At 41.7% G+C, this 144,179-nt stretch overlaps 2 protein-coding genes across 4 annotated transcripts; one reads left to right on the top strand and one right to left on the bottom strand.

The window, feature by feature from the left end:
* Nucleotides 1–9,660: 9,660 nt before the first annotated feature.
* On the top strand, nucleotides 9,661–11,941 carry LOC102569092 (tubulin polymerization-promoting protein family member 2). The gene is made up of 4 exons (XM_006267183.4): nucleotides 9,661–9,868; nucleotides 10,841–11,016; nucleotides 11,154–11,307; nucleotides 11,669–11,941. Exons 1-4 carry the CDS (start codon nucleotides 9,737–9,739, stop codon nucleotides 11,849–11,851), a joined length of 645 nt encoding a protein of 214 aa, XP_006267245.2. The 5' UTR covers nucleotides 9,661–9,736; the 3' UTR covers nucleotides 11,852–11,941.
* A 13,776-nt stretch (nucleotides 11,942–25,717) lies between these two features.
* On the bottom strand, nucleotides 25,718–101,920 carry SYK (spleen associated tyrosine kinase). 3 transcript variants are annotated; one of them, XM_014608740.3, is made up of 15 exons: nucleotides 101,756–101,919; nucleotides 97,389–97,436; nucleotides 69,919–70,368; nucleotides 68,389–68,549; nucleotides 52,841–52,979; nucleotides 51,265–51,346; nucleotides 48,477–48,523; nucleotides 44,576–44,644; nucleotides 37,237–37,330; nucleotides 35,943–36,120; nucleotides 34,289–34,498; nucleotides 33,706–33,895; nucleotides 31,582–31,722; nucleotides 31,042–31,154; nucleotides 25,718–28,858 (listed from the first exon to the last, which is right to left on the bottom strand). In XM_014608740.3, exons 3-15 carry the CDS (start codon nucleotides 70,330–70,332, stop codon nucleotides 28,786–28,788), a joined length of 1,911 nt encoding a protein of 636 aa, XP_014464226.1. In that variant the 5' UTR covers nucleotides 70,333–70,368; nucleotides 97,389–97,436; nucleotides 101,756–101,919; the 3' UTR covers nucleotides 25,718–28,785. The 3 variants fall into 3 exon arrangements, with proteins under 3 accessions (XP_014464226.1, XP_019333717.1, XP_014464225.1); XM_019478172.2 differs by lacking the exon at nucleotides 44,576–44,644 and having other exon boundaries at nucleotides 101,756–101,920; XM_014608739.3 differs by lacking the exon at nucleotides 97,389–97,436.
* Between the last annotated feature and the right edge of the window lie 42,259 nt (nucleotides 101,921–144,179).

The raw sequence follows: 144,179 nt of genomic DNA, 5'->3' as shown, positions 1-144,179 counted from the left end.
GCACTGAACTGCATTGGGTGCCCAGCTCCCAACCCTAGCTCTAACTATAGGGCCAGGGCAGCTTGCCATAGGAGCTGTCCATGTGTTCCCAGTGCCTCCTGCAGGCCCATGTCTATCAGCCTCACCAGCTCTTCAAGGGGGCTGACTGACCAACTGACTGGCTGCCCAGACTACAAGGGTTAGCAAGTTCATGGTTTCATGGTCCTGACTCAATTCTGGGGCACTCTCATCCTGTATCCTCCCCACCCCCCATATTTCATCTTGGCCTCTGGCACATGGACATGCACCACGTGGGAGTTTATTCAAGCTGCCAACACCTTACTAGTCCCGGATACCATGGATGGGACATATGTTAACATTCACAGGCCCCTGCAGGATTCCCCATGTGTTCATCAGCAGACATGGCATCCATGCCATGAACGTGATGGTGGTCAGTATGTATCACTTAGCATTGGAGGGGTGGTCAGACTGGCTTGGAGCAGGCATGACTTGTGTGGGGAGCAGGGGATGGGGGTGAGGGTGTGGGAGAGGGCTGCTTTTTCAGCTATCTTTCTGTTTCTCTCGTTTAGGTAACTGTAGCTATCTCCTCCAGCTGTGGTTCCTCACCCTTGTGGTGCATCGTGACAAGAGGCACCATAGCACAAGCAGAGATGAGAGCACCAAATCTGAGGTAAAACAGCTTTATCAAAATTTGTTGGTGCTGCCCCCACACATCTGGTAGCACAGTACAGTATACCCCTGAAAAGGTGGCAGGCTGCATCCTGAACAGTATTTCCATACAATGTGGCATTCCTCTGGACATGGCTGAGGGTATTGAGGATCTGGACACATAGGAGAAGGAGGAGGAGGAGGGAGAGAAGGTAGCACCTGGCCACGCTGCCTGGCCTGCCAAAGGCACAAGCCTGGAGGACCTGGCTGGGACAGACAAGGAAGCACCACTGAAGCAATTCTATCAGGGATGGAACAGAAGAGCCAGGTGACAGCATGGAGAAACAGCAAGAGATCAGAGTCCTGGCTAGGCATGTTGCCAGCTATCATGCTGCATCTGGACAGATTTCTGATGCTCCAGGTAAGCTGAGTGGTAGCATAGGCTGGTGCCTCATTTGCATCTGGTCTCTGTCATGGAGCAGCATGGAAAGGGCAGGTCCTCATGGCCTTGTCCATAGGAAGTTGGCTAGCATATGCCTGGTACTCTTTATTAAATAATATTCCCACATGGTGTTGCCCTCTCTGGGATGGGCATAGGGTGGGGTTCCACACCAGTTTCAGATTCTGCATGGGGAGCAGATGTCATCCTCCGCTGTTCTTTTTTCCCCAGGGGGTGGGAGAATGGGGAATGGGCACTAGACAGTAGGACTCTTGGCACCCTTGGCTTTTTTTTTAGAGAGACAGTTTCTGCCCACCCTTTGCCACTATAGATGCCCCTACCATAGCTACTTCTGTAGTAGAAGGGGGCCCTGGAAGCCACCTGAGCATGGACTCATGCTGGAAGAAGATGGTGAATCAAGAGCATGAGGCTCTTTTCTAGGTGCAGGCAGGACTACCTGGTGGCGAGGCCATCCTTCCCCAGAGGGCTGAATGGACTTCCTGACCTATGGCCAGGGCAGCACATCTTTACAAAGATCCTTCTTCCAAGACTCTGGTGGCTTGGTTGTAATGTGGGCTGCAGACCCTCTGGAGTCAAAGGGGTACCTTGGGAGATGTCTCAATCAGGGGCTCTGTAGAGTCTCCTGAGCCTACTGCTTCTTTCAGTCCACCCTTGGAACAGGTTACATCTGCCCATCTGCTCCCCACATCCAAGAGCTGATGATTTGAGAGGCCCGAGGGGACATCTGCAGTTTCTGCCTCTGGCCATGGGGATGGGGGGGGGGGGGAGGGGGGCAGGGAGAGAGGGTGCTTAACAGAGTGCAGGGGCCAGAGACCCAGGTAGAGTTGGCTTTAGCAGAGCGCACATGTTGGCCACAGGGATTCCTACAGTGAGGCCTGCAGGGACTTCCACTCGAGGCTACAGGTTGCCTGATAGTGGCCTTGCTATGGCAGGGAGTGAGGCTGACATCTCTCCTAGGTGCTTGGCCATAAAAATCTTTAATCTCCTGAGGCTGCTGGATGAGGAGGGAGGGTGAAGTTGGGGCCCACATGGAAAGGTGTTGTGGCAGCCCCTCTCCCTCTGCCCCTCCTGGCTAGTCTACTCCATTGCAACTTGCCTGGCCTGTCTGCATCCCTAGGCAGGCTCCTCTGACCAGGAAGCATGGAGCTAATCAGTGACTGGAGTGGGGAGTAGGTGCCAGAGTGTGCTGTCGCAGTGTGGCTAAAGTGGGGGTAGGGAGCAATGTATCCATCCCTGGGCTGGGCGCCCGAAGTGACCTAGAATCAGCTGAGCTTCTAGGTATGTAAATAGCCCTTTTTGGACTTTCGGACTTAGTCTCAGGCTATGCACACAAAGCCATGGGGCTGTTCAGTCTCTGGTTTCCTAAGACTGACCAGCTTCACAGCATATGTAATCTAGAACAGTGCATGAAACCTGGCAGAGGAGCCTTGTGGCAGTAAAAAAAGGCTGACTGGAGAGACATGTCTCTGGCATTGTGTGCCTACCTTCCCCCCACCCCAATCCTGCCATGTCACCTGAGGGAGAAGCGTCCCCTTGACCCTCCCTGGGACCCACCTGTGGCATGATTGGGCTGCCAGGCTCTGGGTGGTAGTGTACAGCCTGTCCTCCATGCCCCAATGCTGCATCTTCCTGGTCCAGCACACCCCCTTGAGTCAGTGTACCTGGGTGCCCTGGGAGATGCCCCACAGTGTAGCAGATGGCAGGGGGAGTTGTATGCTTAAGGTATGAGGGAGTGGGGTGGGGTTCTCCATAGGATTTGAGCATGGCCAGGGGCAGGGATGTGTGCCTCAGTGCAGGCAGAGGTTGATGGCAGCTATGACCGATCTCCAAGTGTCCTCTGGTAGGGTAAGGAATTTCTTCAGCAGCAGACTACATATGAACTGGGTGAGGGGGGCTGCCCCAGGGGGAGGTCTTCCTAGAAAAAAGAAACTTTCAGCTCTTCAAATAAAATCAAGACAAAACGTATTCCACTATTTGGAGTGCCAGTAAATTCATGAGGGCTGCCCTTGACTTATTTTTTTTTACGTCCAATGTAGTTGGACAAGAGGAATGACAAGTGCAGATTTTGGTCACTGGACTCTTTTCTGAAGTATTTTCTTTTATGTTTTTTGGAACCTGATTCATAACCAATGAATATTGAGTATGCTTTTTATCTGCACTATGTCTGTAGGTGGAAGCTTGAATGATTAATATTTGCACTCACCTTTGTACTAAAGTCACCAGCCAAATGCTTTGTCACACTTTATAATCAATTAACTATTTCCACCCAAAAAACATTTGCCTATGTCAACTACAGACAAAGCCTGATTTGACATGAAGTCAGTGTCTAGTACTAAAGATCGGAAAATGTCATCCTACATAGAGTAATGTGCATAGAGTAATACCCAGTTGGTAAAGCATGTTTTTCTCTGGACAGCCCTGCAGGGCTATCTGTGGATTCTGTGGGCACGTCTACATGTGGAAATTGTCCAGGAGCAGTTTACTCAAGGAGTAAACGACTTAAGAGTAAACTCTCCTGGGCACATGTCTACACATGCGGGGACATGGGAGAAGATTTGCTGCTCCTAGCAGCAGACTGCTCCTGCTCCCTGTGGCCCTGCAATTGGCCCCTGCAGCAACCTGGAGGAGCTCTAGGCTCCCCTTAGATGGTAGTGTGGGGGCCAGGAGACAGCTGTCTTGTGGAAGGGATGGGACATTGCTCCTTGTCTCTGGTTGCTGCCTGCTGCTGGGGTGGGTTTTGCCGCTGAAGCCCAGGCAGGGACAATATCCTTATCTCCCAGCACTAGCTCCTGCAGTCGTGGGGTTGGCTCAGGGAGATCCTTTTCTCCCAGTGCCAGCTCTGCGCACAGGGCCACAGATACTTGGCATCAGATGGCACAGGGCCACAGGAAGGATTTCCCAGTGCTGGTCCCATGACTGCAGACCTGGTGCTGGGAGATAAAGATCTCCCAGCCTGGGACTCAGGTAAGGATAAGGATCTCCCAGCGGTGGCCCCCTAATCACAGAGCTGGCATTGAGATACAAGGATCTCCCAGCCTGGATCCTGAGTTTGTGGGGCTTGGACTGGGAGATAAGGATCTCCCAGCCCCGTGATCACCGAGTAGAGGCTGGGAGGTCCCTGCTGCCAGGGCAGGGAGACATTGTCTCTGCCCAGACTCTGACGGTGGAGCCCAGTCTGGCAGCAGGCAGCTCCCAGGGGCAGGAAGCAATGTCCCAGCCCCTGCAAGGAGACAGCTGTCCTCTGGCCCCTGGGTTAGCACCCAGGAGGAGCTTAGAGTTGCTGGAAGGGCTGGTTGCAGGGCCACAGGAAGTGGGAGCAGTCTGCTGCTAGGAGGCATGCATCACAGCTGCAAGACCACAGAGCTGGCACTGGGAGATAAAGAGCTTGTAAATAAAGGGCTTGGATCATGGAGTGGGGGCTGGGAGCTCCCCGATGTTGGGGCAGCAGGATATTGTCCCTGCCTAGGATTTGGTGGCAGAGCCTGCCTCAGCAGCAAGCAGCTCCTGGGGGCAGAGAACCACCCCTTGCTACCCAGCTGATTGGGAGCACATTTGCTCCTAGTCGGGTGTCTACACATGCGATACTGCACAGTTACTAATCATGAGTAAATTTGCTACTTGCATTTACAGGTAGAAAATGTACGTGTGATTAGAACCAATTACTGCACGGTAGTGTCTGTATGCGTAGATGCGGATGCTTACTGCACAGTAATTAGCTCTACTGCGCAGTAAAGCATCTCGTGTAGATATGCCCAGTTTGACTAAAAGTCAAAGCAATAATCAACCACCTCCCTATGTTTTTGGCATTAGATACTTGGCATCAGATACAATAAGCCAGTGATTTTTAATAGGCTGGCAGAGGAGCTAGGCTCAGGGAAGTGGTCAAGGAAAAAGACGATGATGGTGATGGTGATGATTATGATTATTTATAGAATCATATATTAAGGTGAGTGTTTTCAATATACAGGTTGGGATGGACAGGATGGAAAATTTCTGATTTATTTCTGAAAGCTGGTTGGGGCGCTGGCTTTATCACAGAGTGACTGCAATAGAAAGTCATTTACCATGCACAAATTTTCATATACCAGGATAGGATCTTGTGCTATCATTATTTTGGGATTTACACTGTAGAATGGGACAGAAGAATGCTTTGCTACAAAGAAGGAGTACTTGTGGACACTATACATTTCAGATCTTTTGTTGGGTATTGAGCCCAAATGGGATACAGCTAAAATTTCCATTAAAACATAAAAAATAAAATAGCTGTAGAAAAGTTAAGAACAGTTTAGTGCTCCATCTCTTTTGTCTTATCCTATTTTCTGAGAAGTAGTTTGGCATATTTTTAAAACCAGGGTTGTTTTTTTATTTTGAATATTCCATAAATTTCTTTTATAAAACTGATTTAATCTGACCTCTCTATTCCTTCCATATATTTACAGCAAACAGATTATATTTGTTTAGTGAGGCAAACATGGTAATTGACTTTCAAATTAGAACTGCATATTACTTTATCATATTTTGTTTTTATTGTAACTAGAACAATTTATTTTCCATCTATTTGGAGTTCAGGAAAGTGAAAATTTAAATCTCAAACTACAGTCCTATATATCTCAACTTTAGTTGGGCTCATGGCATAAAACTCAGAGCCACATCTGGTTCTGGATTTCAAACTTCCCCATGTTTCAGGGTTGTTTGGATCCATCTTGAATAAGAAAAGCTCATTTTTATTGGTTTCAAATGTTTAATACTGTTCTTGGAATTGTCAGTGTGTTAATGTATCATTCAAGTAATTTCTCTGCTCCTGGCGCTAAAAAAGGGAGCTTATACTATACATAGCTGCATGTGAACAGAAAGGCTTATATGATTATGGCAATAATTCATGAAATCTAGGCGCCAAAGTATAATTTTGAATTTATTTATTCACGATAGCAGAACTTAATATTCCTTTTGCCTCCTAAAGAGTTTCATAGTCTCTCTCCTTTTCCTGCAGTTCTGTTGCTCTGAATCACCAGTGTGAATTGCTTTAGCATTGAAAGTGCCCTAACATTTTCTTCTTAGTCCCTGCAAAGTGCTATTTTCTCATTTAAATAAATAACCTTGATTCCAGAAAGATGATGCCAAAGCCTTCCTCAGACTTTCCTGAAGAATCTTGTGTTTGAACAGAAGCCTGTCTTCTGTTCTTTATTTATGAGCTAAGTGTTTTACTGGTGCAGAATAATCACCTTGCAGCTGAAGATTTAGGCAACCTGCTGTATCTTTAACACTTTGCCAAGTTTTTAACAATGTTGATCCATTTTAGGAAAAGGGGGATGCGGAGCTTGTGGGTCTGTTCAAAACTGTTATTTAAAGAAGCCACAAAGGAGGGCCTTTTTGTGACCATCCCCAGTGGCAGGAAATAAAGCATTAATTTGTACTCACTCTAGTGTATTCAGTGTCTGTCTACATGAGATACCCACTGCAAACCTCCTCAAATGGAGTGGAACTTGTAACAGGCTGCCAGCTGCTTCAATCCTTAACTAGTGACATGGGACCAAAATCTGTTCTTTCTTGTACAGACTTTTTTGAAAGTCCTGGACACACAATTGAAGGCAGAAAGAATCTGACGTGTAGTCATACAAGAACTGAAGAATACTGTTGACACAATGGGTCAAATTAATCTCTCTCTTTTTTTAGTTCATTGAAACAATGTGCCTGGAACATTTTAAACCAACTTTCCCATGTGATCTATCAATTTCATGTCATCTTCTAAGAAATGGTATGCTTTACAGCTAATTCCTCCATTTTAAATAAACGGAGAGAAAATAAACATGGAGTCCAAGTCAAGTTCACATTTCAGAGTAGAAGTATTCTTAAACAGATTTATTGTCTTCTTGTTCACCCAAATTATTCCGATTAGCCTTTGTAGGAACAGGACTTGTGCACAGGAGGAGCCAACAGTGTACACATGCATGAAATTTCAGAAGTTAAAAAAACCTGGCCAGCTGCCTCTTGGGTTTCTCAGTAGAGCTGGTTGGAAAACTGAAACAATAATTTTCCACCAAACAGTTTAAATTCTTGAACTTTGAATTGGACTGCAAAGTTAGAAATGTGAAAGATTTCATGGGATTGCTAGAAACATGCTATTGTGAAAGGATCAAACCCCAGAATTTTTCAGCATGGCCTTAATCGCCTGAAAAGCTTTGACTTTGTTCCTGCAAGCAAAAGTGAAACAAGGGCCTTCCATGCAAGCTGCATGAAGCTGAGGCCCTCCAGCTTTTCCCCCTCTACCTCTTGTCTGAGTTCTGCAGTTTTGGCAGCTTGTCTAATACCTACTTAAGGAGAAGAAGTGCTGAGCCTAGAAGGACGAGGAAAGTCACCCCCTGATTTATTTTTACCAACTCTTTGGGCTGTGAAGAGCAGAGATAACTCCACTGTGTGTTATGCAATTGATTTATAGTGGTTTAGAAGACAAAAATGAGGGTGAAATCCTAGTCCCATCAAAATCCTTAGGAGCTTTGCCACTGATTTCAGTGCAGCCAAGGTCTTTTGGCCTGAAGGGCTGCTCTTGAAGTAGGAATCAATTTTCTTAATAGCTTCTTTCAAAGAATATAATACTGTTTGAAAAATAATGGAGTGTAAATCCAATGTATAATTTCCTACAGAGAAAACACCTTTTTTAACACTAAGAAAAAGCTCCACCTCCCTCAGTCAACCTGCACAGCTAAACGTAGAGATGAGTCAAACCCTTTTTTAACTCCCACTTCCTCATTTCTTTGCTACAAGATGCAGTTTTCATGAAAAGTCTGTACACTTCAATTAGTCTTTTTTTTTTTAAGTTTTAATAGGCAGCACCTCCCAGTTCTGGTGTAGTGGTATGTGTAGGAGCAGCCAAGGAAAAGGAAGGCATCTTGATTGCAATGATTTTTGTTTATTTTTTTAAAGAGCAGAAATGGCCTTACTGTCAGTTGTCTAGTCTAGCTTTAGATTGACTTCCAACAAGAAAGCTCAGAGGCAGAGCCCATATGCTGTTAGTGGAATACAGGCTTGTCTACATTGCAGAGTTGCAATGTTGCATTGCAAAATATAGGATGTTTCTATATAACACAGTTAACTTGGGCCCAAACATAACTGAAATATGTCTGTAGTGGCAGCATGTTCCAGCCACAATGGCCCAGCCATGCTCAACCCATCCATTTCCACTTGCATACTGCAACTTGGGCATATGATGGTGATAACACTCTGAGGTTATTTATCCCCAGCACTTGCTTTCATGCATGCCAGAGACTGAGCATGTATCTGCAGAACTATGACCTGGCGTGGCCTGTCAGGGGGTGCACCAGTGCTCTCAGGGGGTGCACGTGCACCCCCGTGCACCCCTTATGCTTTGCCACTGGTGGTGTGCTTGGGAAAGTTCTGGGGTATGTTTCTGCTGCAACGTAGGCATGCCCTTACTTACCTTACAGAAAAACCTCTGACTTGGGTGTGGGTGTGTTTTAAGCCCAGGGTGGTTTCTGCAGATGTAGGTATGGGCTAGAACCTGGGGATCCACTTAATATCAGGATGGAACTTGGTCGGCAGTGAGGGCACGCTCAAGTATTTATCATTCTCCAGCATCTTCTCATTGGTAGCTCTCCATTGTCTTATAGTTGCGTGTCAACAGACAAAATACTTCTCCCAGAAATGACAGAATTGATAGGCAAAGACTCCTGGAGCAGTTCAGTTCAAAGAATAAAATGATAGGATCTCAGAGATGCATGGATTAATTCATAAACAGCAAGGATACAGTAATGGGAGTAAAACCTTTGTGGGAATGCTCACATAGCCTAATAGGGGATTTTAACCTGCATTAACTGTGTTCAGTCACAGCAGTTAATCCAATTTGGTTATGAAACAAGACTAGCAAAATATAGGGTTGCAGGTGAAAAGATGATATATGGGGAACAGAGAATAAAAAACAATAATTCAATTTAAATATGAGACCATTAACACCTGTTTTAATAACAGGCATCTAGTGTTAAGGTTATTGGATGTCCTAACCTAAACTTTAACTCTGAATATCCTGGGGCTATAACACCTGATTTGAGAATTGAGATTAAACCAAATATAATTTAAATTAAATTTAAATAAACTTGACATATGTTCAGCTTGATTTCATTCAGATTGAATGCATATTACAATATGCATTTAATCTGAATGAAATGGACTTTGATCCCGAAAGCTTGCAGAAAAGGACAATTTTCTTGCCATTTTCCAGTTGCTCTAATAAAAGGTATCATTTTGGAACCAAGAGTTCTAGTTTTTTGTATTACAATAAAAGAATTTTAGATTGAATTTAGGTTAGGTTACATTTGATTTAGATAGATTCGAGTTACATTTGGATTGAGTTTATATTAAGATTATATTTTCAGTTTGGACTGAGTTAGATTACATGTATACTAGATTAAGATTAGATTGAGATTGGATTCCAGTTAGATTAGCATTAGATTAGTTTTGAGGTTGGGTTGCCAACACTTTCAAGGGAAATGTTTATCTCTAAAATGTTTTTAGGTTTCAAGCTATGTCTTCAACTGCGACTTCTGCTCTTGGCCTTCTCTGTGATGTCATCAGAGCCTGGATGAGTTGAGTCAGCAGTGACATTACAATTAGCTTATGAGATCACAATGGATGACTCAGCCTATATCCCAAAGACCTTGGTACTGCTGGTCCAGAGTAGCCGACCTCCTCCCAGAAGATAGAGAGCTCAGCCTCACGGAACAAGGCCAAGAACATCTGCTTATTCAGGTTAGCCCATGGTTTGGAGGCACCATTATTAAAAGGGAAACTTTTTTTTAGAGGGCAAAAACAAATTCTGATTTTAGGTAAATCCAGGACTGCCCCCTAAATTCAGCAGGGTTTTTTTCTGATTTCAGTGGAGTTTCTCACTGAGGTGAGCAACTGTTTTTTCCCTTAGAGAGTTCTAGGACCATCGGGGATTTATATACATGCACATACTGTCCAGAAGAAACCTGAAGGACAGAACCAATGGTTGAAAGGATGTAGGTTTAGCTAAGGCCTACGAGGAATTTCAGCAGAACCTAAGGGAGTCGGACATCCAAATCCATTTGAAAATTTGAAGGATGCTTTGAAACACCCACTCGCAGTCCATATATCATTTCTCCTACCTTCATTTCAAGCCTAATTGCAGGTGTAACGGCCCATTAAAATGAATGGAAAATTAATACAGGGTCAGGGGAAGGGACAGGAACTTTATGTAGGAGCATATGTAGGAGAGCAGGTCATGGCTTTGGGACTAAATTGCCCATCTTTAAATGGAAATCATTGACAACTAAACTGAGGGAAGTGTGAGGTACAGAAACTGTGCTGACAGTGCCCCAGCTCTGGTGTTCCCATCTTGATTCACAAGGCAGGAGGAACAGCCTTGAGGATAGCCTGTGGCTTGTGCTATGCAGCAGCTCTGACTACATTTGTGATTTTCAAAGCAGCTCAAGGGAATTGGGTGCCCACTTTTTTTATACATGTTAATACTACTGGAAGCCTAAGGGTTTCCCTCCTGGTTCCCAGATGTCTTCAGATACCCCTCCCCCCCTACACAATTCCTAGCTGTCCTCAGCCATCGTCTAAATGCCAGATGTTCCTATCCTAACATCACTCTCACTCCAACTCTATGGCCTCACATAGTTTGTAGTAGCTCTCCTGGGAGGCACGGGGGGTCTGGGGCACCATGGCTTTACCTCTGTCTTCTCCTCTCTCCAGCCAAGGATGTCTGAATTAGAGAAAGCCTTCCGTAAATTTGCAACGTACGGGGACACGGCTGCTACTGGCAATGACATGACATGCAAGAATTTCTCCAAGCTGTGCAAAGATTGTGGTGTGATGGATGGGAAAGCTGTGACCAGCACAGACGTTGACATTGTATTTAACAAAGTCAAGTTAGTAGGGGGCAGACTGGAGATGCAGCTGTCAGTGGGGGTGGAAAGCTGGGAGATTGAGGAATGTGGATGTTTTATAATTTTTGCTGGCCCCTCCAGTTTTGCTGGGAATTGCATGAGTCTCTGTCTCGCTGCAGGACCAAGGGAGCTCGCACCATCAACTTTGTTGAATTCCAGCAGTCCATGAAGGAGTTATGTGGGAAGCGCTTCAAGAGCAAGTCCCCTGAGGAGGCACTGCAGGCTGTGTATGCACTGATAGAGGGCAAGGACCCAGCCAATGTGGGCGTCACAGTGAGTATCCCAACTCAATCTCTCATGCCACGTGTCACTCCCAAGCACAGCATCCTGCCCACTGTTCTTCCCAGCGCTTACCATGACGTAATGTGCCCAGAGTCCTCTTCCCCTCACTTCATTTGCTTAAGATCCCACCTGCAGTGGGCAGGAATATCCCAACACAGAGACTAGAAAATAACTGGGAGTGGAATTATCTTGGTGTAAATGTCATAGAGATAGCACCTCCACCTTGAAGCAGGAATGTGCCCTGGGTCATCCTTTCACCCACACAGCCCGCCCTCCCCTTTGGGAGAAGATTGATCGCATTGTGATCCTATCCCCTATCTTTGCTGACTTTTGCTATCCTGCTCTCTTACAGAAAGCCACCACAGTTGGTGGGGTGGAAAGGCTGACGGATACCAGCAAATACACAGGTTCTCACAAGGAACGATTCGATGAAAGTGGCAAGGGGAAGGGGCTGGCTGGCCGTGAGGAACTGACTGATAGCAGTGGCTATGTTGGGGCCTACAAAGGATCTGGCTCCTATGACAAGACACATTAAGTCCTAGATCCGTTCTTAGGATAACCCTACACTCCAGTTATCCACTGTAACCTGAGAGGGGAGGCAAGTAAATACCTCAGGCTCACTGCGTCTTGGCTTGTGTGCATCTCTGATTCCCAGATCTGGGATTGCAGGGGGCAGGACAGGTGGGAAATATCCAGATCTGAGACTGGAGGATTTCATCTAAGGATGAAGAGGTGGTTTTGGCTATGGTCTGCTTGGGAAGGGTTCTCAAAGAATTAACAGTAAAGGGCTTATGCAACATGGCTGGGCTTTCTCAGGTGCTCTTCACAGCTGTGAGATGGAGTCGGGTCTCTTAGACATCTTGTTAGACAGGGAGGAAGGAACAGGGAGTCAGGACTCCTGTGTTTGCCCTTTCAGACCTGTGTGACCTGGGGTAGATAGCTTCATCTCTCTGTGCCCGTTGCATTCTGTGTAAAATAGGATTTGGACACTGGGGGTTGAAACCAGAAGGATATTGACCCTATCTCAATACCTCCCAGGTACTCTTGCAGGTTGTCTCTGCAGTGGGACTGGCATGTCCTGATACCAGAAGGGCTGAGCATGCCTTGCTCACCGAAGTCCCCCAACCAGCTTCTACATTACCTTGAGGCTACTCCAGGCTTATACCCAGTACCTGCTTTCATGCCTTTTGTCCTGGGAGGGTCTGAGAGGTTTGCAGGCTCTCTGATGCTTGGACTAGCTGCTGACATGGTATAGATAAGCTGCTAGAGCATCTCCCCTTCAATTTACCTGGGTAACTGAGTTGCAAATCTGACCCTTATTCTGTCCCATGAATTTTGAGCCTAAATGAGCCATCCCCAGCAGCATTGTACTTTAGAACCAGGTTAGAGAAACAAGATACCTCTAGGCTATGAAGAGCAGTGGTCACAGGAACATACAGCTCTTTTTCATGAGGCCTGTCATCACCAGGGTACAAAATGCAGCAGTCTAGCACCAGAGCTAAATGGAGGGAAATGTCAGTCTGGCAGCTGAATGGAGGGAAGAGTCTCATTATGGAGGGCAGTCACCTAAGTGTCCATGTGCCTTCATACAAAGTGTGAAAAATTGGGTGCTGGCAAGGTTCGGAAGGTGATGCCTCCAGGTTCATAAGGTCCTCAAGTGCTGGGGTGACGTTGCCCTAGTGTGTGGGGAGGAATCTCCTGTTGAACAGTGCCCCAAGCACCCACTTGGAGACACAAATCACGACGAGGGTTGGAACAAGTCTCTCTGTTGTCATTCCTTTCTCTTAGCCCAAGAGTTTTAACAAAGCTTCAAACACTTCATTTAAGGAATGGGGCACAACACGTATCAAGTTGCCAGGTTTGATGGGGCTTGCTGTTTCCAGCTCTTTTGGAACATTTCCCCATAGCGGTCCTCATGCACACTATTACCTGGCCCAAAGGTTGGCTCTTGCTCCAGGATTCCTGTTAAACTGGGCACAGTCAGAGGGAAAGAGACCTTGAATGTGAGATTGATCCAGTAAAACTGCAGGGCATGGAGGACCCGAATGATTTTTCAGGGAATAATCACCCCCACTGGTGGCATTGCTTTTCCCCTAATTGTTTGCTTAACCTGGCTGCACCCAGTTCCTACAACCACTTCTCTCCAATGACCCCCAGGGTTGAGGCAGAAGTGTAGAAGGGCCTCCCTAATGGCATGAATGTGGAGGGAGAAGGGGCCTTCTGGCTAGTCTACATAGGAGGCTACATGTTATATTTGTGAATGCATAGTAGGATGTATTTTTCCCACTGACTCAGTGTTCCCAGGAGTGCATCCTCAAGAGCTGTATCCTTGAGAGCAGTGTCCCTGCGAGCACTGGGGAATTGGTATCGACAGTGTCCCAGAGACCATGGCCTCTGCCTTGTAGCCAAACAATGAAAAGGGGAAAAATGAAATAGTTTTAAATATAGTTTTAAACTAAGTTCAGTCTAAACCAAATATAGTTTTAAACTAAGTTCAGTCTAATTTGCTCTAGCCATCACCAAAGCATTCTAAGCACGATCCCATGGTTATTACCTTATCTAACCACATTGCTATATGTGAACAAGTTTGGATTTCTTTTTCTGTTGGGCATTCACTCTGAGATTCCTGGGTTTATAGTGCACGCTCTGGGGAGAATGACAACATCCTTGTTCTACATTTTGTCCTAAATGATCAGTGACCCCAGATCTCACTGTGCTAGGCACTGTGCAAAGCCTGAACAACAACTGTTCCTGCTCCAGAGAGCATTTAAACATACTCACAACTTTAACTCCGTCTTTATATAGCTCTTGATTGACTATAAAATAATGTAATATATATTTTTGATAAAAGTAATCCTCTAATTTACTTATCAGTTACGTGTAATCATAGAATTACAGAGAAGCAGGGCTGAAGGGAGGAACATGTCAGAGGGCTTAGATTTTTTTAGCATGGGTATGGATATACAACCCACTTACCACAGAATGAAAAGGCAGTGGGGGTGGGAGGAGATGCAGGGAGGGACTTTTTGGCATGTAAGCTGTTTGACAGTAATTGCTTATGCATGTGGTCTTACCTCAAGATAAATGGAAACCCTTAGTGAAAGGGCGCAGTAACCATGGGTTAGCTGTCACATGCCACAAAATGTGTGACCATGGACCGGTACCATGGAGCAGAACACAACATTTTTCCTATTTTCATATGTCAGGTTTTCATACATTCTCATCTCATGTCACTAAACTACAGTACATAGTTCAGCTTAATTAATGTTTGTAAACTGTTTTGACATCCTTGGAGTGCAAAATATTGTTGGAGAAAGTCCCGCAGCATAATATGTAGTACAAAGCAAAAACAAAACCAGTATTGCAAAACAGGGCAAAGTAAAGTAGGAACATATGGAAAAATAAAGTTTAATTCTTGCGTTTCATCACTGAACTCTTAGGCTAATCGACACAAACACAGAGGCTGTCCTCTCAGTGCTGCTTGTTTCAGAACGTCGTGTCCTGTACCATACTTGAAGCAAAGTACATGTAAATTAAAGGATAATAGGCCATTGTCCAAAAAAGCTATTGCACCAGATGAAACAATCATAGCACATTCTCTCATAACTCTGTTTTCCATGGCAAGCCAGTGTTTTGTTTATACAATCAGCAGGCCACTGCAGTGAGTGTAATATTTCATAGCTACTTATTACTGCTTGTGGACTCTCTTATTTGTTTCCTGAAACAGCTCTACTTACTGCATGCAGTGTGCAGAAATAATTCGGACTCAGAAGTTAAGAGACTGGATTAAGGTAACCCAGGTCTGTAAACATACCTACATGAGACTCCTATTTCCCCACCCCACAGGACATGGTTTTTGGACAGGCTGTGATCCTTTTTCCCCCATTCTTGTGCTTCCTGGTTTCTGGTAGAATGGGTGTATCTGTCTAAGAGGAAAGAGGTCTCAACCCATACATGAGCTGAGTACTTTGGCTCAAATGCAACTCAACCTTTAGACAGGTATGAAGTGGTTAAGCTAGCTGCATAAGTAAGTAGCAGTGCAGTTCACATACACAGATTTTAAATATTACTCCTTGGGAAAGCAGGAAAATCATGACAAGATCAAGAACAGCAATTCTCTTACCTTTTAACTCAGTGGACTAGTGGTTGAGACAGTTGTCCAGGTAGTAGGAGATCTGGATTCTAGCCCCTCTGACCAGAGGGTATTTGAATTGCAATAAAATGTTTAAACTGCTAGTCCTGTGTAGGTATTGCCAAGAGCATCCTCTAGCACAGTGTTTCTCAACCCCTTAAGTAGCAAGTATCCCTTAAGTTCTGAAAATTTTAATAAGTACCCCAACACTCAATTTTCCAGGGGATTTTATATTTACAGACTATGTGCCATATGTTGGAAGAAGGGTTGTGTATATAAGGCTGTGATATGACAGCTGTCTGATCTGGTGTGGATAGGGTTGCCATCTTTTACACCAGGGTTGCACAACTCAACTCTAGCCCAGGTACTCAAGTATGTACCTGGGCTAGAGGTGATGTTGGCCAAAGCTAGGAGGGCTGAACCCAGGGCCGTGCAAAGCATGGCACGCCAAATTATTACTGGGGAAAGTAAAGTGCTGTGCAATGTGCGGTGCACCAAATTTTTTGCCATATTTTTGAGAGAGAGAGAGAAAGAGTATTGGGGTACCTGCGTACCCCCTCTCCTCCCCCCCACCTGTGTCTCATATACCCCCAGGGGTACACATACCACAGGTTGAGAAAATATGTTCTAGCATGCTTGTTGACCCATTGGGTTGTGAAGAGGGGAAAATATGTGGGTCAGCAGGGCTGTGGCTTGGTAGGCTTAAAACCCACTTTAAAGGTGCAGTGGTCATAGGTTCTGAGTCTTATTCCAGCTAGCAATGGTGCTTTTACACTGAATAATTGGCAGGGGTAGATGCTGCCCCACTGATTCAGGAGTTGCTCCAAAACCTCAGGCCCCCTCTTTTCCAGGTTTGTGCCTGTCTCATTGAGCCATACTACCTCTTGCTTTGCTTTCTGTCTGGCATCGTTCCCACATCTTTCCCGCTTAGCTATACAGGGGACTAGAATCAACAAGAGGGGTGGAGTGGGGTTACTTTTTGCTAATGCCTAACCCATGGTATAGTATTTAGGGTGAATTACTATGAAGAAAGAAACATTTACAGGTTCTAACCACTTCTGGATCTCCCACTCCCTGAGCAAGTACCCTACTTACTAGGTTATAAAGTGGGAAGGTCCTTCTTATTCAACTAACATATCTGGGACTTACATGGAGGTTTTGTGTCTATCCCTGCTGGAAAACAGGATCACTGCCAAGTAGAAATGGCTGGCTCAGATCATTTTGAGCATGCTCAGAAGGATCTGGGGAGTTAGCAGGGAATATGATATCAAAATCTGTAAAAGTGGCTTAAAATGCCACCCATGAACGTTAGATATGATATGAATTTTAGGTGTGTAATTGCCACTTACCCATCAGAGGGGGAGTTGTGCTTGGGCTTTTGTGTGGAAGGCCTCTAGATACTCTAGCAGGCAGTGGTATGTGTGGGAACCCCATGAAACCGTCTCTGGCATTTTTCCCATCATGGTGGACTGTGCCAACCAGCAGCATTATCTAGGACAGTGGTGGGGGGAACCTTTTGGGTATGGATGCCACAAATTAAACCCAGCACTTTCTCTGAGTGCTATTCCAATCCTCTTGCCCTGCCTGATCTGCTGCTCTACTTTCTGGTCCCTGCCCTATCTTCTGCCCTGATTTCTGCTCCCTGCTCTATCTGCCACTGGTCTACCTGCTACCTCCCTAATCTGCTGTGTGCCACTTGTGCAATATGTGCCACAGGCTCACCACTCCTGATCCAGAAGATCCTTTCAGGAACTATAGTTGGGGAAACTATCATTATTGCTCACTGTTTGTTGCCCCCCCCCCTGCCAGGGGGCAGTCATGAAAGTGTACTGGGTTCTCTCATATTCCCTTACTCCTATCTAAGACTTCACTGGCCACATTTTGGAAAGGTGCATGAGTCCCCTTCAGCTCCTGGAGCTCAGCAGACCACAGCAAGGCCTCTTTAGAGCTAAATTAAATAAAAACATGGTCCTCATTGAACCACCCAGTCCAATTCATTGCTAAAGAAAAAAACCATGTGGTCCCTGAAGAAGTTCTTACCGAGGTCACTGAATGCCTGTTAGGAATGCAGCACTCTCAGTTTCTCTTCCCAAGGAGAAGGCTGGGTTCTCAGGTTTAGTCCCTCTCCAGCTCCAGATTGGATGATGAGGAATACTAAGAACTAGTCTAGACCATCTGCATGGTCTATGACAAAGGTGTTTCAGATGCTATTCCCTATTCTTAATAGATTATTAAAAAAAATCTGCAGGGTTCCATGCTGCTATACAATTCAGGAGATATAAGAGCTTTAAGAAAGAAGAAAAACTTCAGGAAGAAAAAAAGCTAGATTTCTTCATCACTGCATCTCTCCAGGAGACCTTCTCAGACTTAACAGAACTGTGATAGAAATCTCCTCTCTCTCATTCTCTCCCCCATCCCCACCCCTCCAGCATGTAGTAGCTTCTTCCCAGTTTTACCCCTGCAGCCTGATCCAGTCTACCTAAATGTTAGAGTTAGCTATTGAGCAATACCTTCTAAACAAGGCAGAAACCTCTTCATTGTAATAGATTTGGGTAGCATTGCACAGACCTTCCACCTCCTAGATTTATACTAAACATTTTTTGGGGAAAAAATCTCCTTTATGGCAAGAGAAGAACAAAATAAAACCTATGATAATAGCTGGTCCAGAACTTCTGGATTTCTTTCAAGCATGGTCTTCCAAAAATCTCTACTCTTTAGAGATATGAACATTATGGGCATGTCCACATGTGCAAACATGTGCGCTTGCAGCAGCTCAAATAGATCAGATAGGGTCAGCAGGGCCCCCCCTATGGTCCCCTCCCCTCCAGTCCCACCCTACTCCCTACTTACCTGCACTGGAGCCCAGGTCCAGGTCCCTGCAGCTGGCGTGCTGCCAGCCCTGTATGGGCAAGCAGCATGCTTCAGCACCAGGGCAAGGGCCAGCCATAGAGATACTCTGGCTGCTACCAGAGCGTCTCTGTGGAGGACCCAGTCTCCAGCTGCCTCAGGGCACGGTCCAAGTCCATGCCCTGCCCCGCTTTTTTCTGCCATGATTTTTTTTGACCCCTTGATATCCAGGGGTCTAATTTTGCCCCTACAATGTAAATTTGCAGTGTGGGGAACACTTCTCATTCCTGCACGTGCCTCTCGCAGTCTCTCAAAGGGCGTTGAGACGCTGCAAGATGCATGTGCGCACATGTCTGGACGTGCCCTATGAGGACAATCTAATTTTTCCTACTCTTGACCCTGGTTTATGTATCACAAAAGAAACTTCCCTTTTCTGCTAGGTTTATGGTGTGTACAGCCCTCAAGGCTACTTGTGGATAGGAAAGGCACAAAACTGTTTCTTTTGTTTCAAATAGAGGGATGTTACTAATTTTGACACCTAAGAAAAAAACTTCATTTTTCCATGGCTCTGAGCAGAGCTAATACCCACAACTGATGGGGTTGGAATAACCACTAGAATTCAAAAACCAAACCAAAACAAAAAAAGACATTTTATCTTTAGTTTCTGGAGTACTTTATAACTTGTTCATTGTATACTCTAGAATACTCACTAGAACAATGAACCTACTGAACCAATCACATGAATAGAGAAGGATTAAATACCATATTTATTCATGTACCACACAACTCATGCCCCCAAAATGTAGCTTTTCAAAACTGGGGTGCATGCCTTAAGTTGGGAAGCTGATTTTTCTAGCCAATACAGCAGTGGTAGCATTTTTATTCCTAATTGCTGCTAATTGCTCTTCACTCAACAGATATTAAGCAGCCACTCTCCTTTTTTTTTTATGGTTTTGATGTTCCACTGATCATGCTATCCTCTTTGACAGTCTTGCTGATGAAATTGTGATTTTGCTACTCTTTTTCTCTCTTCTCTTATTTCACAGTCCTGCAGACTGTTTTTAGCAATGTTCATAATCTTAGATCTGCCTATTATGTCCAGTCTTCAGCAATAGCGACCATTTCATCTTTTGGCTAAGCAGCCATGAGCTGCTGACAGTTCAACTGTGGAAGGATTAAAACTGTTGCTTTACCTTGAGCAGGAAAGGGAGGGTGAATAAACTTTAGATTATGGCCTGTTCCTATTGTATGCAGCTGTTAACTCTGGAAAAATCTTTATTTGTTCATTCTGCCTTCCCAAAAATAAGGTGTTTCTCTTGTTTAGAGATATGTGGCATGTGAAAAAATATGCATAACATAACATAACACAAATCAGGTTTTTTTTTGAAAGGATGAGTCTGGAAGAAACTAAAGAGAAAGACTCAACAAATATGTTCTGTAAAAATTCAGCTTTTTTCTTTTTAAAAGCTGGAACAGAAGCAGCTGGGGGACCTTTGGGAACAAACTGAGCTTTTGTACTTGTGTTCGTGTGTACTGAGAGTTCTGGTTTGCATTAAAATGGGTACAATGTGACACTGGAGGGTGAACTTCTGAGCCATGAGTCAAATCAGCACTTCAGCCTGTAATCCAAATTGTGTAGCACTGCAACATTAGTAAGAATTGCTGCTTTTTTAGTTGCTGCTTTTGTGCATAAAGCACTAATATATCAAGAATTCCTAGTTTGCTAGCCACCTTCCACCTTCTAAGTCCTTCCACTTTATAAGACAATGAGCAGAGTGGGAAACTGGTTTCTTAAAAATAGTACCCACTTACTGCAGGATCCTCGACTAGAAGTAACACTAGTAGATTGGACTTTGAAAACATTGAGGCTACCAATGGTATGATCAAAAATTATATTTACAAAGAAAAAAAGGGTTGTTACTAGTGTTGGGAAAGATGGATACCTTCACCACTGCATGAACTTACCAAATCTTTTATTGTAGCTGCATATCAAGGTGTGCGGGAGCTGTACACAACATTGTGTAGTTGATCTCATAAAAGATATCACTCAAAGAAATCCTTGCTTCTCACAATTCCTGGACCATCATGTCTGCATCATCACTCTGACACTACTAGAAGCTGTGCCTAATTTTCAGTAAAAATGATACTTAATCAAAAATTTTGGGTGGAGTAACAAAGTAGAACTAGGACCTGAAGACTCAGTTAGGTATGCAGGAAGCATAGGAAATGCTATCAAAATGTACCAGGTAACCAAAAGAAGTGAGGTCTTAGAGGAAGTAGTGGCTAGAAGGTCAATTTGTAAGCTACGTCAGCTTTTCTGATTCACTCTGTGCAAAAACTCATTAGCAACTCTGTTGCACCAAAGTGCCTTTAAGTTCTGAATTAAAGTCAAGGAAGAACATTTTACTTCGTGAAAAGTTTTTGACTTAAATTCTGTTGTTCCTTTTGAGGCCATAAATCAGGAAAAACATTACAGAAGGCCAAAACCATCCACTGACCTATAACTAATCTAAAGTCAATGTTGAGCTCTTATTTTTGCAGCTGAAGAATCTATCTCCCCCATATCAGTTCCCTTGCAGCCTGTTCCACTGGGATGTTAGTTTATTTCTTTACACAGTACAAAAGTGATTAAAAGAATGTTAAAGGGTTAAAGGGCACCACAGCAGCACTCTCCACAGCAAACTATGGTGGTGCAGGCCTTTGGGGCACAGCTGTTCAGCAGCCACAGCAACAGGCTCCCTACACCACTTGCAATCTGACACAACTGAGCATGTGCAGCTATTGCTAAGGCTCCACCTAGAAGTCACCATGATTTAATGGGCAGGTAGTCCTGGGAAGGTGATACAGCTTCTCTTCCTTTCTCTAATGTGAACCTGCTGCATGACTTGGCCAAGTCACTTCTCTCCCTGTTTCTCTTTCCCTTTTCCACCTTTTCTATCCCTTGTCTATATGTGATATAAGCTCTTTGAGCAAAGGCCTGTTCATTATCTAAGTGTTTGTATGGCGCTGCACACAACGGGTACTTTAGGTGCTACTGTCATTTAATACTATTACCAACTAGAAACATACTAGAGTGGAAGACCAGCGTGCACAACCAACTGACTGACATGCAATGCTTAATATTGATAATACCTACACTAGCTATGAATGGGGCAGGGGGAGATCCAGACTGGTGAACAAGGCATCTACATAGGACTTAAGCAGAATTGAGGAACTTGGGGCAAGTCTACTCCATATGTAACATGTAACATGCTAGGGAGTGGTGTGCTCAGACATGGCCTGCTGTTCATATGTGGCCATGTTGCTGCTGGCTAACTGATTTACCTGCAGCATGGTATGAATGTGACTACACTGCCTCCAGGTCAGCAGATAACATACCTGAAGCAGTGTGGCATGTCTGAGAATGCCACTGCCTGGACCTGTACATGTGGACTGTAAGCATGCATCCAAGATCTTCTGCAGCCTAAGCAATCCAGAATCATTCTGCCAGAGTAGACACAAATCTCTTGAGGTGTCTACATTTATGTGTTGCCCACCTTACGGTCTGCAAAGCTTGTTAGGAGCTTAGCTTTAGGCTTCTACGCATATGCAGGAGCTCTCCAGGCTGAGCGCCTAGATGTCTAACTTATAGGTCAGCTCACTTGTGATCCAGAATGGAGGTGGGGAAGCAGCTGCTTGCTGAGGGTGGCATGAAACCTTGCTTTGTTTTCACCGAGTGTTGTGATCAGTCTGAAGCACAGTCATCTTCAATCAGTAATGCAGCTGGTAGGAGCACTGCTGTCTACCTTTTGCCTAGTGGTTTGGGAGTCCTTCTTCATCTCTTTGCAGTAGCCCATGTCTGGATGTCTAGATATTGTGAGCAGGGTTGATGTGGAATATAAGTCAGCACCCAAATTTTGCTTAAACCTTGCCTGGGCATCTTCAAGATTGCTTTGGATCTGGCCCCTAGATATCTGGTTCCAGGAGCCAGTTGGAAGAAACAATTTGGAGTCACCTTCCTCTTGCTTGTTCTCCTTGTCGTACCAGGCATCTTGCATTCCTGGCTGTCCAATGGGACAGTCTTAATGGGATGTGTGGGAGGCCACCACCCAGCCTAGACTACAATCTGGCAGTTAGGGAGATGTACGGGATGTAGGTTTGGGTCCTCCTCAGAGGCTGAAAGGTCTAAATCTAGGTCTCTGATTTCCTGAGCAACTGCTGTTACCACTAGGCTATGGGGCAAATGGGGGTATTGCTGCTGAAGATTGAAGAAATAATGTACTCTGTAATGAGGTCAGTTCTGCTGTTGAGTAAGTGTTTGGCCTTGGGTGGGTGCCTCCTTTCTGAGTGGTCTGGATCTCAAGATAACAGATGCAGCCCTGTGTCAGATGTCTGAGCATGAACAGGGACATGGACATACCCTTGGATGTATTTTCTAGTAGCTGGATGTAGGGACACCTCCCTGCTCAGCACTCAGGCACTCTGGATCATCTTTGAGAGGCACCAAGTTTGTCCTATAGCTATACTGGTGTTCTAGAATCCCAATCCTGTCAATCTCAATCACAGCTTTGGGCAAGACATCTAAAATTTAGGTGCTTAAACCCTAGATGGAAGAGTGTATCAGATTGTGTGAAATCTGGGATCTACCGAATTTTGCAATGTTGCGATTTTTATGGAAACCAAATTCAGTTAGTCTCTGTGAAAAAATGCAGGGACTGCAAAAAGACACAAAATCAGCAGCAGGGGGAGGGGAGGAAGTGCTGCAAAAACAGAAAAGGGAGGAGAGCCCTGGCATCCTGAGGCAGGGGGAGACAAAAGGAGGGGCAGGATTTTCGTAGCTCACAGCAGGCCCCCCAAGCCTCTGGCCAAGGGGCCCCAGAAGTCCCACCCCTCCCCAGAGATTGACAGATGTCAGTCTCTGGGGAGGGACTTCTGGGCTCCCTTAGTCAATCAGAGGCAAGGGGGGGCACTGCAAAAATGGTGCCTGGCACTGTGCTTGAATGGTGAAATTGGGAGGCAGCCTCCTTGACTTCTGTAGGTCCCTAATTATGATGCCTAAAAGGCAGAGATGCTCAAGGGGGCCAATCTGGATTTTGCCCTAAATTACCTTGTAGAAGGTAATTTATGTATCTAGCACACAAACCCCATCATGGCAAGTGTTATTGCCTTACCAATATAAATCAACTTTTGTAAAATCACATTCTTTTGGGCCCAAATTTCCCATTAGAAGAAAAACAAGTCAAGGCATATCAGCCAAACATTTGACCTACTTCGCATTTGTTCTAATCTGAATAAAAGAAGACTAAGGCAAACCTAAACTGAACTCCTTTTCTTAAATTTAGCATTATCTCTTCCTCCCCCACACTCCCTCCCTTGCTGTCTCCAAGAAACCAATCAAAACATAAACAATACTCATTGTTTGCTGGCTGCATAGTTTCATGCTTGTCTCTACAGAGACCAGATAAGGAACACAAGTTACCCAATAACCAAGTTTGGAAGAACTGTCCTGAGTCCTGATAATGTTGATCAAACTAGCACACAAACAAAACAAACAAAAAAAAAAAATGAAGGGAGAGAGAGTTTCATCTGCACTTAGTAAAAACACAGGGGAACAAGTCATTTCTTAACAAGTGAAGTAAAAAGTGGCAGGGAACACAAGGAGGGCACAACGGGAAAAGATTTATTTGACCTTTTTTCATTCAGAAAGCTACTAGAAGCTCTAGCAGTCTTACTGTTGCAGAGGAGGAATACTGCTGAAGCCAGCAGTATTTTGATCTAATAGTCAAAAGGTAAAAGAAAACCATTTCGGTGCACTTACAGATCTACAAAAATAACTCCACTGGCAAAACTGCAGGGCGTTGGGCCTGAATTACTTGCTGCATGTTTGACCATTTGTTGCAAAGCAAAGGGGCAGCCTCCACACCAGTGCCAGCTTTCCTGTTCCCCATCACCAGGCAACTGACCACTAAGCTGGTCAGTGACACTGGGAGCCTCATGCGCCCTTACCTGGAGTCCAGGTCTTAGGAGAGTCTAATGTCAGCATGTGTGTACAGGTGTACCAGCATTTTTCTGTGCATTCACACTTTTGTGCTGCATGCTGGGATCAGAAACAATTGTATCCCCTTGCTTGTATGACAACATGGAAATGGTCACCCTCCTTTATTTACAGGAGGCTAAAAAGTACATGGACTTTTATACTCTGCTGGATATAAAAAAGTTTAACTGAACAGGAGTTATGATTTTAATGGCACAGCAAAGCATGACACCCTCACTCTGGCTCGGCAGCTTCGATGGATATTGAAAAAGTGCAGATCTCTCAGCCAGGATGCCTAGGCTCAATTGTTGTCATAGGTGGAAATTGAATATTATAAATGAAACAGGAATATTTTATAATTATTCATAATCAAGAATGCATCATTATGTATTTAAATTTATTTTGCTAAAGACATTCATAACTCGGCAGGTTTTTGCTAAATAATTACTGGTAATTACTGGAGTAAAAAGGTAAAAGTAGTTACAGAAAATAAAATAAGGTAAAGCACTTAGAGCAAAAGGCAGCATTAATGAAATTAAGTGTATTCAAACATTGCCATCTGCTGGCAACATGTGTTTCTTACAGCTGGCTCAGCACCCTTCTCGGAGACACTATTATTCTTGTCTGTTTAAAAATAAAACCGACATTTCCAAATATGTTAGTTCATGCCGGTTGCCAGCTCTAACTGTAATAATTTTAGATGATGCATAAAAGCTTAGTTTTGGATCTCTGATTAAAAAAACCCTCTTCACTTGCTGTATCTCACATTTCAGTGCATTACTGTTGCTTTTTGAAGTAGGCAAGGAACTGAGTGAGTGGAATCAGAATATAAATAACTGCTCTATAAATTAAGAAAGCTGGTGAATGATCTCTAATGCTTTACAGAAAACCATTTGAATGATTATATCCTGCAAGTCACTTGGTGACTGTCTTACAGTTAAACATGCGTTTAAAGGCTTTGCTGACTCAAGGCCTGTATTATTCAATTCAAGTCACTTGCAGCTTTTTCTTTTCCTGGGTGTTAGATTTTGTGCACACATAATCTGTACCACAAATTTAATGACAGGTGAAGACAATTGTCTTATTACTTAAATGTACATAATACAAATGTATTTAGGGTAAGCGAATAAATAGTAAAATGGAGCTCTAAAGTCTTCATACCTGACTGCTTGAGGGTTCATTAATTATAGGGAAACCTTCAGATGATGAAGATATAGCTGTATTGTCCCCTGCGCAACTACCCAAGCTGCCCCAGGCCAGAAGATGTGGTCACTGGGAAGGAGAAAGGCTCTTGGTGACTAAGTCACCTCTTCCTCTGATTGATACATACTCCTGGGTCTTGTAGATAACATTCAATATAACTGCACCACACTACTACATTTTTTAAAGAATTCTCATCACAGTGAACGTTTTACGAAACACAGCCTTTAATGTCAATAGAATAATATAGTCATTCAGGTCACACCATGTGTATTCACACACTCTAAGCATTAGAAGATAGCAAAGTTTTTAATTGTCAACTAAAAGCCATTTTTCTTTTAAAAATATGAAAAGGGGGAGAAATATTGCCATGCTTTTGCCACATACTTTCTAAACTTCGGGGCATATTTTCCAAAGTGTTCAAGCAGTGTCACTTGCTGGAGGAACTTATACAAAAAAACAGTAATATTTGATTAAAGCTAATTTCTATGGCTAAGTGGGTTATTATGCATGTAAAATCTCCATTGTGTGTGTAAAACAGTAATGTTCAAAACCACATCAAACATAGAAACAAAATCTACTTCTGGACAACCTGGACTTCTAGAAAAAAGTATAGGTAGGATATTTAAAACAAGCAATACTGATACAACTTCTATACTAATCACAGTGGGCCTCAATTCTCAGAAGTGACCAGTGACTATCTAAAGTGAGTATCTTTAAACATGAGCAGAAAGAGGTAGTTAGCTGTATTAGTCTGAAGTCAGCTGGGTACAGATGCACAAGGCAGATGAAATCAGAGCTGCACAAACTTTTGTGAGCCTGAGCTCATTTAATCAGATGCTGTGAAAAGACATGCACATAGCAGTCTATCAGAGAGAGAGAGAGTTCTGAATGCGAAGGACAGGGAAGGGCGGGAGGGAAGGGGAGTGCTGGGAGGGGCAAACAAGTAATAAACCCATAGGGACAAAGCAGGTCACAAAAGCTAATCCGGGTCATGAGATAAATCCCTATTTAGACCATATTCAACACAGTTCAATCTATTGTATCAAGTTGCTGTGTGCTCAAAAACTAATACTTTGCATATCACTGGTCACTTCTGAAAATGTAGGCCATTTATTTCTAATTTAATAAAAGAAACAAATCAACTTTACATGTTCAGTACCTAATATATTTTACAATGGAAACCTAACTTCTTTAGCAATCTCCTATATTTCATCAAGTAACAAGCTTAAAAGATTATTTAAAAATTTGGCACTGTAACCATCAGTGCTTTTTTTTCAATTTCTTTCTCAAGGAGAAAAATATTAGTTTAATTTTAAAAATCCTCAGTTAATTTCATGGTAAAACAATATTCAAAATAAATATATCTATTTCTACATATTATTCTTCATTGTCTTTCAAAACCCGTATCTTCAAAGGTATAAAATATGTATCAATTCTACATAATATATGGAAATATCAATAACATGATTTTTGCGGGAGCTGAGAATGGAACCTGTGGAGCTTGGAATACTTACAATTTGACAAAATATCATGAAAGTACAATAGGGAGGAGAGATGAGCTACATTATTTGCTGCTATTATGATTGTCACTATATTTATATAGTGCCAGAGGTATTCATGGTGCATCATAAACAAATGGAAAGACAAAACCTGTTTTCTAAGGAGCTTGCAATCTGATAGACGCTAACTGTACTAACAGAATAAACACTGACATTGTGAGGAAGGAAAAATGATAAGGAGAAATCTCTTGAGGTAAAAGGAGGGTACTCAGATTCCTGCAACAGTGGGAAGAGAAAAACTGGGCGCATAGGAAATGTCTTGTGAGTTGCCCTGTGATGTAATGATGTTTACTGAGCCTGTTTGTTATAAAACAGTTGAGCAAGTTTTGGGAATGGAAACTGGGTGGATTGGCTGTGCAGAAAGTGTAAGTTTTAAAGGGAAATTTGAAAGAGGACGCAGTGACTGTTTGGCAAATGACATCAGAGAGCCTTAGCACCTGGAAAAGCCATCAAAGCAGGAGAGTGAAGGCAGAAAAGGAGATGCTCCCATTGATCTCTCAGTGCAGAGCTATCCTGTAAGGGAATGTAGGCACGAACATTAAGTTAAACCCAGCAGCATCACCTTAGACAAGGAAACCCACCGTCTCTGGGAGGGCGTGTGCCTTGGAGCCTCAATACCACCATATGGTATGTGAGAAGCTGGGCTTCTGTGAAAGGTTGAGTGGGTAGTGGGTAACGCATGTTAGAACTGCCACATAGTAGGAATTCACAATTCTTGGCTCCTCTTTGCTGACGTTACTGTTGAGGTGCACAGGATCCTTTGGCAAGGATCTCTGTGGTCTAAACACAGAATATTAATTCATAAATTAAGGAATCCAAATGTGTCAGTCAAAGATTCCTTCCTTTATAGTGAATAAAATGTTTAGCACATATTGGGCCAGTCTACATGTGCTTTTATGTGAACCTAAATTTAATGCGCATTTGCCTTATATGCATTAAGGCAATTTAGGCTCATGTCTATACGTGCATGTGATAATGCACATTAGTACGGGTGTGCAGACTGACTTGGGGCTAAAATTAGTCCCAAGTCAATGGACACACATTGTGTTAATGTGCATTAGTGTGTCTACATGTTTCCTAATGTGATTTAGCTATTCGGGTCTAAATTTGATACCTGCTTTATGTAGGTATCAAATTTAGGCGTGAATAGCCTAAAATTGCCCATTTTTAAGGCACGTTAAGGGGGCACATTGTAGACCCATACTCTTAATAAACCTTAAATCGGGCTAAAGCATCTTAAATCAGCATGTGTAGACATATCCATTTATACTTTTGGGGAGTTTGGAGCAATTCTTAGGGATGTGTAGTACTGAGAAAAGTAGCATCAAGATGGATGCTGGTTTTATACTCAAATATATGTATGAGGAGAAGAAAACTGAAAGACAAAACATGAAAATGTTATGACAAAAATGTAAATAATATAAAACCAATTTACTCTAGCAGAATTCTAAGGTGCTGTTATGCTGTCTCTGCCAGACACACCAGCAGTATCTACTTTTTCAATTATATTTTATGCTTCAAAATTCCACAGAAAAAGCAAACAAAGGCAATTCTACAATGAAGGGCTTTGCTTTGAACATTGACCATGTGAAGAAGGCTGCCAGCACCCAAAGTTGGTCTACTTTTACCAGCTGAAAATGTTGGCTCTTGTTTATTTTCTCAGAAGAGAACTTGCAATCAACTAAAGTAAACATAAGTCCATATAATTTATACTGTTAATGAGAAATGTCATAATAGTAGTTGCGTAGTCTGGATTCAACAGCAGAAAACCCTGGTCGATCATCAATGCTGTAAGAGGAAAAGACATGTTACTGCATAGTAACTGGTAAGCTGCAGAAGAGAATCCAATATGGACCACTGTTTCACCACTGTCCGGCAGGTTGTTCAGGGACAAGTATCTTTTATAGTTAGCATTATTAACAAAAGTGATACCAAATGGTAAAGGCCACACTAAAGTACATCCAGATGAACTAACTCATCTGGTATGCCATGCAGTAGATTGCTTATTACTTTACATGTTACGGACTGTGGATAAAACCGTTGAATGAAAGAGTAAAAAATGTGCTCCCTTTTATCTTTTAGCTGAGGTAACAAGGCAGCTGGGGCAGCTGCAACACATGGGGGCAATGGCAATTGTACAGCTATGGAGACAGGCTTCTTCTGCCTCCGTCTCCAAGGCAGCACCTGGGGCTACTGCACTAGTTACCCCACCCATGTTATGCTACTGTTACTCTCTGCCTTTAATGGGAGATTTGCTCATTTGGAGTCATTTACCAGCCACCTGCCGCACCCGGACAACAGCCCTGAAAGGGCAGGGGGGTGGAAATCGGGCCCAGCTCTGAAGCGGCAAAGGTGGGGGAGCAGGCCTGCTGACACCCTCCCCCGACTGGACAAGAAGCAGGAGCGGGGCTGGACGTGGGACTCTGCCCCCACTTGCCATGATGGCAAGGAGCGTGCCACCACAGCTCCACCACTGCTGGCCCTGACAAAAACTGGCAGGGGGTGAAAGGAAAGGGAGTGGGAGGCAGGGCATGACGACAGCACCCTGCCACCACCACCAGGTCCTGCCAACAGCTGGGAGGGAGACAGGGGAGTGGGGAGGGGAGGGGAGGGGAGGGGAGGGGAGGCAGGTGGACACAGGCCAGGTGCACCTGGGGTGCGGGGGTGGGAGGGAAGCCGTGCTGGACCCAAAGTGGGGGGAGGGCGGAATGAGCCCAGTCCCAAAGTGTGGGGCAGGGGGGAATGGGCCTGGACTCAGGGGTGGGGGGGGATGGGGGAGCAGGGCCAGACCCGAAAAATGGGGGCATGGGGGCCGGACACAGACCTCTGTTGTCCCTCCCGTCATTCTTGACAGGCAATTGGCTAGTTAAATAAATAAATCCCTAAGTGGTTAAGCCTTTGCAAATAAATATAATAGAAATTATTCTGATGTGCTCAACAATTGTTTATGGGATTTATTGGAGTAACCAGTAAAGAAGATAAGGTTGATTGTAAGCAAGAATCTATAGTCATCTGGAGGTCATGATGTTCATTGCTGTTTCTGAAAGTTCTAGGAACTAGATCTAAAAAAAAGAACATAGGCGCTAAAAAGTTGAGTGCTGAGGCCCTGGGGCAGAATCCAGAATGCAGTGTAAGGCATCTAGATTCCCTAGAAGTATTATGGAGAGAGTGAGGCACTTCAGAATGGAAACCAAAACACACAGCTGAGTGGGGACCTTTCTGATGGTAGAAGTATGTCTGAACTCCCATCCCTTTTTTAGGGCTGTAGGGAGGTATGTCTGTCCCTATGGGATCCTTATCCCAGAATCCTCTCCTGAAGTTTGGCAGTGATGCCCCTTCTTTCAAAGAACTAAGCAGGGTTCACTCTTTTTCCCTTTTAAAACATGCCACCAGTGACATCACCAAGAAAATCGCAGAATTTTCCCTTTGTGTGGTTCAAAATGAATATTTTTTCTTTCAAGTTTTGCAACATATTATTTAAAATCACTTCAAGCAAGCAATTATCTCTGATTTCAGGAAAATGAATAATGTGCATTTGTCATTTTTTTCCCCTGCTCCTCTAATTTAAAAAAAAAAAATTCTCAAATATTGGAAAAATTATAAGGGGAGAAAAAAAAGATGAAACTGAAAATTCATGTTGGCAAGTATTAAACTCAGACTTCATGGAGAATATTTTTGATGAAACCAAACCCTATTTTTGTAAGAATCATTTAAGCCAAAATTAGGGAAAATGTTATATCTGAAATCTGCTATAGCCATGTTGTAGTAAACGGCAATTGTGTACTTTTGCAGCAACTCATTCTTATTTGAAGGTATGATGGACACTCTTATATTAAAAGTCCACTATTCTCAATGAAAAAAACATTTAAAAGTAAGTTTCCCATCATCATTATTTTGTTTGCTTTCTACCTACTAGAAAAGCTGATTAGGATGCATTATTATCAGGTGGCAGAAAATCATTTTATACTCACTTATATGTCCAACATCGTTTCATTAGGTCATAAATCTCAGCTGGACACATTTCAGGGCATTCCATTCTTTCTCCTCTTTCAATCATCTGGCAAACTTCAGATCCTTTCATTCCCTGAAATAGAATGAAGTCTCTGAGTTACAGATACAGTACATCATCAGCACTGCAATTTATCATACAACAAGAGTAGATCCAGTGCTGCTTTCTAGGCCATGTTATCATCCATTTGTTCCGTCAAGCTGATGTATATATGTAGCTGAAGATTACCCTAGAATGGAAGAATCTATATGGAGAGTTATATATCAGGTACGTGTACATATTTGCGTGCATGTGTGTGTATGCATCCTTAATTTGGTCAAATTAAATGAATAAAAATACTCACCTTATTCCATCCAGGAAGAGCACACACCAACTGCTGCAGCTTCCTGAGCCTGACGAAGGGTTTTTGAACCCGAAAGCTTGCTTAATAACCATTCTCCAACCATTTGGGTTGGTCTAATAAAAGATATCAAATTCACCCAAGGAACCTTGTCTGCCTCACCTTATATGGCTTTTGTCCATAGGAAAAAGCTTCCCACATTAAAACTCCAAAGCTCCAAACATCACTCTTGCTAGAAAATTTGTAATAGTTAATGCATTCTGGAGCATACCACTTGACTGGCCATTTTCCATGACTTTGTGCCTAAAAAGCAGTCACAAAAGAAAAAGTGGGCAATGGAAACAGTTAATAATTAGCAGCATCAAAAATTCATACAAGCTATGTTACCTGAGGAAACATTAAGGAATGCTGTTAAAATGTTTATACACAATTAAATGAAAAGTACCAAAATATATGGTAGGTACCCATTAATGAGAGAGAATGTGTGGCATATTGTAAATAAAATTCACGTTACCTGCAAATTACTTTGGATTATGTTTTTAATTGCAACCCCAATACAGGTTGTTTATTTAATATGTAATTTCTTCGTAACTTTTTAAAAATAACGCTTTTCATAAAACAGAAGAGGAGATAAATTCAGTCCAGCCGAGGCTCATGCTAGCTTGCAGTCAGAGAGCGGTTCATGTCAAACTGTTCCCTTTTTGTTGTATAATATGCATGGATGGGAACAGCATGGCATGATGATGCTGAGTTGCAAACTGATGAAGTTATGTAACAGCACTGTACCAACACTGTAACAACAGCTATGTCAAGTTATTGTAATGGAACAAGACTGCACTTTATGGTATGGAAGGGGAATGTGCCTATTGCTGACTTTCATTTGGGGTCTCCACCCTCTTTACAAATGAGGCAAATTAACTTTTAAAGCACTCATTCTCATCCTTGGCAAGTCACTGGAAAACGTTTGTATAAAAAAATATTTCTAGAATTTGTGCTCCCCAAATAGTCAGGGTAATGTGCATTCATACATTTAATGCTTTCAGTCTGAAGTATTTCCCTTCAGGTAGGCTGGCCCTCACCTAAAATTACAAGTTGATGGAGCTGGACAAAAAAGCAGGAGAAAGGTGAGGACAAAAAATGGATTGAATTTTAGCAATATGCAGAACAACAGCAGATGTGGTGGGTACAAAGGTCTTCTCTGACATCCAAGCAGTGCTGTATCTTAAATGTGACAGTCATTTCATTTACTTTTACTAGATGGGGTATCATTCATATAAGACTGAACTAAACAATTCCTTATTATCAGTTAGCCAAAATGTATTCATTCAACCCCTTCCCAACATGAATCTGTATCAGTAATGTGTGTTAGGTTTTGTTTTGGTTGCAGAGGGCATGTCTACATATGCAATAAACTCTGGTGCTTATTGCACAAGAGCTTGTTGGTCCTGGGAGTGTCATTTGAATGTGTGCCCAGGACAGCAGCACATTGAGTCAGGTTGGAGCGGTCCCAGCCAGCGGGGGACCCAGATGGGGCAGCCTCCGAGCGCGGGGCTGCTTCGACCTGCCTCAGTGTGTTGCAGAGGGGCTGGCTGAGGCATGCTGACCAGGTAGGCAGCCTCCAAACTGAAGTACTCTCATGCTGCAGCCAGCTGGGTCAGTGTCTACACATGCACTGCTGTGGAGTAAAAAATTCCACCGCCCGCAGGAATTTTTTACTCTACAGCAGACTGGAATGGAGTACCCTGCTGTAGAGTTTATTAGTTGACTCCAGCCTAATAGCCCTGCACCTGTAGATGCTGAGACGTTTACTGTGGGGCTAATTAGTCTACTCCGCAGTAAACATCTCGTGTAGATGTACCTAGTGAGTACCATAGCACAGGCCAAAATATACAAAAATTAAATATATCTGAGCCACTCAATGTTGATGCTTTTGTATTAGAAAACATCTGCTTTCTCTGGAAAGCAAAAAGGTAAAAAGTTTTTAGCTTTTGACTAAAACCAAAACCTTTCTGACTGAAAACTAAGATTTTTTTTTTTCTTTTTTAATGAAAGTTCCTTTTTGAAAATAAGTAAAAATTGCCTATGGATTTTTTGCCTTGGCCTGCTCACTCTATTTCAATAAGGCTGGGTATGGGTTTGTTTTTTTTAATTACCTACTAGCAAGCAACAAAATAATTGAAGATAACATATTTCTGAATTTCTACTTCTAGAATAGCTGTTCTCCAATTCCCAATAACTGCATGGAGTCATGTTACTATTGAAATTTAATGTGCTATATAAGCTTACCTTGTAATAATTCTCATCAGCATTAAGAGCTTTGGAAAGTCCGAAGTCACTGATTTTGGCATAATGTTGGGTAACTAGCAATACATTCCTTGCAGCCAAATCCCTGTGTACAAAATTGTTCTCCTCCAAGTATTTCATCCCCATGGAGACCTGATGAACCAGTTCTGTTATATTCTTGTCTGTGACATGTCTGAAATCATATTGGAGTTTGTAATAGGTCAGTAGTTCATTTTCAGGACTTTTAATGGAGCCACAGAACACATTCATGGTATAACCTTCCTAATACCATATGGATGGTATTCATATATATGGATGGTTCATTTATATTTTATTAAACTTAATTAGGACAGGTGAAAGAAGTGCCTCAATCAATTGACTGGAATTTAGATATATTAATCAAATGTAAACGTTTTAACAGAAATATTTGATAGAAGAGTCTTACAAAGAATCATCTTCCGCATTACAGATTAATTTTAATAAAAGAGCCTGTTTTAGTCGGTACGAAATATTCTTTTTTAAAAATATGATAGACACGTGCACTTCTTTAAATAAAACCTCAAGAAATATATCAAAGCCAACCTACCTGTTTTTTTGCAAAAATTTATTCAACGGCCCAAGTTCTGCCATCTCCATTACTAACATCCAGGACTCAGCTTCACATATGCCTATCATTCGGACAATGTATGGATTGTCTAGTTGCTGCATTACATTTGCTTCTTTCAGCAACTCATCTTTTATGGCTGGATCACTATTCTCATTCTTAAGAATTTTTACAGCTACTAACTTAGCACCCCTACAAAACAAAATCCAAATCTGAATTAGTTAGCAGACAATTCTAACATGCTCACACCCACAGAGATCTGCAATGTTACATGCACCCAGCATTGACACTTCCAGGTTTATTGCACAGCCTAGAAATGGTGACTTAACAGAAAACTTGAAATATGAGCAAGAAGAATGTCTCTCTCTCACAGCGGGCTGAAGAAAAATGAATGGAAGACAGAATTGAAGAAATCACAGAAACAGAAAACAAACCTGAAAGCAAACATATTGGGTAAATCCTCATTATCACCAGGATGTCTTTCAATTGACTATGCAGCCTGTAGTGTATAAAGGAATTGTAAAAAATGCTGGCAAAGAAAGGAGTCCTTTGGAGCAGGAACTGCAGAAGATAGCCATACGGTTGCCTTCCAAGGACCCTTCCACAAGGCCTGGTATAGGGCAGTGTTGGCAGGAGGCAACAGCAGGTAGTGCTGTTGAGTCTCCAGAAATGAGAGCATATACAGTTGAATGAGAGAATAACAGATGAGCTTGTCTGAGAAAAGCCATAAACTTTAATTAGGGAGGTGGATTAGCCAATATGGAAAAAGGAGTCCATTCAGCATGGGTCCTAAAACATTCATCACCACATAACGTGAACTGCAGGAAGAAAAACCAGCCTGGATATGACAGCCTTACTTAGGATCAAGAAAGACTTTTAATACTGTATATCTTACATATACTGTCCATATGTTTCAGTGAGCAATTGACAGTATTTCAATCCACACTTCTATGAAAACTTTTATGAGAAGTTCCCTATTTGTCAATACATACAGAATCTCTTTTGTATGTTAAATGGTAAGAAGGGCCTCATGGTGCCCTGACCTCTTGAACATAGAAATTAAGACTCATGAAACCATTCACTTTAGTTACTTCAGCTGAAATTCACACATTTGCAGGGAGTCTGCAATGGCCCCTTCCACCACTGAAGTTTCACAGGGAAGCTGGAGATTGGGATGGGGTCAGTAAATAAAGTGGGTCTGGAGAAAGGAAACAACTACAGGAAACCATGAGCTACAACCCCTGGAAAGTAAGGGTACTGCCACCACTGTCACTTTTCCACTATATAGGATAAAATAATGGCTGGAAAGGGACTGCTGTCAATGGTTAATGGGTATATATGAACTGTTGAAGAAAATCTTTCAGATCAGGTCAGGCAGACACTTGGCTGAGATGGCTTAGTCAGGGAAGATCCTGTCTTGAGTAGGGGGCTAATAACCTTATGAGATCCTTTCCAGCCCTACTTTCCAATGATCCTATGAACTGAGATTCTGATTTGATGTTTAGGAAAAGAGAGAACTGTGAATTTAAGCCTTCATAAAACATTTATCACACTTGCATAACTATCATTTCCCCAAAACATGCATACTGAAAAATGTTTAATGTTGGATGGCAGGCCAGTTGCAATAAAAACTTACTTTTTCATTTTATAGAACCCTTTCCTTACTGTACCAAAGTTGCCAGAACCAATTTCTCCTTCCTCCAGAGTCAGCAAGTTTCTTTCCAGGGAGACATTTTTCGGCTTTATCTCCTCTGGATCTGCATATGGACTTTCATAGACTTCTGTGTCCATAGGCAAGGCTTCTCTCTGATCACCTGTATTTCAGCCATTGAAAAAGTTACTGGATTACATGAAGTCAGTTTGTCTTCACATGTACTGTGTTCACAGTGTCAGCAATCAGGATTGTTACCCACCCCTTTGATTTTGCTGTATATAAGTATTCATACACAGCCATGCAACAGACACTTCCACAGATGCACAGCAGTCCTCAAATTGGGAGAAAGAAATGGCAATACATTTAATCCTTCAGTCAAATTATTTTCCTTTCTATCATACTATAACTTATTCCAAGTGAGCGCACTGCAAAGATATAAAGCCAAGCTTACTCTTGTGCTCTGATTTCCCCTGGCCTAATAGATATTTAATTACTACATGCAAAGTGGAGCCCCAGGATAGACTGAACCACAGAACGCAGCCCTCTACCCCATCCAGTCCCACAACTCAGCTGACTGGTTCCAATGCTGGGAAAATGCTTCCTGCTGCAACCACAGGTTTAGGGGGGCATTCTCCTGGAGTGGTGCATGGGGCAGGAAGCAGATCAACAGTTAAACTCCAGGGATGGTTTAAACTATGGGAGAATGCCCTCCCCTCCTACTCTCCCTCTTGGTACCACCAATTAGGTGATTGGGACATTCCCCATAGCCTGGCCTCTCCTCTGGCAACAGAGGTGGATTGGACCCAAGGCAAATGACCCACACTTCACCTCTTTCACAGACCTGGGGTGACCTGGGTCTGTTCAGTAGTAGAGGCATTAGTGCTGCTGCCTGAATGGTCTGGGGACTCCCTCAGAGCGTTCCAGCAGTGATAGAGGGCTCTCCACAGGGCTTGCTGATAAGTGAGCTATCAGGAAGCCAGTGCTCTCTCTCCATCTCTCCCTCTTGGAAAGGACTGTGGGATACTGGGGATATCCCAGCATCAGGAAAAAGATACAGTGGTTCAAGCCAAGGCAAGAGAAGTACCTTCATTTTCTTGTAAAAGAGCCAGTTCTCCTCCCCAAAACCCACCTCAAACATCTATATGCTAGTATTTTTGTGCTGGGAGAAAAGCACAATTATAACACCTGTCCATAGCCAAGTTTTACACTGCTAATATCTGGATGCGATGATTATTCTTGCAGAGATTTGGTCATGGCATGAGATATTTCTGCCTACCTTTTTCAGCTCCGAAGAGTCCTTTTGTCATCTGTCCTACGTAAGGGTTAAAAGATGCTGAATCATCAGATGAGTGAGCAATGGATGAGTGCAACTGCAGCACACAAATTGAAATTTTCAGTTTAGTCAATGAATGAGCTCTTTAAATGCATTTTTTTCAGATGATTATGGTATAATGAATGCAAGAAAGATGTAGGTGAGCGTGAGAGAGCAAGAAAGAGATCAAACAAAGCTTATCTCAATCTTCAGGTTATTGCTTGAGGAAATAAGCAGGCCAAATCAAACAGGCTACTAAAGCATAAAAAGTGATAGCAAATATTTTAGAGCCATTGTTCTGAGAGAACTTTTTATCTTTTAAATTAATTATCTTTTGAATGCTAAATTTACATGATTATTTTTAAATCCTATTTCAGTGTAGCACCATAAGACCTCAGGATTTTACTTTAATCTAGTTTCCCCCTAGTTAACTATTTCTGTACAAATTTAGGCCACAGAAGGTTTCTCATTAAAAAAAAAAAGATTTTTGATGCACATGTTCTAGAATAGCTCTAATTTTATTGTTCTGAGGCAACAAGGATAGGAATCAGCTAACAGACTAAAAGGTCTTTTGGCAAATAGTCTGGGCTACTGTGCACTTTGTGCTGGTATGCTGGCTAGCAGCTGATCCCAAATCCTCGGCAGATTTGGAATCCACATACAGTATTTGGCTCCTACTCCAGTTTGTGTGGTAGAAGGAAGATGAAAGCAGTGAGAGGCTAGGAGGTGTAACTAGCAAGTGTTGTGCTGTGGGGGGGGGGGCGGAAAAGCAGAGGCTTATTTGCCTTAAGGACTCAATGTTCCTGGCTGCTACTGCCGCAGTATGGTCTATCTGCTCCTGGTTGTCACTGCTGCTCTTAGAGCAGTGGCATAGTCTCCTTGCACCCAGGTGCTGTGTTACAGCAATGGCATGGGGCTGCTACAGTGTGGACTTCCTGGGGGGCTGCCAGTCTGGTCAGCACCCAGGACTGGTGCCCCACTTGCCCACTCCTAGTTTTGCTACTGGAGGCTATGGCAAGAGTGTAGTGTGCTCTGATGTTCCTTAGGTGGATGGTGGCTCTTGGGCAGACCAAAGCCAGACAGCATAGATTACAGAAGTCCCCCTGATACTGTGATTTATGCTGAGACTGGCATACAACCAGTTTCAGGATCAAGGAACCACAACAGTTTTCTTGGAACTTAACCCCTTATTTACTCCTCTCTGAAAACATGATAGCTCACACTGTAGCAATAATGTGAAGACCTCTTTGAATGGTAGATACATCCCCACCAACAGAACTCACATCCTTGTAAGTGGGATATTTAGGAATAAACACTTAGTGGGCATGTCTACATGTGACCATGACTGCTCAGCTGGTGCTGTGCAGTCCCAGTGGTGCATGGGTCATTTCCAACCCTATGTTGTCATTGCAACGAGCTAAGGCAACGTAGCTCATCTCTATGGTGACATAGTGGCGGCATCACAGTTCGTGCCTGCTGATGCTATGGTGATGTAGTGTCTCGTGTAGATGCACCCAGTGAGACAGGGTTGAGATTACCTTAAGTCATCTTTCCTTTACCATGGGGTAAGAATGTGCACATGGGCAGTTCCTGGGGAATCTCCACCCTCATTTACATCACATCCTTAATAAGGATCCATTTAGCATTTCTATTGAGAAAGGATTATGGATGACTGGCTGGCTGCTCTGTTTTCTCTCCTTTAAACTGTCATAAATATATTCATATTTTAAAAAGGGATCATTTAAAATGCTAGGGAGTGAATTTATGCACCCAAGCTCAATGGGTTAATTCTCTTTGGGAAAGACAAAGGACAGGTGGAGTGTGGTGTTGAGACAAGTGACCAGATAGAGCTGCAACTGCTGCCAGTCAGCGCCAGCTACACTGAATTTTGTGGAACCAAGTTGATTGACAGCAGCTGCAATTCTAGCTGATAAAAAGGATACAGAAAGAGGTCAAGAAAGTGATGACTGCTCAGAAAAGGAGGCACAAAGATACTGTCTCTTTTCACAGTGACATATCTTGCAGGAAAGACAGGTGTTAAGGGTTCTGAGATGCCTAAGAGATATTGGGTTTCTAAGTTCAAAGGGAAAAAACCCAGATCCAGTCTGCAAGGCAACCAACTGGCCTGAATTTTCAGCAATGTCTCTGAGGACTCCCTGAAATGGGAACATTGTGCCAAATTTGAAAAACTGGTGCCAGATCAGCACCAGCCAGTGTTGTGCTGATCTGCTGAGAAGACCCATCATGACACTGCTACTGCTGCATGAATGCATCTATATGTCTTCTCATGTAGCCACACATGGCTTCCTCAGCCAGAAGTAGTAGAGTTTCAGGAATGTGGCACTCTGCCTGGGCTAATTTGCTCCCTCTCTCAGAGCTCATTAACCCCCCTGCTATGAGGCATTAACATGGGTATACTAATTAGCACTGCTTGTAGGCAGTTCTGTTTTGTCCAGATGCAACAATACATTCACACGGCTATACTGCTTCTGACTGAGGAAGTACCTAACATGGGACACCTCTCTCAGCAGAAGGTAGCATAGTCATGCTCAGGTGGCGATGCACATAGGCAGGTTAACTCTGTCTTTTAGAATAGCTAATAAAACATTTACAAAAAGAAATGTGACCATGATTAAATTGTCTTAGAACAACTGCACTTCTTAGGTGAGGCTGTTAAGTGTCCTCAATTTGCTATTGAGAGTTATTTTGTGGGAGCTAAAAGTTCCCAGAGTCACACCAGAAACACACAGGACTCCGTACATCTGTGTCACGCATAAAAATCTCTGAACCTGATATTTTAAAATGTCCCTTGTCACTTACTTTGACAGCCTGTGCAGAGAAACCTTTCTGTAGTCATGATTATGTAAAGCCATACTGGCATAACTGTAGCTTCCAGATAAACAAGTACGATATCCTCATTTTAGGTTGTTTCATGAGTGGCTGAATAATCTCTAGAGCTTTCACTGTTACTGTGAAATAACAAGGAGGTATTGCCACTGCTAAATTCAGGCCATTTGAATTTGATGACTTCAGCAGACCTCTCTGCTTTTAGATGAGCAAAAATGTTATACACCAATTTTTTTCTCATCTTAACAGAAGCTCAGGAAAAATGGGATTCAAGCACTTTTTGGAAAGGGCTTAAGAAAAACAACAAGCTGAGAATTTCTAATAGACCAGAACTTGCTGCTTGAAATTATGGACCAGATACAGGCTTGACAATGATAGAAATCCTGGAGCCAAAACTACAGAGGTATAGTTATGAAAGAGCACTCAGGAATTCCACTATGCTACGTTATGTAGGTCACTCACTCTACCAGATTACTGTCATTCGTAACAATCAGTCATTATATTTGAGGCAACAAAAGAACAGACTGAGCTGGCACTTGGTGAACCCAACAATTTCTGAAGAACATAAATGGTAAACTCTTTGCTATGACTAAAGACAACAAAAGACAGAAGAGCTATCCAGAAGCCCCTAATTCTGGGTCTCCATTCTGTGCTGGACCTGACATATGTTAGGGCTGCCAAACTGTACTAAAGTATGCTTGGTTCTTATGAATCGCTAGAGACCAACAGCTAAACAGGAAACGGCTGGTATCCAGTGCTGCCTGGGTGATGCCACTGACAGGTTTGCATGCTGGAGAAGAAGAGAAGCAAATGCTTAAGTGGGGAGATATGGGTGATTTTCCATCTTCCTTGTACTTCAAGAACAGGGCAAAAGGACTGGAAAGGAACAGTATTGCTTTTCCAGTCACTTCGATTTTTAAATAATAAATTACAAAGTTGAGAGGAAACTTTGGGAACATGAACTGGTATATGGTGGTTTTACTGAACCTTGAGGAGACTGACTGCACTTTATTTCATTCAACTGAGTGAGGTGCTATCAATGAGCAGAGGTGGTTAGCTGTGTTAGCCTGAAGTCAGGTAGAAGGTAGGGTTGATTTGCACCGTAAATGCTTCAGACTAACACAGCTAACTACCCCTCTTTTCTGAATCTACCATGTTAAGATAGCGACTAACAGCTGTGAGCAGAGATGTGAATTGTCACCATTCCTCTAGGAAGGAATTCATGCTAAAATGCATGACTAGTTGTATGTCAATACTACTAAATTAATCTAGATTAGCATGTAGAATGCTAATAGAGTTCCAACACTTCCCCTTCTTTTTAATTTGACCTCTAAAGTCAGATTAAGCAGTTTACAGTGTTTAGTACTAACTCTTCCTTAGGCTTGTTGTCTGAATTATAATCTGCAGCTATAATTTGATAAACCATTAACATTTTTTTTTCTTTTCTGTCTACGTGGCTAAGCTGGAAATGCAGTGCTTTCACAAAGCATATTTTTGGTTTAATCACCAAGCACAAAAATGAAGCAGCATATGAGGCAACATATATATGCAAAGTATATAAAAGTGCAATACATGCACAGCTTTTCTGTAAATAGTAACAGCTTTCTTGGACTTTTACCCATTGCTTACTGAGGTACCCAGCTTTTAATTTTTTGTTTGATTTTCTTTTTTAAGCTGATGCTCTTTAGTACAGATCAGAACGTTACCCCCTGAGGCAAGAAAAGCTTTCTGGAAGTAAGTATATTAAGAAAGTGCGTATTGTTGTATGCACTGTGTGCTGGGTAATAACATAAGGAGACTAAATATCATTTCCATCCTCTACTTTATGGAAACTGGTTTCAATTCTCTAGTTCCTGCTCAATGGTAGCTAGATTTTCACCTGAATAAAACCTGAGTAAGGACTGAGTAGGGACTGGGCAAGGATTTCGGTTACAGTGGGCACATCTACACGAGATGTTTACTGTGGAGTTGCCTAATTAGCTCTACAGTAAATGTCTACACTTGCCCCCAATTGCACAGTTGTTACTGCACAGTCATTCAATTCCTGCACAGTCCTGGCAGTGCACAGGTCATTTTTGACCCTACTGTGCAGTAGCTCGGTGCTACTGCACAGTAGTGTCGGCATCACAATTCATGCCTGTCAATGCTGTCACCATAGCAACAAGCTACATTGCCATAGCTCATCACTATGGCGATGTAGTGTCTTGTGTAAATCCACCCAGTGTCCACATATGCAGTCCTATTAGGCTGCAGAAAACTAATAAACTCTGCAACAAGGTAGTACTTATAAATACAACTACCTTGACAGTAGTGTCAAGTCCTGCAATCAGAATTAGGTATCATTTTACTGGGTGTTTAAAAAAATAAATTAAAGTTACAGTACTTACCTCTAACTTCTTATTGTTTAGAAAAGAGATAACAATTTTTTTCTTTTGCATTTTTAATGCACTATATCACTCAGGCACTCAGACTGTCACTCAGGCAACTAATGCAGTACATGTGATTTCTTTACATTTTGAAAATTTGTACAAATTTTCCAATTTGTAAACAATTCAAATGTCCATTTTTTTCAATCACTATTATTCATAACTATAATCCAGTGTGTTAGGACATGGGCTTTCCTACCTAGAAACCACTGAGCTTTGTCTAAGACATGACATCCCCCACTAGATGGCACTAGTTGATTTAATTTTTCTTTTTTACCATTTAAATTGGACTTCCTTTCTCTAAAGGAATATATGAACAGCTAATTTTGAGCCACTGAATAAAGTACCAAAACATGTGGATTTGATATTAAAATAAAATATTGCATGATCTATCTTTAAACTCTGAAAATATGGTACACTTGCCAAGAAAGTGCAGCAAGAACCTTTGCTTTCTCTTTACTGTTTAGAATTGTTAGTTGCAATTGAAGGAAAATAATAATTATCCTAATTAACCATGTCTAACTGGAATTTTCAAGTTTACTTTAACTCTGGGCAAAAGTTGACTGTTTTGATCTTAATTTTTTAATATGGTATGTAATTTTGCACTGTGATGAAACTTGTGTTGCTGTTGAGATAAATATGTGCAAAGAGCTATCCAACTGGGTTTCAGAAACTGTCTCTAGTTGCCTAACAGTACTAGGTTTTCCTCACAAATATGCCCCTCCACTGTGTATACTTTGTAGCAATATTTTAATTGCAGAAATTGGCTGCAGAATAGCATGGGCTTTTAACTAGCTGATCAGAGAATAGCAGTGACTAAATTAATTTTTTTCCAACTATGTCTAACCCACAGAACCTATATTACCAACAGCAGCATATTAAAGAACCATTCACTCCACTCCACAAACAAACAAACAAACAAACAAACAAACTAAAAAGAGCTCCAAACAAAAAACATAACCTTCCAATATGCGACACTAAAGACATTTTTTTTCAGCTGGGTTTTACAATGGGTAAACATGCATTGTGTTTATTCAAACAACCATGCGTGCATGTAAACAGGGCATGCAAACTGATCTGGAAAGTGCTTGCATTGTGCACAGTACACAGCAAAGACTCCTGGTATGTTAGCGTGATAGTAAACCGAGGTGATGAAAGAAAGTACTATTATTTATATGTATTTTCAAGTCAGATAAACATGAAGCACAGTTTGCCATATGAAGTAGGAGACACGTTTTGTGCCTGCTTCTCTATGCTCAAGAGCACAGGATGAAAAATAATGACAGGCAAAAAGGGGTGGAAAAAGGACATAAGTGTTATTTTTAACATGCAAATGAATCTCCTAGTTAAATGCTTGATCCTTTGCAACTACAAATATGGTAGTGGCAGTAACTTATTGACCATGCAGCCACATTTCTTGTTAATGAATGATTGAGTCCCCCTGCCCTTCCTGCTTTATCCTCTTCTTCTGACCATTTTTCTTACAGGGCTCTGCACCCGCCCAAGGCAGCACTAACCCAGTATATAACTATGCAATTTGTACAAACAAGTACCGTGGAAACATATTTTGTGGCCATTTGCAAATTTCTCTGTAAATGGATTCACTATTAATCTGCTCAATCAAGCCAGTTTTCTGAGCTGACAATATTTTATAATAGCTCTTTCATTTTGCAGTGTATAAATGATTATTCTTAAAGTATCCCTTGTAGTTTGTATCTCTAGAATGCTTATTACAGTACTAACATTTTTGGGCCTGGGGGATACATTATTTAACAATAGAAAGAAAGACAAACCATTACCCTTGATAAGAATCAGCCATTCCATAAATCAAAGCGATAATTTGTACATCTGATTTGCGATTAGGTGAAACAAGAAATAGAAGCAAAAAGACTATTAGATCTATGCAGTTAGATTGTTAGTAGTCAGACACACACTTAGTATCAGCAAACCAAGAAGAAAAAGATATGAAGTTAGTTGAGTGTGGGTAAGTCCTTTTACTCAATCAAAAGCCTACAGACTGTATTATGCACCTTTTTGCTTCCAGCCTTTGGAAAGGTGTACGATTTGAGTCTTGAGATAATTCCACCTCCTGACCAACTCTAGAAACCATAATGTCAAAGAGGAAGAGTACATGTGTCAGGAAAATATCCGAAGGTACTTCATAAACAGGTGTACTTTTATAAGAACAATCTTGTAAAGAACTTCTGGTCTTTCTCAAACCTGTACCTCTAAGTATACTTCTTAATTATTATGCTGTATCAAAAGTGCATAGAAGTAGCATATGTAGTCTTCCGTAAATCTTCCTTAAACTGTACTACTCAATCAGCAGTCCACATTTCATTTTTAGAAATCATTTTATATCCCCACATAAGAATACAACCATTGCAAGTTCACTAGCATTACTAAATGAAATGTTGCTCTTTATTCCCCACTTATTCACCACTTGTTTTAGCAAGGGTCCATGGGTCTAGAACATTTTTTCTTTTATATTGTATAGAGTTTTCTAAATCAGAAACCATGCCAGGCATTGCAGTAGCATCAACATTTGACAACAGTTACAAATCAAACCAGACTCATTTTTTCTTGCACTCATTCATTAAGCAAATCCTTTCTGCTCTCATTGTCCAATTCTTATGCTCAGATAAACAGGAATGCAAAGCAGATGAGAACCTTAATATGTCGTAAGTGGACTAATATATCTAGCAAGATTTGAAGGCTACCTTGGTATTAGAATGAACATAACATGGTATAAAAAGAAATCACATATCCAAAACAGTATTCTGAAAGAACGAATACACTTTGGCAACATTATCTTTGTATACCTTATATATAAATTAAACATGTATGGATTATATGTATATACTATGTAAATATTGTATATGTATTATATTACATCATATTATATTACATTATATCATAGTATCCAAACTTACATAAAGCAGAGGCTAATATGTTAGACAGCCTGTTGTAATCAAATATCCTCAAATGACTCTCGGTAAGGGTCAAACATATTCCTGTATTTAATATTTTGATACAGTGTTGTCAGCCTAGATTTATGTAGCTAAATGTGGTTGTATTTTGACTCTACTTTTCAGTTACTTAGAACAGCCTCAGAACTAACTTGCGATTCATAGTTAGGAGCTTCTCAAATTATTTGGCCATTTTTTTGCATTTTGCAATTGTTAGAAAAAGCTTATACAAAGTATCTAATAATTGCATTTCACCCAAAGCATTCTTTCTCAAAAACATATTCTTCAGACAACTAAAAATACAGCTTTGTTTGAAAACATCAAATGTGACATGTTGTACACAGTCTTGTTGTAGGACTTACAGTTTTGTGGAACTTGGCAACATTTACTATTGAAACATAAATTTGGGAGATTAAAAAAAATCCCTGCACATTGTATCTTTTATTGTCTTTGAGCTTAAAAAGTGCTCTTTCCATGTGGGGTCAAATGAAAGTGAGTTTGGAGCAATTTCTAGGTGCCATATAACAAATGACTCCATCCTGTAACAGGTGAAGTTGATCTCTTTCTTTTTTTTTGTTGCACAGTTAGCACTGTTCCACATACTTTTCTTGCAGCAGCAACTCCTTACCTCCTTACCTTTACTGCACCTGAGCAGTAGTCTCTAGTATGTTGGAGCTAAGAATAACTAGCTCACACAATGATATTAGACATAAAAATACATCCTGAGATGAATATTTTATAGAAGTTGAAAAAGGGCAGGCATACCAGCCTGAATAAGCTGGCATGCATAAGAATTTAAAAATGAATTAGGACTAGCCCTAGTAATTTACCATCTAGCACATAACAATTTCTATAAAAATACTTGAATAAAAAACTTCAATAGGTGACCATTTGAGAATTTTAGGAATTCTTAAGAAATCTGTGTGCTAGACTTGTTGCTTCTTTGTAAAGACTGTGGAGCAGAAGCTGCCTATTCAATGTGCTTATGTGGTCCCTTACAGGAAGGGAAAGAAATATCTTCCATACCCCTGCATTCTCTGCACTGGTGTATACCGTCATCATGAAGAAAATTGGTTTCCATGTTTTATAGGGTCTGTGTCCCGCCAGCAGCCTGGTGACTGGGGTATGCTAGAAAGGAGACCCCAGTGATGCCAAAAGAAGGAACTGGATTTGCTTCTTATTGAATTTAACATCAAACCTAGTCACCCAGTAGTAATGTTAGAAGATACTTGCACTTTGTTTTTGTTCCTGTTAAATCACTCTCTGAAGCATCAACAAAATAACTTCCCTTTAGCTACAAATTAAGATCTTAGCTCTCTAGACTTCAATGAGCCTCATTAGTAATTGACTAGGGATTTGTTTTGTGTGCTTAGAAATGGCTATTACATCTTCAAACTGGTTATACATCTCCTTATACCAATCACAACTCTGAGTGTGGGAACATGGCACTTTTACCCTGGACACATGGCTAGCTCTCCCAAGTAGGTTCTATTACTGCACTTGGTCTCTACGTGGTGGGGAGCCAGCAAGCACTGAGCATATGGGTACCACTGACTATGCTCGTGTACATACTACATGCACATTTAATAACTTGCTCCAGAGTAACTGTATTTCTGACCTTCTTAGAACAAACTTTAGATCACTGCATAGCACTTCCTTCACAGTAAACTCTGCATCGTGTCTGCTCTATAATTCCTCCAGAGTAAACTGAGGATACTCCAGAGTAAATCTATTGTGTGCCTGTATCCTTTTAATTTGAGTGTGCTGTTTACTAAGGCTTTGCACTTACCAATCAGTCTATTGTATTTACCTGAACCAAAGATGACTTCAAATTTAAGATGACATCTGTTATAATTTTCCATGTATAGAATCTAACTATTGGAAAGTTGTCTTAAATTCATTCCTCCGCTCTGCTGCAAGGGCGGGGGCAGGCAGTGTAGTGGGGCAGGCAGCTGGGGAGTCAAGTGGTCCAACCCCTATTTCTTTCAGCAGCGGCTGCTCTGGCCCCAGTTCCAGGACCAGGGCTGAAGTTGCTGCTGCCACAGCTGCTGCTGTGTGCCTGGGCCAGGGCTGGAATCACTATGTGCTCTGTATCTTGGTTCATAGCAGGGTCGGAGTCAGAGCCAGAGCCATAGAGAGTAAGTGGTGGTGTTGGGGGAAAAAGGGGCAGCAGAAGCTGCTGAGAGCAGGCAGCTGCTGTGGCTCTGATTCTAAACCTGGGTTTGTGCTGGAGTTGGAGCCTCACACTCCCCATTTCCAACTTGTACTCAGGCCTAAGATGAGAGTTAAATGGGGGAAAATAACCTTGTCTTGGATTCATGTAAATACAGTATTTTAAACACCAGTGAAGTAGCCTCTTTGAAGTTTAGCAAACAAAGGACGATACTTTTGATTAACAGGCCAGGAAACTCCTTAATGCACATGTCTGGTAGGAGTTACACTAACAGGGTTCCATTACTTCTGAAAGTTTTCTATTGAATAACTGGCACTAAATGGAGGCCTTTCCATGTGATGTCCTCTGGCAGCATCTGAACTTTCCAGCATCCCTCTGCCCTATGCTTTAACGGCAAATTTCCAAACAAAGGGTACAGAGTACAGTATCTTCGCTCCTTACTATTGTTATAGTAGGACAGTGTAGGACATAGCCTTCAATGTTCTTTTAATATAGTTTTTTCGCATATGATACATTATAGTTTTCAAATAATGCTATGCACATCAAACAAACTCAAGGAATTAAATGCTGTGTTATTCAGTGCAGAAAGCAAATAAGTGAGCTAGAATACACAAGACCTGAGGAAACGTGCTTTCTCTGTGTAGTTTCAATATAGGAATCAAGAGAATATGAATTCACTGCAGTAGTGGCATCCATGCAATTAGAGTTCCTAAAATGCTAGATGATAAAACTATTTTCACCAGAGGTCTTCAAAATAAGTATTATTTCTGTACTGCTGCCTGAACTTACCTTAGGATGAGTTCCAGGAAGTGGAGGCCGGTTATCAAAAACAACATCTATAAGGGAATTGAATATAGTTAGTGTGTAAGCATCCAGACTGCTGCCATTCTCATCAGGGGACTAGAGGTGGGGAACACAGAGTTAAAAACAGAAATCTTAGAAGGTGGATTTCATATTAATTATATATTTTTAGATCACACAGTAACTACCACTCTGAAACTTAAATGAGGACCAACTTGTTTGCTTTTGTTCTTTGCAAGTGTTGTCAGGCTTTGGGATCAGAGGTAAATGATAAGCAGTGTCTCAGTGAGGCACCCAAAGAAGGTGGTGGAAAAAGTTAGGGCACACCCATTCAGCGGGTGACTGACATTCAATCAGAAAAAGACTCCTTGACACAGAATGACAATCCATGCTTTGTCGCTTCAAAAGGAGTAGTTGGCCGAAGGTCAAACATGGGGTTCCAGTGGGTGCCGTCCATCCCCATGGCAATCAATGGAAGAAGGGAGAGGCACTTCTCAACCTTTTCCACCTTTGCAACTTCAGCTATCTTAGTTTTCTCTTTATAGGACAAAATCAATTACCTTCTTCACTAGAGTAGACATTCCTTCCCTTAGAGATATTCTCATAAAAGGTTAGTGAGGATGTGCAGAAACCTCATTTGTATTTGTATTCTGTATCTCTCTAAGTTCCAATGCAGCTCCTCCCTATAGCAGCTCTCATCTTCTCCCACACTTATCGCTTCCTCCTGCACTGGCTTTTCTTCACTGGAAAGTTCCTTCTTACTGAAACAACATTCTAGTGCCCTGTTACCTTACCATAATGCCAAATACAGCTGCCATGCATGCAGACAAGGAATCTTGCATTTAACCTCACGTCAGCTAGCTGTGGTGAATCCCTTTCTTCCAGCAGCTTTTACAAGATGTTAAAAATTTACACTAATCACTGGGTTGTGGCTGACATGGTGCTAGTTCCCGCACAAACACTAATTTTCAGATGAAGAAAAGACGTTTTGGGACTGTTTGGGACTTGTACTACACATTTCTATTTAAACCACTGTTAGGGTTTATCTAGAATGTCTTTCTGCTCTTCAAATAGAATGCTTTCCTGGTCTACTGGCCTTGGAGAGCTTGCAGACAATTCTCTGATCGTGAAAGAAATACCATCCCAAGAAAATTAGAATACTTGATGATAGCAAGGGACTAAGGGTCAATGCTTAACACTTAAATATCTGGCCTCTAAAGTGGGATACAGAACCTGGTCTTTATACAACACAGAGAGTTTAGAGCTAAATTTAAAACAGCCAACCTGCTGAGTGGGAAGCTGCCTGAATTTAACATGCTCAGTGTTCAGGATGGGAGCTAGCAAATGGGAACTACTGAGCAGACATGAGCCTTCAAACCCATCCTCGGGTCACTTTGTTCTCTTAGGGTCCATAGCCCTGCACCCTCAGTAAAAGTAGAAACCTACCCCTTCACTTTTAAGAATCACTCTTGTCTTAAAATTCCGAGGCAGCAGGATCTTCTAATACAACTTTAGTGATCAGAGCCCTTTTGCAGGGTGTGGAAGATCTTGGTTCAATTCCTTTGTCTGCCTGAAGGATTCAAACTCACATTTCCTATGCAAAGGATGCAAATTCCCAGATGGTAGCACATTTACTCACCCCCATTGATGCATAGGGAAAAAAACTCTCAATATTCACTAGAACAAAAAGAGCAAGAAAGAGCACAGGAGTGAGAGCCTCACTGTGTGGTCTAGTGGTTATGGCACTCCTGACAGAGGCAAATTCTGGTCCTTGCTCCAAGGACTATTTTCATATGGTATTCAATCACTGCTTTATGTAAAGTATAGAAACAATGTGGGAAGCAGAGATAAGAATCCACGACCCCCCTTGTGTATTTTGTACACTTGTGCTGTCTTGTTCACCCTCCCTTGCTGTGCCCCAGTGAATCTGAAAATTCTTTTTTGCACAAAGGGCGCAGCTTCAACAGGAACCCAGTCTACCAACCTCAGACTAGTCTATTTAGCCAGTGGCTATGGGATTTCTTCTGGGAAGTGGAGGACTTGAGTTTGAATCTGTCCAGGTAGAGGAGTGAATTGTATGCATCTTCCTGACAACCAGGTATTAATTAAAAGGAGGGTAGCACTACCATCACTTCCTGAATTCAATTTTGTAGGGATCTTGATCTTGTAGGGATGCTGCAGGCATGCTCTAAGGAGGGCAACCTCTCAGGGGACTTAGCTAGAGAAATGCTTACTGTCTGAGTCCTAAACGGGCTTAGGCATGAGGTAGGCACTGGACTGCTCTGCCCTGTGCAGACTGGTGTTGTTCTAGGAATGTGCTGAAACTCAACTTTATGCACCCGGGGAAGGGGAACTTAGAAGTCAAACAGGGAGGTACACAAAGAGTTTAGGCATCTCCCATTAGATGGAACCTGGTGGGATTTTAGCACCACAGGTTTGTACTTGACTTAAGTACCTACACTTATAAATAATCCTACAATAGGCTCCTAAACCTTCTTTTGGATCTGGCTCTAATTGCCATTGGCTCAGCAATTATTGGAGCCTAGAATGTGTCCCTCTATAAGTGCCTCTCCAACCTCTCCATGCTCTTTTCTATATGTTATATAATTAGAAAAGCTAAAAATTAAAGTCTGAATTTGGATTCACTATTAACCCAAATGACTGCTATGTGGAAGTCTTTATGATCCTATTCTATTAATAGAGAGAACACAAACACGTCTTTCTACCATCATTAGAAAGACTATCTCAGTATTTCATAGCAGTACAGTTAACTTACCATTGTTTGAGCCAATTCGTGGACATGGAATTGTGAGGACTCTTTGTAAGCCATCTGGTTTATATGAATAATGTTCAACTAACTACTAGGACAAAAGAAGGGGTGGGGGAGAGAGACAGACATAGTGAGACAGAACGGAGAGGTAATGGAGGAAAGAAAATACTGGGTTACATTTGCCAAGCTGCAGGTGCCTCATTTCTTTTTCTGTGTGTTTGTGTACATACAGTACTACCTACTGTATAGCTGCATTGTATCATGTCAGCTTCCTCCTAATTTGTGCCTAGATATTTAGATTTTTTTTCTTGACACTGCTGCTTACTGAGTGTGTGATCATGAGTGTTTTATATTTTACCTCTCACCTCACTTTTCATCCCCCCCATCCTTATTCAGCTGTCTGTCTGTACCCTCCTCAAGGGAGGAAGTTTATTGTAGTGTCTAGGCTGGGACTGTAGGAGGTAATAGAATGTACATAGTTAATAATAGACAGTGTAGAGTTATTAAAATTGGCATTTGCATTTTAGAGTAGTTTTACCCACATACATTGTTGAGAAACTACTAGGTCTCAAATTTACCAGGACTTTCTAAATTGTGTCTGCATGCTCCCATTATCTACGGTACATATTCTTTATACATATAAAATACACAGTTCAATGAACACAGGGAAATCCTGCCTCCCTTTAGCATTTTGCCTCTGGGGGTGGAAAATCTGCCTTACCCACACAGCTCTTTTTGACAGCTGTGGAGAAAGCTAGTAAATCAGGGTTTCTTTGGGTCAGTTTTAACTTAAGTAGAAAAGGGATGTGGACAACTGGAGGAAAAGCCAGCAGTTATTACATATAGTCAAGAACTTATGTTATAGATTTACCGTTATAACTGTAATGTATTTGACTTAATGTATTTTTCCAGGACACAGAAAATTTCTGCAGGTGTTTCACCTGCCTTAGTATTTCCAATTTACCTACACATATACTTTACACTGGCTCTTCTTTATAACAGACTATATTATTATCAGCAATCCATTCCTTGATTGATTAATCTACACCAGGATTTAGGCAGACACTCTTGGTAACTCTAGCCAAGAGGGTTTATTTTAAATTTGCAATCCAGAGAGTATAGGAGCTAAAAAGGATTGTGTGTGCCTAGCTTTCTATCATCTTTGTGCTTACTGACCAGTTTTGTCTCCTGCGTATCTTCAGGGGCATTACACAAATGCCACAGTATTGTACTACTGGTATTTAATTCTATCATTTACAAATGCAGATGCTTTTCCATTTTAAGAAATGTGCAATTCAATGAATAACTAGAGCAATTTGAAGCCAAGCAGTAATGGCACATTTAAACGGGAAAAAAAACATTAAAACCTGTACAACCTACATTGCCCTGATAATAAAAAATCCTACCTCCCCAACTTTTTTATAGTACAAAGGATAAAAGTCATTAAAAGTTTGAAATACAGAATAAATTAATATGCAAAACATATGGCCATTTAGCTAAAGATTGTTGATGCACAGTGAAGTAAAACACAAACTAAGTGGGTTGTGATGACAGATAGCCAAATGATTCAAATCTAACAGACCTGCCAGAGAGTGTCAAACTTTTTTCCATCTGGTATAGAGAGCTTTCCTGTCTTGTTTCTGTCAATACGATAATGCAGTACTTTTCCATCACTGAGCACGCAGAGAGCATAGGATCCTTTGTTGTCCCTTTCCCTGATTCTGAAAGGAAGAGAGAAATATCAAGGGTTATTCTGTGCTCCTAGCAAGCATCCATATTTAGGTAAAATCATTTTACATAAGCTTTTCCAACAGAAATAAGGCAAAATCTGTACCAGAGCTTCTGAGGATTTCTCTAAAAAATGTTTAGTGCATTTTAAAGGGAATTTTGAATTATTTTTTTTTCAAAGGGAAAATGATAAAACAGAAATTCCACCATGTGGAGCTATTTGCTAGGGAGCAATAGAATGCTGTGCTCTGCACAACATGCACATTCATTTGTTCAGGGGCTCTGCATCAAGCATTTTGGGTCCTGCAGGCCTGCAAGGGCACTAACATGCAGGACAGAGCTCCTGTGTATATGTATGATTGTATATATATCTCTCCTGCACCATATGTGAAGTTATTCTGCTCTATGCTGCTCTTTCATAGCACCTGATGAAACAAACTTGAGTTCACAAAACCTTGTGCTCTATATACATCATATTTAGTTAGTCTAAGGTACATATCTATCCTGCCTTCTGCCTGACTTGACTAACATGGCTAACTCTCCAGCAGCCTGATGGATTTAGAGAAAACTGACCTTCACTTTTTTATCTTTGGTTCTATAATATAAAAATAGGGCAATGTCTTTAATTAATAGCAGGTAAACTTAAGTATAAATAAAAGAAAACCACTTCTTTGTTTCGTGCTTCAGCTTAGGCCATTCATTACTGTAAATCATTGTCAAGCAATGTACTGGGATTTTAAAAACATGTCTAATATACTGTACTTACTTGAAGAGAAGACAACCCTGATTAGAAGACAACACCCACAATAGTTAGATGCCATATATGGAACATTTATAAATTTATTATAATTTTTTCAGGTATAGAATCTAATTATTGGAGGTTTGCCTTGAATTTGTCACCTTCCTACTGCTACAGCAGGGAAAACTAGTAGCTCTTTTGCTCTCTGCTCCCCCATAACATTTTGCCCTGGCTGTCCCTTCCTCCCAGGAGCCCCAAGCTGGCCATGTGCTCAATTGATGGCACAACAGAAATCAGCAACGAAGTTATCACATATTTTTTGTGTGATAACTTTGTGGCTTATTCCTTGTTTTATTATACCATTAATTGCAACAACTCAAGATATGATTAACTGGCTAATCATGTCTTAAGTGTAATGTGCTTCAGTGAGCAGGAGGGAAATAATTTTTTTGGTGAGCTCTAGGTGCCCTACAGCTTCCAGAGCTTAAATGATGCTGAAATTAGTTATTACTACATATACAAGTAGTTCTCAGATTTAAAAGATTGAAGAGCTGTATCTTTACTGAATCATTTCTCAAAGAGCTTTTAGATAAATATAGCATAATGCCCTAACATGGTACCGAGATCTGTTCTTGTGTTTCATCTATACATGTCACCACTTTGTGACTCTCACACAGCCCTCTGTAATGCTTTCCTCACTTCCGGGCTGCTGACTGTTCCCTTTCTTGATTTCTGATTGCATCTCTTTCCTCTCTTCTCTGTGTATAAGATAGAAGAAGTCTCTCCTCCTCCCCCCTCCTGCAACCATCTCTTGGCCTGTAATTCTTTCAGTATTTTTTGTGCTTCTCCTTTTTATACATATATGGGCTCCCAGTGGCATCTACAGGGATGAGTTTATTCAGCAGCCTGAAATATGTGAGCCACAGTTGAATGGCTCTTTAAAATGGCCTCATGCAAAAGAAGCAAAGGGGAGATTAGGTTAGCAGACTAAGTAAGAGGTGCTCCAAAGAGGCGCATGACAATTGAGAAAATGTTATATCTATAGACCATATTAGGTAAAGGACTTAAACACCTAAGAGTTAGCATCATTTGGGTGGCTGGCCTCAGGGTGGGATCCATAACTGCATGTTAAAGTGCTTAGGTTCTATATACAGTGTGCAAAGGCAGGAAGTTGCTTCAGAATAGTGGTCTGAGTTGACCAGCATGCTGAGCAGGGAGTTGCCTCAAGTCAGCACAGTCAGTATGCAGCCACCTATGGATAACTAATAGGGAAGATTTAGGGTAGGTTCAAGTCTTATATCCTGCTACCTAGATGCTTTCCCACAGGTACTTGGGATTCAAAGTCCTGAACCTTCTCTTAAAGGTAGGCGCTAACACACTAACTTTTGAATAACAGAGCAAGGCTTGGGATGGCCTATATTCTAACGGTTAGGAAACTAATCTGGAAGTCAGGAGATGTAATTTTTAAAACCCTCTGGTTGAGGAGGGAATTCAGCCCTGGGTTGCTGTAACCACTCAGCTATTTTTTAAATAAGTCATCACCACCTCTAATTTGGTTTTCAAAGAAAAGAGTGAACCCTGCATAGTTCTTTAAAAGAAATGGTATGGGGACCTCCCTTCAGGACAAGGTTCTGAGCTATAGATCCTGAGTGATACATTGGTAGAAGGGCAGCATTAAGATTCATCTCCCTCTTCTGCATTTTCTACCAGTGAGCTTAGTAGCAGCATGCCAAGTGTGCTGACTTTAGCCTGTTCTCTGCTCTAAATCCTGTTCTGAGGTACCTGACTCTCTCCATGTACTATACAAGGAGCTTAGACCCCTAACTAAGGTTTTAGGTTTCCATCCCAGCATTGCAGATATCTAATCCCAGCATCCCAGATATCTAATCCAAATCCATTATTAAATCTAGACCATTATTATTTCACAGCACTGGCAGTGGCACATCACAGTTACACATGATACTATAACACTGGGTATGAGATGCTGTTTTGATTTGGTTCATTAAACTTGAACATGGCTTGTCTTAAATTTGTTCACATTCTGTTTCGGTTCTGAACAGTTCATTTTGCTACTTTGCATGAAAAGTGGTTTTTGTTACTTAAAACTTGAACTTAAAGAACATAAAAATGAGTAAACCAATGACTTGTAGAAAAGGGAAATAAACATTTTTTTTCTAAAACCAATGCAACTTGCCTACTACTTTTAATGAAAACTGATCCATGCTGTCTGTGGTTTTCTTTAACATACAGGTATTTTCTTAGCACAATGACTTCCTGTGTGTAGGCTGGCCAGTGGAGTGAGCAAGTTTTGCTAAAATGGAGAATGACTTGCAGTTTGTCATCCTGTGGACTTCTGTACGCAGCTTGGAACTGAGGAATAGCTTGGAATGGAAGGCACTGTCTTTAGGAAGTTCCACAACACCCAGACCTCTTCTCAGGAAATAAATTGTACTCAGCGCTCTGTTATCTTCCTGTAACATGTTAAGTAATAACGTACGCAGTATGGTGGTTTGCTCTACTGAAGCTGAAAATGTACGTTTGTCATTGTCATTACTGTTAATGAGACAGACCTGCACACATCCTCTTGGGGCCTGAAGAGATGCTTATACCGTAACTTTAAGGATCATGGGTCAGATGCACTGAAGGATATCTGAGCCTAAAGCAGCACTTCAGCAGGACATATGCAAATCTAAAGTTATGGTCTGAAAATCCGCACTCAGCTACTGCTTAGTCCTGGAAACACCTAAATTCCAGGGACACTGTACCTTTTAACTTCAAAATTCTCTGGGCCCTGACAGTTCTAGTTCTGCACATGCATAGCAGCATTTCAGTTTTGAAAGAGCTGGACAGTGTGGCACCTATGTTGTGCCTAAGTCTAACTGGGATCTGCAACTAGGCATTCCTCTGCCTCTGGCTTTGCAGAGAATGATCTAGTAGACATACTGAGAGCATGTGTAATGCACACTTTACAAAACTGGGATCCTTAAAAATACAGTGGCTTTCAACACTTTCTTTAAGAGTGTAATTGGAGAAGGAAATGCTGGTCCCCTTTCAAATAATAGCCTAGTGGTTATCAGCAGTGTAAGAACCTGGCCGAGCACCCTGGGTGGTTGCCATAAACAGGCACAGCAGTGGCTTCCAGTTGCTGCTGCCACTGCAGTCACAATCAGGCAGTTGTGGCAAAAGTCATATTTTTTAGTCCTCCAACCCCACCAATGCCTAAGATGACTGTCTTTGATGTCCTGCCCTAGTTATGCTACTTCTGGTTATAGACTTCACCTAGGAAGTAGAGACCAGTACAGTAGTACATAGGATGGTTCAATTCCCTCCAGTGGTACACAGGATGGCTCAATTCTCTCCACTGCCTAAGGAGATTCATACCCATATCTCCCTTCTCCCAGGAATGTCCTCGCTATGATGCTATGTGCATCATTCTGTGTGTGCGTGTGCAGCATGGAGAAGCATCTTCCACTCCCTCTGCTGAAGTTGTGCCAATATGCAGAATTCTAGATGCAATGAGATGGAGCACGAGTCTCAAACCTAGTTGTAAGAAAACTCACTAGGGGGAGGGGATGGAGGGAATTTGGGTTCTGGTCCTTCTTCTTATACAGTGTTTGTAGTTTGCTTTGGAGAGTCCCTGGATAAAAGTGTGTCAAAATCCCACCTTAGTGACCCTAAATCTGGGCCTGAGATTGACCTTGTATCTAGGCCCTGCAAATACATTGTCACAACTCAAATCTAGGGGTGCCTATACATGAGCAGGGAGGCTGCTTTGACATGCTGTAAATCCAGTGCTTTGGAGCAGGCTTGATTAATCATGGCAATTACCATGATCCAGCAGCCTCCCATGTCTCATGCATCAGTGTCCCCGCACTTCAAAATGGCAGCGGGGGTGCTTTATCTAAAGCTTGTTTGACGAGCTGTAGATAAAGCACCCGACCACCATTTTAAGGCTCAGGGATGCTGATACATGAGGCGCTCTGGGCACTTTACTTAGAGTGGGTTGTGAAGCCACTCTAATTAAAGCACCCCTCCACTCCTGGGCTAGGTAGGGACACAAGTTATATATAAACTGGTTTAAGTCATCAAAAACTGGTTTAAACGTGTAATGGAACAGAAGGTCAGTGCACATAAACCAGTTTCAAAATGGCTGAAACTGGTTTAAGATAAACCTGGTTGAATGTAGTATCAGACTTAACTGATTTGGGTCAAACCAGTTTATGAAACTTCTGTCCCAGACCCCTTCCTAGTTCAAGTTAAATCAGAGTCCCCCTGCATCCCAGCATGCTTTCTAGCCCTGGGCTGGGCACTGTTCTCTGCTCTAGCAAAGAAGGGTTGGAGGGGAGAGAGGTAGGGACTGTCCCCTTACCCCCACCCCCAGGCTAACCTGGATGCGTTCTGGGGCCAGGGAGAGGGGTTAAGCCCCCCTTCTCCTGAGTACAGAGCTGTCCTGCCCTGCTAAACTTACTGAAAGTTACTGTTGGCTGTTACTGTGGACCACAAAAACCAGAGGCACCTGTAAGCAGGAAGAGGAAGTGAGTGCAACCCTGCAGAGTCCTGCTGTTGTTATGCTGGACTGCAGATCCCAGAGACTTCTGGGGCACCAAGAAGAAGAAGTATCAGACAGCCATGCTCTAGTGTCCCCGGCTTCTGGCCTGAGTCACTCCAGGCATGTGGCTGCAATTTATGAATCAAAGGTAAATGTGTGTCCAGTTGTTTCTTTGTTTAATCTTTGTAGCTTAGACTAGTATGCAAAGACTGAATCGATTCAGTTTCAGGATTTTTTACTGTCTGTAACTAGCCCTGGAGTATATGTATAAATGCCCTAAACATTTAGTGAGATAGTGGAAATGATCCTGGGCACTGTTTCACAATTTCATTTTGGTTTTATAAATTATGAAAATGATCATGGTTTCTGGGGTTAAACTAAGCCTCAAAAACTCTTGCTAACCACACGCTGCTTAGGACTCATCAAAAATTCCCCCAATCATGTGCTACCTTTGACCATTGAATTTGAACAAATCTAAAAGTTACAGTGAAATGGGAGAAGAGAAAATTACCTGAAAATTACATGAGGCTCTCTGAAACCCATTCCGTTAGAAGCTTTTATGTTCAGGGTGAGGATCAATGTTAATCCATGCCACCACAACAGATCTGGGTTTACCCACATTACTTTGTATAAACCAAAACCGTTGTATAATAATTTTGAAAAAATAAAAACAAAACAAAGACAAAATACTTGATTGCACAGTGTGTTTTAAATGTGCTGTACAATATTTATGGCTCTTAAGTAGATTGCAGTGTAGGCGTTAGAATGATAATAATAAACTAAATCTCTCAAATCTTTTTTAATGAGCATGACATATTTTAATCTTGCCTTTTTTTGGCAAGATTATTTAAAGACAGCAGCAGTAAAATACTACCCATTCTTGCACTCTGCCAACCCTTACATACATTTACAAAAGTAAAATATAATAGTTAAAATCTGCACACCATGAACTTGTTCCTTCTTCCACAGGTGCTAATTAAAAATCCCACTGATTTCACTGACAGCAGGATTATGTGCAGAGCAAAAGTTGGTGGAACACATTGGTACTTAAATCTTTCCACTGTATATTATTTATACATTTTATTCACCTTATTTATATGTTTTACACACAAACTTTGTTATAAACTTAACAACTGAAAATTATTTATTGCAATCCTTCAATTGATTTTTTAATTCTTGCATTCAGTCTGCCCTAGGCTTTCTTAGATACTTAAATGACAACTGACAGCTGTCAGTAATTCTGAAGCCACAATGTTTACAAAACACCTTTTGTAGAGGCACCTATGAACTTCACTTCATAAATTTACTGGATGCAAAAAATCATGGACTAAATATAGACATTGGCTTTATGGCACATTATAACCTGCCTGCCATCAGATAACCCTAGGTAATCTCTCTATATTTTACCAGTTACATTTTTATCCCTCCTGTTTCCTCTCCCCAACACCTACCTGTCTCACACCTATTGTCTTCCAAGGCCCCTGATCCTCACTGCCACGCATCTGCATTTTCACAGATCTGCACTTTGCATAGTGGCTTCTATTAATATTCCACCCAGGGGAACACAAAACAACAGCCAACTCTCCCTATGCCTAAAGAAGTCTGTTTGTGCTCAAAAGCTTGCAAAAAACAATTTTTTCCAACTATTTAGTTGGTCTAATAAAAGAGATCACATTTACCCAAAGAACCTTGAAACCACAATGAAACGCTGTTTTCTCTGATAACATCTCTATTTTATCTCAGTTCTTTCTGCTTACAAATTATCCCTCTCTTTAAAAAAATAAAACCTAAGGAAAAATAAAACTAGATTGCAAAATGCACTGTGGATTGATAAAGTGGAAAATTCTTATAATTCTATCACTAGGACAAACAGGGAGAAATGAGTAGCAAAAAGGCTGGCTTTCAAATGCTGTGGAACTCAAAGACTGATGAATCACAGATACATGAATGTCTTAATATCTTCACTGGTGCCTCAGACTTCTCTCCCTCAGCATCAGAACCTTCATCCCAGAAGTTCTGTGGTATCAAAACTTCAAATTGCCTTCCTCCAACCCCAATCCATCCCTGATTGTTTTCCAATAAGTCCAGCTTTCCCCCTCAATGGCTTTTACGTTGTGGCTAGGCATCATTATTCCAGATATGTGCACCACATTCAATACAAGAAATATGAGGGCAGCATTAAATAAATTCAATGCAGTCTCAAACAAAGTCATGCAAGGAAGGATGTACTGACTGCATTTGTCTTTTACATAATTAATTTTTTTCTCCTTGTAACTACACTCAGAGCTGTTGTGGAATACTCTGTACGTTGCAGAATTCAGCATCAGAGTGCTAGGGAAATCTCAGCTAGCTCAGCTATTGGCTGGTAGCCAGGTCCCATCTGTCTATATTACCAGCACATTAATTTGTTCCAGTTCCTGCTCCCCTCCTTTCCTCACCTATCTCCCCCACCCCAAAGCTACACTGGATAAAGGGAATTCGCTGTTATAATAGCATCTGCAGTAGGGTCTTCTGCATAGCAACCTTGATCGGGGATCACATCCCTTCTTCACTCTTTTGACTGACACAATATTTTGTAGTGCAGACATAGCCTTAAGATGCCATAAGAGTTGTAGTGGTAATCTGCCAGTGGCATCTGCCCAACTGTGAATTGATCAGAAGTCCAAAATTCTTGGCTGTGTCACTGCAGTTTACTAAAGAGAAGTCATGGGAAATTTTTACAAGGACTGGAGATAATCTAGTACTTATGGGAAAGATACCCAACTTCAAACCTATCATACATTTTGATACATACATCTATCACTGATTGGATGGGTGATTTACTTTCTGCAATCAGCAGAGAATGGAGGAAGGAAATACTCGATAAAATACTGATGGGGGCATGTCTTTCTCATTGGCTAGTGGCACTTCTCCCTTGGAAATTTATCCAAAGGAGGGATAGAAGCAAGTCTTATGTAAGGTGGGAGAATATGAAGTAATCTACAGTATGGTCATCATTTTATGTTTTCCAATCAATTTGGACAGTATGTGTATGTATATGTGTACGTATATACACTACTCTGTATTACAGCAGTGAGAAAGAGAAATCTTTACCTAGCCTTCATCAGCAGAATGCTGGGCAGAATTTTCCAGTTCTTCAATTACTAAAGTATTGTAAACTATTTTTGTTTTCATGGTGGCTTATGTCAGCAATTACTAACCCTATTTAGGACTACATGAATAATAAAAATGGTTACCAATTGCATTACACGTGACAGGAGTTAGATCAGAGAGTATTTTGAAAGAGAAGCAAACACTTGAAAAACTGTAACTTGACCTTTAAAAGTACAGATATTTTAAAATATGAAATCAAAACTTGCATCAGTTGTTCCAGTATGCAAAATACCCTTGACCTTTAGTGTCATCGGATATGATAGATCTTAAATTACAGTAGAGGGGACATTAGTCACATTAATGACATATACTTGTTATCAGCAAACTCAAGTGTGTAGTGTAAGTATTCTTGTGACAAACTAATGTTTTGGTTCATTATGACTTATAATTCAAACTCTCTGTAGCTATGAATCTTCTGGTAAGAGGAACAATGTCTCATGTAATTATAAGCACTGATTATTAGAGAAGTTGCAGGTACAGGCATTTACTCCCGAATGTTTATATTCACAAATATGTTAGAACCTAACTTCAGGCTTCAGAAATTCTAAACCAGGCTTTTAAATCTTAAAGGATATCATTTTATAAACAAATACCTATATAACTACATATACAAATTCAAAGGTAGATGTAGAATAAGCACCTCTAACACTAATAAGGGATATACGATGACATAAGATAGAACTACTACTGTGAGTTCCTATTCAGTGCTAGAGAAATCTGATATTTTAGATACTACATTTCTGTTACTAATAGGAAATGCTTTTTTGGGAGGTTATTTTTTAACTTGGTAACTGCTCAGTATACACTATGGAATAACTACCAGTGATAATCACATTCTAAATTTATGCAAACAAAAATACAACTTCTTGGAAAAATCATAAACATCCTAATCTTTGATGAAATTTGGGACCCTTGCATAAAAAAAATAAAATACTAATAAATCTTAGAACAGTATCTCATTTAGCTACTGTATTTTCAGGCTACTTTTCAGACCATTTCATGAATGCCACTTTATCTTGGTCCTCTGGGGGGGACTGATGGTTGGGGTATTACTCTGTAGCTTTTGAGGCCCCCTCTGTTTCCGTGTTCTGAAGTGGTGAACATGTTGTTCCTACTTCTTAAGAAAGTAAACTCCTGTTAAAGTTATTTCTCATATAAATAATACAAAAAATCTGAATTTATCTTTCCACCATCTCATCAGCAAATGCCAGTGTATTTTCTAGATTTAGTAAATGCAACTTTACATGAGGGACAAAGTGCCAACACAACTAGCTAACCTGTTAAGAACTGAAAAATGATCCACAAGGAGCAAAAGGCAGTAATAAAGCAATTTTCTAGTGATATTAGATTACATGCCCAATGCAGTTTCTTTAAGAATAGACAAAGTTGTCAGTCAAGAGCATTTCAAATAATAAAGAAACTCACAGAAGAAGACTTTCATGGCCAACTGTCAAACGTATGTATGGAATACTGTACCTTTAGTAAAACTGTTGTGCTGCACAACAAAGCATCAGGAAGTAACACATTGGCAGTTCTACTCATTAGAGTCCTCTTCCCCCAGCCCATCCAGCAATGGAAATTACAGAGAGAATTCTACAAGCAGTGAACCAAGGAAGGCGATCATGCATTGCAGTGGCATGTGAAGGACCTCACAGTTACTGAGTGTCAGTGGGCAAATTAAAAAATAAAACTGCATATGAAAATAAATAAGGAGATTCCTAGGTGGCTACCTCACAAATTCCAGGGGTAGAGCTTTCTGCTTTCTGCGCCTGTGAGGCTGCTATGCCTACTGGACATTTAGAAATGTTTGGCCTTGTTAGAAAGGTATCTGTTTGGCTTTAAGAGAGAATCTTTAATCCACAATAGCCTTTTGTGCTTTGTCACAGCATTAAAACATGAACAATTCCCTTTTGTATCAATTATTAGTATGAGGTAGATAACATTTCCAAGTTTTCCTCTAATGGCAACAAAGAGACATAAGGTGTCTAAGAATAGTACTTTGACACCACTGGAATAGGGAGCAAGAGAAGAATTATTTTTTTAAGAAAAATATATATACAAATCCCACAAATGAAGGGAAGATATAGGCAGAAAACATATTTACTCATTCTACAAGTTGGGTTTATATTAACTGAAAACTTTAGCTTAAGAGAAGGAAACTTCTTCATTACTCTTAAGCATTTAGAGTTTCAAGCATGTTTTCTAGCATCCAGAATGAGATTTCATAAGCAGCTGGAAAGCCAGCAGCTTTACGGAAGAACTAATGATCAGTATCTAAGACTGCAAAAAAGAGATCAAGAAACTTTTTTTGAACATAGAAAAGACAATCAGTTTCTCAACTCCATGTACATGAGATGGGTGAGGTGAGCTGGATGAATCTTGATACAGGCACTTCTGAAACTAGATAGAAAAAAATACAAGAACACTTTTAGGAAGGCAGGAATGCATATCCAACCTCATTTGAAACTCTCATTGGAAAAGGTATTGCAAATCTAGTTATATGTAAGAGAAATCAAATGTAATCAGGTATATGATAGGTTACATATTCACTTTTCAGTTTTTACTGGGAGAGTTGCTGCTCTTTCAGTAGGAACAATAAGTGCACCCCAGTTAGGCTCCCTTTACTCTACCTAGTTTAATTTCTAACAAGGATTCTCTGAATTAGAAATGGTAAGTCTCTGTCTGTGATGATGGCAACTTTCCCTGCTTGTTGGAGAAAAAGTGGAGGGTGAATAAAAGAAGGAGATGAGGGGGGAAACAGAATGAATCAGGTTTAGGGTGGCCTCCTTGCTGGTGGTTATATCACTGAATTTGTCTTCAATTTTCCATCAAATTGTTGGGGGAAGAGAGGCAAACTTTTTTTATGAACCAACACTGCAGAAGAGAATTCTTTTGGCAGTAGCCAACATTACTTGCCTCTTACCTTGATGCTATCTGTGTCTCACTAACTGGGGGTAACATAAGGACTTATTCTTTTCAAGAGATACAATGCAAATGTACCCAAAATTTCCATCAAATATAATGAATAACATACCTGATTGCAGAGGAACACTTATTATTGCACTAAGATTGGTTATTTAAGGATTTCTCTTTCTACCAGCTTTTAACTTGCAGGGACATGAGGGACATGTCCTGTCTGTCAATGTCAACTGCTAGCTGGCAAACAGCATGTAACCCAAACTTTTCTAATTACATCTGCCAGTGAAGTCATTGGGCAAAGAGCACAAATGGGCAGGATTCCCACCACTGGTAATTCTGAACTGACCCTCGCTGAAGCAGGACTTAACAGCAGAACATACACAAAGAACTGGTGGGAGCATCTACAAGGTCTATTAGTGCAGGGGTGAGCAAAATATGGCTTGCAGGCTGGATTTGGCCCACCAGGCCATTCTATTTGGCCCGCAAGGCCCCTAAAAATTTAGAAAATGAATATTTATCTGCCCCTGGCTCCCTGTCATAGATGACAGGAGCCAAAGGCAGGAATAAGCAGCCACAGCAGCAAGGTTAGACTGACTCCACCGCACAGCCCCCTCCCTCCCACTCCCAGCTGGAAGCCTATGCCTAGCAGAGGCTTCTGGCCTGGGACCCTGGGGCTGTTCCTGTCTTCCTGTGCCAGAGGGAAATTCAGATAAGAAGGAGGGGGCAGGGAGGCATGGGAGGACTGCATGTGATTGCCCCAGTCCTCAGGGCTGGGCTGGGCTGGCTCCTGCAGTTCTGGCGCTGCAGCCAGGAACCACATGCCACGTGGTGCAGGCGGTGGGTGGGGAACAGGGAAATGGCTGAAGAAGGCAAGAGGGAGGGGTAGCAAGAGCCTGTGGAGTGAAACAACAACTGGGTGGGAGTATGGGGCATGTGCCAGTATGCCAGGGCCAGCGCCAGCACTGGCAGGGGCCCAGGGTGGGGTGGCAGGAACGCGAGGCCCAGTCTGAGAGGGGCTCTGGGGACCTGGGCCAGCTCCCCTCTCTCCCTGCTGGCGCAGCCCAGCTCGGCTCCAAAGAACCCCCGCTAGCCCGTGTCCCATGGTCCTGCTGGGCCCCCATCAGCGCTGGCCACGGCGCACCAGCTCAAACCCTATGTCCACCCACACCCCACACATCCACCCACAAAGTCCCCCACTCCACATACACCCCCCCACACCCCTATGCCTATCCGCCCCCCCACACCACACCCATCCTGACACCCCACACACCCATAACCACCCACTTGCACCCTCCTGCAATATACAAGAGTAAGACTTCATTTAATCTATTATACTATCACCTCTATGTACACTACACAAACGTATGTAAATCAGGACAAAAATATTTGTTGTAGTTCATGTTTGATTTGTAGAATTTGGTATTTTTCTGGTTCCAAGCTGGTATGCCCCCTTGCTGAAAGGAGTACTTCTGGGGGACAAGGGGAGTGACTTCTGGTGGCAAAGGTCAGGGGTTAGGAGGTGGAACTTCCGGTCCCAAGATGGCAACCAAGGGGGTGGGACACCTGACAAGGGGCAGATCTACCCTTGAGGTCCTTGATGGTTTACCAAAACTCGGTAAGTGGCCCTCCACCTGAAATAATTGCCTGTCCCTGTATAGTGTGATGCAATAAACACCAGCACAGTTCACATTGGAGTTAATGGCTCCCAGGCACAGCATCTACACATGTGCCTGGGACTACAGCACCTTAACCTGGGATGGAGCAGCCCCAGGCTGGCAGCAGGCTTGGCAGGTCAGCCCTGGGCTTCGGGTCATGAGGTCAGGCAGTGGTGGGGCTGGCTGAGGCACGAGAGCGCACAAAGAGTGCAGCCATGTGGCTAGACAGCAGGCATGAGTCTGCCTGTTGGGCTGACCAGATGCAATTTACACCCAGGTCAGAATTTACATGTGAATTTAGGCTCTCACTTGCCATTTCTTCATAATAAGAGAAGCCCTTTCAAAGTCTTTTTTCCTGATTATCTTCATACTCAATAACTGTAAAAACATTCTATATTTGATGATCCCAAACTACCTACAACATTCTCCAGAAGGACAATAGGTGATCACGCTTGGACCCTTTTATTGGATGCTTACTCAAGTTGCGCATACAAAGTAAATGTTGGAGGTTGGAGACTAGCAGACTTAGGAGAACAGGCCCTAGCAATCACTGCAGAAGAGTATGAAGAAGCACAAGATAACTTTATCTATCTTTTTATTTTAGGGAAAAGCCAGAATGATTCTTGTCTAGACTAAAAAGTCAGATGATAGAAGTTGATCTAGGGTAGCTGGCAAAGCTACTGAACACCCTTGAAACAGCTTGTCTCTATCCAAATTTAGCATTCCTTCATTTCCTTTTCATCTGACCTCAACCTGACTTGAGATTTCTGTCACAACAAGTGAGTCCCCCTGAGGCATCTTCAGTTTTGGAAGCCATTTCTATGAGGCATATACAGTTTTTAGGAAACAAAACAACAGCCTCAAGCAAGCTGCTAGAGATGCCAAGTTGTCTGTCCTAATGCACAGAGGAAGTAAATCCTAAAAGCTAGGAACACCCACTGGAAAGCTAAAAAAATCCTATATTTCAATAGCTGTCAGACTTGCTTGTCTCAACCAGGAAGTAGAAAATGATGTGGTCTGTCCTAGAGCAGACATATTCAAAAGTAACAAGAGTATGCTTAGTACTTAGTTTGTACCAGTATGGTAGACTCATACCATACACAGTGATATAAATTGTTGTTGAGTAAGGAGAATTTATAGAACATGTGCTGTGTAAGCTGAAGCCTTATTCCTTTGTATCACAGCAGTTGTGGTGTTACTGTTTCAGTTCTCTAATCAAAAAAGTGTTCTATTTCTTAACTTCTACAGTGTAAAACACATATTGGGTAAATAATTACAGGAACACAGGAGAGTGACCCAGGACTAAGCTGTCACTTTGTAATCTGTCCTGACCCAGGTGTATAGTTGCACTGGACCAGGAACAAACCAGAGGATGCTCTGTCACTACAGTCCCTGCCCCCAGTATGAAAGTAATATGCTTCTGGCTTGTACCAGTAACCCGTGACTTCCTCTCTTGCACTGACTAAGCTGAAGTGGCTGGCAAGTTTTGAGGCAGAGCCAAATCTCCCTTTAGTCCCTGTCCTGTTTGTTAGAGGGGCAGTAGCAGCCCTGTAGAAGTCAATGGACTCTATTCTCCATCAGGTATACAGCCCATGCAGGACAGCAGGTAGGCAGACAATGTGCCCTTACTTTTCCACACAGATGCAGACAGTAAACCATAATTTAAAAAGTGTCACGGATAAAGATACAAGCAATGGAATTTAAATACAATTTTAGTGTATGAAAAGCTTGATGGTAATTTTCTTAATGTTTCCTGTAAAGGTAACCTTCTATCTTTAAAAAATGTGGGAGAAAATAACATTTCTACATGCTATGACTTGAATGCAAACTGGCCTTGACTAACCGCCACCCTGAACATCCGGTTGGTACTCAGTTATTCCAGTAAAGGTGTTGAGAAAATGGATAAAGAGAGAGACACAAAATAGAACTAGACAGAGAAATTATGAGTATTTGGTTAGATTCTTGTTGCTGCTAAATTGCAAAATATACTGTTGTTATTGATTTTTTGAAAAATAACAATTATGGATATTAAAAGTTGCCAACATAGGCTGTTTATCAGTGTTCTTTTCACTGTTTTGATACCCTCACTCAAATATAAGGCTGAATGGCTTTTTCTTGACACCCTGAACTCCTATTTTGCTTCACACAGAATTAACCTTAACGCTTACTTAAATACAATATGACCCTTGCTTTCACTACATATTTTCACTGGTCTTGAAGACTTTTGGTTAGATTGAAATGGTTACAGCAATGGATGTTGCATTGTATTGGGATTTCTCACAATGAATGACCCAAATCTTTGCTCAGAGTCTCATTCAAAATTCAGTTAAGCAAACTGTTGGGCAACAGCGTTGGTAACTAGCCATACTGAAGAAGACAGTACTCACAGAAATTTTCCATTAGTTTTTGTTCCTATACGGATGCGATGCTCTGATTCTTCTCGAGAGATCGTCCCATGGAACCATGGCATCTTCTCATGGGCAGTAGTGGCAATCAGCTTCTCCAGCTGTGGCTTTTGACTAATAATAGCTTGTTCCAAGGCATGACCCTGGACAGTGGAAAAAGGGGTGAGTTAAACTACATTCTGTCATATGCAATGAAAATTACAATCACATAATTTTTACACAATTGTAGAATCATGTAATGCCAATTGTTGAAATGGTGAACATCCAGATCCTGTGAACAATTAGAGTTTGAGATTAAATAAATTTAGTGCCACATAATTTTTTACTTTTAAGGTAGATGTTCAGGTAATTGAGGATTTACCTATATTTCTAGGGTAGAAAACAGACAGTAAAGATAACCAGTAACAGAGGAAAATAATAAATCACCTATAAATGAGACCACAATATAAATTAATTACGTAATAATAATAATCTAATTGAAGTATTCTATAATGTAATTTATTTAACTGTATGTGCATTGCAATTCTGAGTCATATAAGCCCACAGAGCAACAGTAGTGATCTCACTTACATACCAGAATCTTGATGACAGTTTAGGGACTATATCATAAAGAAAAAAGGTTTTTTTTGGAAACCATTAAAAAAATAACAGTATCACTTCTTTAGAAGGTGTCCATATCAATCACAATTTACAACACTTACAAATCAGGTACATTTACAAGTATAGCATGATTCAAGAACAACCTCTGAGTTTCTTTGTTTTTGTTGGCTATTGTATGTTAAACTAAGCATTTTTACTTTTTAGGAACCTGCCAATAAGGTGGCAAAACAGCATATAAGGAGCTAGGATAGCTCAGGAAATGGGTAATGGTGGATGGAATGCAGTCAAGGCAGCCGAAGATGCTCTGAATTAATATATTTTCATTGTAGCCTTCAGTTCCAGAAGCCCTGACCGTAAGCCATCCTACTGCTATCCAGTTTTTCCTATGACTGTGCCCTCCCACTATATAACATATATGGGACAAAAGAACGTGATAAATGCTTCACAGGCATGTAGGAAGCAAAGGTACAAGTTGTAGATAATCTAACTAAACACCATGCAAACAAAGAATACCAGAAAGGGACATTAAACAAAAAACGGTGTGCACATACACCAGTGTACTCATGTGCATACACACTTTGTATGTTTAACTGCTACCTGTACTCCTTGTTTGGTATGTTTTTAAGTCATATTGATGTGGAGAGATGTGATATAACATAGCCTAATGTAGTAAGGGATTTGACCTGGTGGCATTTTAAAATAATTATAAACCTTGTAAAATTTCTAGAAGAAATACATTTATGTCCAGTTTATTAAAATCTATTAAAAATAATGGCTCATGAAACACAAGCAATTACGTAAGTATCATCACAAACCACACTACCACATAGCAATAGCAACAGCTGGAAGCCATACAACTTAATCACTGATTCAGAGAGAAGCATCTTAGTACAAACACAGGTCTGAATTTACCTGCAGGTTCCAAGTTTGTTTAACATATTCTCTGATGAGGTTCTCTTTTAGATCTTCAAATGGTCCAGTTTTGGGCTCAACACCTGGTGGCCGGTTGCAAGGTTTTCTAAGTAGACAGACCAAGCCATCCTCTTCTTCTGTATGATAGTGAATGAGTTCAGCAGGACTTGCATGGGACTTCCCTCCTGCAATGGCATATGAGCCACTCAATTCCCTCTCAATTGTGTAATGATGAACCCTCCTTTCATGTACCAAGGACAAAGCAAAACCACCAAGATAGTTTCGACTTTGGCGCAATAGATATAGTCCCTCACTCAGCCGCTCATGCATCAGGTATTCTTCTGCTTCTTCACGTGTAATATTGCCAAAAAAGTATGGCAGGTGGTTAGCGATGTTTGCTGGGTTGTTGGTCATGTTTTCTTCTCTTGATTAACCACTAATATTTGGTATCTGAAAGGAAAGAAGAAAATAAGTGTCAGATGAAAGAAAATAAATAGGGACTAAAGAATTAAATCATGTGTACTGCAGTAGGCAAAGAGGTACTGTCAAGGTGGTAGGAAAATTGGTTTAAAACCCTGTTTTATAGTTTCATAGTCGGTAGGGTTGGAAGGGACCTGAGCAGATCATCAAGTCCAACCCCCTGCCATGGCAGAAAAGAGTACTGGGGTCAAATGACCCCGGCAAGGTGACTATCTAGCCTCCTTTATGCTTCTTATATTCATTCAAGGACTGAAACTAAAATCAAATGCTTCATTGTAATACTATTTTCTCCATCATGGGCTTAACCCATTTGCCTTGTTAAGACAAAGACAAAAGATAACCGGTCTAATTTAAGGCGAAAGGAGCCTTTGCCTTCCATGGGAATACAACAGGGTGCTAACTGTTTTGTCACAATACTTCAAAGAAACAGTAATTAACTACAGAAATCACTAGATCACAAGATTACTATTTTCTGGACAAGAAAGGCAGGTGGGATAGAATTCTGGTGAAACTTATGTTCCTAAATCACTCAGGCACTTCTGAAAATTCCAAATGTCATTTGGAAATAGGAAAGATTCCTGACCATTCACAAGTAGGTGAGATTTCAGATTTATTTTTATCACTCTGGCAAAAATATGGTTGTGCCAATTTTCCAGCTGTGGTCTCCTCTCAAGGCCATACAACATTATCACTGTTATGAAAATCTAAAGGCATTTCTCTGTATTCTGCCTGCACTATTAGTTTCCTAGGGTTTCCTCTCTTGCATCTTAATTTTCCCCCTATGTTTTGGTCTTATAAACATAGGTTTGCCTTCGTAGAAAAGAAAATGCTATTGCTGACCCAATCTGAGACTGTGAATGAGAAAATAAATATAAAAATAGAATCACAGAAAGTATGGCTCAAAAGGATCTCAGGAAGGCATCTAGTCCAAACTCCTGCTCAAACCATTAAAGCAAATGTTTATCTAGCCTGTATTTAAAATCTTCCAATGAAGGGAATTGTGCAACCTCTCCAGGTAATGTGTTCCAGTGCTTAACTACCCTTGTAGCTAGAATGTTCTTAATATTCAACCTAAGTTTCCCATTTTTTTAATTTAAACCTATTACTTTTTGTCTAGTTTTCTATGAACAAAGTACAATTAATTGTCCCCTTCAACCCTTTTGCTACCAAATCCCTAACTCAGGCTTCTCTTTTCTAGGCTACATATTTCTTTCAGCCTCTCTCATACATTACACTTTCTGGACCCATAATCATGTTTTATTGCTCTCCTCTAGACTTTTTCCCAATTTTTTGACATCTTTCCTGAAGCGTGGTGCCCAAAACTGGACACAACACTCTAGGTGAGGATTCACCAATGCTGAATATGATAGAAGAATCACTTCCAGTGACTTGAATATAACCTTCCTGCAAGTATACCTCAATGTGCTTTTAATTGTGACAATATTACACTAGTGACTCATTCACTATGGGTGCATCTACACGTGATGCTACAGCGACATAGCTTGTTGCTACGGTGATGTAGCAGTAGTTGGCACAAACCGTGACACTGATGCTATGTTACTGTAGTGATGAACTACCTCGCTATAGTGCATCACTACAGTGATGTAGCTGCTAAAAATAACCATGCACCACCAGGATGGCGCAGTAAGCGTCACATGTAGACAGTTGTTACTGCGCCATCATTTAGAACTTCCTAAAGCAAGTCCTAAATGATGGTGCAGTAACAACTGCGCCATGAGGTGCACATGTAAATGTGCCCTAAGTGATCCAATTTAACTTCCAGCTTCTTTTTTTCAGTACCCTTTGCAGTACTTTCTTCAGCCTGGCTATGTTCCCCATTTTGTATTTATGTTTTTCATTGTGCTTTTCTTAAGTGCTGTACTTTGCATTTGTTCTTACTCATTATTATCCAATTTATTTCAGACTAAACCATTTATTTCAAATTTATATTAAAAAAACTATAATATACCAACCATGTAGTGTATAACATACTTCGGGTCATACCAAATAGTTCTCCTCCACTATTGCTGCCTACTGGTGCTGTTAAGTACTCCTTATGATTATGTCCATGCATATGACTTGTTTCTAGTCTCTTACAAAACATCTGCATCAAGCTCAAGACTGTGCTTCGCTAAATATATTTCACATGTGTGGGCTTAATGCAGAAGGGATCTCCTGTGGCAAGTCTAGTTTCTTGCTATTCCTGGCAAACATGCCACACAATTCAATTCACAAGTTTTGTCTTAAAAGCAGATAAGGCTTCCCAGCACCCACTACTGCTACTGGAAGGCTGTTCCAGAATGCTGCTCCCTTGAAGGTTACAAACCTCCTCCAGATTCCCAACCTAATTTATTCAATGTTCCCATTTGTTCTTGTGTTAAGATCATTGTAAAAACCCTCAGTCTTTTAGGAAAATAAGAACAGTTATTTTTATCGACAACAGTATATCCTGACATATGGGATGGGTATTGTTCCACACGCACATGTATTTTCAGGGACTGTGAACATGAACGTATTTACATGCAATCACTGATGTAGGTTAATCTCAGCCTCTTCTCACGCCCCACACTGCGGCAAAGGAGTTTTCTTTGTAACTACACTAGCTACCTATTCCTCTGACTAGTAGCCCATTTCATCTAACAGTCCATCAGCCTATGTCCTCGTCCTGACTCTCAGGAACTATGATGCTTTTACTTGCTCCAGTACCATTTTTACATATCTCGAGCTGCCAGCTAATAGGTTTTTTTCCCATTCTGTAAATGAGAATAAAAAGAAAAAAGATGCAGTGGTCTCGTTCTCCTGTCCAGTGCTACGCTGGTGTAAGTCTACAGATTTCAGTGGGGTTGCACTAACATAAAACTGGTGCAAGAATGGAGAATCCATCTTAGCACACTGATTGTTAAAAGTTTGTGTATACACCTCCCCAACATATCTACCTTCCAGATTCTTTTTCCGTATGAACATCTTTAACATTTTAATGATGCTATAATTAGTGTCTAGTTTAACAAGTATGTTTCAATTATTTCAATTTAATTTACATTGTGAGAATATGAAAGCACAGTACAGGCAAAAATGGAGCAGAGAACAAAATTCAATATCTCCCAAGAGTAGATCTAATAATAAAGACAGGATATTTGTCTTCAGTTCATGTCTTTATTTTAATAAAAAAATTAGTCTCCTATGTCTATATATCATACTTCACAAAAAGGCTGCATAAGGGCTCTGTAAACTCAGGAATCCTATTACCTTCCCTTCTCTTCCCCCATTTCTGGGGGAGGAAACTACAAAGCCTAGATCTACTGTTCATTTCTGTACTTGATTTTTACCATTTTTAACAATTCCAAATTCTGAGGCATGACAGCATTCTGCTCCATGCTCTGACACAACTTACTGTATCTCCCACACTTTTCTAGAGTATTTAATCTGCTAATGGCTTAAATGGCATAAAAAGCTGGAGGCCAATGCAATTCTTCTTTCCTTAATCCTCCCCAGCCTCCTACCTGCCAAAACCTGCCCTTAAGCACACTTGTATTAGTGTCAACAGGGGTTGCATCAGTGTAACTGAGCACTGAAATTTGTTCCTGTTGTTTAATCAGTTCATTAACAGTATTTAACTCGATACAGTATTTCAGTATGCAGGCAGCCATTGTTTTCTTGACAGAAAACATAATAGACTAGATCCTTAATTATTATAGACAAGTACAGCTCCACTGAAGTCAACAGATATTCAGATATAGAAATCTATGCAGAAATCTATGAAGTTTATGCAGATATAGAAATCATTATGGAATCTTAGAAAAGCAGGGCTGGAACGGACCCTCTGGAGGTCAGTCTATCCCCCTGCCTGAGGCAGGATCATCCCTATCCAAATCATCCCAAGCAAAACCTTGTCTAACCTATTACTAAAACTACATGGGCAACCCTGTCATGCAACTACAAAGCATAATGCCCTAACTTGCCACAGGTAAAACAATGGTGGCCAATGTCCTACTGCTGCAAGAATTGTTAAAACATGTTTCAGAGATTCAAGGAAGATGACCACACCCCAGTCCACACAGGAAAGCAAAACCCCTCATAGTCCATACCAACCTGACCTGACAGAGTAAAATTCCTTCCTGACCCCAAATGTAGTAATCAGTCTGACCTTAAGCAAATGAGCAAGATTCTTCTGGGTTTTAGCCAAGGACTTCTGGGTTTTAGTCCCAGCAGGAGCACTAGCACAGCACAGCCTTGGCTGCAACCAGAGGAAGGCAAAAAATGCCTCTGGCACAGGTAGCAACAGGAAAGAAAAAAAATGCCATCCCAGCCCTGTGAAGCAACCAGCAAAGCCCAGAAGCATGAACAATATCCATAGTATAGCACAGATATAGAAACCAGATCATCCCTGACCAATGCTTATCTAACCTCTTCCTGAAGATGTCCCGTGATGGAGATACCACAACTTCCCTATATGGCAGCGGTGGGCAAAATACGGTCCATGGGCTGGATGTGGCCTGCAAGGCCATTCTATCTGGCCTGTGGGGCCCCTAAAAAATTTAGAAAATTGATATTAATCTGTCTTTGGTTCCTGTCAAAAATGACAGGAACCAGGGGCAGTAGGACCCAGGGGAAGCCTGGAAGGCTCCCGCAACAGCAGGGCCCCCCCAGCCCCGCCTGGCCTGGAACCATGCGGTGTGGGAACCTCAGGTAAGGGGGTGTGGGGGCAGGAGGGCAGGGAAGGAGTCTGGGAAGAAGCTGAGCCTGCGGAAAAGCAACCCCTCACCCGCCTCGTGGCCGGTGCCCCACACTGAAGCCACTTGCAGCCCACCTGGGGCTGCCTGTGCCTGCTCTGGACAGCCCCGTGTGGGCTGCAGCAGGGAACGCCGGCCACAAGGCAGGCAAGGGGCTGCTTTTCCCGCATTCTGCACCAGCTGGTTCCCTGCCGGGGAGCAGGGTGTTGGAGCTGCGCACTGCCCCCACTCCTGTACCATGGGGCTGGGGGGCACTGGGAGTGAGCAGGTGTGGGAGCAGAGGGCCTGCACCAGTGTCATGAGGCCAGCGCTAGTGTCATGGGGCCAGCGCTGGCAGAGCCCAGAGCAGGTCAGCAGGGGTACAGGGTCCTGGCTGGCAGGGGCTCTATGGAGCTGGGTCAGCTCCTCCTTCTCCCTGCTGGTGCAGCCCAACCTGGCTCCACAGACCCCTGCCAGCCTGCGCCCCGTTCTGGGCTCCACCGGTGCTGGCTCTGGGACAATGGTCCCAAGATGGTGACTGGGGGAGGGGCCGCCTGCCAAGGGGGAGCACCTGTCAAGGGGCGGGGCTACCCATGTGGCCCTCGACAGCTTGCCAAAACTGGGTAAGTGGCCCTTCACCCAAAATAATTGCCCACCCCTGCTATATATAGTCTATTCCACTGCCTAACTGTTCTAACCGTGAAGTTGTTCCTGATCTCCAGTCTAAGCTTATCTGCTGCAACTTCAAGCTACTGGTCCACATCCTACTTCATACAGCTAGAAAGAAAAAGCATTCTCTCTCTCTTTCAAGGCAGCCCTTCAGATATTTGAAGACTGCTATCATGTCCCCTCTTAAGCTCCTTTTCCAAAAATTGAACTTATTTCCTTCAACCTCTCCTCATATAGCTTGCCTTCCAAACTATTTATCATTTTGTCACTGTAACAGGAACCTCCTGCCCCTGTTACTAGTGCAGCCTGAAAAGGTAAGCAGTTAATATTAGCAGGGCAGGTGGACCAGGTTTTGTAAGGACCATGCAACTGGCTATCTGCTGCACCTGGTCACTGGGTGCAGCAGATCCAGTCATGTGGCCAGAAGGAGATTAGGCTGGGGGATTTAAGCCCAGCCTGGGGCCACGAAGGTGAGGGACAAAAGTTACACATAAACCAGTTTAAGTGATCAGAAACTGGTTTAAACCTATAACAGAACATAAGTTCAGTGCACATAACCAGTTTCAAAATGGCAGAAACCAGTTTGAGATAAACCTGGTTGAGACCCTACTTCTTTTCTTCTGAAGCAGCTGGCTTGTGTTTTTTCTTCAGTTTGGACTTGTGACTGGTTGACCAAATCATAGCTACAGGGGAAGAATACGCCACAAACAGGGGTGATGGGGTGTGCCCCCCGTTATAGGGGCCAGGAGACATTCCCAAGCTGAGAGACAGAAAGTAGCATGCTGAGACAGAGTCCCAAGGGGATGGGTTGCCATCAAGGCCAGGCCTATACCCTAGAAGCTAAAGTCTTAATTGGTGGAACAAGGCAGGGTGCAGCCAGAGAGAAAAAAGGGGGCCTAGGCTTATAGCTGAAGCCCTGATAAGCCCTCAGAAACCTGTGAGAGCAACCCCTTAAAAAGGAAGCACTGTATCGGTGAGGGTGGATAAAACCCTTGGGTAGGGGGACTAGCCTGACCAGATGCTTAAGGCTACATGTTAGGCTGTTACTGGTCTGAGGACTCTCCACTTCCTTAACAACAAACAATATCAAAGTTGTGGCAGGTAAAAAACAGGAGGTACAGGGAGGTTGTATCTTATTTATAAATAACAACTGGATATCATAGGATAAGGTAGATGAACCTATTATATTACTTCAGGCCCTCGCTATGCCGGGGCTTACAGCAGCCCAGGTTAAAAAATACCATCTCTGGAACACCCTGGGCTGCAACATCTACAGAAAACTATTTAAAGTCACAGGGATAAAAGGACACTTCTAGATTTGTCCCACTGGGATGGAACAAAGGCTTGGTATTGCACCTGACCAAACATGTCTTTTTATATTATTGGAACAGCTCTGGTTTCAGGAGTCACTTGCATTAAGTTCCTATTTTGATTTCTTATAGTTTTCAAAGAATATATTTCCAACTGCAGTAGGGGCCAACCTTTTTAGAAGGCATGCCACAAATCACTGTCCCCAAGTGCCACTCTGATCCCCCTCTCCTGTCCAATCTGCTGCTCTGCTTTCTGCTCCCTGCCTTGTGCTCCCTGACCAAACTCCTGCTCTCCTTTTTGGTCCCTGTTGTTTGCCACTGTACTGCCTGCCCCTTCCCCAATCAGCCACATGGCACACACAAAATGCCTATGCCGCTTGTGGCACCTGTGACACTTGTGGTGTCCATGCCGCTTGTGGCCACGCCTGTACTATTAGCTAATTTTTATAATACTCATTTTCAGGCCAAATATGAAATATTGAGAAATGGAGTATGGCTGATTCTCTCCATGCTGTGTATCTGAGAGATTTTTTGCTCACTGAAAAAAAATTATTTCACACATTAATTTACAAACTGCAGCCCCACTAATGAAGGGGTGTCATGTTAAGTACACAGAAACTGGCTGTGAAATGAAGCAGCTGCAAGTTAGTGTGGCAAATTTTGCTTCTCTGCTGGTGAGGTCCCTTGAAGCAGAACCAGTGTGGTTTCACAGTCAAAGAAGAAAGATTCTAGGGAAGCTGTGGAGAAACATCTGCAGGCCAAGCACAGCAGGATTCAGCATAGACATGAGCGATTGGAGCGAAGCCAGTAAATTAATGGTTATGTAAATCTTCTTATCTTCCCCTGGCAAAAACCTTGTCCCAAGAAAGGTGGTATACTTGAGATGAATGGGCTCATACAGCCCCATAAAGTACAACTCCACATATCACAGTATGTATTACCCTGCATGGTCTGAAACAAAAGGCTTGTGGTTTATGAATGACACTCTTCTCTTTAAACTTTCCTGCCATTTTTGGTCACAACCAGTGCTGACATGTTTCTGGTACTTCTGAACTTCCTGTAGCCTGGCCATTTCTGTTCTTAAAATTCTAAAAATGCAGGTTTTCTGACATTAAATATGATAGAAAGTTATAATGAAAATAAATGAAAAAAGGCCCACGGTTAGAATGTGCAGCAGATTTAAGGGTAGGATAAATGGAGAAACATAAAGCAACAACAAACAATTTCATACAAAATAACTATTTACACAGCTGATTCTGTCTACACCTGAAGAAGACCATGGGGGTTTACCCCTAATCCAGTGATTCTCAACCAGGGTGTCAGTAGCTGGGAGTGCCATGAGATCCTTTTAAAGGTGCTGCAAGGTACCATGCAATATTACCAGTTTGGGGCATGTAAACACCTTCAAGTTATTCACAAGATAAGCCCAGAGATTGCAAATAGGAAGCCACAGTGTCAGAACATTCAAATCTGTTATGGCCTCTCTGAGTTCTTTGCAACAGAGCTACTCTATTTTTCAGTAGTTAAAAAAAAAAACAAGTAAAAACTGTTATTGCTTCCCACAACTGGCCTTGTCCCACTACAACATGGTTGAAATAAGCACACAGCAGCTTCAGTGATTTAAAAACTTAGTGTACCTTTTATTCATACTATAAACCAGATGATCAGACTGGCCAACAACAGGGATAGTGCAGGATTAAACACAAACCTAAAGTGCAGATCTACCCTACTCTTTTTATACGTTAGAAATTCTTACATCAAGTATGTATCATCATATATTACTAGCTGCTTATTATAATTAGTCTTTATGTCTATTGTACCATGGGTGGATCTACAGTTTTGAAAGGAGGGAGTGGAAAAGGTGTGGTGTATTATTACATATACATCACATTTTTCTCCAGTTAAAGACAACCTACACGCTTTACCAATATGTCAAGGGTTTAGCGCTATATTATTCAGTTTAGATCAAAGGAAAAGTAAGTATAACTTTTTGGAAAGTGTACTAATTTGCTAGATTATGTATTAAGGTTAAAACATACAACAAACTAGGCAAAAATAGTCCAAATAGTCAAAAGAGATTGTTTCAATGGTTCTATAGTCATTACAGTTAAATGTTCATCTTTTTTCAGATTCGTAAAACAAAATTTAGTATTTTCAAGCATTTTGACCATACAGTATCTCTGATACTTTGCTATCAGTCATTTTTTTTTTACCTGAGTTAATATTACTACACCCAAATTAAGGTTTTTAGTTTGACCTAACAACAGCCTGCAGGGCTATGAACTAAAACAGGAATTGCTAACAGACAGCAAAAATGAAGAAGGCTAGATTGAATAGCAGAACATCAAGACCTTAAAAAGTTGTTAACACCTGTGGGGTGGAGAAAGATGGGCAAGAATCAGAGAGATGATAATAAGCCATGAAGTCAATTGATTCATTCAGCACTGTCTGAACAGAAATGCTGGTGCCCTTCCCAGACAGTTGGTTTTAAAGTTTGGGTGGACCAGGAATCAAAGAGGGAGTACAACTGCACCATTGCACCCCTGTGCCCCTTGGATCTGCCCCTGCATTGTACAGTACCTACTTTTGGTTCTATCATTCTACGTGCTTTCCTATTTAAGTAGATCATACCCTACACAAGGTATTGTTTCAGGTTTCGTCATACCATACTACATGCTTTTATCTACAATAACAGTTTGTACTGACTGCATCTATCTCAGGATGCTTTTGAACAGATGTTCTGATTCATTCTAGTGCCTTTCACAGAACTTCAGACCTCCAAGCTTTTACCTGTTCCAGGCTGCTTTATGGTCTTCAAAATAAAGCTCTTGCATTTTCTGAGGGGTGCCCTCAGCCTACCAAGGGGCAGAGCTGGATCAATGCATAGGCAAACTAGGCACACGTGCAGGGCCCTAAGTGAAGAAGGGGCCCAGTTGTGCTTATTTTATGTATTATAATTATTGAGTCAAAACAGTAATATAAAATTGTTTTCTTTAGCTGGGGGACTATGAGTTTGTTTGCTTAGGGCCCATTAAAGGGTTAATTCATTCCTGCCAAGGGGTGCCTTGAGACTAAAAGGTTGAGAAGCAAATACACTCTTTGCACAGTGCAGTGATATATGCAACATCCCTAACAGTGAATATATGAAATCACCCTGATACCCTGATATAATGCACTTAGCTGACCCATTTTTGGATAATAAATGTTTAAAAGCTGATTTCCTCATGAGCTTTACAGCACTGGAATATTTCAGCAGTATATTTGCTACCCACTTTAGCTGGTTACATTTTGGTTACATCCTTTACTACTATTAACATGCAATTACACTACAGAAAATGACACGCAGCGTGAAGAAAACCCAAACACCTTAGGATAAAATAAAGGGCCTTTAAGATAAATAAGAAAAATATGGTAAATTTTCATTTTATTTGGGGTTTAAACCATATAAAACGGATGCATCTTGCTATTTATGTAATTGTTTTAATTTATAATAGGTTGAAGTATACAAAAAAAATGAATAAGTAAAATATATGTATACTATAGATTTTTCACTTGTTACAAAGGGTTTTGGGTCAGATTAAAGATTATGCTTTACTATTATCATTCTAAAGTGTTGAAGAGAAAAATTTAATTTCTTGAAAACAAGTCTCTAAAAATGACAATTGTTTTACCTAGAACAAATCTTTGAAACTGGAAAAGATACTCATTGTCCCAATCACCCTCAGGGGATTTTAGTTCCATTAGTGCTAATAAGTTTCCAAGAATAACTTCTGCTCATAAATTTATTTGATCTGGTTGTAAGATGCTTATCAGAAGGCATCAAACCCCTATGTGTATTGCTATTAAAGTAAACTAAACACAAACCATTAAAAATTAAGAGAATGTCAAATAATCAGCTACATAAAATAATAGAAGCATAGAGAAGGCTAGACAGCATCAAACACACTCCATGCTGACAAAAAACTGAGGTCCTGATTGGTCAGAGGAATGAGGGAAACTAAACTAAACTAGAGCTAATACAAATGTACAAGAAATATACAAATACATATAACTGTAGAGGGGGAGAAACCCCCACCTCATGAAGTAGGTCAACTGAAATAAATAAGACAGCCAACAATACTCTGAGACCTCCTAATAAAGGAGGTTCCATCAAAGAATCTGGCTTCTCCCACCTTAAATCACTGATTAAAAAGATGAAAATCAAACCCACACCACTGGACTAAAACTGGTAGGGTGATGAACAGGGCAACAGGGAATCATTTAAGTAGTTTGACTATAGATTTCAAGCTACATATACCTTCAAGTGCCTTTCTATACTTGTAAAGTATGAGAAATATGGAAGGCAAATATTATTTTTGAACTCCAATGTGAAAATCACAGTAGGCCAGGATACTACTTAGACTGGTGCTGGAAGTTATCTGAAAGGAATATCAGATCTGCCAGTTCCTGATTTTACTAGCTCATAATCAAATCTCAGATTTTGGGTCTTGTGGTTTATTATGTTTAGGATATTCTTTCCTTCCTTCCCATGTGTAGTTGGCTTTGCTGTCATATATATTTTTATTTATATCTTCATCAAAGGAATATGTCAACTGCTATAGATAACATAAGCCCTCTCTCCCCCCCAAAGCATAACAATCTTAACAACCCAACATACAGGATATGTAAGTTTCATTATGAAACTACCAGCTGAAGATACTATCTGATCTAGATTGTCCCCGCTTCAACTCCTCACATGGGGGTGACCATCCATGAACGGAACTATCATCTATCCTCTATAGGGTGACAATCATAAAAGTCAAGGGACTGAAATGTTTGAAAGAAGCCAACTTTTTTCCAGTAAAGATAACGGATGCTAATTAGAGTTTTGCTTTAGCTGTCCAAACATTTTTTGTATCAATGTCCACCGACACTTTCTTTGTAAAAATAATAGGGCTACTTAATATTCAGCATAGCAAATGTCATTCTATGTACACATGTGCCTACATCATATCAGTGGTTTTCAACTCTTTTTCACTTGTGGACCTCTAAAAAAACTTTGAATGGAGGTGCAGACCCCTCTGAATTATAAATGTGGATAGTCACATACTCTTGATTGATCATAATTATCTTTCACAGACCCCTTAGACATAGTCTGCAGACCACAGGTTGCAAACCACTGCATTACATATAACCTTACTTAAATTCACTCTTTAAAGCACACACAGTATCATTTTAGACATCCTTTACTACTAAAGGAAGTTAACAAAACAAAATTCTTGGACCTTTGTTGAACACTAAAATAGCGAATGCCTAAGCAATTGCTACTAAGTGTCACTGAAGTTTCCCAATATGTTCTCCCATCAGTGCTGCTGACATACAAAGCTATTTACTTCCTATTTTAAAGAAGCCCATTATCAACTGGCTAGCTGGAATTTTTGTTATTTGAATAAGACAACTAATTAGGGCTCAGTGCAAATGGCAGTGCTGCTTTCAGCTAGGACAGAGAGCACTCTGAGGTGTTAATTTGTGGCTTGTGCATGTTTATTATTCATGAAGTGCTACCTCATGAAATGGGGGCTGTATTTCTGGGACATCCTTGACTACTTTCTTATAATAGAGGCAAGTGTTCCAACAGTACTCAAGAGTATTTACTACGATGTATATTTTATCTAGAGAATCCACCTACTTCCCAGTGGCAAAGGCCTGTTTGGACCCCAAAATTAGATGTTCCTCCACCTAATTCTTTGCCGGTGAGAAGGGGGAGAGAGTTCAATTTGCTGGGCATCCTTAGAGTATAACTATCACAGGGTAAGGCCTCTCACAAAACAGTTGTGGATGCTGCTTTCTTTTTAAACACGGCCAGAGGAGGGGAAGGAAATGGCAATGGTGCCGTTGTTTCTGCATTTTACTTTAAAAAGTCACTAGATAAAATACAGAAACAGGCTAGGAAGCCAAAACAACAGTTGAGATCTCCCATGCACGGACCACTAGACCACAGTCTTGCTATTTCTTTGGCTCACTCATATTTTTTCTCTGTTCCAGAGAACCCTGAATTCTTTGCTGCACTGTCACAGCTTCATCGGGAAGTGTGGGGAGTCACCCAATAAGATTAGCATGGCCTGCTGGTTAGGGCCCTCTTCCGCACGGCAAGAGATATAGGTTTGAAACCCCTCAGTCTGAGCAGGGTCTAGGACCCAGGTTTCTCACTTACTAGGAAAGTGTTCCAACCACCCAGCTATAAAATGTGGAGAAGATGGAGGCCATGTTCCATCTTCTCCTTCTACCATATTTCAAAAGAAAATAATGACTCACTACCATTTTCTCTAGTTCTGGTTTGAGAGAGAAGTTTGATGCTCCTGAGTTACTTGGAAACAAAGGTTGTAGGAGTATTTACATACTTATAGTCAGGGAAACATTTTTTCCTACACTTGAACTTGAAACTTTGGGGTCAACTTTTATGCAGCTTCAATTTATGATTGGAGCAACAAGGTATATTTAAATGAAGGAAACACAGAGAAAGAAAAAAACCCTAAACACACAAACCAGTCAACTATTAACATATGCTTCCCTGGAGAGAAGATTAGAGAATAAACAACATGTGGCAGGTATGGAGTTATGCTGCTTAATTCTGTTCGGAAAGGCATTCTCACACCATGGTGACCAGGGAAATGAACACTTTGTAGTAACCTGGTTAAAAGTGAATAGAATGGGCCTTCCCTGGACTGCCCTGCCAACAGACTCTACTAGTCATTTTCCTGCTGCTATATACTAACACTGTCATATTTCTGATGGTGGAGCAGGCAGTATGCCTGTTTCTAGCAGCTGGAGTACTGGGAAATGTTCTTTTTGTGCTGCTGCCATCAAATAAAGGCTCTTTTTATTTTTATTTTTTCTGGATCCCATGCAGCACCAAGTACGTTATAAGTTACAAAGCCAGCCTGATTCCCAGGTAATTGCTTGACGTTCATGTGGAACTTCTGAGTTTGCGTTCATGTGGAACACAGGTTTGCGGAGTATTTACCCAGGTAAACAAATCCTACCAGTCTGGTTCACCAAAGACCAGTTCAACATGGAAACGTAAATTGGTTTCACATGGCCCGGTCAAACACTTAAGTGATAATCCTTGCAATTTCTGAGGAAAAGCCAAACATTTATGCATATTACTTGGCTGCCATTTTACACATAAAGTAAAATTAATATATATAATTTCAGGGCCCTTTGAACATTCTTTTTTTTACATAAAACCAGCACAGATTCAGCATGATGTATGGAAAATTACTGTAGCTTAATTTACTCAGTTTGATAGTACCATGTATTATTGTTACAGAATCAATAAAAGTCTTAAAATTAAATAAAAACCAGGGCAATATTTTCATGCTTTCTGCTGGAAATTTCAACTGTCAACATATGAAATTAACATAACTGTATCAGCATTGCATGTTCTCAATTACTGTTATTCCTTAGTTTGCATGCAGCTCCATTTCAAAGTTTTAGTGACTATAACCTAAGGACCAAACTGTCATCAGTGGCATTTTACATAGTCAACTCAAATTACAAACAGTCTACTATTGTGAAGAATGTGTGGTTAAGTGGTAGTAGCTGTATAAATGTGGCTTATCTGCTAAAACAGTGAATGCACAATATGGATGAGAGCAGAGGGTTATGGCCAAAATATTCATTATTGCTTGAACTACAGCATTCTATATCTGAGAAAGCTGAGGGAAACGAAAACTGTGAACAAAGTTGACTGACTGCAAAAGTTATCTATTGTGCCACCAACTCTACAACCATGAAAATTTCTTATCAAGGAAGATGCAAATAGAAGCATATATGATGGCTGTTTTACATTGTATTAACATATGTAAATATATATAGGAAAAGTAGCTGGCTGGCACACTTCCAAAGAGGCAGTGAGTGTTGCCAAGCGTGAGTACTCCTGCCGTAAGATAAAGCTAAAACATTTTACCCACAAAGCACCTAATCTCAAGTATTTAGAGAAGAAGACCTTTGTTCATAAATGAGGAAGAAGCTCAGAATATAAATTATGGAAGAATTTACTTATTTGGAAGGAGTTTCCAAGGAGGTAAAATGACAGTAATCATCCCATTCTTGCTATGTTCTTCATTTATTACATCCACCTGATATTTCTTATTTTACTTGCAATGGATGCAATATAAACACTACTATAATTTCAATAGTAAATAATAATGTGAACATCAGGATCAGGAAAAGGAAACAGTAATGCTTAGGGAAGCCTGGGAACAGCAGGTTATTCTTGTACACTAAGTATAATTGAAAGAGTAAAGAAATTGATGCAAAAGTAAGAGAAGTTGGCTATGTGGTTACAAGGTGAGGTCCTGATAAAGGTCTGCAAATAATCTGAGTGGAGTAAAATTATCTCTGTTCTTTGTTTTTAATATAATACCCAGGAATAATGTACTCAGATAGAGGAAAAGGAAAATTTAGGCTGAGTAATCTGAAAAACAAGATGCAAAATGCTGTAAAAAATCTGCTGAAGAACTGGCTGAACCTGTTTCTTGGCACAATTAAAACTAGACTAGACAAAGTAACGAATGCACACTCAAAGGAAAAGTCATTCCTAAGCAAATAATGAGCTTATATCTCTGTTCAACTTCTAACTTCTATAACTTTAGGATTATCTATTGAAGAGAAATGTGACCTGCATCGATTGAGTACAATGACTGCCTCCCACATTGTTCCTTCAGAGCAATTCCACACTGATTTTTTAAAAGAAATGTAACACTCATTGATGGTAAAAGGAATTGTGCATGCATAGAAAGAAACATGTAACTATTTTGTTGGCACGAGCTTCAAAAAGTAATTATATCTGTGAATAGCATAGTTTGACAATTATATGTAACCCACAGAATACTTCATATCATTGCAAATTGGGTCAGTTATCTTAGAGGTACTATAAACACACATTTTCACACTGAAAGCAGATGTATACATGTCTACTGCATTTATATACTTGGTAGATTTAAAATATGAACAATTTTCATTTATCTTCAAAAAAATTTTAACATGACACCTCAAGTTTAGTAACTTTTCTGTGTCCACATTTAGAGTAGTCTTAATTCATTAGATTGCAGTGAAATGTTTATTTTTACCTGCTGGCTATTAAAGTGAAAATTTTATTTTCAGTGGAGCCTGGGGAAAGGAATTTTTATGACGGTATTATGCAAAAATCAAGGAAGAACATAGCAACTGTTTAACAATATATAGTTGAAGAGAGGAAGCCAAGCAGAACCCTGTTTTAAACCAAAAGTTGAGTTTATTGTGCAATGTGGAATTTGGAAAACTTTCCTACGTATTGCAAAAATTCCCAGAGAATCTTTAATGATCTGAAGCAATCAGGACTTTGATTTTTATTCCATACGCAACAGACAGCACCCCACTGTTGTCACTAAGACTGGTTCGGTATTCATTCAAAGTGACACACAGAGGATCACCAACATATTTCCTGTGCCACACTGGTTTTCTTTGGAGAATTGCCAGCAGTATACACTATAGCCAAAAAGTAGCATGCCTCTAAGCCTCACTCCATGCTCCACCAGCCATTTCAATTTTGTAGCACCCTTTTTCATTCTGGTTTTACTTCTCTTTTTAGCAGTAAAGCTAATTTCCTTACGGTGATAAATGAGTCTTTTGCATGACAAAATGTAGTTTCTCTGACCATGCCACGCTGTTTGATCACCCTGAGGATTAAATTGTTGTTTCTGACTCCAATGTCACTTAACTTCATTTATTAAGGTTTAATTACCCGTGATTAGTCACTGCTGGAACTTGTACATCAAATTCTAAAACACGCCTTTGTTGGGTATTTTGTTGGGTTTCAATTGCTCTGCACACTGCCTTCTGCACTCCTGATAGTTACATTCTATATATCGATCTACTTTCTTAAAGCAAACTTCATTTTCATTGCAGTTTCACTGCTCTGTCCCCTAATATAAATCTCAAAAGCATCTGGTGTGGTCTACTTTGTCTACATATTTTATACTTTACAAAAATTTGGTTTAAATTACTTTTACTCTTATCCTTGAATTCCCTGGCTTTCCAGTGATTGCTTTTTTTGTTTAGATAACTACACTGTTTATGTAAGATATATTTTTTTATCTTTAAGCCACTGAGATTGTATTCTTGAACAAAATGCCAGTTTAATTAAATTTTGGTTCAGGCCCAGATATAATGTGTGTGTTGACCTGTAGGTACTAAAGGACTTCTTGTATCAATACCTAGACTAAGGGCCCAATCCTCACTGAAGTAAGTGGGAGCTCTAAAATTCACTTTATGGGAAGTAGGTGATAGTGTAGGGTGATTTCATATCACTTAAATTTGGGCATTCTTAGCTTTACAGAAAACAGTGTTTTACCTCTATTTTATAATAAAAATATCATTAAATCAGCTTAAAAACCATGAGTTTTATTTTAAAAATAGTGTTCCTTTTATTTGCCTTCTGGTGTTGGAGATTTTAGAGCCTGCATTTTCAAGGTTTTTCACAACAAAAATGAAGGCCAGAAACATTGTTTTTATTTTAAGTGACGGATAAGATTCTGGCAAAGCTAAGTGACTCTAAGATCTGAAGCTTTAAGAGAAAATACCAAGTATCACAAGACTTGGCAACAGTAATGCTATCCCTACTGCTAGTGGGGTGAATGATTGGTCCAAGAAAAGAGATTGCCTCACCTTACAAATTTTGTCTCTACAAAAACACTGCAACAGTACGGGAAAAAAATCTAGAACTTCATTTATTTTGAGGTTCTTTTAGTCTGACAGCAATGGTTATAAACATGAAATGTATTTTGCTAATGCTGCTTTTAACTTCATTCTTAATTCTCTTGTGCTGATGGTGGGAGAAAGGAACAGAACTCTTCTCTATCCCTCTTTTTAATGCCAAAACTGGGCCAAGTGAATCACCCAGTTTCCTCCACAAGACCATTCTCAGTGGACTCTCCAGCGTCCTTGTAATTGTTTGACACAACATGCTTTCCACTTGAAAACCTAGCCATGGATCCTTTAATCAGACAGCTACTGATAAAATAGACTGTAGCCTAAGAAAGGTCATGGCTCTATGAACAAGTTAGTTTATAAGTAGACATGCTGCTGGACTGCTCTGACGCTCTGGAATTAAAGTGTGTTGGAGCAGACTCAATTAATGGAGTCTGCTGGAGCATGGTAATTACAGTGCTCCAGTGGCCTCCCACGTCTTGTGTATTAGCGGTCCCACACTTAAAAATGGCAGCAGGGCCACCTGAACTAGAGCTCTAGCTCAAGTGCCTCTGCTGCCATTTTGAAGCACAGGGACACTAGTACACAAGATGCTGCAGCACTTTAATTAGAGCAGCTCTTGGAACTGCTCTAAAGCACACCTCCCGCCCCCCCGGATCACGTGTAGAAGTGCCCTAAGGTACCACACTCTCCTGCCTTCTACCTAACTTCTGACTAAGATGGTGAACTGCCTGTCTCAGTTCCTTTAAGTAAAGAATGTTATTGGAAAACATCTTGGTATCTTTGAAGCACATGATATGATGATGTTTCTTTGATTACATTTTTCAGGAGAAAGGTGGGGACCCTAACATTGCCTTCTACATCTAAATTAATTGCTTCTGCTATCTAAAGAGAAAAAATGTATTTAGTGGTTACCAAATCATACTTCGTCTTCTGCTCAGGGAACACTTTTGCTGCCATGGATATAGATACTGCCTCTGGAAGAAAGATGACTTCTGTCAAAGCAAACATTTTAACTATGAAATAGATTGTATCATTTGGATGGAAGGATGTTCCCTTATAGGCAAAATGATTTTTAATCCCTAGTACCCAGACTCGCATCTTACATCTAACTTAGATCCCAATGAAGATTTTGCTACAGCTGAGTTGGGGTGGGGTGGGGGGTCTCTCTCTTGTGGACTGCACTGTGTTCAATATTGCTCACTGCTTTTGTCCTAAAAAGTGTTTTGTTAGTGTGATGTGCACTGATGTAACAAGTACACCAAACATGCCAGCAAGACAAAGATTTTGAAAGGTCTTGATTCTAGATGCAGTGAAAAGTTTGACTAACTAGACTGAGAAGGGAATGGATTTACACATAAAGAAATTTTAATTGATACTAATCCATAGTTCTAGTTGGCAGTAATAACGACAGCCAGCATGGCTTTGTCGCGGGTAGAGTCACGTCTGACTAACCTCATCTCTTTCTATGACTGGGTTACTCACTACCTGGATAAGAGAGATGAGGTTGACATCATTTACTTGGACTTTAAGAAGGCCTTTGACTTAGTGTCCCATGAGGCTCTCAAGGTAAAACTAGGAGACTACGGGCTCAACAGTTTGATGGTCAGATGGGTGGGAAACTGGCTGTGGGATTAAACCTAGGAAGGTGGCAAGGGGTATTCCCCAGGATTTGGTACTTGGACCTATACTTTTCAACATCTATATCAGTGATCTGGATGTGGGGGTGAAAAGCATACTGGCAAAGTTTGCCGATGACACTAAGCTTTAGGGACATATGGGCATGCCTCAGGGTAGGCTGATGATCCAGGCAGACGTAGACAGATTAGTTAAATGAGTGGACCAGAACCAGATGCTGTTCAACAATGAGAAGCATAAAGTGTTCCATCTGGGGAGGAAATATCTGTAACTAACTTACAGGCTCGGTCGTGCTATGCTAGCTAGCACCACATCTGAAAAGGACCTGGGGGTCATAATGGTCAGTGTGATCCTACAGTTAGCAGAGCAAACAATATGCTGAATGCATCTCACGCAAAACTAAGTAAGTTATTCTCCCATTCTACTTGGCACTGGTGAGGTCACAGCTGGAATACTGTGTCCAGTTCTGGGTGCTACACTTCAAGAAGGATGTGGAGAAGCTTGAGAGAGTCCAGAGAAGAGCCACACATATGACTTAAGGCCTGAAGAGCAAGTCATACGAAGAAAATGCTGACAGATAGGGGACTGTTCAGCCTAGAAAAGAGAAGACTTCGGGGAGATTTAGTGGCAGCTTAAAAATATATCAGAGGAGAGCTTCAGGGGCCTGGCAAACAACTATTGACCAAAGTGCCCCAGAGGAAAACCAGGAGCAACAGTCATAAGCTTCTAGAGGAAGGTTTCAGACAGGATATAAGTAAAAACTTCTTTATGGTTCATATGATCAGACTCTGGAATAAACTCCCAGTGGGGGTGGTGCAGGCACCTACCCTGGATAGACTGGATGCACACCTTGCTGGGGTTATTTGATGCCAGCAGTCTTTCCTGCCCAGAGCAAGGGGGCTGGACCCGATGATCTCACAAGGTCCCTCCCAGCCCTAAACATCTGTGAATGTCTACTGACTCCAATGTCATGCTAACAATGCTAACAAAGTCTGTATTCAGGAGCAGTTATGTAATTAAGTCCTGGAGCTAACAGCCACCTCTAAATACTTAGGGAATTATTGAACTGATTTACAGAATGCACAAGCAAGGATTTTTGTGGTATCTTTTGCCCATTTTTTTGTCTTGAATGGAGTGTCTCTTGAGGAAAATTAGTAAATCTCATGTTTCAATCTTGCTCCTAAAGTTATACAAAATTACTACTGATTTGAAAGGAAACCGCATCAGTTTGAATAAGACCTAACCCACAGCCCAGCAAGATCACCAGGAAATTTTCCACTGAAACTTTCCATTAATCACCAAGAAACTTCCTTCATATGCATATGTCCATCCAGCAAATATATACTGTATTTACTCAAATATAAGGTGACCCTGATTAGAAGATGACCCCCTAAGAATTAGATTCTATATATAGAAATCTTAAAAAATGGATATAATTTTCCAGATATAGAATCTATTATTGGAGGTTTGTCATGAATTTGTCCCTCTCCTACTGCTACAGCAGGGAAAATAAATCTGGGGGGGTCAAGTAGCCCTTCTTTTCCCTACAGGCCCTTCCTCCTCACCTCCCACTCCAATGTCAGATACTGCTCTCTCTGAGCACATGGAAGTAAGAAAGTGAGAAGCAAATTTAAAATAACCGACCTTAAAATAAACATAGCTGTAGTAATTTGTATGTAGTACCCATAGACTTAGTTCATCCAGAATTCATACATTTAACCTTTTTTCTGAAAATGCTGCAAATTTTAGTACAGCTACTCCATAAACGCACTTTAAAGTCGCACTTTGGCACCTACTTATGTATAGAACAAATGATGCATGATATTAGTCCAAAGCCAAAAGACTCATCATTTACCATGTGGTTCATTGAGCTGGGCACCAGCAAAGTGAGCAGCATGTCAAGCCATGGTGACCCCACAGCTCAGTACTGCTCAGTATGTGTGTGTATTTGAGATATGCCCCCTCAGAAAGGCAACCTGGTTTGGCTTCACCTCATGGAGGGTGGGGCCACACTAATCATATGCACCAGGCTGACAGAGGGTGTGATAAAGGGATTCTGGGTGAACTGTTTAGGGCCCCATTTGGTGATGTCTGCTGGACACTTAGGGCTGGTGAAAAAACAGGAATCATTGGAAATGGGAAAGAGAGGCACAGCTCAGATGTGGGAGTGAAGAAGTCAGAATGTATTTAATGTAGTGGCTCACCATGACTTTTGAAAAGAGGTGTTGCTGAAGAGGACTGCACTCAGTGGGCACTGCTGTATATCTTATTCACTAACCTATTCTTCCCTTCAGAAGTGGAACAGATCCTAGCCAGCCCCAGCTACCCAGGGAATAAAGGAGCTCTCCAGTCCTGGTATTTCTCAGCTCCCAGCTCCTGTTGGGAACCAGTAGCTGAGTAACCAGTAGCTGAGCAGCGCTGTAATGGGAGGGGTGGGGGGACTGAGAGCTACCCTGTCTTGGCGCTGCTCAGTTCCCAGCTCCTGGAGGGAGCCAGGAGCCAAGCAGCACCAGGACCAGGGGAGTTCCCTGTGCCCTGTGGTCCCCTGGTCTTGGTGCTGACCCTGGTCAGCATCTACACATGGGTTATTACACAGTATCTATTGCACAGTTAGTTTACTACCTGTATTTACAGGTAGTAGTTAACTGCACAGTAGACTAATTTACTGAGCAGTAAATGTACACACATGTAGACGGTGATGCTATACTGTGCATCAGACTAATCTATACAGTAAAACCTCTTGCGTAGACAGATCCAGTGTAACACAATTCCAGAGGTACTTTATCCATCTTTTAGATTGTCTTTTAGAGACAATCAAGGCTGTAATCCAGAGGCTGTTGTGACAAACCAGGTGAGGGCAAATCAGTAAAGATAAAATAAGAACTTTTACATAAATCTTGAATTAAAATTGATTCAATTTTTTTTTCAGATTATTTTTAAATAGTGTAATCCTGGATTTTCTCTTTATCCGGGAGAGACAGTATGCCTATAATTCTGTTGTGAGTCAGGAATATTCAATTTCCAAGATGACAAACCTTGGAATATTTTTAACCTGACTTCCCAAACTGAAGAAATCAAAACCATAGCCCTGATCCTGGGTACCCCTTCCCCCTACATGGTAGTGTGCATCCTTTATACCAACTGTCTACAGTGAAAGTTGCAGGTCACAGTATCCTTCTGAAGAGCCTCAGCATTTTCCAGGCTCTGTTCTCAACCTGGATAACTATGCATGCCATCCCTGTCTTGCTCATCACAATTTATAGATTTCAGCATGGACTCCAGGAGACTGGAACTGAAATGCCATCAACTCCAGAAACTGGATATTAAAAAGAGATCATACTAGAAGCAAAACAAAAGGGAGCCAAACACAAATCCTGTGTCAAAAATAAGAGACTTATCCTGAAACAAAATTGAAAGGACACTGTAGTGGCTGACAAGCATTTATGCAGCTGGAAATACAAGAACTGAGCAGAACTGGCGGTGCATTTTTCAATTTCCGTATAATATTATAGAGCCTTAAATGGTCTGTTTAATTTCTGGTTAAATAAAGGGATTTGACAACAATTTTTAGACAAGCAGTAGTCATGTAAGACTTTTCAAAGATGTCTAAAGGTTGTGGACTCCTTTGGGCAATTTTGAACATCTCAGCCTTATATTCTGGTCTAAAAGCTTTAAATGTTAATGGTGTTCCCAACCGCTAAGCAAGTATTAACAGTACACCACAATCACATGCCCTTAAGTGACTGAGACAAACATGCAGATTTATGACACATTTCAGTCATTTCACTGAAACAGGTTGTAAAAAATATTTCCCAAAGTCTTGAGTTTCACCAGAGGAACTGGCTTGGGTCTCTTGGAGAGCTTCATTATATAGCACTCATTTACAGTGGGACTTACATTCTCAGAGTATTCATATTGTAATAAGATAAAAATCAACAGGAATGAAAGCAGTAGAACTGGGGCCTTTCTTCATTCAGATATAGGCCACTGCATACAGAATCTGTAGTCACAAGCATAATCTGAAAAATCTTAAAACACAAAACTAAGATGGGAATTACAGAAACAAATTTATCTCTTTTTTCTCAGCTTTTGGGATTGAGAGGATTGCAGCACACCGATATATTTCCGCTGAGTTATTTTAATCTTAGAAATACTAGATGTTATCACTAGGAAATGGGTGAGGTTAGCTCCCACAGGTACAGAGACTGTTCAATTTATATATCTCTGCAGACAATTATACAAGCTGAAGACTTCATTCCCAGAGAAAAGGAAAGAAAAAGTCAAATATACTTTTTATTTTAATGGAAGGTGTGACATTGGCCTATAGTACCTAAATTGCAAATATCAAAAGTTGATTTCTTAAGCAAAGGTGGCACTAAAGAAGAGGACGAGATTTTCCTTCAACAGTGGGCCTGTTCTTGACTTGGCTTTGTTAGCTATCCAGGACACCTAACTGAAAGGCAGGTTGTGAGATGAAACATTACTAATGTGCATTAGCATAAGATCATCAGTATCCTAAACTAACAGAGTGAACACACTTAGTACTTGTCCCCTCCAAGTACCATCCGTCATCCAAAGAAGAAATATTTCAGCTACTATCTGACAGAATGTTTTACCTTGCCATCCAAAGCAGTCTCATAAACAGAGGGACTCATAACATCACTGATTGACAGCCTGGATTAAACACATTATGCACCGCTCAAATCAAATTTACAGATCTAAGTTTTGAAGATGCTACGAAAGAGGCAAATAACCCCTATCCCTTTCCCCCACACATAAGAAAACCTATTTGCAGCAGCAAGACCAGTGAAAACACTCCTGGCAAGGCCCATTAATCATCCTGGGCAGAAAGAGGATGCACCTGGTTTCACAGTATTCTGGGCCAATGGGCAATATTTCCCTAGCTTTTGCACTGATGCTGCAGTAAGAAGCAGCCAGGCTGAGAAAATAGTTCATTTTCAAAAAATATTCTCTTACACTGTGCTGCCTTTTGAGCAATACCAAATACTGTATTGCAAAATGATCTGAAAATGACTATTTAGTGTCAAATACACTAGCCATGGAACAATAGCTAGTACTGGCATGCCTTTGGGGCGCATTCTGTCCTACCTACTGGATATGGACCAGAGTATTATGGCTAGTCTGCACCTGTTACATGACCATATCCCTATGATTCTTTGTCATCTTTCCAGAGCTGAATTGTGAAATTCTCCAACATCTATCTGCTCTTTTTCACTCATCCTTTAATCAATACTCTTATTGAGTATGTTATGGATACATAACATCCATTTGCACCATGTATGGACTAGTCATTTGTTCTTTTTCTCTTCTGGGGTGAGGATGGTTTTGGGTTTTCTTGCTACCAGGCCATTGTGAGATGCTGATTCCACAGTTGCAGCTTGCCAGAAAAAGCTGTAACTGAAACTTGTTTCTAATGTAATGATGACCTATCCCTTTTTACCTTTGGTTGGACATAGGTTCCTTTTACTGCACATAGAAGAATCTAGTGCATAGTAAGGGGAAACTCGTGCTCTTCATTTAGATGCATACTGGGATGATTAAAACCCTTACTACTCGTTCTGTCCATCCCCACTCGAGAAATCCAGTGTTCTAAGGCTGCCTCAGATCAGGGACTAGATCATTTAAAAGGTATGTCACAGTTTGGATGAAGTGACATATACCCCAGAAGTTACATTCTCTTGGTCTAATAGGTAGATAACTCAATTATCTGACTTGCAAATATAACCCCTCACTTAAACATGCTATTATTTGCTTTACAGACCTCCTTGCAAAATGTACCCCATTAGATTCATGCATGTCTAGTTTGACATACAGTTAAATATTTTCCAAATTTGTAAACTAAACAAATGCTGTAATAGTGTTCATATTAACTCTAAAATGTGTCATAGTTCAACTAATAGGCCTTAGAGGTGGGAAATTAAATTCAAAATTCACACCATCTTGTAAAAATCATTCTTTGAACTAAGAGTATTAAACTGGCTCAACTCAAAATGACAATAACACCAAACCAAATTTTCAAAAGTGGGAGCACTTACTGCATCCTTAAGTTTATGTCTAATGGTAGGGTTGGAGTGGTATTGTAAGAATTATGCCAGAAGCAAGATCTTCTCTCTCAGACTTGAGGACGGGCACTCTGTGCCTAAAAGCTTATCCAACATCTCTCCCAACTATACAATTGGTCCAACAAAACACATTACTTAACTGGTGAGTGGAAATCACACTACTATATTTTATCTTCTAAACATAACTCCCACAACAGATTTTCAGTTTAAATTTGGCGTGACTACATACTCGTACAGTATTGAAAAAATAGCCATTTTAGGCTTTTATTTGCAATTCACCAGTTTAAATTAAGAGCAACACTATCAAAGTCAACTCTAGAGTCATCCTCTTTCTCTGACATACTTTTAAATTCAGAGTAATTCCATTAAGTCAATAAAGCCACTTGATATTTGAAATAATACAACTAAAAGCGAAATTTGACTCCTAGTAATCAACAGTATAGCTATTACACTAAATACCTTAAAGTCTGATTCTTCTCTCACTTTCACCAGTTTAAACTGAAAGCAACCGCACTGCCTTCTACATAGCTAACTGTGGGAAGACTAGAGATATTTCATCTCACTTATTTGATCAACTTAACAGTTAAACAAGGAGTGTTAAAAAGTATAGTCATCTAGGCAGTGGTTCTCTGCTTTTTTAGACTCAAGGCACCCCACAGAAAATGCCAGCTCTTACCTTTTGGATTACAGAAAAATAACGGAACCGTTCTTCCATTTCAAAGAACTCAGAAAGACCATAGTTTCATAGTAGCTAGGGTCAGGAGGGACCTGAACAGATCATCTAGCCTGACCCCCTGCCACAGGCAGGAATGAATGCTGGGTTCGCAAGACCCTAGACAGGTGATCATCCAACCTCCTCTTGAATTTGTCCAAGGTAGGGGAGAGGACCACTTCCCTGGGAAGTTGGTTCCAGATTTTGGCCACCCTAACTGTAAAAATATTGCCTTCTGATCTCTAACCACAACACATCAGAATGTTTTTGAGACTATGGTTTCCTATTTAAAATCTCTGGATTTGTCTTGTAAATCATGTATAGGTGCCTGTACACCTAACAGTGCTTAATAATGAGCGGCACTGCACAGGAGCCTTAAAAGGATCTCATGGCACACAAGGGTGCCACAGCACCTGGTTGAGAATTACATGCAGTAATACTGCCTCCTTAATACTTTTCTTGCAGATCTGGCTATCATCTAACTCACTACATCTTACTACCTTGATGACCTCTTAAGTTCTTATTTCCATCCTCATGTTCTATGCTACTGTTATATAAAAATCTGTGGTTTCTTCCGCTATAACCAGAAGAGCCATCTGACAGACAGTAGCTGGAAAAAACAAAGTAATCTTAATAAAATGTCTCCATCTAAACAGCACTGGCTTTCTAATTTGAGTCTGCAGGAGTAAAGAAACTAAAGCTGAAACGTCAATTTTATATTCAATTAACTTTATAGATACACTTCATGGCACTCAAGTAAATTATTGCTACTGTTATTTTTAGTGCTCACAAAGATGTTTCCTATCATTCTGCTGAAGAGAAGAGGTGAAATGGATTTGTATGTGGACCCATAGGAAGGCAATTTTCCTTGAGAACTTTCCTGGAAGCCCTACATCTATCCAATGCCTTCTTATCCCCAACTAGAGCTGACTGTACCCTTGAAAAGCAGACACTCCCCACAAAGAGAATTAGACTGGTTATCTGTGCAATCACAAACTCAAGAATTCCATTCTTAAACCCCTTAGTATATAGCCCCTCACAGCTTTGCACACAGAGTACAAGAGCTGTGGACTGCTCACATGGTTTCCCTGCATCTTGCCCTTGTTATTCTGCACGCAGGACATTCAGTCTACGTTACCTTGTGCTGGGGAGGTCTAATCCCAGTGTACATGGGCATGATGAAGCGCTATTTAAATAAAAAAAAAAGGAAGTTTCAACAAATTAATGCATTCTAATCGGCACTGGCCATAAATGAAGTGATAATAAAACTATGCTAGAGCAAAGTTGTTCTTTGAAATAGTGGAATACTCGTGGAGTGGTGTAACTATATGCCAAATACGACCATTTGCCCATTGTACAAGACACAATAACTACTGTAGACTGAGCACATCTTTAGAGTCCAAAAGTATCTGCATTATATTTAAGAGTCTAAAATTTACCCTTCCTCCACAAACATATGTGCATTAACAACTAAGTTCGCAGTTCAATATGAGTATCTGTACAGGAAGTTATGACTTATTTTTAACTTTGGACCATGAACATTGAAGAGACCTTGCAGACTTTATATTGTACATTTATTAACAATGTGTTTCAAACGGGAACCTCACTTGCTTTGTGCAATATACACACACACACACACACACACACACACACACACACTTTCAACTTAATTTGCAGAATACATGTTCAATTGTATAATTTATATGAACATGCAATATGTATTTAATTGTATTAATATAGGACATAATGCGAATATGAATAATAATTATACATGATTACATTATAGTTGTTTTTTACAACAACATTTGGATAGATCTATTCAGGCCACCAATGCCTAATGATTTTTTTTGGTCACTGCCAGAGACTAGATTTAGTTTCTACCAGGGGTAAAACTTCAGTTTTAAAAATTGGATGGTCCAAGAGAAGCCATGATGTGTATATTTTTCTTTTCATAGTTTTTTTGGTTAATTTTGTAGTGTCACATGTAAAGCAAATTAACCTTGCTGTTGGGGCTTAAAATACAGATGGGAAACACAGAAGTGAACTATCATTTTTCAATGACAATATACTTTTGCAAGTCTGAACGTATAATGCTAACAAAAGTAGTGTAACTATCTAGTGTGTGCCTCTGGTGTTCTACTATGCATGCAGGGCATAAGGAAAAAGGGACCAATTCTGCAAGGTAATAAGTAATCTTTACTCTTAGCAGTAGTCACTGAGACTTTTCAAATTCAACTTAAATACTGGAAGACAAGTGGGTATTCTGTATAAATTCAGGCTGAGAAACTGAAAAGGAGGTTCTCAATAGTTTAGAAGAATGCATAACTGCAGGCAAATTTTTGTTGTAAAATTTGTTTCCCTTTAATAAAATCATATTTTTTCAAGAGCCAGATTTTGATGTGTGAGAACTCCCACATGAATTGTCCCACTGATTTAAAAAGGGCTACTAACATAAATAGGGGATTGTAGAATCTGGCCTAAATTGAATAAAGACCCAGTAAATCTTGACCTGATAAGAAAGGCATTTAAGACTCAAACTTGAGAAGTGTGGCTGCTTTGGCCCCAAAGTTGCACAGCATTTTAGTGCATAAAGGGTTTCAGTAAAATCCTTCACCATAAAGAGCTGTTCTTTGCCATGTTTCATTAGAGGAGAGAAAAGAAATGGGTCTAAATTTCCATTACTGTTTATTTATATACAAAGGGCCAAAGCTGTCAATTATTGTGGCTTGAATAAGTGAAAGGCAAGGGAGAATTTGAGCTAGACAGTCCACCTGTCCTTTGCAAACCAAATCCTCATGAAATCAATGTTAGTCTTTCCAATGTCTTCAGATTTTGAATCAGGACTTTAAAGCAAATGAAGACAAATGAAATAAAAGTATAACATTTTAGAACATAAATGAAATCCAGTATGTTCCTCCCTGCTGATTGCTTCATACCTCTGCAAAGGTCCTAGTCTCAGTACAGGATATTGTGCGAGTGTTAGGAAAGAAAAGGAAATGTAATCTCCCCTTTAAAAATGAAGAGCATGATCCCTTTGACTTCAACGACAGTTTGGCCACAGACTTTGAAAGCTTGGACCACTTATATAGCAAATCGAAAGAAAAAAAGATGGGATTAAAAACTGTCCATGTAACTCTCGTGTTATTCAATTTACACGTTTAAACTTTTTTCAAGTGAAACTTTACATACCAGTCTTAAAAAAAAAAGTTATTTTGGGACCAGAGTAACTTTTTAAAAACACCTGCTAGCTGTTCCCCAAAATAACTTTCAGTTGGTTTTTCAAGACATTAGATCAAATTTTTAATTCAGCTACATCAACAGAACCACAACGGCTAGAAAATAGAAAGGTAACAGAGAATATCTATTTACCTCTTTGATTTCATGGACATTACTACTATTTTAGGAAAAACAAAGCCTGAAAGGTTTATGAAGTACAATTTGGGATTTTAGAAGTTCTTCCAACTCAGTTCAAAACTGCGGTAGATATTTATTTTAATTAGTTCAGCAATTTTGATAAACCTAAACTGGTTTTAAATCTTTTATTCCAAGTTGTTTTAAATATTCATAAGGCTTCTCTCCAAGCCACTCCCCTCTCCCCCCCGAAGAAAACCGTCAAAATATAAATATACTGATGTCTCAAACTTCCTTATTTCTGTCTTTATCGGTCTCAAGCTCAACAAAGGGCTGAGAAGGAGAAGTTGTTACAGTTCCTGTAAAAGTACCCGCTAAAAGTGCTTTTGGGCTGCAACAGTTTCTGGCCCTTTATTTCAGAGCTTGAGCTGACTATGGGGTCTGCTCTAATGGCCACATCACAAAATCAGGCCCCAAAGGTCCAGAACATACAAGTGTTCTGTGTATGGCTTGTGGGAGAATGCCCAAAATAAAGATTACTAACCCCAATTACAAATGATCATGTAAATGGCTCCTTGAATGAGGGGAAAAATATAATCTTACAAGTGGTAGTTTTTTTCTTTAAAAAAAAATCTACCTATAAGTAGCCTAATTAAGGAATATGACATTGGGCTTGATCTTATTCCCAGTGGAGTCAGTACAAGCTGTGTCTAAGAAGCACTGCTAGGCTGGGCCCAAAAGATGATGTCACCATGCTCAAGTGTCCTGAAATAACATTGCAGGGGTTCGGGTTGTAGCCTTGTTGGTCTAAGGACATAGGCAGACAAGGTTCCTTGGGTGAATTTGATATCTTTTATTAGACCGACCCAAATGGTTGGAGAATAGTTATTAAGCAAGCTTTCGGGTTCAAAAACCCTTCGTCAGGCTAAGGAAGCTGCAGCAGTTGGTGTGTGCTCTTCCTGGTGTCACTCCTTGTTTGATGTCAGCATAAGGCTCTCTATCAAAGGTGTTACCAAAATTTGTTTATATATATATATATATATATATATATATATGTATGTATAGTGATTTAGGCCTCTTGTATCTAATGTGTTTCGTCACCTCTAACACTATTCTAGTCTTTCTTGGAAAAAAATTAAGGAAGTTTGCTAAAAAAAAAGAAAGAAAAAGAAACAAAATGTAACTAATGACCTTTTGTTAGGCTTCAAGGGAGCTAACCGGCACATTGCAATCACCCCTCACCCCTGCAAGCTCTGAACCTTGTTTTGTTTGCAGAGAGGACAGATGCACTCATTTGCTTCCATGCTCATTTCATTGCCCAGAGTTTCAAAACAGCTTTTTAAAGTGTTTTGTTTTCAAACCCATGGGTGCATTTTCTGTTTTTGCGTGTGCCTTCCTAACCTGCATCTCCTTCTCCATGGACTTCATCTCATGTGGTTTTGGCCTGTTCGCTTGTCCCAATGTCACTACTGCGTTCGCTGAATCACCGTACGGTTTTGATTTGGTCGAAGGATCCCTGTGGATTCTCTCCCTATTATTTTCCCAACATTTTTTCCCCTCAAATGTTACCTGAAAAATAATGGGGTGCAAGGCTTGTTGAGAGGGTAGGAAGCCTGAAGCTGGGCAGAAGGCAGACTTGGAGGGTAGGTGACTTGGAGGTGTATCTGTGGCGGAGGGTCAGAATTGGCGGCATCATGGAGGGACTTTGGCAAGTTTGGTGGGCGACAGGCACTGAAATGGTGCCTCCGAAGGGCGCTGAACCCTCTGAGAGGCTTGGGGGAGGGAGAAAGAGAGAGCGGCTGCAATGTTGCCATTGGGGGTCCCTGGTGTGTGGCCAGAGCATGAAAAAAAAATTGTTTTTGCAGCTCTCTAGTTAGTCTAATAAAACATATCACCTCTTTCTCAAGAGTTTTAGATGCCTTTCCCTCTAGACAAGCGACGCACACCTCAGGACATGGGGAGGGCTGGGCAGAGTCCCCTCAAGGAGCCCTGGGCGGGGCGGGGAGCGGCACGAATGAACCGGCCCGGCTGTCTGGAGGAGCCCAGGTCTCCCCCGAGCCGCCGGCATGGGTTTGGGTGCAGCGGGGAGCCCGCCCGGCCCTCCACAATGCTCTGGGGGTTGGCGCTCCCTGCTTCCCCCTGCCCCGCTCTTACCTGGGCGCGGGGCGCGGGAGTGTCCGACGCGGGCTCGGCTGAGGCGGGCGCGGGGCTCGGCGAGGATCCTGCCGCTGCGTCCCGACCCCGCGCTCAGGGCGCCGGGAGCCGCGGCTTCCTAGTTTCGCAGCCGCGGCCACTTCCTCCAGGCGGGCGGCGGCTCGCACACTTCCTCCTGGGCACGGTCCGGCCAGGCCCCGGCCTGCGGAAGGGCGCGGGGCTGCGGCGCCGGGGGTGGCGGCACCCCGGGGTGCTGCCTGCGTCCTGGGCGCGCCGGGAGAAGCGTGCCAGGGACTCGCGCACGGACCTGTGCGCACACAGACGCACACATATGCACAATAACATACCCATATACACACAAACACATGCACATACATACACACAAACACGCACATTGGACACACACATACTTACACACATGCGTACACATACATACACGCATGTACACATACAACCACACACATGCGTACACAGAAACGCATACATACACACATCTACATACACAAACACACATGCATACACAAACACATACAGACACATATACACACGCATGCACATACATACACACATGCATATACATACACACATCTACATATACACTCACACACCGCACATATACACACAGACATACAGGCAGTCCTCGACTTGCAATGTTTCGAGTTACCACGTTTTGCACTGACAACATTTATAAATTGACACCCTGTTTCAATTTTCTGATGTCAGTTTTGACTTTACAATGCTTGATCCAACTCGATGCCACATCAGTGAACCAGTTTGCTGCGTCATCCATCTCCCTGGAGAACATCTGTCCAAACTTCCTTGGACACTTTCTTTAGGAAAGCAGACAAGACTCCAGAAAAACCTGCAGCCAAGACTCCTGAGAAGACTCCAGCCAAGAACCCTTCAAAAAGTCCAGCAAAGTCACCTCAAAGAAGTCCTTCCAAATCAATCTGATTGCTATTTACAATATAAATACATTAATGTAGCTATATCACTCATCTATAATTGATCAAGTACAAAATTTTGGGGTATTTTTAGTGAAAACAGAGTATCAGGCCTTGGCTGAGGAACGAATCCCTGTTTATAATGTTTCCTTTGGGAAAAACGGTTCCGAGTTACAACATTTCGACTTAGGATGCAGTTTTCAGGAACCAATTATGTCGTAAGTCTGAGGACTGCCTGTACACATACATACACACATACACACACAAACATAAATACCCACAGACACATGTACACACACATAAATGCACACACAGACATACATACACACACAGAGACATATACACATAAGCATACACACAGAGGCATACATCCACAAGGACAGCCCAGCCTGAAGAAAGAGAGCATTGGGAACCTGAAAACCATGGGGAGGCCAGCACTACGGCACAGGTAAGAAACGAGAAGGTAAGAATCAAAGGGCCCCTTGGGACTCGGAGCGGGGGGGCAGCAAAGGCACCAGTCGCAGGGCTCAAGTGCCTATATACTAATGCTAGGAGCATGGGAAACAAGCAGGATGAATTAGTGCTCCTGCTTGCACTAAACACCTTGACTTAGTAGGGCTAACAGAAACCTGGTGGGATTCATCCCATGACTGGGCGGTACATATTGAGGGCTATAGATTGTACAGAAAGGACAGGGTGGGGAAGAAAGGGGGAGGGGTTGTGCTCTATGTCAATGAGCAATATACATCGACCCTCATCAAGACAGAATCCGAGGTTGAGGAAGTAGAAGGATTGTGGGTTAGGCTACATGGGGGGCAAGGAGAAAGAGATTTGGTGGTAGGGGTCTGCTACAGACCCCCACATCAAGGGGAAGAAAGAGATTCAGGGCTCCTGAGGCAAATCTCGGAGACCATAAAAGCTAAAGAGGCAGTAGTCATGGGGGACCTAAACTACCCTGACATCTGCTGGGAGTCACAGACAGCAAAGTCCCACCGCTCACGCAGGTTTCTAACCTGTGTATAGGACCTCCACCTGACTCAGGAGGTACATGGTCCCACTAGGGGGAATGCCATACTGGATCTGGTATTGGCAACGGGAGATGACATGATAGCGGACCTCCAGATCGGTAGCCATCTGGGGGACAGTGATCACCTAATAATAGAATTCACCATAAGACGGCGAGTGGGTAAGGTAACTAGTAGGGTGAAAGTGCTAGACTTTAGGAAAGCTGATTTCAATGAACTCAGGCGATTAGTCAAGGACGCACTGCAGAGTAGGAGATTTGAAGAGATGGGAGCCCAAGAAGGGTGGCTGTGCCTTAAGGAAACGATCCTTCGGGCACAAAGCAAGACGATCCCCGAGCGAGGCAAAAGAGGGAAAGGGGCCAGGAGGCTTCCCTGGCTGACCAGAGAAATCCAGGGCAGCCTAAGGGACAAAAGGGGAGCACATAAAAAGTGGAAACAGGGAGAGATCACCAAAGACGAATATACCTCCTCTGCTTGCGCTTGTAGGGAGGCAGTTAGACGGGCCAAAGCTACCATGGAGCTGAGGATGGCATCCCAAGTAAAAGACAACAAGAAATTGTTTTTTAGATATATAGGTAGTAAAAGGAAGGCCCAGGGAGGAATAGGACCCCTGCTAAATGGGCAGAAACAATTGGTGACGGACAGGGGGGACAAAGCTGAACTCCTCAGCGAGTTCTTTGCCTCAGTGTTCCTAAGTGAGGGGCACGACAAGTCTCTCACTGGGGTTGTAGAGAGGCAACAGCAAGGCGCCAGACTTCCATGCGTAGACCCTGAAATGGTACAGAGTCATTTGGAAGAACTGGATGCCTTTAAGTCAGCAGGCCCGGATGAGCTCCATCCAAGGGTGCTGAAGGCACTGGCCGACATCATTGCAGAGCCACTGGCGGGAATATTTGAAAGCTCGTGGCGCACGGGCCAAGTCCCGCAGGACTGGAAAAGGGCCAACGTGGTCCCCATTTTCAAAAAGGGGAGGAAGGAGGACCCGGGCAACTATAGACCTGTCAGTCTCACCTCCATCCTTGGCAAAGTCTTTGAAAAAATTATCAAGGCTCACATTTGTGAGAGCCCGGCAGGACAAATTATGCTGAGGGGAAATCAGCATGGGTTCGTGGCAGGCAGATCATGCCTGACCAATCTAGTTTCTTTTTATGACCAGGTTACGAAACGCCTGGACACAGGAGGAGCGGTGGATGTCGTATACTTAGACTTCAGGAAGGCCTTCGATACGGTATCCCACCCCATACTGGTGAACAAGTTAAGAGGCTGTGACTTGGATGACTACACAGTCGGGTGGGTGGCGAATTGGCTGGAGGGTCGCACCCAGAGAGTCGTGGTGGATGGGTCGGTTTCGACCTGGAAGGGTGTGGGCAGTGGGATCCCGCAGGGCTCGGTCCTTGGACTGATACTCTTTAATGTCTTCATCAGTGACTTGGATGAGGGAGTGAAATGTACTCTGTCCAAGTTTGCAGATGACACAAAGCTATGGGGAGATGTGGGAACAGCTGCAAGCAGATCTGGACAGGTTGGACAAGTGGGCAGAAAACAACAGAATGCAGTTCAACAAGGAGAAATGCAAAGTGCTGCACATAGGGAGGAAGAATGTCCAGCACACCTACAGCCTAGGGAATGACCTCCTGAGTAGCACGGAAGTGGAAAGGGATCTTGGAGTCCTAGTGGACTCCAAGATGAACATGAGTCGGCAGTGTGACAAAGCCATCAGAAAAGCCAATGGCACTTTATCGTGCATCAGCAGATGCATGACGAATAGGTCCAAGGAGGTGATACTTCCCCTCTATCGGGCGCTGGTCAGACCGCAGTTGGAGTACTGCGTGCAATTCTGGGAGCCGCAATTCAAGAGGGATGCGGATAACCTGGAGAGGGTCCAGAGAAGGGCCACTCATATGGTTAAGGGCCTGCAGACCAAGCCCTACGAGGAGAGACTAGAGAAACTGGATCCTTTCAGCCTCCGCAAGAGAAGGTTGAGAGGCGACCTTGTGGCTGCCTGTAAGTTCATCACGGGGGCACAGAAGGGAATTAGTGAGTATTTATTCACCAAGGCACCCCCGGGGGTTACAAGAAATAATGGCCACAAGCTAGCAGAGAGCAGATTTAGATTGCACATTAGGAAGAACTTCTTCACAGTTAGAGTGGGCAGGGAGGAATGGGCTCCCAAGGGAGGTGGTGCTCTCCCCTACCCTGGGGGTCTTCAAGAGGAGGTTAGATGAGCATCTAGCTGAGGTCATCTAGACCCAACACTCTTTCCTGCTTATGCAGGGGGTCGGACTCGATGATCTATTGAGGTCCCTTCCGACCCTAACATCTATGAATCTATGAATCTATGAATCCACACAAACACACATACAAATGTAAACGTGCACACAAAATACAGACGAGGTTCTATGGGTAAATCCAATATCTTTTATTAGACCAACTAAAATGGTTGGAAAAAAATCTTCTTTGCAAGCTTTCATGTACAAACACCCTTCCATCAGGCTGAGGAAACTACCCTTAGACCAACACGGCTATAACCCATACCCCTGAAGCACACAAAATACACACACAGACACACATACATATACACAAACATACACACACACATATGCAAACATAAACACACACAGACATGTACACATACGCAGAAAAACACACACAGACAGATACATAAACACATAAACATACACACACAGACTCACGCAGAACAGATGGATCCAGGATTTAGAAAAGGGTGGGTGGTGCAGATGATGTGGCACGTCATCCCAAAGAGCACAACACACATTTTTCTCCGGTTAAAGAGAAATGCAAAGCTTTACCGACATGCTAGGCTAGTGCTTAGTTATTCAGTTTAAGATCAAAGCAAAAATTAAAATAAAGATAAGTATTGGAACGTGCACTGAATTGCTAGATTATATTTAAAGTTGAATAAATACAGAAAGCATACAAGGCAAAACATAGTCAAAATAGAGTGGCATTAGTCCTGCAGCCATTACACTTAAGTGTACATCTCTCACTTAGATTCATAAAACAAATGCTAGCTTTCTTGAAAGTCTTGACTGTGCCTTCAATACTTCAGCCAGGCGTGTCTACCCTGAAGTTAATATTGCCACCTGAGTTAAAATTTTTAGGCAGAGTTAACAACAGTCTGCAGGACTATGAAACAGAAGAGAGACATTCCCAGGGATGGCTAACAGACATGCAAACTGCAGAAGGGTAGATTGAATGGTGGAACATCAAGACCACTAAAAAGCATAGAGGAGGAAGAACCCGGGAGATGATAAGGAGCCATGATGTCAACTGATTCACTTAGCACTGTTTGAAAAAAAAGTTTCCATAACAGAGGGTCTAACACTCAATATGAGAAGTGCTCTTACACAACAAAAAGTTCGGTTTTAGGGTCATAGGAAAGTAGGACTGGAAAGGAGCTCATGGGGTCATCTAGTCCAGCCCTCTGCTCAAGGCAGGATCACCCCTGACTAAACCATTCCAGCCACGTGTCTATCTAACCCCTGCTTTTGAAAGTTTCCAAGTATGGAGAATCCACAACTTCACTTAGGCTGCCTATTCCAAAGCCTGACCACTCATAGAAAGTTCCTCCTAATATCCAGTTTAAACTTGCCCTGATGCAGCTTGAGGCCGTTGCTCCTAGTGCTGTCCCCTACAGCCACAGAGAAAAGCCCACCTCTATCCTCTGTATAGTCACCCTTCCAGTATTTGAAGATTCTTATCAACTTCCCCCTCAAGTGCTCTTTTTCTGAGCTAAATAACCCTAGTACTTTAACCCTTTTCTCATAAATTTTGCATCCCAGGCTCCTAATAATTTTTGTTGCCCGCACTGGACTCTTTCCAAACTGTTCACATCTTTCTTGAAGGTGCAGCCCCAAGCTGGACACTGTACTCCACGTGAGGCCTCACCAGTGCTGAATACAGTGGAACAATCACTTCCCTTGATTTGCAAGCAACACTCCTCTTAATACAACCCAGGATGCAAATTGCCATTTTTGAATATGAGCACACTTAGCTCATATTCAGATTACGGTCCACCATAACCTCCAGGTCCTTCTTTGCAGTACTGTAACCAAGCCAGTCATTCCTCAGCCTGTAGTTGTGCATGTGGTTATTTTGGAGCCATGTAGTGACTCAGGATGTGATGGCTAATACATTTCAACATGATATATTGTGAAAATATATATATTCATGCAGCCTTATTGTCTGTGTCATAGAAACATTAAGAAACTCAAGTCAGGGACTTGATTGTGCTAGGCACTGCAAACACAGAATACAGAGCTGGCTGTTGTCCCAAAGACTATACAATTGTTATCACCATTTTACATATGGGGATCTGAGATAGAGATTAAATTACCCACACGAATTGGAAGCTCCTAGGGAATTTGAAAGGTTTTTAGCCCAGCCTTTAATCTTTTCTTGCCTACTGAAGTTGCACCAAGATACTCACTGACTGAAAACTCTTGCCTTTCAGCAGATGGAACAAGATCTTATTTTCTATGGGACACTAATTATTTCCTTTTTTTAAAATCACAAATTGGGAGAATAATCTCACAAATAGAGCCCTAAAAGTTCTAAATGTCACTATTTCCTAACTATACTGAAAAGGATTTTTATTTAAGCAGGTTCTCTTTCAGATCTCAGTCCAGTCCTTTTCACTGATGTTGCGATCTTCTGACAATTTCTATATTGTAGGTCTATTTCAATTGGCGTTGCCTACACTGTGAAAAAAAAAAGCTAAGAAATCAATTTTGGGTGACTTGTTCCCTCTTTCACCTCCCCCTGTGAATAGAGCATGTGATCAGAATGCCCTCTGAAAACCATTACCAAGACCTAGCTCTGTATTGAATGTTTATATTTTTAACAGATGTCTCGCTGAAATCAATGAAAAATCAGTACTGTATCATGGACTATGCATGAGCAATGTAAGAGAAATCAAGTAAAGGAATCATCAAGTTCATGTTAGTATTTACAGGTCTGATTTTAAAATATTTATGATTAGCCTTTCACATAAAATTAAATGCAACTGTGATGTGTTCCTCAAACTCAAATATGCTAAGTTTTTTGGGTAGCAGGGGCAGGAAGGAAGTCTTCAAATTTGCTAACTAGCAGTCTTCCTACTATGTATAATTGTACTCTATGCAATGGGGGCAAGTCTTAGCACATTCAAATCTTTTTGAAGATTTTTATGGGGAGAATGTAGCTAGCAAAATCAGAAGCAGTATGAGTCATGCTCCTGGAAGGATTTGGTAGCTTTTTAAATTCTGCAACCTTTAAGGTAATCAAATGTGAAGATGCAAAGAGGAAGCCAGTATTTTGCCAACAGCCTATGACTGAACATGCCAGATAAAATAACACTAATCACCCTTGTGTTTCTTATTACATTTTATCTGCACTTGAGGAAGTTTCAAAATCACTGGTGCTTGCAATCTGATCCAGTAAGGCCCTAGCACTCAGCAGTCCAGCTACAGCACTATGCCATGCATCTGTATTACAGCCTTCCTGGAAAGGTTCCTGGTTTGAAGGCACTTCACAGTATTCTTGCTAAGTGTTCACTCCATCTTTAACCATAAAGATCATGTGAGCATATTTTGCTTCATTCTCTACTTATGGGAACCAAACCCCTGCAAATCTGGCCAAGAATCTGGATCTACTTGGTGTGAAGGACTTACCTCCAATATTCAGCAAGACACCTAAAAGAGGAAAAGTGCCACTATCCTCATTCATTCTATCCCCCACTTGCTGCCATTTGCCTTGAGTAGAGTTTCTTTTGGTCTCCCCATTTTCCTGGTGTTTTTTTTATTTCTGCTGGAGCCACAAATTGAGCTTCCATTTCTCCCTCCTGTCTACTCAGAATCTGTTCTTGCATATGGCTTCATAGATTTAATAGATTTCATAGACATTAGGGCTGGAAGGGACCTCAGAAAATCATTGAGTCCAGTCCCCTGCCCCTGGGGCAGGAAGTCAGCTAGGGTCAAAGGATCCCAGCAAGATAAGTATCCAAACATTTCTTGAAAGAGTCCAGAGTAGGTGCTTGTACCACCTCTGGAGGAAGTCTATTCCAGGCCTTGGGGGCTTGGACAGTAAAGAAGTTTTTCCTTATGTCCAGCCTAAAATGGTCTTGGAGAAGTTTGTGACCGCTGAACCTTGTCATCCCTTGGGGCGCTCTGGTGAACAGATGTTCCTCCAGATCCTGATGCACACCCCTTATATACTTCCTTTAGGTTCTTCTCTAAATGTATAGGTTTCCTATATACAGTAAAAGGTCTGTTATCCGGCATCCCTAGGGAATGCACAGCCTGTTATACCCCTGGGCCATGGGGGCTCTGCAGTGCAGGCTGCTTAGCCTTGGGGGCTCGTAGAAACTGGATGTGCCATGGTGAGTACTTCCGGTTTCACTTTATCTTACAAGCTGGCATGCTGGTTAATTGAGCATGCTGGCTTGTAAGATGCCAGTTAACAGAACTTTTACTGTATATGTATAGCTTTACTATGTAAACCTAATACATAAATAAATACATACATAAATAAAGGGCTGCTCCTCATTCTTTCTCCACTGAAACACTATCTAGCAATTACAACCTATAGCAGGGGTGGGCAATTATTTGGGCTGAAGGACCACTGAGGGAGTTCTTGGTGAGCTGTGGCAGCCTGGGTCAACACTCCACCCCCACCCCACCCCACCATGCCAGGTCGGGTCAGCGCCCACCACCCTACAGCAGCTCACCGAAACTCTCTAAGGGGCTCTGATCCAGACCCCAGGGCCCAGCACCATGCTATCACTACCCAGTGATCCTGGGGTCTCTATGGAGACTAGCCCAGGACCCACATGGGCAGGGCATGCTTAGCCATGGGATGGCTAAGCATGGATGAGATGAAGCCACAGGCAGTCAGGGAGTGGCATCCAGGAGTAGGATGGGTGGGTGGGGCAGGGCTGGGATTGGGATCATGGGCAGTGGAGCAGGGAGAGTGGATCATGGCTCTGTCCTGGTTCCTGGCCCCATACTCTCACTGCCCTGCAATCCCAGCCCTGGCCCAACCCCCGCCCTAGCCTTACCTGTCCCTCTTCTGGATGTGGCCTCCTGCCTACCCACACCACCTGCTCACCTGAGCCTTCCCTGTCTATGTTGGTCCCAGGCAGTGTCCATGGAGAACCCAGGATTGCTGAGCAGTGACAGCATGGGGCTGGGGCCTCGGGCAGTCACGATCCACTCCCCACATTCTCTTGCCCGCAGAACTGGCACCTGTTGCAGGTATGTGTGGGCAGCAGAACACCGCTCTTCCTCAGGCCTCAGACCCCAAACCCCAGTGCCGAACCATCACCCCCCCATGATCCCAATCCCAGGCCTGGCCTCGCACCTGGTCCTGCCCACCCACCCCACTCAGTGCTGCTCCCTGCCTGCCCATGGACCCATCCTATCCACCCAACTGAGCATGCCTTGCCCATGCAGGTCCCAGGCCAGTCTTCATGGAGATACCACCTGCCCGCTCCATCCAGCGCCCCCAGCTGTGGGTATGGGGAGGACAGGCCAGGGCGCCTAGGTGGTAGGGCCAGGGTGCCTAGGTGGTAGGGCCAGGTCTGGTTGCAGTGGTGGAGACTGGCAGTGGTAGGTGCCAGGAAGCAAGTCCAGCTGCTATACTGCTTAAGCCCTGCTGTATGCCTGGGGGTGGCAGGACCAGCTGGACATGCCACAGCGTAGGCTGCCCCTTCTCCTAGGCCAGGTGGGTCCAAGGGATCATCATGGACCAAATAAAATCCCTTCGTGGGCTGGATCCATCCCACAAGCTGTATTTTGCCCACCCCTGGCCTACAGTCACCCTGACAACCGTCAGCCACTTGCATCCCCATTTGATTGCCTGTTGTTCTTGCAGGAGGACTATTATGATCAGTGCAATTGCTTGAATTTACAGGGAAACAGCATTTGGAATGTCATCGAATTGCTGTTAATGAAGGAGTTTATTTGCTTCCTCCAGTCTGTTCCTCTAGTCTGTCTCGAATCAAGAATCACAACAGAATTAGAAGACATCAGTAAATACCCAATTTCAAGACATACGTCTTCAGTTTACTGAGTCTATGGTAAATAAGAAGCATAGAAAGTAGTTCTATAAGCTAAAAGACCTCTCTCAAGTTTCTAAATTTATAACATATTTTTCTCCTTCCTTGTGTCATGACCCAAAGGGTATGATTGTGTGTGTGCTTCGGCACTGCAGAATTATTTCCCGCCACGAGGAGCTTTCTTTACACGGTGCAATTCTCAGTTACATAGAGAAAACCCCGGTGCAAAGGAGTTCCCGCCATTCGCATATAAATTTATGTCCCACTATTAACTATTTCTAAATTATTCCCACGTGGCAGCTAGCAATTAGCTTGCTAGCTGTATAAGAGGCTTGAGCGGTTTCTGCCCAAGTTGGAAATCTCCAGGAAGAGCCTCATTTAGAAAAACTCCACATCCATCTCATAAAAAACTCTAAGCACTGTGAAGCTTAACAAACCCCGCATGTGCCTTAAAAGAAGATATAGGGGCCTGATCAACCTCTAGCCTCTCCCCGTCGCCACCTGATCCCTTGACGTACCCTTCCCTGCGTGCTCGTGGAGAGTCACCTTTTAAACTCTCATTGTGGTATCCAAAGCTCTTTCTCGGTTTAAGAGGCTCGAGTTTTCTACGGGTCTTGTTCGTGCGAGTTTTCTTTTCGTTTATAACTGCAACTTAAGCGAAGTTTTCCTACCTACACCGCGACCATCTACGGTATAAATAAAATAATCTTTAATCAACCTCTACGCGTCCGTGCCTAATTCTAGTCTGCTGTGCCAAATTCCGCGACCCATGTGCCAGGGCTGCTAGCCACAGCTCGCTGCGTGGCCCCGAAAGCCTCGGACCACTCCCAGTCCGCACACCTTGCATTTCTTTTTCTTTCAAAATCCATTAACTGCTATAGGGCATGGATCAGAAAATAGAAATATGTATGTTAAAAGAGAGTTGCATACTTTGAATCTGCCAAAATAGATATTAAATGCATATATAAAAGTTGTGTCTATAGCATGTGTATATGTTTGTGTATGTGGACACAGCTTGTAGAAACACACATGTATAATATAATATATACAGAAGATTTTCAGCATTGTTTTACTCTGTTCCCACTGAAACAGTTTTACTCTTGATTTCTGTAAAGTAGATTTGGGTCAATGCTGAGTTTTTGAAAATTTCACTAATGGTGTTTTGGTGATAAGTAGGGACCTACCTAATTTGCAACAGATGTCTCACGATGTTGCAGTCCTGGTATCATGCCGGTCATCATTTTCACAATAGAGCATGGTGGACCCCTTATGCTTCTGATTGGCTGAGGGAGTCCCACGTCTCCCTGGAGATTGACAGATGGCAAACTGTCAACCTTTGGGGAAGGGTGGGACTTCTGGGGCCTCTTGGTCATTCAGAGGTGTGTGTGGGGGTCTGCCACACTCCACCGTGAAAATCTCCCACCCCACAACCTCACCATGCTTCAAGATGCCAGGGCTTCCTGCCTCTGTTTGCAGATCTTTTTTTCCCCACTTGCTGGCCATTTCTCTACTTTTTCACAATCCCCGCACTTTTTCATGGGGATTGGGTTTTTTCACAGGGGTTCTACCAAATTTGTGTATCTGCGAAAATGGCAAAATTACAAATTTGATAGATCTCCAATGATGAGTCTTAGAAAAGGGCAATGTAAACTAAAATAATGTTTTGCTATTTGATTAAAGGTTAAGTGATTCATTAAATGCAGTCCGATTAGAAGAAAAGATATACCATTGCAGAAAGAAAATCTAATTTACAGTCCAAGTTGCAAACTTCCATACCTTACTAAGTGCAGCATCTGGTATTGTGTCTAAACCCACTGAAATGAAAGAACTCATAATAGTAAGTGTCAACACGATTTGACTCCATCTATATACAAAAAGAGGAATAATGAAGTGACTTATTTTGCTCAAGGACCAGAACATTCCAGTAAATATTACAGATTTGATCATGTACTGTAAAAAAAACCCCAAAATGTAGTTTAGAATTCTTTATTATGCAACACATTCCATTTTTTTAAGGAAAGGGTAATTCAGCGATATCACAATATCAATAAACAACATTAGAGCAAACTAAAAGCTCATAGCCAGAAAGGAACATTATAAGGGCACAAAAACAAGTGTGCTGTTTTAGAATCAGAAAGAAATAAGCTTGCATCAAAGAGTAAGGACAGGATTCTCATTTACATGGTGGTATGTTTATGCTGTCTGGACAGTGGAAGAGAGTCCTACTGTAAGGGAGAATCAGAACCGGATAGATTTAATAGTGTATTAAGTACTAGCTTTTTGTTTCCATTGGAACTTTGCTTACACATCATTGGATATAATGAGGATACAATGGTGGCAAGCTATGGGGAGAATTAAGTGTGGTTAAACAAGATTGAATTGGTTAAAACCAGAAATTAACCTGCCAGCTGGCTGGTTATTATAAAAAAAATAACTCTGATAGTGTGAAAACCTATTGGTTAGAATGGATATACCAGTGTGGTCTTTCAATTAATGTCTGGTCATTTGACCCCAGCATCCCTTCCTGCCTATGGCAGGGGGTCAGACTAGATGATCTGCTTAGGTCCCTTCTGACCCTACCAAATATGAAAGTATGAAACACATCATAGGCAATCCATAAGATATGGAAGATAAGTAAAAAGTGTGTGACTATCAAGATGATATCAAATTTTTGACCATTCATTTCTAAATTTTACCTCATTTACAGAATGTTGGGTACACTAGCAATAATTTAAAACATGTACATTTTTAAAATCTGCATTTCATAGGATACCATGTGATAAGGTAGAAGGTCTTCTGAGAAGTTGGCAAGTCCTTTCTTTGTCCTTATCTTGTTCTTAGAAAATACAAGCATATTTAATTCAAAATGAAATGTTAAAGTTTTGGACCAGTTTTAATTTAGTAACGATGCTCCTCTCATGATTATTAGCTGTCAATTTTTATCTTTATTTTTGCAGCAACAATGACAATATTCAGAAAACAAAGAACAGTGTGTACTGTAAAGCTAATGAAATAATCATTAAAGCACATTTTAAGTACCTAGAAAAACAAGATATGATAGGACAAATGAACAAGTCGAAAGATAAGTTTCTGGGTTTTCTGACTGAAATGGGACATGGCAGAGGTATACAAAATAATGAATGAGACTGGCCTTTTGCAAGGACCTTATGCACTTATCTAACTCTAAGCACTGAAGTTAATGGGGCAACTAACATGCTTAATTTTAGGCATGTGCTTAAGTAACATGCTGAAACAGGGCCATAAAGAAGATAAGGTCAACATTCCCATTTATCAGTCCTTGTTATAGGACAGTTAGAAGACACTGGGTGCATCTACTCATGAGCTTTAATGCACAGTAGCCTATTTTACTGAGCTTTATAGAGTCACTTAAAAAAGTGGGATTACACTAAGACATATATGCTACTGCACATTAAGCATCATTTCAAAACTACACATTTATTAGTGCACATTAAAGCAGCATAATGCACATTTAGTGCCTCACATTGGAGGTACAATATTTAATGTACATTAGAAAAAGTGCCTTAAAGCACATGTAGACGTGCCCATCAATATGAAAGTTAAATGAAATATATAATGAGATGGAGTGCCCTGTGGGGAAAAAGGGTAATATTAAATGTTAAGATTCATTGCCACATTGTAGAACAAAGTCTCAGGCTTTAGCAGGATTCTAAAGACTATTTTTAATTATTTTTAAGTTATTTAATATGGATAATGAAACGAATGAATTAAATTATTTAATATGGATAATGAAAATATCTATAGTTTTGCCGAGGGCAGGAAGTCAGTGAATGTGTGTACAGCTGGATAAAAACAAAGAGATAGACAAACTAAGAAAAAACGAATGTTTTTTGTAGTTTAAAGTAACAAATAGCAGATGGAATTCTTATTTTTATTTTTATTCTCAAGTGAAGCACAGTTGGTTTGGTCATAGCTAATAAATAATATAACGTAGACCTGAAAACTCTATAAATATATATGGAGTTTACAGTGAACTGGCTTCAAAATAATCCCACATTTTACCACTGCACTATTGTGACCTAGTTACTGTCTTTTATAATCAGCATGGGTGTTGTTTCTTCTTCTTAACAGCAAGAGCCCAGACAGATTATTTCTTACTTGTATTAGTTTATGGCTTGTTTATATGCAGCTGGAGGTATGATGGCAAAGCAACGTACCTGAAACTGTGACCTTGAAAAGTGAACTGTGATTTATTTCTTATAGGGAATAAACAGCAGTTTCTGTATTTCAGTTTCTGAGGTCCATTGAGTCACTACTGGACCTCAGATCATTGATTTGTTTCTTCTGAAGTAATCTCTGAAATATTTTAAAAAATACTCACAGTTTATTTATTTTTAATCTAGCTTACTTACTATTCAGAATGCTCTGATCACTACAATCTGTTTCTGCAGTGGAACTGGTTTGCTGAGTTTTCCTTTCATTAAATATTTCATGAACACTTGCCTGCAGTCTGCGGGAGGAGCAAAAAATGTTTATCCCTAAGAAACCTGTCCAGATGAGTATGGTGATTATATAGTTATTCATTTATTTACATATCATGAGTCCCGAGGATTCATCCAAAAAGGGAAAACTATTAGCGATATGTATCAAAATGGAAAATTTAAAGAAAACCAAATTTTGCAAGCTCAGAATAGGATCACAAAGCTTCCAAAAAATACTTTTGAGTGAATTATTGAATTTGGGCCAGGTATAGAGTAAATTTTCTCTCTATCTGCAGCATGGGAAAATTGAATACATTTTTCAGTTTCAGCTGAGTTTCACTCAAAAGACATGCTAACCTATACAAAGCCCAGCAATCTCCTTGAGAATTGAAACTGGTGAGAGTCCCATAATTCTGCTACCATATTCCTAAAACAGGAAGCAAACTAGAACTGATTCTAGTCCCATTTACATTGATTTTATATGACTGTAAATGCTCTGACCCCAATGGAGCTACTCCCGATTTACATTTATCAGAATCAACATAACTATCTAGTAGGGCTGTGTGAAATTTTGTCCGGTGATTGGTTTCGAAGCTGTTTTGATGCGTTTTGAGCTCGAAACAGCAAAATCAAAATGAAACAAAATCCTTCGAAACAGGTTTGAAATGAAACAAGGGCCCTTGAAATGTTTCTAAAGTTTTGAAACGTTTCAAATTTTGAAGCCAGGCTTACTTGGCTTCAGCGCCAGTCCCAGCCAGCAGCAGCAGTCTCCTGTCATCCAGCAGGCAGATTGGGGGCCGCCTGTACCCCCAGGAGTGCTGCGGGGTGTGTGCTGGACTCCTCCTAGGGAGTGGGCCCTCGATCTGCCTGCTGGATCGCACAAGGCTGGTGCTGCTGGCTGGGGCCAGTGGCAGCGCTGATCTTCCTAGCACTGGGTGCGGAATAGCCTATGGCTGAAACAGCATTGAAACAGCAAAACAGTTTTGATTAAATGGAACAGTGCTTTCGAAACTAAACAAAACTTGAAACGAAGCACTGTTCTGTCAAAACGTCAAAACGGAAGTCAAAACGAAAGGTGCTGTTTCATGTAGCCCTACTAATTAGGTCTGGAATCTTCTGCTTATTGTTACCAGATTTGCCTGTCACTTTGGGTTGTGCTTGTTTATTAGGGGTATGTTTCTGGGGTCTCTGTAATTCTATCAATGTACTGCTTGTGCTACTTGTGTTTCTATATGGAGCTGTATCTCTCCCTTCTGCAAATCCTCTCCCCCAATGGAGCTATCTTGCAGGACTCAGTTTCAATGGGGCTGGGTTCCTCCAACCACTGAATCAGTCAAACACATATATGCATAGGCGCACAGTTTAACAGGGAACGCCTGAGCCAGGCTGGGTTATTCAGCATTGACTGGCTAAGTCCCTCATATGCCTTGAACTCATTTCATCAGGGCAACAATAGAAGGCAGTTAGACACAAGCATATGGGTTACCAGAGCACATCTGAGCCAGGCCCTGTTATTCAGCATTGACAGGCTGACATCCTCATGTGCCTTGAACTCAGTTCATCCCTTATTTCAGTGGGACAATAATAAATGCAGTTAGACACAAATACGCACACACTATCAGAGTATGTCTGAGCAGCCTGGGTTCGATCAGCACTTTCAGCTGATACCCTCATGTGCTGTAAAACTCAGCAGATCCCAATCTCTTGTCACAATGGTCCTAGTAGTAACTCCCTTGATGAGCAGATCCCACTGTAGTTTTGGGCATTACAGGGATCTTTGGCTTAGGTAAGAGAAGCATTGCTGCAGAGCAAAAGGCGGGGGGAGGGGGGGGGCAAGGGGAAGGAAGAGTAAGTGAGGTTCAGAGAGAGAGTATAGCAACCAGCTTGACCATAAAAGTTATTTATTGCCAGGTATATATGAACTTATGATGATACCAGTAGTAATGGCCATTGGAGAGAGACAAATAAAACAGTTACATTATTACATAGTTTCAGTTAGGTATTTGGGGAAGTCTAGCTCAAGTTTGATGAGGAAAAGTCAGGTTTAGAAAGCTGTGCCTGGAGTAAGAAAGCAAAAGTCAGGTTCCTGGAGTTAGAAAGAGAAAGAAAGAGTGAACCAGTCAAGGTTCCCAGGTGTTTGTTGGAGCATGCAGACAGGCAGAGCCCCAAGCATGATCAATGGAGGGATTCCAGGCAGAAAAGAAGTGGAACTGGTGCAGCTTTTGGATCGAAGCACCAGGACAGAAACTTAAGCTTGGGTAGGGTTTTTTGTGGAGGACTAACAATGGCTCAAGGGAGAACACTAGGTTTGTTTATGGGTGAACAATGGCTCATATGCTGGATAACAGGAACTGATCACTCCTGGCTATGGGTGACATTACTCTGAGGGAGCTCACAATACAGACAGGCGGATTCAGTGTTTTGGGTACCAATAAGGGAGTCATTACTAGAATTGGTCTGATAAATGCTGAGCTAGGTGTGTGTAGACATGGGTTGATTAGCATTTTGAGCAGAGATCCCCCATCATGCAGTGCTCCCTTGCTTCTCTGGTCCCAGAATTCAGTGCAGTCCTTGCCTTGGAATCTCTGTTCTCCATCCTGAATGCTAATGAAGGTGCTTTCCCGTCCCATCTCCCATGTAAATGAAACCAGGGGAGTTGCTTCACTCCTATCACCCTTGTCTTGACTGCTTTAGATGCATCTCCCACTACATTTTCATTGTCTTTTGTAAGTCCTTCCTTTAATCAGTTCTTGTTCGGGCAGAGGTGGGGAGGGGATGAGTCCTTTGTGAGTCAGACAGGCTGCGTACTGTGCCAGGGTTCCCCAAGAACACAGAGCTGACAGGTAACATTATTCACAGTCTGATATGGTGAAACATGATTGTACATGGTGCTGTGATGCAAGGGTAAGGAACTAACACTGAATCCTTTCTCCTTTCCTCATTCATCTACTCCTCTATTCAGCAGTGGCATTCTGCTTTTGCTGCTACCCTTGCCTTGTTCAGGGATGGAATTAAAAGCCCAAGTACTTTTAAGCTAGCACAGAAGGACAATTTCATAGTTTATGGCATATCCATGCCAATAACCTGCTGTACTGGGTAGTGCTGTGCTGACACATGCCACACTTCTCCACGTACTTCCTTAACTGGAAACAATGTAGCTATGGTAGTGCCATGCTTTGGATGAGCTAATTAATATTGCTGAGAGGGAGGGCTAAATGATGTATCCTAGGGGCAGAAATTACACATAAAACAGCATAAGTGATTGGAAACAGATTCAAATCTGTAACACAGCAGAAGTTCAGTGCACATAAACTGCTTTCAAAATGGCTGAAACCAGTTTAAGATGAACCTGGATGGATGTAGTATCAGACTTAACTGATTTAGATTAAGTCAGTTTACTGAACTTCTGTCCCAGATCCCCTCCAGATTCAAATGAACTCACAATCCCTCAGCATCCCAGGATGCTTTGCACCTCCTCCTCAAGTTCCCCTTCACAGGGTGGGCAAGCTAGCCTTGGCTCAAGCTCTCCGCTCCAGCCAAGCCAGGACATATGCTCTAGTACCCCCTGGCTTCTGGCCTGGGACACTGCAGGCATGTGGCTGCATTCTGGAATCAAAAGTGAATGTCTGTTCACTTGCTTATCATTCAAACTACACAGCTTAGACTAACCTGCAAAGATTGAATCAATTCAGCCTCAGGCTTTTTGACTGTCTGTACTTGGATATAGCGTCCTATAGTGGTGGCTACAGGATTCCCGATTCTGGAAGTGGTATGAACAGAGCAGTACAGTGTGTTTCAGCACAGCGCCATCTAGCATAGGAAATTAGCAGTGTAGGCATACCTCTGGAGCTTAGCAAGGGACTCTGGGTCCTAGGTTCACTTCTTTGCTCTGCCACAAATTTCCTGTGAGAACATGAACATGACAGTTTTTGTTTCTGTTCCCATCTACAACCTGGCAATAACATAATTTTTTTCTTCCTCACAGGGAGTTGTGGCAATACATTCATTTAAAATGGTTGGATGCTGAGGTGAAATGAGAATGGGGGGAAAATCTATACTTTTTTTTTGTTGCTTCATACACTAGAGGCATCTTTTCCTGAAGCCACAGATAAGCAATAAAGAGGATCACATGTATTCAAAAGAAAAAAAATCTAATTAAATCTTGTGGGTCATAGCCAGGCACTGCATTTTTAAAGACCTCAATGAGAACGGAAATAACAAAGCCCACAGTATGTCCAGGTAGTATAACCACGTGAGAGAAATATCCTTTCCTTTGTGCTTGGGTTCTCACCACAGTACCTCTAAAAACCTGCAAGAGAGAAACCCAGCAAGTTTTAGACACAAAGTTTTTAAAAGCTTATTTTTATTTAGAAAAGTACAAAATCAAAGTACACATGAAAGATAAATGCAAACAGCTGTGAACTGCATAATTACTTAATACCTGAAATTTGAAGTTTATAATGTGGGGATGGATCTTAATACAGAGTATTGTCAAGTACAGTGCTCTGAAACTAAAAAAAGGCAGTGAATTTTGGCAGTGAAATTACCCAGTGTTCATTAAATCTAAGTTATTTTCAAGGCTTCTATTAATTGCCCTTTGGCAGATGCTTCCTGGTCACCATTTCTAGTACTGATTATGATGCAGTTAAATGGAGGACAAGTACATTGCAAAGTAGACAGAGAGGCCAAAAAGTGATATGCACTTCAGCACTTTATGTAACTGACTGATGTGCAGGTAACCAGTATTTGTTATTATGTAATAACTGGGCAAAATATTGCAATTGGTGTGGTGTTATGCAATTAAGCAAGTCCTGAACTTATCCTATGTGCAATAAGAGGCCAATACTCAAGACACACTCTGTCTTAATGTAATGCCCACATTAGTGGGCCATAGAGCCAGACTCCAGTTTATTCTTTCTTTCTGTCTCTCCAGAATATTTCACCCTTGCTGGCCAGTGACCAGCTTTGAGGGATGAAAGGCTGTCTTAGCCCTAGACAGCCAACACATTGGTCCTTACGGTACTCTCCTAGGAAATTGGAACTCTGGATTTATGTCTTCTCATGATGGCAGCCAGGCAGATTGTTGGAGAAAATGGGGATCCCAAGGCAGTGGGCTGCCTGGCTTGCCTGGTTTCCATCATAAGTATCAATGAAGCAGGTAGTAGAAGAATGATGTTGTAGCTGTGATGGTCTAGAAATTGTGCAAGAGGTAAGGATTTCTTAGGGTGATATATTTTATTGGACCTAAGAAATCCTTGCCTTTTGCTTAATGGAATAGTATACTTCCAATGCATTTTGATTCCATGGAATTAGTATTATCCATTGAATATTCCACTGGAATTTTTTTCAACCAGCACTACTTCTATGCTTACAAATCTATCATTGATTTCAAAAGATGATAATTCTGTATCTATGTATCTGTAATGTTGCATATGTTACTAAACCTCCAGCCAGTGATGAAGATATATGGGAGACACATGACTAGAGACAGCCTATTAAGTGAATTTTGTGACTCCTTTGGATTTCCTTGTAGCATCTACCTTCTCTGATCCCCAGCTCATCTACAGATAATTTATAAATTAAATGTCTGGTTTTATTTTGCATTTTGGCACCAGGGGGACAAGAAGTGGCAGTCATCAACAGTTGACCAGGAGAGCCTGCGTCCAATTAGGAGGGAGGTGAATAGGCCTTCATCTGTGACTTCAAATGTAGTACTGTACAACCGTAAAGGACAATTATAAACCATCCAATGTTCACGTCAGCAATAGTTATCAGAAACAAAATTATGTCAGGTGCCCATAATGTTTAAACCACAGAATTAAAAACATTATTTTGAATATCTCAGAGGAATCAAAAAGGCTTTCACTGTGTTTAATTATTAGGGAAAATATGTTGAGGTGGAGCTTTTAGTTTATTAGGAAGTAGTCTTGACAACAAGAATTTCATTTGGGTATTGCACTTCAGGTTATTAGTTGGAATCTGAGCTGCAAGATGCTGGTTCTCACACCATGTGTCCTTGGGTTTAACTTCATCCTATTCAGATTTTTTCATAAAGGCCCAGTTTCATGCTGCAATCTGAAATCATGGAGTGCTTGCACAGTTGAGCAGTGATGTGTCTAGTTGAATGAAAGAGTGAAATTTGGCAACTTTACTTTTAATGGGCTTAAATTACAACAAGGGCGATTTAACATAGATATTAGAAAGAACTTTTTGATTACGAAACTGGTTAAGCACTTAAGAACATTACCCAGGGCATCTGTGGACCCTCCATAACTGAAAGTTTTTTAAGCGTGGGTTAGGCAAACATTTGTCTAGGATGATTCAGACAGGGATGTCTGACCTCATTTTACAAAATTATAGTAGTTGTGGGGGAAAAATTTGTAGTTAAATTCTGCTCTTGGCTGTGCTGATGTCTCCCACAGACTTTATATAGGGGGGTTTAACTTGTCATTCCCAAGAATTTCCCAGCTCAGTGAAGCCCAATTATAATAAAATGAGTTATATAACACTTCTAATTCCTATATTATGCTTCCATCTGTGGAAGATTTTTAGTCTGACCACCACTGTAATAACTGTATTATGCAGGAGGTGACTTTAAGCCTTTCTGATTCTGTATATCTCCGAGCATGTGCAGGGGAAGTTTCTATACTTTCTTGATTATATTTTTAACTACATCTAGCAAGTAATATTGCTTTTGAGTTCATTGTTCCTGAATAGCAACTTATGTTGTATTAAAAGAGAATTCATTTTATGATTAATTGAAGAGAATTGTGTCAAAAAAACTATGCAAAACTCAAATTTAAGTTCTCAGTTTTGTTCTATTGATTCAGCAAGCTCCTCGCTAATTCAGAAGTTATTCTGAATCATAGATTGGTTATAATATGAGCCTCATTAGTAAGTTTCTTTGGCTAATAGTTATTTATAGAAAACAACAGGGGTGTATGGCACTTTACAGACCTATAACCCTTGCCTGGTGGGTTTAAAATCTCAATGCGACAGGCACTGATGAATAATAAAATACTCTAGTGTGTGGGCAGGAAACAACAAAAGAACAAAAATCAAGGGGAAGAAAATACCTTTTTTAGAATACTATTGTTTTACAAAGATATGTGAGTTATATGCATAACTCTTATGCACTCTTATACAAAATAATGAAACTGAAAGACCATTAAAGTTTCAAACAGTTAGAAAAAGAGAGAATGAAGGTTGCCTATGCATCCTTAATTCAACCCCTTCCCATATGTACATTAAGGGGCAATCTTTACATATGCAATTAGACACATTTTTTGTTCCCACAGCTCTGAGCCCTACCCTATTCTCATTCTGTGCCCAGGATGGACTTTTTCTAGGGTTGCATCAGGATTATGAAGGCTATCTTTAGGACCATAGTTTATTTTTATCAGAAGATGGAAAGTGTAGTGAAATAGGGCTTGTCTGTGTGGGACAGTTCATGTACAGTAAGCTAGGGTATGAATTTACAATACAATGAGCTCCCTATCTGGACACTATGTTCATAAGTGGAGTGTGACTTACTTATATTGCAGCTAGGGGCTCGGGGTTCCCCCACCTTCTCTGCTTTTCACTTCTTGTGTCTGCCTAGGGGGTGGGGCAGGGTGGCATGGTGTAGGTAGCCTGAAGCCTAGGGCAGGGCAGGGCATGGCTGAGAAGGCAGGGGGGAGAGGGTGGGGATGGGCAGGCAGTCCCATGCATGTGCAGTAGAGTGGTAGGGGAAGCAGCAGCTGGCCACCTGTGTGCATAGTACTAAGGCAGCTTGCAGCACAGGTACATGCAGCTAAGGAGATGAAGGGAGAGGCTATGGTTCCAGATGTGGGTCCAGGGGGGATGCACTGGTGCAGTTGTACCCCTCCTTTGATTCCTGCTCCAAAGTTTAAAACCAACTGCCTGGCAGTGGCAGCAGCATTTTTGTTTAGGCAACAGTGAGTGCATCAACTGAATTAATGGCTCATTGAAATCTACGTGATTTCTTCTAAACTCTTCATTCCACAATGATTCTCTATTTTTTTTCAGTGGTTTTGATATTCCACTAATTAAGCTAGCCTTTCTCTTGCAATTCTGCTGTTTGTTAGCTTTTTCTGGTGATGTAGTCCCTATTTCACAGCCCTGCAGACAGTTTTAACTAATTCCAATAAAGTCATATTTGTTTTTGTTTCAATCTTAAACTGAATAATACAGCTTGAGGCCTCTAGCATATTAGTAAATCTTCTAGTTTCTTCTTATCTGGGGAAAAATATGTGTTGTGTTATATAGAATGATGCACCACACCATCTGCACCCCTATTTTCAAAATCCTAGATCCACCCATGCATGACCCCCCCTGGAATGAATGTGGCCCCTAGCCAATAAGTTGGACAGCCATACTCTAAGTCTCTAAGAGGAGTTCATGTAGAGGACTAATGCGCTGCAAGTGCAGAATCTATCTTATTGTGTACTACTAATTCCCCTTTGTAATTGGACTGCAGGTCTGAATGCCACTCTGAACACTGGATTTTATTAATGCCTGTGCAGATTTTGGCCAAGCCACTTCATAACCACCTGTGACAAAATTTAGTTTTAATTGTGTGTTCCTCATTTTCTGAATGCAAAGCTGGTGTCTGATTTGCAAAGTGCCTAGCTCTCTCAGCTGCAACTGATGTCAACAGTTTTGTGCTTTGAACATATGAAGTGCTACATGGGGCCAAATATGCTGAAGAAAATATCTTAAATTGGGCACCCAAACTTAATGGATTCCTTTGACCACAGAAAGTTGTTATAATGTTAAGATCATAACTTCTTGTGAAGCACACACTCTACAGATACTGTAGAAAAAAACACCTGAATAAAGCCCCTAATGCATCTTTTTTTGAAAGCAGGGTTTGAATGGTGTGCAATAAATAAAGGCCACAGGCCACATATAGAACAAAGCCAAAGCAAAAGATTGAACAGTTGCTCAGGAAGTGGGTACCATCCATCCTGTCCACTAAATGAGGCAGGGGTCACGTGTGGAAAAAGAACATGCCATCGTACAATTAAAGACTGTTTTATAATGCAAATGCAAAAGGAAACCAAGTTAAGGTTGCACTTTACTTTGGGCATCTGCTAACTTCTTTAGTGCATTACCTCAGTTCTTGCTTTACTTGTTCCATTGATAAACGGAATAATTCATTCTCTTGGACTGATACACCAGCACCATTATATTATTTTGCTGGAGAAGCTCAGGGAAAACATCTTGAAGCATTGAAACAAGATTGCATAGAATACCGTGGTCTTTTTTCTTTTATCCAGTGTTAAGAAGTGTTTGCCTTAAATCAATTCAAGATGGCAGCATGTAGATTTTAGCTATACAACATCCATTAATTTTGAAAATATAAGAGCCAATGTTAAAAAGTCAACTGCTGTGACAAGCCGGCTTCCTTTTCAAACAGCTGATACTTCAACCAGTTCTGTAGTTTCATTGCAAGAGGCACTGACAGATAACTGCCTTCTTACTATACCACACAGTTCTTTAAATATGATCTGACGTGAGAGAGATTGCTTTGGAAATGCCAGTGGGACTGAAAGCTTTTATAATACATGGTGCTCAGTAACTCTTCATATGCTTTTATTTGTATCAATCAAACCATGACAGCTAGGACTGAGAAACAAGACATCTGAACAAAAAATAGAATAAAAAAGCTAAGCTGTATCTATAAGAATAGCCAAGACATAATTACATCCTGACATAATTATGAAGTTTCAGGAAACGTACACTGTAACTGATATTAAGCATTTGTAACTGACAACACAGCAAATGCAATATACATCATAAAATGGCAATGATCTCAGTAGTTGGGGGATTTTGCAAGATCATGAAGATGAAGCATAACCAACTTCATCGTTCAGTGTAAGTATAAGTTTACTCTTCCTGAGGTGTAGCACCTTGCATTTGTCTGCATTGAACTTCATCCTGTTAGCCCTAGCCCAACTTTTCAATCTGTCAAGATCTTTCTGAATTGTGGTTACATCCTCCAGTATGTTTGCAGTCCTTCCTAATGACTTAAGAATGGTATTTAGAAGTTTGCTTTTTGGGAATTGACTTATAGGTATATGTATATGCACTAGAATGGTTCAGGATGGGCAGCAGGGGTTAATTGATTTTTAAGAGCCTGGGTCCCACATACAGAGTTTCTCAGCCTTCAGAAGCAGACAGGCTGTCTAACACAACAAGGCCAACACATACACACAGCCTGGGAAACTGGGGGCATGTACCATACTGTTCCATAACATGAGATAATGTGGCACCAGTTAACAAGGCCCGAGAGCAGGGGGGCCTGAGTTCTGGTTTTGGGGGAACAGACCAAATTAAGAGAAGGCCCAGAAAGACCAAATTAGTATGTGTGCATGTGATGAGCTATGTGCATGTGTGACGAACACAGAGAGACCAACCAGCAACAGCCATGGATCAAGAATCATCAGGAAGAAAGAGAATACAAAAGCAGAGACTTGAGTGTAACAAAGGGTCTCCTCTCCTCCCTGTTCATCCCTCCCCATACTCTGCCCTGAGAGGGGTCCCCATCTCCATCCCTGGGAGGGGTCCCCTAAGCCACCATGGATAGAGGGCACACCACCAGCCCATCTCATCGACCCCACTGGAGGGCGGGGTGTAGGCCTCTGCATTCCACCTCCAGGCTACTGACATCTGACTCCTACGAGAGAGCCTCAGAGTGAAGCCTGCATCCTGGCCAGATGTAGTCTGACTCTGATGACAGCCCTAGGATTGGTAACTAGAATTGCTTGATTCTTTGTATTGTTTCTTTTCTGCTATCACTGTGTATTAATAAATTTGATTATTATTGAATAGAAAGGTCATGGTCGGTCTGAGGGTCCCTCCCCCTCCCCCTCTCTGGAACAAGGCATCTGGGTCCTAAATACAGAGCCAACACTTCCCAGTTTCATGCTGTCTGCAAACTTGCTCAAGAAGCTTTATATACCAGCACCCAAATCATTGAAATGTGTGTTGAACAGCACTGGGCCCAGCACAGACCCCTGTGGGACTCCACTCAAAACCTCCTGCTATTTTGACATGAACCCATGAACAGTAGGGTGGCCATTATAGAGGACAGTCCAGTTGTCCTCTGTCTTCTATTGATATGAAACTGGGTGCCTTTATGACCTCTATTTTTCTGTTGAAGAGAATAATAGAGGACATAGAGGCATTGGGTTTCGAATCAATAGAGGACAGAGGTCAGAGTAGCAGAAAACCGGAATGTCCTCTATGACGGCCACCTTAGTTAATAATTACCCTTTGCTTATAGCTATTGAGCCAGTTATCTATCCACTTTGTAGTAGTTTTATCCAGCTCACATTTCTCCAATTAGTTTATGAGGTGGTCACCTGGGACTTTGTTAAAAGCTTTGCTAAAGTCCAGATGCACTATATACATTCCCTTCATTCACCCAAGTGAGACTGTTTGATTTATACATTAGAAACAGATAAAACCCAAAAGCTCATTCAGGCAAAATTAGAAGAAAACCCCACTGAATTGTAGCTAGTTTACTAACCTAGGTATAATAATTCCTACACTGCAGAAAACTATCTACTGGAAACATAAAACAAACTAGCATTAAATTGCACTATCCTCTGTATTGGGGAGTGGGGATGGGGGTAAAATAAAAATGCACATGCTTTTATGATGATCAGCTAACAATATGACAAAACCTCAAGTTCTTATTTAAATGAAGCACAATGGAAATGTTGTTTGTGTAAAGATTTCAGGGTTTAGCCCTTTATCTTTGCAGTGTTACTTTTTTTAAAAGGACAAAAACAAAGCAGTGAAAGGAAAATTGCTAATGCAAATTTTTGTGAATTTTAATAAGAAAATTGTGCAAATGTCAAAAGAGACAAATATCCTAGTCATAGTGTAGGTTTGAACTGAATTCTAAATACTGTATTCAATGTATACAGCAAAATGATAAATTATGCTAACATATGAGTAACACATTTTCATGGAAGTTGACTATGTGAGCATATTACCCCAGTGGCTGGGTAAGAAGGATCTCCCTGGTGCTGCCTGTGCTCCTCTCAAGGAAGCAAATGGATCATGCTGCCATTCCGGTGTAGGAAGGCCATGTTATTGGTTCCTGCCTTTTCAGCAGGATAAAGTGGCAGGTCTGTATAATTAGGGTTGGAAGTTTACCTGGGGCCTGGGCTACAAGGATAGAGTGTAGCATGCAGAAGATTCTGTGGCATACTGTGAGTCCCAGAAAGCCTTACTGTTGCCCTGCCAAAGAAAGCAATTGCAGCGCTTAGCTGGAGGTCTGCTATAAATAATTATTAAGAGAGTGGGGAGCTGTCCATGCAGCATGCCTGGCCAGGAGCAGTGTGATGCTTTGCATCCAGTAGAAGGGGAGCTGGTCTGCCTGCACAGCAGAGGGGGAGGCTGCCTGTAGGGTAAGCAGCCCCAAGCCTCCAAAAAGCTGGACAGCTCCATGTTAAGACAATAAAAAATCAGATATATGTTTCCCATTTTATCCCGGTGTCCCTCTGCTGACAGTTAAATTGTGTCAGAGCCTTTGAAATTTAAGGGCAGTTGCAGAATTTATTACATCTGCAACCCTGATGTTCTTGTTTATCATGCCAGACAGCCCTTCTACCAAGGTAGTGTTCATCTAGATCAGGGGTGGGTAAAATATGGTCTGCTGGCTGGACAGACTTTGTCTGGCATGTGGTAAGTCCCTTAGTCCTGGCTGGCCCAGGTGCCATCTGGCCTGTGGTGCATCCCCTGCCACCCCTGGATGTGCAGCTGAGCTTGGGCAGTTCCATGGCCAGACTCCATTTCCTGGTAGCCCTGGCGGTGGCAGCACCTTCTGGCTAGCCACATGGAGACTGGACAGGACTCACACTTGCAGGGCCTGAGACCTAGGCTGAGTACATAGCCCCGGCCCCAGCCCACCCTGACCTGCCCACTACATGCAGGGGGTCAGGTTCCCTGCAGCACCCGCTGTAGATTGCTCCCCCCAGCCATGATGAGAGTTGCTGGCAGCAGCAGCCAGGCAGAAGCTGCTACTGGGAGCAGGAAAAAGCAGGACTTGGCCACCTGCCCTTTGCCACTACCAGGGCTTTTTTTGATGCAGCTGCCTGGGGCCTGTGCTGGGTCTGCCCTGCAGCTCCTTCCCACTGTGCTCAGGGGCCTGAGCCAGCCTGGAGGCAGTGCTGGTGATGGTGGGGGCCCCGGCTGAGCTGCTGCCTGCACCCGCATCAGCAATCTGTTTGCCTGCATCCCCATCCCACATTGGGAGGTTTGGTGAGCTGTTGTGGAGTGGGGTGGGGGGTGCTGACCTGGTCCATGACAGCTCCTTAAAACTCTATGTGGCTTGTAGGCCCAAATAATTGCCCACTCCTGGTCTAGATCAACTCAGATATGAATAGAGTATCATGTCTTTTTTCTCACCATGGGTACTCTTATAAAGGTAGGTGCACACAATAGGTGTTTCTAAATTGTTTGCATCATCCCAATCAGACAGTGGACACAGTACTAACACAATTCATGATATAACTTATATCTATCTATGGGTTAGATCCAGGCTGTCTAGCTGGCAGCACAGAGGCAACATGTGGCCTGTGAGTGGTTAAATTGCAGCCCAGAGAGTTTTTTAGCAAGGCTCTGTAAACCAGTGGGTGAATGCTGCCACTCCCCCTGCCCCGCTTTGCAAATTCAGGGTCTTTGGTTGCTCTTGGTGACTAAAATTGGTGGCAGGGAAAAAGCAAGGTGGGGGAAGTGGCAGCAGTATTCACCCCCTGGGCTCCAACAGTCATGTCAACAAGCTGCCACCTCACTGCTGGACTTGGGGGACACATCCCCATGAGCAGGAAAGTGCACTTTGCTTCTTGAGCATACACCTGGGCTGAGCTGGGGAAATAAAACTTGCTTTGGGGTCTGGAGTCAGACATCCAGACATGCCTGGCTGAATGAAGTTGATGTCAGATGATCATCACTTTAGTACTTGTAGTGTTTGCTTGCAGGAGGATGCTAATGTTGGTGCATATGTCTTCCCACTGGACTTGGAGAATCTTCTGCAGGCAACATTGATGGTGCTTCTCCAACAACTTTAGATATCTCCTGTACATTGTTCATGTCCCAGCTCTGAGCAAGGTGGGGATCATGACTGCTTGATAAACCAGGAGCTTGGTTTCAGATCTAATGTCTTGATTTTGAACACCCATTTCTTCAGGCATCCAAAGGCTACACTTGCACATTTGAGGCAATGTTGGATTTCTTTATTAATGTCAGTGAGAGGTGGCTTCTGAGGTATGGGAAATACTCAACATTCTTCAGTCTCATTGTGGATCTAGTTTACTCGATCTGGGGACTGATCATTAGAAGCTTGCTGCTGGAGGACCTTAGTCTTCTGATTGTTAAGCATCAATTTCATTTTCTTGTATGCCTTGGTAAGGACATCAACAATTGCCTAAAGATCTGCTTCTGAGTAAGCACACATTACAGCATCATCAGCATAATGGAGCTCAGTAATTGAGGTTGGAGTGGTCTTGGTTTTGGCTTGGAATCACTGAAGTTAAATAGCTTACTATCCATTTGGCAGTTTAGCTCCACTCCAGCTGGAAGCTTCTTGATGGTCAGATGTAGCATTGTGGCAAGGAATATTGAGAAGGCTGTTGGAGCAATGACACAGCCTTGTTTAATACCCATTTTAACTTCAAAGGGGTCTGTGATGGATCCGTTAGTGAGAAGCACCACTCATATACCATCATGGAGCAGGCAGAGAATGGTGACAAATTTCAGTGGGTGTCCATACTTCAGAAAGATCCTCCAGAACAGTTCTTGGCTGACAGAGATAAAAGCTTTTGTGAGGTCAAAGAAGTCCATGTAGAGAGGTTTATGTTGTTCCCAGCATTTCTCCTGCAGCTGGCAAGCTGTGAAGATCATGTCAATTGAGCAGGGATCAGAACTTAAATTTTCTTGTCCTTACTATGTGACTGTCCTAACCAATAGGTAACAGAGTCCTGGTTACTCTGCCGCAGTGAATCTTGAATCCTTTTTTTATAATAGTACGTTTGGAGGGGCAGATAGTAACACTATCCAGAAGAGCTTCTATCCTGATGGCTAGGACACTCACCTGGGACTGGAAAATATAGGTTTGAATACTACCCTCAGGCAAAATAAGTTATTGAATTGTGGTCTACCACTTCCTGGCACAACTGCTCAAACAATTGGACTGTTAAGAAAGTGAAAACATTGCTTCTGGCCACATTTATAGTAAAAAGGGACCCCTGCTTTAGTTGATAGAAGGCATAGGCAACTACCTTCATGAGAGGTTTCAGGGCTATGAATCCCAAGTGGACAGAATTACCTCAAAGATAGGGAGGGAAAACTCACCCTCTTCCTTAGGATGTTCCCTTTGGCTAAAACCAAGCAACAGCACACTGAGGATCTAGGCAGCTCCATGCTCACTAGCCTGGCTATTCTGGCTCCCCTTGAGAAGTGGCTTATTCTTTCTGTGCACTGTATGGGGTCCTAGGCGCCTCATATAGGATTTGGGATTCCACTCCAGGGGCCAAGAACTTAAACATTAGGCAATATCTTGTATAACTTTTAGACACCTAAATCCTTTTGTGGATTTGGCCCTAAACCTGTTGGGTGTACTTGGTGTTAGACTGAACCAGGGCTTGTATTTTTATATTCCTAGGTGATCCACACTGATAAAATACCACCTGTATCTGTAAACGTGACTTAACTCATTCTAATCCATTATAATATGGCCAATATTTGGATCATGCTGCTTCAAAAATAGTCTCTTCTTCTCCTGAAAATTGCATTACTTTATATAGCTTACAATGAATGATGTAAACTGCAGACTCTTGTGAAAATGGCCTAGATAAAACAAGTAGAGAGCTGCAGTACTTTGCTGTGTCAGCATTTGTTCAGCTGCAACGACAATCCTGTACACATTAATGGGCAAGAGGGATACATTAGGCAGAAGACATATAAATCTTTGTATATATCTGAATTTGTGTCAGTTTTACATTTAGCATAGATAATAAAATATAGGAATCAAGTAACCTTATGCTAATAGGAAAACTTAAAGAAAACTGAAATTTTCCCCACAGAAAATGTCAACATTTGTTTTTTGCCCTAGATTTAAATGAAAAGTTGAAAGAGTGAATTCCTTGAAAGTTAAAATAAACCTATTTTCAGCATTATCAGCTCAAATTAAATACATACACATCCATCCATCCATATTTCTCTAGTAAATATATTTTCTTTTAGTCTGTTGGGCTGACCAAAAGCAAATGGGTTCTACTGTGCATTTCCTTCACAGTTCTGGTTCTCATTTGCTCCTATGATCTAGATTCCTGGCTGAACTCCTTCTTCTATGATGCTGAGCAGACTCTCTTCTGATCCAGTACCATATCATGAGAGTCACATGGTTGTAGATATATTATGGAAGATTTAGTATGGAAGGCAGAAGCAGAGGGAGTGGCGAGGCTGACCAGTATGGAATATGGGGGCATCAGCACGGGGCCCCGGGCAGTTGCCCCAATTCACGCCCCCAGGGACAGCCCTGACTGTGCCACAACAGATAAATGTAGCTTAATGTTGAGAACTCAACTGAAGTGAAACAGTTTGAGTCTGTCATATTTTCCTTGCTAGAAAATGTAGGAAATAAAAAAAAGACATTTTACAGAAACAGTATTGAAAAATCATTCTAGAAGAAAATTCCTGATCAATATGTAGTATCATTTACCTTAGAGACTGTCCGGAGGTGATGTGACTCCACCAGATTGTTGTTTGAGACATTAAGTGACATGGCTACCTGTGAGTGACATTCGGTGACGCAGTGGCAGAGGAATGTGACCTTAATATGCACCATCGTGCGGACAGTGCGTGACCAGCCTAACCAGTCAGGAGTTACCCCTAGAGCATGACTGGCCGGACCAGCATGCTGAGGCCTCCAGAGTGTTCCATCAAGGGGGGGACCCTGATTGGCTAGGGAGTCTATAAAGGGGACTGCGCGCCTCGGCGTAGGGTCCCCAGACACTCCCAGACTCCGGTCCTTGGGATCAGATCAAGAAGACAGCCTGATCACCTGTCTTGCCGTCTGGACAGACCCCTAGGCTTCTAGCTAGATTTCTAGCATACGCTGCTATAGCTTATAGTTAGACCACACGCAATCCGGAACGCCCTGTGTGTTGCCCAACTAGGCATCATACTTGTATCACCACTACACCTTACTTGTCACTCTCCACTACCTATCATTTGTTCGTTTTTCTACCTGCACCACGTTGTCTGTGTCCACCTGCTACTGTAAATAGTCCTTGTAATTAGTTCCTGTATTCATCAGGTTACTTCAACTCGTTAATCATCTGGTTGGCTTGTAAGTAAACTTATAAATTTTCCTCACATACCATTTGTCTCAGTATCATGCGCTTTCTCCATCTCTCTTACACCTGGCATCCCCGAGCATGTCTGGGTTGGTGTCACTACCCAGTGCCCCACTCGACACACAACTGCAGCCGTTTCCCAAGCACTATCCGGGAATCGTGGCCCACAGAGACTAGTACAAATATTTTGGTTACAGATGAGGTTGTCTAAAGAAATGGGAGTAGAATTGTACTCTGTATCAGGGGATGCTTTATGGAGGTCGTCCAAGTCAGGATGTTATCTAGTATGGATCATCTCTTGTACTTGTTTATGTACCTGTTTCTCTAGGTATTTAAAGCATCAGCCAGTGAAATATTTTGGTTAAACTACTGACTATTAAAAGACTGAAAACTGAAAAAAGAAAATCCAGAGACAGAATTCAGCATAGAAGACATCAGGTATTATGTGTCTGTGTGTGAGAAACACACATATAAATGCATACGTGTATATTTGCAGAATCTTCTGCCTGCAGAAGAATTTGAGTAGTGCAGGTTCTCTTGAGCATCCCTATTGTGGGAAGGCCAGCACAGAGAGGTGTTTTTTGCTTTTTTCCTTGACTATGCCCTGCCATTAGCTCATTCTTACAATTGTTTGCAGGGTAGTTTGCAGTCTAAAGATCTAGTGGACGACCAGGTAAAATGTCTGACTTTGGATTTAGATGTGCAAGTTTGAGCCTTGCACTAAACTTCTACTAAAAAGATTGCCCAATTGTCCTAGCTGTAAATGAGTACCTAGTCTTTTGATTTAAAGATTCAAAGATGTGATACCAGTCACATTGCTCCTTTGTACTGAACTGGTTACAGAAACAATGTGGTTGACACACTCTAAATTCAGTGTCTCTAGTCTTCAGTTCTAGAAAGAGTCATCTCTTTATCATTGTATCCTGCCTTCATCATTATATCCAAAGCCCACGTGTATATTAATATCACAGCAATTAATACATCAGTTACTTTTTCTCTGAAGGGCAGTCTTTTCCCCTGGGATGCCAGTCGGAGGGGGAAAGGAGTCCAGGAGAGCTAGCTGTACTTTAAAGAAACCTTATTGAGGATGCAGGAATGAACCATCCTGATGTGCAGGAAGACTAGCAAGTATGGCAGAAGACCAGCTTCGCTTAGCAGGGAACTCTTCGGTGAGGTAAAACACAAAAAAGAAAGCTTACAAGGAGTAGAAACTTGGACAAAAAACTAGGGAGGAGTACAAGAGCATGCTGGGATGAAATCAGAAAGACCAAAGCGAATTAGAGTTACAGCTAGGAAGAGACATGAAGGGTAACAAGGGTTTCTATGTCAGCAACAAGAGGAAGATCAGGGAAAGTATAGGTCCCTTACTAAATGGAAAAGGCAGTTTAATGATAGATGGTGTGGAAAAGGCTGAAATACTCAATCCTTTTTTCACTTCAGTCTTCACAGGCAAGGTCAGCTCCCAGACTACTGCACTGGGCAGCACAGTTTGGGGAGGAGGTGAGCAGCCAACTGTGGCAAAAGAACAAGTTAGGGACTACTTAGAAAGACTGGATTTGTATGAGTCCATGGAGCTAGATGTGATGCACCTGAGGGTGCTGAGGGACTTGGCCAATGTAATTGCAGAGCCACTGGCCATTGTCTCTGAAAACTTGTGGCAATTGGGAGAGGTCCCAGATGATTGGAAATGGGCAAATCTAGTTCCCATTCTTAAGAAAAGGAGGAAGGAGGATCCAGGGAACTACTGACCAGTCAGCTTTACTTCAGTCCCTGGAAAAATCATGGAGCAGGTCCTCAAGGAATCCATTTCTAAGCACTTGGAGCAGAAGGTGATTAGAAAGAGTCAGTGTGGATGCCCCAAGGGTAAGTCACGCCTGACCAACCTGATTGCCTTCTATGATGAAAAGACTGGCTCTGTGGATGCAGGAAGAAAAGAGGATGTCGTGTACCTTGACTTTAGCAAGGCTTTTGATACAATCTCCCACAACAGTCTCACAAGCAAGCTAAGGAAGTACAGTTTGGATGAATGGACTGTAAGATGTATAGGAAACTGACTGGACCATCAGACTCAAAGGATAGTAATCAATGTCTCAATGTCTAATTGGTAGCTAGTATCAAGTGGTGTGCCCCACGGGTCAGTCCTGGGGCCAGTTTTGTTCAATATATTCATCAGTGAGCTGGAAGATAGCAAAGAGTGCACCCTCAGCACAATTGCAGGTGACACCAAGCTGCGGGGAGTAGTAGATATGCTGGAGGGTAGGGCTACCATTCAGAGACACCTGAAGAAATTGGAGGACAGGACCAAAAGAAATCTCATGAGGTTCAATGAGGACAAGTGCGAAGTCCTGCACTTAGGAAGGAACAATTCCACGCATCAGAATACAGGCTGAAGACTGACTGGCTAAGCAGCAGGTCTGTAGAAAAGGATACGAGAGTTACAGTAGACAATAAGCTGAATGTGAGCAGTGTGCTCTTGTGAAGAAGGCTAATGGCATACTGGGCTGCATAGTAGAAGCATTGCCAGCAGATTGAGGGAAGTGATTATATGTCTCTATTCTGCACTGGTGAGGCAACATTTGGAGTACTATGTCCAGTTTTGGGCTCCCCACTACAGAAAGGATGTGGACCTAGGGCAACAAAAGTTGTTCCGGGGCTGGTACACATGACTTCTGAGGAGAGGCTGAGGGAACTGGACTTATTTAGTCTGCAGAAGAAAAGACTGAGGGAGATTTAATAGCAGCCTTCTACTACCTGAAGGGTGGTCCCAAAGAGGATGGAGCTAGACTGTTCTTAGTGCTTGCAGATGAGGCAGAATGAGGAGCAGCTGTTTCAAGTTATATAGCAAGGGAAATTTAAGTTAGATATTAGGAAGAATTTTCTCACTAGGAATGTAATAAAACACTGTAACAGGTTACCCAGAGAGGTTATGGAATCTCCATCCTTGGAGGTTTTTAAGACCTGGGGTAGACAAAGCCTTGGCTGGGTTTGTGCTGCTTTGAGCAGGGGGTTGAACTAGATGACCTCCTAAAGTCCCTTCCAACCTTAATTTTCTATGATTCTAATCTTTTTATGATTCTACAATTCAACCTCCCAACATGGATAGGCTTCAATGCAACTGTTAGCATTATGGGTGAAATTCATGTGTACAGAAGACAGATAATTTTTAGTTACTGGCGCACATACCCGGAACTTACATGTTGAAGACATCAGGTTAACCATAAGCCTCGATGTCTTTGGAACAAAATCAAAATTTCATTTTTCAACATATGCTTGCCAAAATAATAGAAGGAAAATATAAGTCAACTTCCACTGGGTGAAAGAAGAGAGACAGATAAAATTATATCTTATGTGTATTCTTATATTTGGCAGCTGCTCAGAAGCTCCAATGGTAGGAACCTTTTACACGTCAAGAGAGAGGAGAATCATGTTCTCTACCCTGTTTGTAGGATTCTACATCTGGAGCTGAGAGAGATCTTCTACTATAAAGACAAGCTCAGAGAAATGTAAGTGGGGTTTGAAATGAAATGATGCTGTCATTTTATCTTAGGTTAGGCTAAGGGGGAATAACTGACCTCAGATTTTTTTTCTTTAATTGCTAGTTCTTTGAAGGAGAAAAGTTAGCTTAGAAATAGTTTGCATCATATTATTATCATGCAAAATCTTTTGAAGCTAATGTTTCACTGGTATATGTTGTAACCCCATTCTTAATTTGATCTATACTCTCAGTACTGCTGGTTACATGAACCAAGGAGACATTACAGTATAAGTAAGTGTGAATAATTCACATTTATGACATCTACAACTTCCCCATCATGAGTTACTTTACAGCTCTTACATTCTCTCAGTGTTTGCAAGGGATTTTTATGCCACCCTCTTTATCATCATGGCTAGGGACAGAAGTTACATATAAACTGGTTTAAGTTATCAGAAACTGGTTTAACCCTGTAACAATATAAGTTCAGTGCACATAAACCTGTTTCAAAGTGGCTGAAACTGGAGTAAGATAAACCTGGTTGAATGTAGTGTCAGACTTAAGTGATTTAAGTCAAACCAGTTTATGAAATGTCTGTCTCAGACCCCTTCCTGGTTCAAGTTAAATCAGAGTCCCCCAGCATCCCAGCATGTTTTTTAGCCCTGGGCTATGCTATCTGCTCCAGAGAGCAGGGCTCGCCCTGCCCCTCTGCTTCCTAGCTGGAGCAGTGAGGGCTGGCTCACTGGCCTCACTTGCTGGCTCACTGCCTCCTCCCTCCCCACAACAAACCATGGATGGGGTCTGGAAGGTTAAACTCACTTTCCCCTGAGTACAGAGCCTCCCTGCCCTGCCGGCTGTGAATGTGGACTACAAAACCCAGAGGCACCTGGAAGCAGGAAGAAGAAGTGACGAGCAACCCTACAGAGTCCTGCTGCTCTGATTCTGGACTGCGAATACCGGAGACCTTGGGGGCAACAGGAAGAATAAGTGAATACACAGCCCATGATGTGTTTATAGTTCTTCAGTTTCTAGTTTTTCAGAGAAAGAACTATTCTTGTTCAAGCGATTATAAATTCAGTGTCACTACCTCCCCCCCCGTGCAAGGCAGAGTACAGGCTGGGGCCTAGCCATGTCCCGTCTGCTCCAGTGGGGGGGAAATGTCTTTGAGGGCTTTCTCAATTCCCTCTTCTGTGGCAGTGGTTGGCAGGGATGCTCTAGAGCCCCCCAGGATTCTAGGTTGGATCATATACTGACCTGCTAGCCTTTAAGGGAGGGCTTAGAACTCATCATATACTGTAAGTAAAAATGTGTGTGACGGCATTGTCCACATGGCAAATTCCCTCACAATAAGACATCATTAACAGGTTCTGTGGTCCCAGGATATAAATAGGAGAGATGTTAACAATTCATGTGTTCTGGGTAAGCCAGTTTGATTAGTCTGTCTCCCAAAAGAGCTATATTCTTGAGAAAAACACAAACACAACAAACATTCTGGAGGATAAAAATTGCACGTTGGCTTATGACAAAAAATAAGCAAAAGAGCAGTAAGTAAAATCTGCATTAGAGAAAGATGGAAAGAAATTACAATATTTTCTCAGATGCACAAATGATCTCTGCCTGTTGGTATGCCCAGTCATTTCTGATTTTTTTTCATCATCTCTCTCTGTTTCACTCACTGCAGCTGTGATTTGTTGTCTAGGTTTACAGTGTTTTGTGTTCATTCAGTCATCTTTGTTAGGTCACCATTTGCTTTAATCTAACCAGTTTTTTCTGTTAGAATCTAGTGTCAAACTCTTGCTTTTCAGATATTCCAAAAGACTGTTTCCAAGTTGTAGCAGAAATGACTCACTGGAACCCTGTTTGTAACAAACAGGATCATGTCTTCTTGATCTGAACTAACAGTTATCCAAGGTGAATTTTAATGAAAGATGTCTTTTAAGAATTGCATGTATTGAGCATTACCATTACATAGAGAAAATGAATCATTAGGATATCATTGGTAGTAATTTAGAAATATTATTAAGTCATTAACCTGAGACAATTGCTTTGTTCAAGTCTCATCATGTGGAAGCTGATTTAAATGAATATACATTATAGAATATGCCAAGCTTTTCACAATTTTCTAATCAAGAAAATTCCAGACAGACTTGCTCAACAGTACAATTATTTCAGAACCGCAAAATAGATGATCATTAATAAATATGTCATTTTCACTGATACTTTATGCCCTAAAAAGCCCCTTTTGAATTGGATGGAATGGCAGAAAGGCACAAAAGTAATCATCTCAATCATCACATTTTTTTATGATATATCTTGTAGTGGTACAACAAAACATACAAATTATACCCCTTATCCTCTGCCCAGAGATGAAAAGAAAGTTATGACGGGTAAATTGAACTCTTAGGCTTGTTAGTTGTCCATGCCTGCATCCAGACAGGCATGGACAACTAACATAAGGACACCTTGTGCTGCTGCTAGTTGTCCCTAGGCAACACCCATGCCACAGGCCTTCTGGTGCATAGCAGGTTACCTTGGGTGGGCTAGGGGAGGCTGGGGCCAGCAGCCTTACCTGGGATCTTAGGGGCTGGGGAAGCTGCAGCTGCATTGCTCCTTGCAGCTTGGAGCCTGGCTGGCAGCTGGAGTGTGGTTCCAGCTGGCCAGGCTCCAGTTTTGGGAAGCACAAGTTTTCCCTGCATGTGTTGTCCCATTTTTTTTTGTGTGGGTCTTTTTGACTCCTAGATATCCAGGGTCAATGCCCCCTCCCACCCTGTGCTGCAGGGTAGCAGTGCAAGAAATGCCTGAATATGTGGTATGTGGCAATGCAGATGGGTCTGTGGCACCATATACTGCATGGCTGCATTTGTCTAGATGCAGCCTTAGGGCTCATCCAGACCAGTGGGAATGTGTGTTTCCCTGGGGACAAGTAGCAGTGACATACCTTGTGTCGCTGCTACTTTTCCCTGGGGAATGCCCATGGCACAGACTCTGGCATGTGGTAGGTTACCCCGGGTGGGGTAGGGGAGGCTGGGGCCAGCAACTGGGCTGGCCTCAGCAGCCTTACCTGGGGGCCTCTGGGAGCTTCAGCTGTGGTGCTTCTGCAGCAGGAAGCCTGGCCATCAGCTGGAGCATGGCTCTAGCCGGCCATGCTCAGGTTTTGAGTAGCACATGCTGCCATCATGTGCGTCGCCCCACTTTCTTTGGTGTGACCCTGGAGATCCCCAGGGTAAAAAAAAAAAACCCTTGTGCTGCAAAGCAGTGCAGGAAACACCTGTATGTGCAGTGTGTTGTCTGGATGTGTCCTTAAAGTGCAAGCCCCATTTCTCACTGAGTAAAATACAGGATAACCTAGCATATATTTTCAAAGTGTATCTGAATATGCAACATAGTGCATATATTAATACAGCCATTTAAAAAATTTTGGATGGAACATTTTCCTATTGAAATATAGTTTCATTGAAATCTAAACCTTATATATATTTGTACACTGTTGAACAATTTTGCTTCAACAGTGTCATTTTAATTCATTCTCTTTTGACTTCCATACCAGATTGGAATATTTCATATAAGAGAATATTTTTTAGTTTATACTAAGCTTGATATTGCATGTAAAAGTCTAAATGAAATTAATAGATATGACACTATCATTTGGCATCAATAAAACAACACACTCAAGCAATCAGATCATAAACTGAAACCTTTTTGAAATGTTCTTTTCATGTAAAATTTCAAAATTTTATTTTTTTTATGCTGCTTTGGAATGGAAAAAAACACATCAAATTTCTGAAGTTGCCTTGGGGCAGAAAGTCTGCTTCCTGACCAGCTCTATTTAATACCAGTTGCAATAGATTCAGATTCATTTATTAAAATTACAATATGATAGGTGGGTTGCAGTTTTACATGTTGTTATTGGCTTACCTTAAATAGTTCGAACAGCTGTCTGACAATGGGCAGAGCATAGAGTACAGCATGAGCACATATAAAAAGTACTACTATTCTATAGAATGATTCCAATTACTGCACAATCACTTTGTAAACAGAGTTACTCCCTCTCTGTTTCATACACAGGCGACAGATGCCTTCAATAGGACCCTACCTTCTTGTCACCCACCATTTTTATGGTGCCTACAGAAAAGACTGGCTGGAGTCAGTGTCGTTAATATTTACTTCCTCCTGTGCGGTATTTGTTCAGGATTTCTTTAGGTCTAGTTTGTGAAACTCATGCTCTTGCCCTGCATAATGGAGGGGAAGTGAACCATCGTTGCTCCAGAAGCACTGAAGAGATTGTTTCAGGCACATACAGTCTCTCCTGGGGGTGCTCTGCACATGAAAGTTGTGAGAATATGGATGGATAATCTTGATAGTTATCTTCTAGTGGAGTAGAATGCCGTGTTGAGGCCAGCTCTACACCGCAAAAGGTATATCAAGTTCGTTATGCTAGTTTAGAGATGCCAGCAAATCTTCCAAGCATAGATGCAGCTTAAACCAGCAAAAAAGGTAACCCTGCAAATATAATTTATATTGATTCATTAAGCAAAATAAGCTTTACCAGAAAAACCCCCAATTTTAACACAACATAGCTGCATTTACTTTAGAAGGGTTTAGTGATTCAGATATGTCACAAAAATCACTCTTTCTCAGCATGCTGTCTACACTATGCTGACTCCACACCATGGCCTGGTTCAGGAGAAGAAAAGCTTAGAGCCTACATTTTCCTGCTCCAGCACTTCCAACCCCAAGCATTCAAAAACCATGAAGCAGGCCTCCAAAATATTGACTAAAAAGACTTGGGAGATTTTAAACCATTGAACAAGACTTTTAATGTGCTTTCTCATTCCTTAGCATTGACGATTCAAATTTTCAAGCTTTTTTTCTGTAAATATGAGGGCTATGAAACTTTTAATTTGTTTAATCATGAAAGTTGATCCTGTCATAATCCCATAGGTCTGGGAAGAAATGTATTAACTATTGTGAGACAAAAAATCAGAGCTGATAACATCTCTTTTCACAGTCTTGCTTTCTGTGGTGGTTAGCATAAAGGTGTTTAAGGGTGCTGGGACTAATTTCATGGGATGCTTTTGTGCAGCTATACAAGAGAGGGGGCTTCTTTGGGATATACAAAGAGTAGAACAACAAGATATACAAACTATGTTTTGCTGACAGTACTTCAATTGTGGCAAACAGATAGATGATCTTCAGAAGATGAACAACAGATAGAAAAGGTGGCAGCACCTGGTGGAATGATGGTCAATGTGAAGAAATATGAGATAATAAGAAACCATCAGTATAGAAAGAATACATTTAAGGATTACAAATAATTAGCTGGAACAGATTGCATCTTGTGAAACTTCATTAGGAGTGATGAGCAGAGCAGCAAAGAGTAAAGGCAAACATGGTTTTTACTATAAGGCATGGTACAGATGTACGTTATAGACTAACTGAATCAGAGATGCATAAACTTTCATAAGCAAGAGCTCACTTCATCAGATGCCATGAAAAGAAATACCCAGAGGAGGCTATCAAAAGGAGAGAGTGATTTGAATACAAAAGAGGTGGTGGGGGAGGTGATGTTGAGAGAGGAGAACAAGTAATAAACCTAGAGGGACATGGAGGTCAAAAAAGGTTAATCCAGGTAATGGGATAAAAATCTATAGTCCCCGTTTAGACCACACTTAACCCAATGCAGCCTGTGGATTTTTTTGTTCTGCAGTTCTGTGTTTGAGTTGGCTTTTAAATTCTGCTGTTTAAGAGCAGCTATTCTGATGTCAGCGATAAAATGTCTAGGAAGGTTAAAGTGTTTTAATACAGCCTTTTTGTGTTTTTAGACTTGATGACAGACCGGTGCCCCCTCCTTCTTTCACATAAGAATTGGCCCCATCTAGCTAATGTAGACAGTAGAGTGGCACTATAAGCAGGTGATAGCACATATGATATTGTTAGAGGAGCAGGTGAATGAATGTCAGATGTTATAATCCCTGTTATTTGGTCCATTGATGATGTGGTCTGTATTGATGAGGGGACACAATTTGCATCAGTCCATTGCAAGGCTTGGTGCCATAGTAAGACTAGGTGTTAGGTAGCCTGTTGCTTGAGAGACACCATTGAGGGTGAGGGCTGTCTGCAAGCCAGGAAAGGTTTGTCCTGCATGGCTACTTTGAGATGGTGGTTATTTGCCATGAGGCATTACGGGCCATTAATAATGTATCCAAAGTGTTCAACCTGGAGGTTGTACATGGCAACCAGAGGGATTTTGTTGTCTCTGTCTCAGGGTTGATACCTTAGCAGATGAGAGCAGGGCCTGAGCCTGGCTTTGTTGATTTGAGTGGCTAAGGTTTTGGGAATCTATTGTAGTTGTAAGAATTGCTGCTCCAGATCCTTAATGTGTGCAACCTGCTCAGTGGGATCAGACCAGATATGACTGTAATGTAGAACTATGCTGTAGACTATGGATCCTAGTGGTGTGCTTAGGATGAAAGCTGGTGCTATGGAGGTGGTGGTAGTTGAGGTGGGTGGTAGGTTTCTGATACAATTTGATGGTGATGTTGACCTCTGGAGATTTAGCAACTTCAGTTTGGGAAGGCTGAACTAGGTTGAACTGGTTGGTAACCACACAGACACAGGAAATTCAGGCACATGCCTACAGTGGCTCAGGCTAGAATCCAAGGGGGGCTAGAGTAGCCCTCCCTTGACTTTCACAGGGCTGAGCTGAGGGAGGTGTGGTCAGGCCCTGGCAGAACACTCTTACTATCTCCCCACCCCCTCCTGAGCAGCCCAGCAGGGAATGTTTGTCACCCCTAACTCAGTGTTTATTAACCCATTAAGAAAATAAAGCCTCTCTCCATTAAATTGTGGAGCTGTTCTTAAACAGCTCTTCTTAAACAGCGTTTCCAAGGAAGGACATTACATTACCTGTTGATTAGCTCTAAAAAGCCTGTCTGCCTTCGTCATCTCCTCCAGCATGGATGGTAGCCAGCATGTGGTCTGCTAGCCAATGCTGAGGTCTCTGTGTAAGGCAGAGGGGAGTGGGGAATAATCTCTGTTTAGCAGGGAGAAGCCAGGCAGACACTCATTGCCTGAAAGTCTCTGCCAATCTAC

This window comes from Alligator mississippiensis, chromosome 3 (genome assembly GCF_030867095.1).
Source record: "Alligator mississippiensis isolate rAllMis1 chromosome 3, rAllMis1, whole genome shotgun sequence".
Lineage (NCBI taxonomy): Eukaryota > Metazoa > Chordata > Crocodylia > Alligatoridae > Alligator > Alligator mississippiensis.
The sequence above is the reverse complement of the archived record's forward strand: the minus strand, read 5'-3'. Positions and strand labels throughout refer to the sequence as shown.

What these genes read in the sequence shown, in the direction of transcription:
- LOC102569092 (XM_006267183.4), top strand. Translation starts at nt 9,737, where the DNA reads ATGAGATCACAATGGATGACTCAGCCTATATCCCAAAGACCTTGGTAC. An exon ending in AAGAACATCTGCTTATTCAG is followed by an intron (nt 9,869 to 10,840) that starts GTTAGCCCATGG and finishes TCCTCTCTCCAG; the next exon opens with CCAAGGATGTCTGAATTAGA. An exon ending in CAGCCAATGTGGGCGTCACA is followed by an intron (nt 11,308 to 11,668) that starts GTGAGTATCCCA and finishes GCTCTCTTACAG; the next exon opens with AAAGCCACCACAGTTGGTGG.
- SYK (XM_014608740.3), bottom strand. Translation starts at nt 70,332, where the DNA reads ATGACCAACAACCCAGCAAACATCGCTAACCACCTGCCATACTTTTTT. An exon ending in CTGATGAGAATTATTACAAG is followed by an intron (nt 31,723 to 33,705) that starts GTAAGCTTATAT and finishes ACTGCTTTTTAG; the next exon opens with GCACAAAGTCATGGAAAATG. An exon ending in ATGGACAAAAGCCATATAAG is followed by an intron (nt 31,155 to 31,581) that starts GTGAGGCAGACA and finishes ATTCTATTTCAG; the next exon opens with GGAATGAAAGGATCTGAAGT.